Source organism: Leiobunum rupestre, chromosome 2 (assembly GCF_980474605.1).
Source record: "Leiobunum rupestre chromosome 2, qqLeiRupe1.1.hap1, whole genome shotgun sequence".
Lineage (NCBI taxonomy): Eukaryota > Metazoa > Arthropoda > Arachnida > Opiliones > Sclerosomatidae > Leiobunum > Leiobunum rupestre.
Window position 1 is genome coordinate 24375270 of NC_143385.1, and position 144179 is coordinate 24519448.

Genomic DNA, 144179 nt, shown 5'->3' on the forward strand with positions numbered 1-144179 from the left:
AACGGCGTGTGACTTTAAGGGTGACACGGTAGATATAGTAAATTCTTGAGATTTTTACTAAAGCGGTTTAAATAACTTAATATAATGTCAGATAAATAAAAAAAGTTTTCAATACGTTGCCTACGATCTGTTTTATGTTATTCCACATGACCATATTTAATTATTTAGTTTAAATTGTTTCTATGAGATGGCGCGATTATCGCGATTCCACTCTGATGGAAGCCTTCTAGCTGGTACGTCCCCGCCCAATCCAATCGTGCGTCTAGTCTAATTTCTATTTCTATGGCTGCAGCTCCGGGTGTGCTTGTCTAGTCCACTGCCTTCTCTGGCAGTGTCTAGTCAGTGTCAAGTTTTTTTATGGGACATTAGTGTGTAGTGTTGAAACTGTGTCCTTCCAATTTTTCAATTTTAAAGTTTTAGGTCTATACCAAAATCGTATTAATTTAATTTCAAGTAAAGTTTTCAGCATTTCCTTCGATTGCTTCCTAACATAGTATGGCGTCTGGTACTAAAGACGTAAGTATTTCTATACTCGACTGCAACCTTTGAAAGGGATAATTTTTAGTACCATTTGGACAAAGATACAAATTTGAGTGTTTGAAGTTGTCATCTCATTTCCTGATTTCCTCTATATTATTTCAATTGCCTGTTTAATGCGATTCTCTTTAAGAAATTTACCTTTCTAAGGTTGCAACTGAGTTTAATATTTCCGATCAGCATTGTTAGGCTTAAGTGCAATCTGGTACATTATTAAATAAAATTGACAGTTTTCTAAATTCATTTTGCGGGTGAAAATACAACTGCATTTCATGGTGTTAAATGCGTGTACATGAGCTTGACTTCTATCAAAGTAGTGTTGGGTTCTTAGGCATTATCTTTAGAATTTTTAATTGAAACAGTTTTAGGGGTATGTTTTGGCTTATTCCCGTGTTTTAACATATGCCTCGTGTTATTTGGTATAATACCAGAAGTTTCTAGGGTAAAATTATAACTTCAAACCTCGGTTTGTGAAAGCTAACTTCAGAGTGGTTTCAATTTACAATTCACAAAATTTACAATTGATATAAATGTCTTATTACTGGGCTTAAAATGCTTTATTTTGCTACTAAGAATGGTACTGAGGAAATTTTGAGTATTGACCATTACAGCAAAATGTAGCATTTTAAATCCCACCATCACTGATTGCTGAGGATGAGATTTTTTAGATAACTAGGGTGAAGTGTAGTTTTATAATCTGAAGGATGATAAAATTAGCGAATAAGTAGATTAGTCCATTAGGGAAAGGGATAATAAAGCTAAACCCTAAACAAATTTGAAGAAATTTAAAAACTTACTAATAGCTCGTACCGATATGTCTTCGAGCAAACAAAAAGACGCGAAACTCTTGGCTTGCACGGTACTGACGAGTCCCAAATAGGACGAAACTGGTCTACCGTTGGAATTTCTGGCTATTTTATTTAATTTAGTTTTTCACTCTAAGACCTATTTGGTCCGAGTTTCGCGTCTTTTTGTTTGCTCAAAGACCTATCGGTACGAGCTATTAGTAAGTTTTTAAATTTCTTCAAATTTGTTTAGGGGTTAGCTTTATTATCCCTTTTCATAATGGACTAAACTACTTATTCGTTAATTTTATCATCCTTTACAATGCAGTCCATAGGTGGTTCCTTTAAACTTTCTAATCTAAAGCGGAGCTTAGTAGCACACAGAAATTGGAATGTTAAATATCGAAACAATAGCATTGCAAAACTATTTATCTTGGTCATAAGTCAAATATTAAAATTCAAGTTTTATCAGGAAATGTAGCACATTTAATTCTATGTATTATTCATAGTAGTTCTGGAAAAACAGTATTGATAACATACATGCAATTGAAAGCTCAAGTGAAGACCATTCAATGTAGAACTTTTATATATATACGCGGTGTTTCTAACATGTGATATGATTTCAAAACGAGCCTAATTTTCTCCGTACATTTTGTAGATTTTTGTTTGAACTCTAATACCTTGTACAGGGTAACTTGATAATTATCAATAATTATCTGATTGGAAAAAAGCATGATAATTATCAAATCTAAAAAACTCTCCTACAGTACTGCCATTTATAGTTGATGTAAATTAATCCACGGCCGATCAACAAATTACTTAAGAAATTTGCAGTGCTTTTGTCGAGAAGAAACAGAATTTTCCATTCCCTACGCTCTACAACGTGTGCTGCATAGAATGCTTTGTAAGGCCTGAGAGTTGGCAACTGGCCAAAAATAGTAAAAAACATCCTTTAAGGAGCCTAGTAGCACCACCGTTGCATCAGCTAGGTATATAAGCAGTCAAAGGGCAGTAAGAAGGCGGGCATTAAGGCGGTTGGCAGTAAGAATGTATAAATGTGGTTTAAAAGACCAATTTTGGTAGGAATGCACCGATATATCGGCTTATTTTTCTAATATCGGAATCGGCTTTAGTCTATTTCTTGATTTTGTGAGTAGCTTTCCGGTTGTACTAAACAGCCTTTCACTATCAACACTGGATGCAGGTGCCAATAGGTATTTTCTAACAAGGCTGGCAAGAATTTGGAATTGTTCTTTATTGGCGCGCCACCATTAGAAAACATTGCTTGTCTTGGGGATTAGAGGTCTGATAATTTTTCGCCACTAAGCGCGTAAGTCGAAAGAACGTTTTTAAAAAGCCCAAAGAGTGATTGGCCGTGCCACGTACGCCAGACTTCAGAATCTATACCATTTTTTTAGACAGGGGGTTTTGAGTGTAAACAAATAAAGTCAATGATATTTGATTTGTTATAGATAATATGTATCAATTAAAATGAAAAGAAACATATTTGGATATGCTCTTGCAAACTTCTTTTAATGAAAAATTAGAATAAAATGGTATGACAGTGCACTGAACTGTCTTTTGCAATGATTTTATCATTTACTCTACTGTTATGATAGATGACTTTAATAATTGTCAGTTTCATCAGCACCTTACTCTTTCACCATGGCAGGAATCCATACCTCTACTTGGAATGCTTATCCTGCCATATCGGGTATGGTAAGATAACTCTTGATGCCTATGTGAGAAAAAAATCCCATCTGTCCGTAGTTGTTGGTTAAGTTAACATAGTGACGTCAAAAAAACCATCAGCCACATCAAGACAAAAGTCTGTCACGAATATGCATTCCAAGTAGAGATATGGATTCCTGACTACGGTTATGTAGTACCTTGGTGAAATTCGGTTGTTACGCGATATGACTAAGTTTTCATACTACCTCCCAAATGGGGTTCTGATAATCTCATGCCATGGTAAAGGGTGGAATTTCAATTAAATGTAAGTTGTGCAGGAATTGCGATGGATATCATTTGATATTTACATCATGTGGCATGCCTTTGACGAAATGGCAATTAAATTTAAATACTTCTAGATTTGATGAAGTCTTGTTATGACTCTGTGTCTTATTTTAGGAAATAAGAACTATATTTTATAATAATTATAATAATAAAAACTATTTCGTATTGGTTGTTCTGAAGTGTATGTTAATTGCTATTAATTTCTAATAATTAGGATCCAAACAGTCAAGGCTATATTCCAGATAGATTGAAAAAAGCAGAGAAACGTTTGGAGCAAAAACCATATGATGTTGAAGCGTGGAGTATCCTTATCAGAGATGCACAGGTATTATATTTAAAATGTTTCACCATTTTATTGTGATTAGTAGTTTAATTTTATTAATTAACTTTTAAAACCAAGGTAAGACAATATTTGATAAGTTTCGAACTTCTCTTTAAAGGGAGTGTGTTATGGTAGGTCAATGAATTTAACGTTTCTGCTACTAGGTTTCAGAGAAGCTGAGGCTTATATTTGCTAGTTACGTTAAAAACAAACCTGTGTTTTGAGGGGCTAACCACTCTGCTTAATCAGTGTATGATGATCAGCAGATGACGTTTTGAATTTGTTAATACTCCATATAAGTTTGCAATATACCTATAGCATTTTCTCTATTAGATAGATTTGTTTGAAAGTTGATAGTGCTTAAGGTAAATAATTGTTAAGATAACAAAATTTAACTCAGTTAAAATACTGTAAGAAATTAATATTTACTAAACCAAAAATCAATACCAGAGGAAAAGAAAACTTTGGTGGTGGAAATTTCTTCAAAAATAATCAATTTATGGGCATTAAAGAATGTAAACTTTCTTCTTAAATTAAGCAGATAAGTTAATTACTTTTAGTTAACACACATTCCTAAACCCTACAACTAGGAAATTATATATTATATAAATTATTATCTGTATAAGTTTGGATTGTCTAAGGAAGACTAAAACGCAGGTGTTGCACGCATCAAGCTGGGCTAAACTCAGCTTTTATTTTTAAGTTTTATAATCAATTTATTTAAGCACCACCTGTTTCTCAAACCTCTTCCGCAGCCAGGTGGTAATGAATTCTTATACATTCCAAGTGTATACATATATAGCTTTCTTATACAACTTATTCCTTTTTCTTAATAATTCTGTTTTAATCATATGCATTAGCTTGGAGCCCATTCTAATTAAGTCTTTAATTGACATAATGTGATGTCTAATAAAGCATTAATTTAAAGTAATTTTGTTTGAAAAATTTCAATTAAAATGCTAAAAATGTCCAAATTGGGTTACAACATTTTAGCTGTTATGTAAAATATTTTATGGACACTACTATACCATAGTAGCAGGGTTTACTGATTTATATCAAGTGATTTTTTTAATCATGATTTAAATAACTCAATGTATTTCAATGGAGGAATAAAAAATGGCAATAAATGGGGTTCTTAAAAAATAAAATAAAAAATCTGAGAAAACTAATTTCTTAAATAGTAATGAAATTAAGATTTAATCTAATTCAAGATTAGCAAACTTATAAAAGTAAAATATCTGTTAATTATAGAGTAAGAGCCATTAGTTGTATAAAATTCAATAAAAAAAACCTATTTATATAGAAAAAGATTCGATTTTTATTAAAAAAAAGTTCCAACCCTGCCTAGTAGCACAAAAATGTTGACCATATTACATAAGTTTTGAGGACAGCCGATTGATTACATTCCAGAAGCTTAGCCAGAGTTTGTCTTAGACACATCGGTGAACCAGACAATTTCTGCTCTGGCTCAGATAATTTTGTGATTAAACCACTCCTTTCGGCTTGGGAAATAAGTATTGAAAGGTTTACTAGAGTGTAAACATAATATCAGAACCCATTAAGAAAACAGGTAACTGACTAGAAATTTCGCGGTGAATCTTGGTGTGGCTATTATCCCAAATATTAGCCATCCACCAACCACTCTGGTTGAGCCTATAGGCTCCCATAGCAGCACTTGGGACTGTTCTCAAAGCTCCCGTGATGCTGACACTAGCCAGCTTTTGTAGAATGCGCAGATCACTCTGCACTGTCTTAATACGGACTCTAAGCCACCAGACCACCGCAGCATAAGAGAGCAGTGGTCTGATGATCATGATGTACAGCCAGTAAGTCACTTTACGTCTAAGTCCCCATGACCTGCTTACTGCACTCCTGGTTCTCTAAAGTAACATCTTAGCATTCTTAACTACAAAGTCAAAATAAGGCTTCGAAATTATTTTGCTGTCTAGAATAACACCAAGGTACTTCACCACAGTGCTTTTGCTCAAGATAGTCCCAAACAAGGAGATATCATTTAAAAGAGTTTTTTAATCCTTTTATGAGTAAAATAAGAACAAGAACCATCTTAGAGTAAATGGAACAAGAACCGTCTTAGAGTAAATGGAACAAGAACCGTCTTAGAGTAAATGGAACAAGAACCGTCTTAGAGTAAATGGAACAAGAACCGTCTTAGAGTAAATGGAACAAGAACCGTCTTAGAGTAAATGGAACAAGAACCGTCTTAGAGTAAATGGAACAAGAACCGTCTTAGAGTAAATGGAACAAGAACCGTCTTAGAGTAAATGGAACAAGAACCGTCTTAGAGTAAATGGAACAAGAACCGTCTTAGAGTAAATGGAACAAGAACCGTCTTAGAGTAAATGGAACAAGAACCGTCTTAGAGTAAATGGAACAAGAACCGTCTTAGAGTAAATGGAACAAGAACCGTCTTAGAGTAAATGGAACAAGAACCGTCTTAGGGTAAATGGAACAAGAACCGTCTTAGAGTAAATGGAACAAGAACCGTCTTAGAGTAAATGGAACAAGAACCGTCTTAGAGTAAATGGAACAAGAACCGTCTTAGAGTAAATGGAACAAGAACCGTCTTAGAGTAAATGGAACAAGAACCGTCTTAGAGTAAATGGAACAAGAACCGTCTTAGAGTAAATGGAACAAGAACCGTCTTAGAGTAAATGGAACAAGAACCGTCTAAGAGTAAATGGAACAAGAACCGTCTTAGAGTAAATGGAACAAGAACCGTCTTAGAGTAAATGGAACAAGAACCGTCTTAGAGTAAATGGAACAAGAACCGTCTTAGAGTAAATGGAACAAGAACCGTCTTATTAGGATTAACTGTAAGATCAACTTCCGTGCACCATCATTCCACTGATGCAAGAGCCCTTCTTACTAATTCACAAATAGTGTTGGGGAACTTTCCTGTGAAGATGATGGTGATATCGTCAGCATAGCCGAAGCAGCGGAACCCGTCTCTGCTTAGTCTCACCAATAGTTCATCCACAACCAGGCACTACAGCAATGGTGAAAAAACACCACCTTGTGGGCTGCCACGGCTGGTGGCGACCATAAGAGATTCACCAAGCATGGAGGATACCACCACACGATTCGTCAGCATAGCTTTGATCCAAGGACACAGTGTCATTAATGCCAAAGCGCTTTGTAGCCTTCATTATGACTGCACTAGACACCTTATCAAAAGCGCCCTCAATATCAAGAAAAACCGCTAAAGCCATCTCCTTAAAGTTAATAGCCTTCTAAAGTTAATTACTTATGCCAGGCATAGTTAGTGTAGGGAGCTATTGGTTCGCGTGGCATGCAGGGCTTCCCACCACCCTCCTACGCATTGTAACCCGGCCACCTGAATTAAAGGCTTTAAAAGTCGCTCGATGACTTAGGCCTAGGGTGGTGCCTTGGGTATTAGCCTAGCTGATTATTATTATTATTATTATTATTATTATTATTATTATATTTATTATTATTATTATTATAATGAGCCATCGAGAGGGGCATTTGAGAAATAACCTCCCCCTTATATAATTGACCACCAATTTTTCCAAAACCTTTAGAAAAAACTGATTAGCCTAAAGGCAAAAGTGACTTAATTACCAAAAGTATGACAATCCCTGTACTTTCGTATGCTAAAGGTTTAATGAATGCTCGACTCGAGATCGACCACATAAAAGACCATTTATTGTCGCCTTTCTGGATCTTTTTTAGTCTATGGTATTATATTGTAGGTAGATGGCGATAGCATCTGCACAGAATGACGAAAAATAAATAAATACACTAACATTGACCAGTGCTACTTAGTTCCTCCGTTCCTCACTATGAGGCGTTATTTGTTGGTTTTAACTTCCTTCCCTCCTCAAGGCATACTTTCCCTTCTCCCCTCCCAACTTGTATTTAGCTTGTAACATACATTAAGAAATAGGTCCGATTATGTCACTTTTGCTAAAGGCCTTAGCCTCAAGATAATTAGATTTTCCGGGCTTTGGAATAAAGATCACCCTAGAAAGTTTCCAGGTGCTTGGCATATAACCAAGTTCAATGCAAGCCCTGTAGATTCTACCCAGCATGGGGCAGAGAATATCAATGCCCTTCTGCAAAAGAATGGGACTAATCGCATCCGGCCCTGGAGAATTATGGGGCTTTTTTAAAATTTTTGTAGCCTAATTTAATAAGCCTGGAATGCGTGACAATTTATTTTCCACCATCCAATCTTCCCTTTCGCTACAGTTGTTACTTTAAGGAATGAAAATTCAAATTCCAGATTTGGATGTCAGCATCGACAACGGAAGTCTAAAATTAAAATTAAAGCATTGCCAACACTTAACTTAATTAGTAGTAATAATTAATTTATGGTGTTAATTGTTAAACGTCTTGTGGTTGACAAAACTCTAGCCTAAAATATATAGACAGTAACCAGTCCAACTACCAGGCAACTGATGCACTTTCCCAACACCGAATTCTGAGTGCTGCGCTACAAGGGTAGTTTTAAACATTGTTAGAAAATATATTTGAACAACTATTCTCACAAATTACAATAATTTGGAAAATGAAGAATAAATTGTAATTTTTAACCTTAATCAAAGTTTTAATAGACAATTAGACTTTTTTTTAGGTTAGCTTTAGTAGGTGTAGTACCCAAGAGCTCTATTATATTAAGGGTGTACAGAAGCATTAGAGCATTTTAATAAGAGTTTCCATAAAATTAAACATAAAATGAAAAGTATAAAATGTTTTCCTCTGCGTCACAAGCTTAAGCTTTTTAGTACTTCATTAGCACGTGCGTTGCAAAATCCAAAATCTTTATAGACTCCAGGGTATACTCTCTATCTTCAATAGGTAAAGCTAGTGATGTGGAAAAAAATTTTGCACATGACCTCCCGTATTTTATTGAAACACCTGTTATGACAGAACATTTAGTTTTGGCGAGTGAGGACTCTCTAAGTAGGATTGATTAACTACTTGGTAGTTAGTCTTAAGGCTATATACAGTCTACAAGGGGGGGCTCAGCCTTTTTGGCCTAAGGAACAATTTCACCTAGCAATAAAATATGCTCTGCCGTTGGTTTTTCGAAGAAAGAACCATCAGTTTATTATTATTATTATTATTATTATTGAAAGGGGTGGAAAGCCATGCACTTCGACCTTATGTCCATTGTGCAACCCCCAACCTGTGACTTTAGATAAAAAGTCCTATTTCCGACACAAAGTTAAGAATCTGTTTGGCCGGGATGTTGAAGAAGTCATGCGTCTCCAACCGATGCATACCAAGATGCTCACACCTTTGAGCCGCATAATAGTCACAGCTACAAAGAATGTGAGAGGCAGTTTCCTCTTCAGTTAGACAAACCCCACAAATTGGGTCATCACTGTCTCCAATAAGATTTAGGTGTCTGTTAAGTTGTCAATGGTCTGTAAGTAGGCCAGTTACCAACCTTAGAGGGCGAGAGCAGCTCTTTTGCTCTCTGCTTAGATGGGCCAGGGATAAACTCTTTGGCCTGCCGTTGATCATCCATCTCAAGCCAAAGCTAGAGTTGACGATCCGACATATACTTGGAGACTAGGCTGCGAACCAGGCCACGGGGGATGGGAAGAGCGGGTTTAGGCCCTCTAAACCCAGCTCTTGCACCCTCCAGCGACAAAGCATCACGAGATAAAAAAGAAGATCTAAGCAGCTAAGAACCAGTTTAGAAGTGATACTATACTGGTTAAGAGCTTTAAGAGTGGCCTGACTATCCGTGTAGATTTGGATAACCTTCCCACAACGCTTAGGCAATAGTCGGCACAGAAGCAGATAGCAGAAATTTCTGCTTGGAAAACTGTAGCATATTCCCTCAGGCTTTCGTTAAAACTATAGTTATTATTAAGGCAGTACATCCCCGCGCCTGTACCAGAATTGGTCTTAGACCCGTTGGTATACCAGACCACCTCACCTCTGGCACCGAGGGTTATATTAGACCAATCCGTGCGGCTTGGGAAGTTAACCTCAAAGGGCATGCTAAAGTGTAATTTAGCAGCCAAGATGTCAGAACCCATCTTAAGTTCAGGTAAATGACTAGAAATATCATGATATTTTGGCGTGACTGTTTACCCAATTATTAGCCTTCCACCAACCATTTTGGTTAAGCCTATAGGCAACAAAAGCAGCAACTTCCTCTATAAAAAGATGCAGAGGAAGAATGTTCAAGAGAACTTCTAGAGAAGCACTTGGAGCTGTTCTCATAGCTCCAGTAATGCTAACACCAGTTAACCTTTGCTGGGTGCGCAGTTCAGACTGCACGGTTTTTAAAGTAACCCTTGGCGTAAGACAGAATGGGTCTGATGATCATAGTATACAGCCAGTATACAACTCTGGGACTAAGGCCCCTGGATTTACTGACTGTATTCCTTTTGCCCTTCTTGATAATATAATAAGGATGTGGTTTCCATGTTAATTTGCTGTCAAGGATGACACCAAGGTATTTCACATCGGTGCTTTCCGCTAGGCTAGTTCCAAATAAGGAAGTACCATTGAACGATCCCTGGGTCCTTTTACGAGTAAATGGGACCAGAACTGTGTTACTAGGATTAACTGTGAGGTTGACCTCCTTGCACCAGCACTCGACTGATGCCAGAGCCCTCCTCATCCTGTCGTTGAGAATTTCCAAGTGACAACGATGGCAATATCATCAGCGTAACAGAAACAGCGACATCCCCCCTATTCAGCCTCCACGTTAAATCGTCCACCACCAGGTACCACAAAAGGGGATAGGGCAGCCACGGCTGGTGGAGACCATAAGGGAGTCACCGAGCAGGGAGGACATCACTTTCCGGTCAGTTAACAGGGATTTGATCCAAAGACACTATGTCATTGATACCAAACCTCTTAGCAGCCTTCATAATAACTGTGCTTGGCGACCTTATCAAAGGCCCTTTCGATATCAAGAAAAACAGCTAACGCTATTTCTTGGAAATCAATTGCCTTTTCGAGGCAGTTGCTGTGTGGAAACTGTGGAGGAAAGAGGATTTTTAGAGATAACCTCCTCACTAATATAACTGTTAACCGACTTTTCAAAATTTTTAGGAGAAAAGAGGTTAGACTTATTGGCCAAAACGCCTTAGCCTCAAGGTAATTTGACTTACTAGGCTTGGGTATGAATATGGCCCGAGTAAGTTTCCAAGTGCTTGGTATATGCCCTAGGGCAATACAAGCCCTATAGATCCTTAACAGCAAAGCGCAGAGAGAATCAATGCCCTCTTGCAACAGAATGGGAAAGATCCTATCAGGTCCTGGTGACTTATAGGGCTTAAATGATTTTATAGCCTAATCTTCCCTTTTGGTACGTTTCTTAAAGGGAGCGTATCAGTGTCACAGTTATCTGTGACTCTGGAATCAGGAAAGTGCACATCTAAAATATTAGTGTCCTTGCCAGAAGTAGAGAAACTACCATATTTCAACTTAATAGTGTCATAATGTTTAGTATTATCGTGTGCCATAATCTTCATTAATCTGGCTGAACTGGGAACATCTGTCGTGTTCGCACAGAAGTTTCACCACGAAGCTTTTTTAGCATCGCTGATAGCCTTATGGTAGGCAGTGAGGGTCTGCTTTTAGGCAGCCCAGTCTCCCGACCTCTTAGCTTTGTTGAATAGCCTTCTAGTTTCTTTGCGAAGCCAACCAATCTCATGATTCCACCAAGGAACTAGCCTTGGCTGGTTGGTAGTCTTCCTCGTTCAGCTGCAGTGATAGGAGTCGATAATGGCATGTGGCATTCGATCAACAGCCAAATCGAAATCCAATACCAATGAAAGTTTTGGCTTATCATCCTTAAGGAAGAAACTTAGATCTCCCTTATAACCAGACCAATTTGTACGTCTGGGATTGCGAACCTCAGTACAAGCCACTACGTGGTGAGCATTAGCATCACAGCCGATGACCAGCTTCTTTCCCGTCCCCTCGCAGTGGTCGACCAGTCTGGCCACATCCTGCTGGGGTGGGGGAAGAGGATTGTCTTATGGGAAGTATGCTGATGCCTGCAGAGTCAGCTTCACCTCTCCGTTTATAGAGGAGGTGGTAAGATTGACCGTAGCAATATCCGTAGAGGTATTTTGTGAGAGCGGAAGGGCATGTATACCCTTGCGTATCAACGAATAGCAGAGTTATAATCGAAGAATATATTACCTGCGAACCATCGGGTTATTATAGTGATGAATATTCATGGGTTAAATATTATATATTTCATTAATGAAAGATATAAAATAGCCAATCCCAAGAAGAGTTTTGCCTTGTGGGCATATTTTGTGATTTCAGCTTAACTTATTTTTTATTTTTAAATATGGGCAACATTGTTTTGAATCCCATGTAGGTTACCTCAGCCAAAAAGGTGTATGATACATGGAATTTTTCAAAATGATGGCCACATTTACTTAAAGCAACTGCAGTGTTCCTGGGTGGTAAATACCTGACATTTATTGTGGCAAATAATGATTTTTAGTGACAAATTGACATATAGTGGCAAATATTAGAAAAAGTAAAAATACTAATAAATGTTTCGTATGAAATACCATGAAAGCATTTTTAGGCTATTTTTGTAATTATCCTACGCGGGGTTGCCAAGAATTGGGCTATTTTTTATATTTATTTTATTTTATTCATTGCTAAAAGTCATAGCAAATAAAGTGTTCTAAGAGTACAAAATTATTTGTTTCCCCTATTTGTCATTATTTGTCACTATTTACCAGTGACATGGCCTATATTCGAAAAAAGTGACATTTTAGGAACACTGAGCAACTGTAAGCTCTATCAATGTCACCTAGCTGTTTTATGAAAAGGCACCTGTTATCCCTTACCAAAAAATAAGTTGGCTAAAAACCACTTAGGACAACTTGTATTTCAACTTGGTTTTCAGTTTGTATTTGGGACAAATGCCTACTTAAAAATAACTTAAATCCTCTTTATTAATCAACTTATTTCGAACTAAACCAGAATCAACATTTACATTTAACTACTTAAAAGCAACTTAAATCCTACTAGGGAAACATCTAAAAACCAACTTAAAAATATTGTTATTTCCTGACTACTAAAAAAACCAACTAATTATAAACTTAGCAAAAGCAGTATTTTTCTACCAACTGAATAACAACTTATTACCCCTTTAATAGTAACTTGAAATATGCTGACAACGTGAGCCTACTTAATACCAACTCAATATCAACTAATAATGTGTATACAAACTAAATACCAACTGAAATCCAACTTATTTTTTGGTAAGGGATTAGAGATTGCCATGAATCTATCCGATTCTTTGAAAAATACGATTTATGGCAAGGAAAATGAAATTAAAAATATCAAAATGATAACGTCGTCAAAGAGCCATTGTTGAGCATTATAGTTAGACAACGTATACTCTATTTAGACGATGAAGGGCTAAGCCCGACGAAACCGGTCAGACGCTCATGTAAATATTGTAAAAAGAAAAATCTTTTAAAAATAAATATATGCAAATGTAATGACGTTTTTATTTATTACAAAACTTATTAAATTAGAATATGGAGTGTAGCACTAGCCTCTGGTTCTATCCTCTCTTACTTTGTAGCGTAAGTTAGTTTGTTTTTAATAAAATAAAGTAAACCTAGGTGGCAATAGGATGTTTGGAAGAGTGCCACATGAAAATGGCAAGCAAACTTAAAGTGCAACGTATGCGAGGTTGGCGCTTAGAATCTGTTCTTGGTACCTGAATTCGTTCTTAACTTTTATAATAATGTATCCGAACTACTAATGTCTAAAAATTGTAAACCAAACTATGTTTTGTGCTGCCAAAAGCCTAAAATTTATTAGTACTAAATCGATGATAGTTTCTAGTAATTTTTAGCTGTTTTACTTCAAATGAAACTTGTAGCGTGGTTCTATTAGTACTTGGGACTCGACTTGGGATGTCTAAATAATTAGATTTTAATATTTGGAGGTCAGAAAATCGGGGCATTCTTCACAATTTAGCCAATAAATGCGATTGTGTGGCCAACATTGTTAAAATATTTTTTTCATCTCATAGGAATATTTAAGTAAAGCTGAAGATTTAAATACGCATTATTCGTTTTAATGTTTTCAAATTTAAACAATTAAGTTATACGACTTATTTCAGACTAAATTTTGAGGTAATTCTTATTGATCCTATTTTCTTACTTTAATAAGATTACTATGATGGTAAGAAATACCATTCATAATAAAAATGGACCAGAAAATGTTTTAAGTCAATAATATGATAATAATAATAAATAGTAATAATATAATAAATTTACATTACACTCGTAAGAGAGAAGTATCTTGTTTGATCTTTGGTTTTAGTAAGTCACTTGACTATGTATTTCGTCCCATATTATTTTTCTTCCAAAAACTGTTTAGAAAAATGATAGTCTGCAAAGGTTTATGTTTCAACCTAATAACATTAGCATTATCCGGAGAATAATACTCCTATAAGAGATCTTATATACTTCTGCTAATAGATATTAAATCAAAAAATTATCATTTAAGAGACTACTATGGTTTATAGTATCTAATAATTGAACTCCAATGAATATGTATGATATATTTAGTGTTATAATAATGTCTTTATTTGCCTGGGCAAAAAGGATATCTCATTTCCGTTTAAAATTGTTTTACGATGAGGCCCTGTATGTATTAAATTACAATATAAATTACATGAAATTTGCAATCAAATACTTTCTACATATTTAGTTATTTCAGTTTGTAAAAGAGTTAAGATTAGTAATAATTTTTAGTTTGGTTGGTAATTTATTCCATATTTCTTTTCCTAATTATTGCCCATTTTTTGACATCTTACTTTTCACCGTGAAACCGTACTTTTATTCATAATAGTATTTTATTTCAATATATCTAAAAAATCTGTTGGTTTTAGACAACACTAAGATTTGATATTTATTTAAGTTACTTATCCTAGTCTTCTACTTAAATAAGAATTTTGATAAGGGTAGGACTTTGGTTCATTTCAATTTAAAGTGCTACCTTCGCTTTTAACATGCAAAGTGCTTTGTAAATAAATCTTACTATAATTATCTCACAATTTGCTCAGCTTAAAAATTAATTATAGTATTCAGTGTTTTAATTTAAAGGGTGGGGTGCTTTTTGAGTTCTAATAATATTAAGTTATTACCACTAATGAACTGGAACAATGTGGGGTTTTAAGCTGCTACACAAGTTTTGGAATTTTTAAATTTTGACTTAGCTTCTCGTTACAATTTATAAATCACACACCAGATTCCATGCATAGTACTAAAAAGCACAAATAAGGCGAAACCATTTCGTTTAATTGGTTTTGACTAGTAGGCCAATTTGACACTATTTTATAATATTCCAAAATTAACTTACTCGTGTTACTGACCAATTTTGTACTAAACCACAAATGTTGATGAAAATTTTTTCATTAATTTTTTGGAAATAATCCCAAACTTCAATAAAATAAAAATCATGTAATAACTGATTTATAAATAAATAAATAAATAAATAAATAAATAAATAAATAAATAAATAAATTAATTAATGTGATAATGTTTCCCACTCCCAGCATTTTTGAGGTTTTGCCCTGATTGGTTTGGGGAAATAAGTTTCACCACGGGGTAAAACGCAACCATGTGTGAATTTATGCTGGCAGCTAGGGCTTTTCTTTGGAATTGTAATTAAGAAGGAAATTGTATCCATAAAGGGAATGTCGAACCTTGGATTCTTTGGATAGCTAGTCTTAATCTGCTAACTAAGCAACCAAAAATATTTTGTTCAGTGGTCTTGGCTATGTAGGGGGAATTTAAGAGAAAGGTTTTTATATAAGTACTTTTGGGATAGACAATATGTATATACAGGGTGTATCCTAATTGGTGGTAGGACCGAGCGTCTACGGGTTCTACAGATTATTTTAAGACGAAAATGTTCTATGGACGACCCCTTCATTTAACTTTACATTTTAATACCTTAACGTAAATTAGCGGTTTCATTCATAAACATCGGTAAATAAAATAAATAAAAATATTATTATTTCTATTAGGAAATAAGTGAAAATAAACTTTAATAAACTTATTATAAAAACAAGTCAGGTAATCCCCGTGGTAACGAAAAAAATAGCGCGTCCGCGTCCCAACAAAATGATTTTGTAGTGAGCGCGTGAATATATTATTCATTCTTTAAAGTTGCCTTCGTCGGGAAATTTTTTTATTTCGGCCGCGTGCCGATGTTTATGAATGAAACAGCTAATTTACGTTAAGGTATTAAAATGTAAAGTTAAATGAAGGGGTCGTCCATACATCAATCGTTTCGTAACTTTGCAATGGTGGCCTAAATCGGGAAAATGCCATAGAACATTTTCGTCTTAAAATAATCTGTAGAACCTGTAGATGCTCGGTCCTACCACCATTTAGGATACACCCTGTATAAACACTAGTCCAATGGAAAATGTGTTTTTTTATACTTAGGGAGAATCACTATATTGAGGAAATTTTTAGAATTGCTCCTATTCCCTGTCATACGCGAAGGGTATAAGCTCAAAGAAATCAAAGTAGCCCAGTTGAATTCCCTAGAACTTACCCCCAATGTGATTGAAGCACATACATAGTGGATAATTCAACCATGAGGCTGGTCACCATAGTCATTTTCCCCAAGCATAAAAAAATACATTCTTGGTCAAATTTATATTCATATAATGTATTTTATGTTACCATTTTTATTGTTAATGTTATGGTTTTTTAAAGCAACGCTTACGTATTAAAAATTTTGTTTTACAGACAAAGAAAATTGAAGAAGCACGTCCCATATATGAGAAACTTATCCTGCAATTTCCAAGTGCTGGTCGATACTGGAAGTTATACATTGAGCATGAGGTTTCGTATTAATTTACCTGTATTTCTATTTTATTTTTTAAAAACGGAAAGAGATTGCAAAGAGTTTTTATGAAAGTTATCTTTTCACTCTCTTTCGTCGTTTTCTTTTTAATTTTCCCAAGTCCTGTTTATTTTATAATTTTAACCTATTCTTTTCAAATCTGTTCTTACGAACAAAAATAAAAAAATGGGATTTTTTTTACATTTCTACAAAACTATAATGCATAAAAAACCAAAGTAAAATGTGTGGCGCCTCCGTTATTTGAGTCCAGTCTCAATTTATTGGTGTCTTTGTCTCTTTACTTTCATATATGGGGTAATTAAGTTAAGTGACACCTAGTTGGTCTGTACATTTACAATTGCAGTAACATTATTTACCATCCTTGGCTCAGAATTTCATAAATCACACAATCAGTTAATTTTTCTAAATATACATGTTTATATTGTCTGGTGTAACAATAGCGATCCAGTGGTGTATTGACCAATAGCAAGAGTGCATTCATGTACCTAAGAATATGGGACTAAAGCTTTATCCATTTTAACCATCCTTGCAAACAACTTAGTGTAAATTCGTCTTCTGCTTTTGTATCAAAGTATGCGAGGATGGGGTTTAGGTACTTTCTGCATTCTGGCCAATAAGCTTAGTAAGACTGGGGTCCGGAATTTATCAAAGGTAGGGGGCTACAGATGGTGCTTAAGAGAGGTCAGGGGCTATAATGAAGCTCAAGACTTTGGAGCCTGGGTAGTAGTTAATCAGCCACTGTCACTGTCCTTAAAATTGTTGTACACACTTTCTTTAGCATGTTACGATGCCATTAAACTTTAACCAGAATGAAGTTTATTTTTTTGTTAAGGTCCTAAGCTAAATCATTGGGTAAGGTGTGAATAAGAAATGATGCATTGCTGAAATTAGATTGTGTATTAATATTTTTATTCTCGGCGGACCTTTTGAATCTGCGAGCAACTACATATCTTAATGAATACAATGTGTGTAAAATTAACCACCAGGTGCTTTGCTACTGTGTTAATTTTCAGTAAAATTTAAACCAAGAAACATTTAATGTTCTTATAATAGTTTTTTTAATATTTAATATTGAAAAGAATTCTTATACAGTTTTAATTTTGCCTTTTTGTTTTACTTGCCTTATGATAGATTATCATTTGCAATAAAATAGATAGTGTTTTAACTAACTTATTCGCATGGTTACCCAATTATTTACAATTTTAATAAGCATTCTCAACTCCATATTTGTTTGGCATTCCCTTATTGAAACTCATATCAAGATTAATTTAGCTTCTATTGGTTCTAAATTTGCATTTGATCTAACAAATTGCAGGGATAGGAGAGAGTTTTATCATAATCTTAAACTTAATACAAATTCACAAATGAGAAGGAAGTTTTTAATGAATTAACAGCAAACATGTACCCTACTAGTGATTGTTGTCATTTTTGGATGAGAAGTAGACAGTAGGAGTGGAATTTTTAAGTATCTGCTACTTCAAAAAATAGACGCTATCTAGAGGCGGATGGGGGGACACATCACATTGCTTGATGTCTGTTTGTGAGCTGGAACATTTCTTTTGCCTGTTGATGAGAGTAAATTATGATCCCTTTGGAGCATGTGGTGCCATCTAAGTAAACTGATCTATTTACAGAAATAAAAGCTTGACATAGTGCCTGTTTCAATATAAACTTATCTATAACTTTGAATTCGCTAAATTATAACTCAAATTATTAATTAAATCATCATAGATGTTAAAAACTAGAAATTACCGCTGTGACTATGGTGATTGACATGGAATACCTCTTCATGGGAAGTTTGTGCTTAAAGAATTTTAACGCTAGCTGTAGGTGAACTACTCTATAGCTTAATTCTGCACAATCTTGAGCCCTTTTAGCATCTTCCTCTCATTCAATTTGTATTAAGAAACTAATATCCTTCTCCCATCCCATTTTGCAATTTTGTCTTGAAATTATTTCTAGAATGTTACTAAGACATAAGCTACAGTGATATGAATTTCAAAACAGATGTGATCCTATTTTAGAAAGTTGCACACATGGCATTAACAATTTAATTCACACTTATTGTGTATTAGTTTTTATTGGTAGGCCCTTTAACACGTGTGTAAATTGCCCTGTTTACTTTATGAAAATTGCTTAGGCTTAATGTTTGTTACTAGTTTTTATTGATAGGCCATCTTTTCAAGTATATGTTAATCCTCTAGTCACACAATCACACATTTGTGACCAAATCTGACTTGTAATGCTTTTTGGTCAACCCCACTACATATTTTGGTAGGGCATTTTTAACATTTCACTTGAAAGTGTAAATCCTTTGAAATGACCCTTTATGCATTAGTCATATAGTAGTAGACAGTTTACCATTTATTGTAATTATTAACAAAAAGATCTGCTACTTCATGGTTTAAAATGTTCATATTTTAAAAGTTTTTCGAGAGTTTTTGGACTGAGGTCCTTCGTCAGCCGTGTAATAGATGTAAGGGGATTGAGAGAAATTTAAATTAAAGAATAACAATAAGAGCATGGTAAAAAAGTCATTGGGTAGATAGTGATAGATAAACACATGTATATTTTGGGAACAGTTTTTGTAATAATTATATTTATTAATTCACAATTTTGGGCAATTGTAAATTTAATCATTGATATTAAACAATTTTTAAACGTCGCTGATGAAGGACCTCGTTTCAAAGCTCCCGAAAAACTTAAAATAAAAACAGTTTAAATCATAAGTAGCCGATCTTTTTATTAATAATTACAATATTAGTATTCGCCATGGTAAGTTATACATTTCAAGTGGAAACTATCTGTAAGTCACATTAACTGCTACTTCATCTTACAATAGTTGTTTCTGTAAAATCACAGCGTTTGGAACAAAAACAATCATCAATGTCGTTTAAAATTGCAATATTCAGTAATGCAGATGTAATATTTAAATAATAAATGTTAAGTGAAATCACCTATTATGTTCAATTCCTCAAGAATTTATGATTCAAACCAGTTGAGAAAGCACTAATTATTTATAGAAAGCTCTATTGTAGATGAAGCATAACAATTTGTTTGGATTAAGATAAAATACATACTCATATTACATACCATTTAGAGATATTTTTATTAATACCAAATCATAAAGAATATTTTGGTGTAACCATGGACAATAATAAAAATTATTTAAAACTATCATTAAAAACCTGAAGTAAAAATTAAGATCAACAAATTAGGAAGATAAGTTTTTTTAGATTAAAGGCAAAAAATTTACACCATTTGTGTTAACGAATTGTTCCACAAATGCAACCAAGGTCAAATTCACTTTAAAATATTTAAGTTAATCTTTAATTAATTTACAACTGTCCTTAAAATTGAACGCTTAACGATGTTAATATGATCAGACAGCGTCCCATTTCAACAATTACATCACAATGCAAATAAATCAATATGGTTTAAGTCGACAGGGATAGCATAATTTCTCTTAACAATTGTTTTTTAATGTACTTATGACTTAGTAGTTAAAAATTTACTATGTGTATATCTTTTGCAAGTTTCTGAACCTAGTATGACACTCCCCCCCCCCCATCGTTTTGCTGCCCAATTTGTTGGTCTTTCTTACTTATGTTTTTATTATATTTTCCATTTTCATACTTCTGTATGAATACTTATTGATTCCAAATTATCTAGATCCAAAGTAATTAATCTCTGCCTGTTTATAAAGGCGTTACAATTGTCCGAAAACATTTTAAGTTAAGTATGTAGCTTAGTAGGGTGACAAATTTTCAGGGTGGAATAAGACTCGGTAAAAGCAATGAATAAAAATCTGAAAAGATGTCAGTAGCTGAAAACTATTCATCAGGCATGGATGGCGTTACGTACAGTTCAATCCTCAAATGTGACAACATTAAAAATACTGGACTGTTAAGTTTTACTTACTAATAGTCTCAGCACATAACTTTTTTATACCCAAAGGGATGAGCTAAATGTCTAACAATGCGCCTCAAGGAGAGTCCGTGTGCGGCCGACTTGGCGGCTCAAAAATTAGTTGGCAATCTCTTAAATCTACGGGTTTCATGGTGATTGCGTATGCTATTTGATTTTTAATATGTTCTATGAGCAGGGCGAATAACATTGGTGAAGCTACAGGCATAACCCGACGCTTTATGTATGTGGCCTCAGCCAGGGCTATAGCACTGAAGTTTTACAATAAGGGTTTAACTATTATTAAATTATGTAAATATTTCTTATTTAATGGAAATATTATTAACGTACTAAGTCATGGCAGAAGAATTATACAGTTTTTGAGTCCCAGTCAGAATTCTCCCCAGCAAGTGCTTGGAAAGTTTTGAACTATCCAAAAGCTGTGCTTGAGCTGACCCAGAATATAGAGTCTGCCCTGTATGAGCAGATCAATTGGTCTAGCTGGGACTGATGAATAGTTTTCATTTCTGAATTTTAGCCAATGTTTGAGAAATTCCAAATTGGTGTTACACCAGTTTTTAAAGTTTAGAAATCCTACTCAAAGAAATAATAGAGAAATTATTTCGCCAATTACATTAAAAGTCAGTTGTGTAACCAAATTTATTTTAAGGCACACAATTTCATGTACATAACAACCATATTTTTTGGGGAACCACGCCCCTGCTTTAAGTGTAGAAAAAAACTTCAATTTTTCTGATATTTTCTCTACTTCCTTTCAGTCATGCTTTGCACATCACTACCATTCTGCTTTACCAAATTTATTCATAATAAGTCTAAGACCTTTATTATAGAAAATGTAACCTTAAAGGCGAATTAATTTATCTTTTCTTAACAAACTATAAGTCTTATAAGAAGACCATCTTGGCAATTAATTTATCCTTTCGTCCATGGTTTGGTTTTTTAAGTGTATTTTGAAATCATCTTAGAACGTATAGAACTAATTTACACAAGGTTAACTTATGGATCAGCTACTGTCCCTTTAACTGTAGTTTAGAAAGTCATAGGAAACCAGCAGTGATGGGTGCGCTTCGCTCATTTTAGAGAGGGATGGAGCCTTGGGAGTCGGAAAAAGCGCTAACTTTCAAATAATTGAGAGGAGAAGTGCGGAGCTGTCTCTACATTTAGTTATTAATAAGCAAGACGATCAAGAACCTAAATTTTTGCTTGATTAAATGAGTGGAAAAGAGGAGTCTCTTTCGGCCGGAAGGGGAGCGGACTTTAGAGATGAGCGCTGCTGGATCGAGCAAGATTGAGAAGAGACTAGCTGTCTTTTTCAATCTTAAAATCACAACAAACTGAAACAAGCGAATGATAATTATTGTTAGAAGCGTGCACTCTGTGCTAATAAATCAACTTTATTTGGTTTATTATATGGACAATACGATGGAATTAGTTTAGGTTTTCAGTGGTTTTTAAAGAACTGATTCAGTTTTCTATGTTCGTTGACCTGTTTAACGAGACTATCGGAATTTACGATATTTTCTTTGAATTGAGTGTGAGAGAGCTTTAGCAGTATTCAATTCGAAAATGAGCTATAAGTAAATGTGTTTGATATGAGTGGCTATGAGAGAGACATTATCTAAATCACTCTTGAGAAAAGCACAAGATACAAATATGTCAGGTTAGGATGAGCAGCTTGTGAGATGAGATTGACTCTTCCAAAAATGCCCATCACTGGAAATCAGTATAGAACTTATGCAAAATGTTATGAAATGCATCTTCATTGATCAGGTGGCTTTAAATAGTCGCCTAAACAGTACTAATTTTTATGTTTTGTCAAATCGGACTCGAAATGACTTATTGAAGAGAAGTCATACTCAGCTCTAAAGAAAAGCTAGAAACTGACAGGCTATTTTTTCGCTTTCTCTACCCCTAAATTATGTGCTTAAGGTAAATTTTGACTGAAAAGATGTAGAGAATGCCTGGGTATTGTGCACATATGTATTTCCACTTATTTCATTTTTACCAATTTTAAATACTGTTAGATTAAATGAGTGCACTTTCATGGACTACACTTAAAAACAAGTTTATAAAGTATATTAACTCCTTGATTGTTCAAAGAACCTATATAATTGGTGCGCCTAACGCCCCCAACCCCATTCTCTATAATCATTGTATATAAAAATCCCACCTACTGACACCGTAACTTGGGAAATCATACCTACTGCATTGAAAAATTAATGAATTTATTTGTTACAATGACGAAATATATTTGGTGGATACATATTTGCATTATAAATAATGGTTGTTAGTCCAGAAATGGCCCAAACTTAAATTTTTTGTGCTTCTGTTTTCAGTGTCTGTTCAGGTACAAAGGTTTTTCAAAATAATTTACATTAATGTTTAATTACTAAGAGGAGATATTGCTACTCGAGTTCATATCGTTGAGAAATTGTTTTTATAACATCACATTGACCAGAGTTTCGAATCGTGAAGAGAAACTTCTTAGTGTCTATTCACACAATTTCACTAAGTATGAGCATTTTTGGGCTATTTTTAGGGTGTTTGCATATGGTGTACTATGTGGAGCAATACATCCAAGATATATATTGGCTTATATTGTAGATCCACACAAGATAATGTGGAGCAATATATCCAAGATATGTTGGCTTGTATTACTAATTAACACAAGATAATTTCCCTGGGCAAGTTCCATTCAGGTGGACAAAACCTTTTTACAACTTTCTCCAGACCTGAACTCTGAATCCGAAGTTAGAATTTTTCAAAAGTATATTTCCCATGTTCAATTCTCCTCAGAGTTGCAAGGCAGTACAATGGTCCTTTTCAAAAATGCATTTTGAAATGTTTTCTTTAACATGCTGGTTATATGCATGTATTTTATCCCTTAAACTAAAATACATTACTGAGAAAGGGTAATTATTCCACTCATAGTTTTACATTTATACTATAGACCTATTGTTTGTGTATAGATTTTATTGTTAGGCATTGTTTTTAGAACACATTGGCTTCATGTTAATGTGCCAGTCAATGACTTCAGACTATTTTTCACTTAGATAAAGGTTTTTAAATTCCTGGTTGTTCAAATTATTTTATGAAGTTGGCTCCAACATGGGTTCAAGGAGTTGAAGTATATTCGTACAATTATAGCCTGGTAAAGGCTCTTCATCTGACATCAATTTTTATGGTGAAGATTGTGTTATACCTATAAAAGAGTGGCTTAGCATCTACACACGATTATAAAAAGACCTATGATTGACTGGCACATATAAAGCGCATTGGTTTCTGTAGTTTTTACTGTTAGGAAATGGATTTAATCCATCAACTAATCTCATACACCAGGGGAAATTTCTGAGCCAAGTGATTGGTAAATAACTGCCATCAGACTTTAACACATTGCTTAAGTTAGACCATGAATTATATTCCCATGAATATCGCTTTGGCAATACCTTTGTTGTCATTTTTTCCACAGTTTAGGGTGGACTTATGTGAAGTGTATGTACTCAAACTACACTCCAGCAGAGTTTGACTTCTTTGGAATAAAAACCATTGAACTCCCGATGAAAGTATTTTTAAATTGTGTAAGAGAAAATGCTGTAATGCAATATTCATGGGTGTAATTTATTAATTCACGGTTAAACCTCTTGTTAATTTGCACAATGCTGGAAGATAAAACTTGGAAGTTTAAAGGTAGGTTTTAATGTTTAAATTTAAGGTTTTTCTGGTTCTTTAATCACTATTTGTACATAAATGAACTTATCTTTTTAGAAAGTATATAAATAAACCAAACTAATTGAAGATATAAACACCATAACGGAATTTTCCCATTTAAATCCCCTTCTTTATAGGCATGTGTAATTACACTTTGTCTAAAAAAAGCAATTATACAAGGAATCATTGTAAACAAAAACTGTGCTACATCTTATGTTGAAAGTATATTACTTTGGTTTATCTGTTTTTCAGAATTTTATGTAGTTATTTTTTAAGCCTTAAGTTTATGTGAACCATTTTCACAACTAGGGGGTAGCTGTTGTGACAATAGGACCTAAAGCGTTTAAGGGAGGGGGCCGCATGCCTCCAAATGAAAATAGGTGTAACAAAATGAGTCCCAAAATTCTAACTCAGTTAATTATATTTATGAAATCCTAGTTTCATAGTGAACCAAATATGCTTAAGGGATATTACACTAGGTCATATTTGAAGTAACATGGTTGTTGACAAATATACATGAAACCATTGGAAAATAACATGTGCAAATTTGCTAGAAGGTATTTTCACACAGAGCCTGAACATGTGAGCTACTCCTAAAATGGTACTTACTGTCTTGGCAAGTAAGGTTGTTTTCCATAAGGAAAAAATGTTGCAACATTGAAGTCAGAGCAAATTATTTGAGGCGTAAAAGAGATATTTGTGCATTGACTCATCATTGTGGCTTTTCTGCCCTTTTGAAAAACAAAAATCATTTGTAATGTAAGGAGGCGTAGAAGAAAGAGGTATTTATTGAAGCGTGTACCAAATTTGAAATGAAACAAAAATAATTACAATGAATGACCATTAATTATTTCACATTTTATTTAATATCATGGTTGGCATCTCTATTTGATATAGGAACTAAATGCAGGTAGCACTGAACATTAAATTAAAAGAAACTGGTCAGCTTGAAATTCGCTGAATCTTTATTATAATAAGCTTCTAACACATTGGAAAATAATCCGTATATTTGGTTATGGAGAAATAATTTTATCTTAAACAATTTTTTTAATACAGAAGCTGAATGGTGTTGGGGGTTTGGAACTTAGCATTCATGAAAATATTCAGCATATACTTCATGAAAAGATTCAGCATATACTTCATGAAAAGATTCAGAATTTAATTAAAAGATTCGTCTCCAAAATCAATAATATACACAAACACCTTTGCACATACAGAAAAAGTTCCTGAAAAATTGTTTTTTTTTCTATATCTATTGATTATTTAATTTCGCTATAAGTTTGGTTTCTAGATTCTTCCAGGAAGTAGCTAGCTATCCAATACCACAACTTTGAACAATATATATTATACTGTGAGCCTTGTACATAATTTCAAACCATGGGTGGTTGAATCTTAATACTTCATAGACATCTTGGGGTCATGTATCCTTATACTTAAGTTTTTTATGCATCAAAATTATCACAAATAACTGTTCCAAGGATAATTAAATTCAGTGCCGTTTTAAGACTTTTGAAAACCCTGTTTCAAAGAAGAAATTTTTTATTTGTTTTCATACTCACTTTTGTAGGCCCTGGGCACAGTGCTCATTGGATAAAACAGCCCTGATTTAAAGGGAAACACTGGCGTTTGAATGTAACCAGTTTCACTCACTTGTTTCCAGAATATGATTGGTCGTATCTGCTACACGCGTGGTAAATATGGGATGGATTTTTTTAAACGCCAGTGTGGCCCTATATACTGAGGAAACAGTATCATCTTCTCCAATTATCTTTGTTATTGTTGTCATTGCGCTCCTTCTGTGTAAACCCATAGGCATCCTTTAAGTTATCAGCAGCTGAGGCCGAGGAGAGGATTGCAGGTGAGGCTTTCCAATTTAGCTGACACTGTCAGGCTTTAACGTTGCGCCATGGTGATTTCCTCTGGGATACTTGATCTTATGCAGCTTTCAAGTGCTCTCAAAGTGCTATCTTTCATTGGGCTCTTTGAAAATCTCTAAGGTACGAATTGCGAGCAATTTCTTAGAGCTCTTTTTGAAACCGCTATTGAATCTTGCATTTTAAGCCATAGGGTATGGAAAAAGCGTGTTCAACACCATTGAACCCAGTTCTATCTGCTAGTCCTTTAGTTTTCCCTGACTGCCAGAAAACAACTTCTTATCGCCCCGCAGAAGGTATTTTTTTTTCTTAGTGGTATCTGATACTACTTAATCTTCTATTCTTGAAAAAACTCAGTTGGTGTTGTGATTTCTGGTAACCTCTGTTCTAATGGTATGCGCCCACTGAGTACTGAAGTTCCTCTCTAAGGCTTATAAATTACTCATTGGGCTCAAGTCTAGGGTTTTTTTTCTACAAGCTCAGCTTTTTCCTTTGATGATAACTAATTCTCAGTAGTGTGTTGGATCTGGCTCCAGTTTCTCCCAGACGGTTCGCAAGCTGGCCTTGAGAACTATTTGAATATCTTAATTTAAGACTGAAGAGGGTCTTTCGCATATAGGTGTGACCTGGAACTTAATTGTTTACCAATAATGATGCTCGGAAATTTAAGTAGACACCCTCGTATGATTAAATCATGATTAGATTTGATTACAATTAAATCTGTAGCTATGGTTGTACAAAGATTAAAAATTATTAAATCATGATTAGATTAGAAGTTAAATATCTAGCTTTTGCTGTACAAAGATTAAAATGATTAAATCATGGTAACAAAGTGAACTCTGCCCCTCGCACACCCCCCGACCCCCCGACGTATTAAATATATTTCAAATATTAAATTTAAATTTGAACAAATTTTCAAATATCTTGTACATTAATTTAATTTATTTTTCGAGTTACTTGGTTTTGGAACTAAGGTCGCGAAAAGCGAGCACGTTTATTTAAATTAAACTTTAGACAAATCGAATTTCTCGAGTTACCGGGATTTGGAAATAAGGTCGCGAAACGCGAGCACGACAATTTAAATTAAATTTTAGATCAATCGAATTTTTTGAGTTACCTCGTTTTCGAAAAAAGGTCGCGAAACGCGAGCACATTAATTTAAATAAAATTTTAGACTAACCGAAATTTTCAAGCTACCTGGTTTTTTGGAGTTAGAACTCGCCTGTATCAATTGGCACGAAATTCAAATATGACAGTAGTGCGTACTCTTAAAGCCAAAAACGCTGATAATTTTTCTGGTGCCGAAACGACGCCGCCGCCGAGTCATTTACATTTCAGCGCGCCGATAAATTTTGATCCCGCCGCCGAATTTTTGTGATATATTCTACGTAACTTTATTTTTCCCCCTTCTAAAACATTTTGGAATTTTTATCCCAAATTTTCAAGAAGGGGCGATAATTTGCCCCTTCACGACGTCGCCGCCGAAAAACATTGGCGCCCCGCGCCTTCGCCTGATGAATATCGCCAGACTCAGCCGCCGACCCAAATCAAATCGGCGCTATGCTTTACGTACGCGGGTTGTGGAATTCCGCGAAATGTCCAGAAATCTCACTTAAAATTAAAAATTCTTAATGCAACCTAAAACGTAGTTCAGAAATGATTAGTAATAACTTAAGTTAATTTTTTAACCAAGTCGATGTTACTTTTCGGTTTTAATTAAAAAAGTATGTAGATTTAAGTCGAATAGCGCGAAAAACAACTAAAATAGGCAAATGACCAACTTTTTTTGGCTAGGTTAATACACAAGGCACCACCTTAGGCCTAAGTCATCAAGCGACTTTTGAAGCCATTGATTCAGGTGGCCGGGTTCAGTAGCGCCGCCAGCGGTAGGCACAAGTAGGCACGTGCCTACGTTGAAAAATTTTGGGCCTACTTAGGGGGCCTCCAATTTAAGAAAAGGTGCCTACTTGGGGCCTCCAATTTAAGAAAAGGTGCCTACTTTAGGCCTCCAATTTACGAAAAAGGTGCCTTCTTGGGGCCTAAAATAAAAGGGGCGTAGGAACCGGGGGGGGGGGGGGCAATGCCCCTCCCTAGAATTTTGCTGGGAGGGGCAACTAATGTTATTGCCCCCTCCAACATTTTGGTCAGTTGAAATTTTCAAAAGGCTCAAATTGTCATTTTAAAAGCATATACAGTTTATAGAACCTCAACTGTGTTTAAATTTCAGTCTTTTCCCGCCAATTTACAGTACACATGCATTCGGAGAAGCTACACCCCATTAAAAATTCAAAACCATTCTGAAGACCCCTTTTCGTTTCTCTTTGCCCCCTCCAACTTCTAGAACGTTCCTACGCCCCGAGGGGCTAACCACTCTCTTACAATCTGTACACCGATTACAAATGAGTACAGCCTTTGGTAGTGCTAAATCTGTACTCATTTACGTAATCATTTTAGTGCAGTCAAAGGTACAGGCATGTACACCGATTACGGGGAGTGGTTAGCCCCTCGCTACGCCCCTGCTAAAATTCCTTGAAAAGATACTAGTTGACTACCAGTTTTTTATTCCTGAACGGCCTGTAATCTTTGCTTTCCACTTCAGAAAACAAGCCCCCCCCCCAGAGGCCCCCTGCAGCCTAAAAAGGGTAGGTTAACATTCCGAGTTTATTTGTGGGATCATTGTAATTCGGGGAAAAAATAGCTGCTTCCATAAGCCGCACACGTTATCGTAAAACGTAAAAAGGACCTCGGACCTTAGCTCCCCTCCACCTCGTGGCAAGTTCAAAGAGTGAAATGTCTCCCCCCCCACAAGATGCAAATCGAGAAAGGGGCCCCCTGCACCTGACACCTGTTCGTCCGAGAGCTACCGTGTTGTCAAGAATGTTGATTGTTGATAAGCGCAATATCGTCCCAGAAGGGGGGGGTCTCCTCCATGGGGGTAAAACTGGAAAGCTCCAGGTTATTTGGGGGTTTGTGATTCGCCCACTGGTTCACGTGTTCGAAAGGCCGGTGGTCACTCTTATCTTAACATTATTTTTACCAGAGTTTCATTTCATTTTGTGCGCTTCTTCAAAGCACTTTTCTACATTTCGAGCCTTTCTCAGTCAGTTAATTTAGTGTCCTTTTTGTTTAAATATTTTTGGCAAGTGCCGACCTCTACCTCCTAGAGGTTTGAAGAAGCCGTACTGCGCTTGTTTTAAATAAAAACATTTCGGGCTAGTTTATATAGTTGGCTTTTTTCAAGCTTTTTATTTAGTACCTAGTTATTTTTTTAACAAAACTATATTAGTGGTGTCTGTTTTGTTTTAATATTTTTGGCAAGAGCCGACTTCTACCTCCTAGAGGTTTAAAGAAACCGTACTGCGCTTGTTTTAAATAAAAACATTTCGGGCTAGTTTATATAGTTAGTTGGCTTTTTTCAAGCTTTTAGTAGCTAGATATTTTGAACCAAACTATTGGTAGTGCCGAGGGTGGTACCATTCTTAAAAATAGTTTTTTTTAAGACTATAGTGGTACCATTTTTAAAAGGCGTAATATCTGGAGGTTTTACTTTAAAAACTAAAACCAGAATGAGTTCCCGAAAGTTTATGTCGGGGGCCCAAAAACGCCAAAAACGTAAGAGAGAAGCGAGCATAGTTAGTAGTCAGAAAGACGCAATGGAACGATTTCTTCAACCTCAGCTAAAATAAATAAACTGAATTCAGGGGAGACTCTAGGTTTTACAGAGACTGAAAACAGTAAAAACAAATGTTGTTGATGTTTTACACAATGTCGATGTCAGTCCGGCTAAGGAGGTAGTTCTAAATTCTGAGTTATCGGAAATTTTGGTTGAATTCTCTAATAAAGCCTCGAGTGCAAAGTTAGACAATTCAAACGTTAGACGATTAATTGCTTTAGATATTAGTTTAGATAAGGATTGTCTGCCCGTTCAACCTAACCGCGCGTCTTTTCCCAAAACCCTAATGGGTGGTAAAAACCGAGGCTTCAATTCTTCTTGGTACACCAAATACCAAATACTCGAATATTCTGAAGCAAACGATAAAGTTTATTGTTTTTGTTGTCGGCATTTTTTAGGTGGCAGAAATACGGGATTTATTGAGGGGTTTTCGGACTTGAAAAATATGGCCAAAAAGTTCGAAGAACTCTTTACTTCGACTAAATCTTTACACCAACAGTCTTATAAAAAATAGTAAGACTATTTGGATGCTAAATACGTACATAGCACTGTCCAAAATGAGCTGATTAACCTTAGTGGAAATTTTGTTAGGCGAATGATGGTAAAGGAAGTTAATGAATCAGGTGGTTTCTTTTCCGTAATTGCCGATGAGACTAGAGATAATGCGGGAGTAGAACAGCTGGGTTTTTGCATTAGGTATACTAGAAAGGAAATTGGCGTAGTAGTAGTAGTAGTAGAGCGATTTTTAGCATACACAGATTTGCATAAGTTCGACTCTGAAAGCATCAGCTTGGCTATAATTACCCTTTTGACGGAGAATGGACTGAAAATTGAAAATTGCATTGCTCAGACTTATGATGGGGCCAGTGTAATGAGTGGGCACGTAAAAGGGGTGAGGGTTCAAATAGAGAAAGCAGTAGGTGGAAATTGTCCGTACGTCCATTGCTATTCCCATCGTTTAAATTTAGTTTTGGTTGAATGCTGCTCCAATATAGTCGCGGCTAGGGAATTACTCGGACTAGCTCAAGTGATCTATAATTTCCAAAGCAATTCAGTTATTAGGAGTGAATGTTTTGATAATTCTCAAAAAGAGCTGGGCTACGAAATGGTTCTTAAAATGCCGCAAAGCTGCGACACCAGGTGGTGGACCAAAAAAAGGTCTTCATTACTTCAGAAGTAGATTTGATTCTGTTCTATTAGCATTGGAGAACTTGGTAGAAAATGGTAAGCCCGAAGAAGCTGTCGAGGATACATATTGCAATTACAAAACTTCACTAACTTGATTTTAATTACGGCTTTAGATGAAATATTAGGTATTACCAACTCCTTGTCGGAATATTTAAAAGTTCGAAAGTCGTTCTAACTGAAGCTATCGTTATTTGCAAAGCTACCATAACTACCTTAGATGAAGTAAGGGACCCCGAAAAATTCGAGTTAATTTGGGACGAAGCTTCTAAGTTAGCAGAATCCGTTTTTATCACGGTTCCCGATCGCAACACTGCACCTTTAGCTTTAATAAAACGAAAAATAATCCCTAATCAAAGACTAAAGCATACGTGTACAACAGAAAACCGAGAAAATGCAGCTAAGACATTAAATGAACAGTTGAGATCAACTTACTACCAAATACTCGCTAAATTTATATCAGAAATGAAAAACCGATTTTTAGAAAATAATAGCCTAATTAAAGGAATAACTGCGTCTGACCCCGACTCGGAAAACTTTCTCGTAGAAAATGACGTCCTAGCCCACTGCCAAATATACACTCGCTTTAATTTCGACCTAGATTCATTGAAAGGTCAAATTAAAATAGCCAGAAATGTAATAAAATCGAAAAAATTTAAAAGCGTAACAGACTGTTATCACTATCTAATGACGATGGAAGGTGGCTTTCCCGACTTAGTTAAGTACTATAAAGTTGTTCTGTGTATTCCCGTGGCCAATACTATTTCTGAAAGGAGTTTCAGTCCCTGAATAGAATTGAAACGCGTCTACGGACAACAATGCGAGAGGATAGACTTTCCAACCTGGCCCCATTATCCATTAATCGAGATTTATCGAATCATTTAAAAGAACATCCGATGTTAGTGGTTGATGAATTTGGGAAGAGCTCTAATCGCATTGACTAAAACGACATTAATATTTAAAATAAGGGATTATTGGAATTGGGGATATTGGATATCTAAATGTTGGTTAAACTTGGGGACTAGTGAAAAAATTAATTTAATTTTAGCTTCACATAATTTTGCAATAAGAAACACGGTGAACTCTTTCAAAACGGAGAGTTTAGTTAATCGATAATTTCACGTTTTTTTCTTTTAAAATTATTGCCTTTAAATTCATCGGTGCCTACTTGGGAAAAATCCTGGCGTGGTTACAATGCGTAGGAGCGTGGTAGCAAGCCCTGCATGCCACGCGATCGAGCCAACAGCTCCCTACACTAACTATTACCGTTAACCTCTACAAGTTTTTATGGAAGGGGAAACCGAAGAGCTTGTGGGCCCCCGATCTTCAAAATTAATAAGGGGCTACCTAGGTCATGATATTTTCTTTCTATATAGCCGAATTCTTGGGAGTTATGTGGAATACGGCGGCGGCGGCATCGGCTACACTGTACTCAATAAGGCCAGTACTCAAAAAAATATTTTCGTTGAGACCGTTGCTCAACATAACGTCGAATCTTGCCAATTTTGTGCGCCTACTTAATTCATGGATTAAGCATAAAAAATTATATCTTTAACGAATAATTCAAATAAAATATGGAATTGGTTTTGTTTTTCGTAATTACTTGAAAAAAAGAATTATTAATTAATCGATTGTTTTATAAGACTACTAAATGTTGACCACTTTTTTGGTTTTGGTGATAATTCCGTTGACCACCACGTCAAACAAGTAACTCTTATTAAAAGCTAAATCTACAAATTATTTCAGTTTAAATGAACCGCAGAACGTAATTAACTATAAGTATTAACATAAGTGTATAATATTCTTACATAAGTGTGATACTTCCTATTTTTTACTGGCAATTGTGAGAGCTATTCACAAGACAGACTGCATTACGGGCTTCGTCACCGTTTTGCGTCCACTTGCTAGTGCGTCCCACGTAGCCTTTGACAGCGCCTCGCTAGGGGAAGATTTTCTTATTGTGATGACGTCACTCCGTTACTAGCTCTCAGTAAAATATTCCCCAAAGTGACAAATTTACAGAATAATATAATAGACTTATGGTATTATTAAATGTATTCTTAATGAAACTACAAACATTTATAATAATTTTATCATCAAAAACCTAAAAGAATATTTCTCAATATGTTCGCCATTAAGTTACATGGTTTTTGTTTTCAGACGACGAAAAGCATTGAGCGACTCGAGGGAAATTCCAATAATTGTTCGACTACTTTAGACAGATTGACCAATAACTTATTTAGGTTACTGAGAACGTACGAGTTAACCCATTTATGGAACCAAAAAATAGTACATAGACCAGGCTAAAAATCGTTATTTAAAATGAATGTAACGCCATCTGTCGGGGACTTTTTTATTAAAATAATTCATCTCGACTCGAACTCAAATAGTAGTGAAATTTATCTTTCCTGTAACTAATCATAGACTTGTCGAACGCTAGCCGCCCTGAAAGTTGGAGTCGTACGGTTTCATTGCCCTAAAGTAAATAAATGCGTTGGTCTCTTATAAAATCTACAAAGCTAAAACTCATTGATCCTTTTTAAACATATAATTTAGACATCATTTTGAAAGAAATTTAATTTAAGTCTCATAATTATAAATGAGCAAAACCGTACGATAATTTCAACGGCGTACTATATAGTGCGATATTTTCGATAATTCATCCTTCGCGTACGTTAATCAACATTTAAAGTATATTTCCATATCTTCCAGTCAAAAATTAGCCATAATATAAGAAGATAAATAAGATGATAGAAGATTACAGGAACCACAAATGTTGTAGCCTACCTTGGAAGTCATTGCACAAATTAGAGTGAAAATCGAAAATTTATAGCGTTTTCTATTTGACTGTTCTCGACTCGAGCGCTCGAGATCGCCCCGATTAACTTTTCATGTTACCGTTGCATGTTCGGATCTACTACGATCAATAAATGCGTGAACATTCCATTTATTGTTCTCGAGCGCTCGAGATCGCCCCGATTAACTTTTCATGTTACCGTTGCATGTTCGGATCTACTACGATCAATAAATGCGTGAACATTCCATTTATTGTTCTCGAGCGCTCGAGATCGCCCCGTTCAACCTTTCATGTTACAATTGCGTGCTCGGATCTGCTCCGATCAATAAATGCGTGAACATTCCATTTATTGTTCTCGAGCGCTCGAGATCGCCCCGTTCAACCTTTCATGTTACAATTGCGTGCTCGGATCTGCTCCGATCAATAAATGTTCCATTTATTGCTCTCCAGTATTCTGAGACCTCTAAAATCCGATCTGCCGATTTGAACAGATCAACGTATCGAGATCGCTCCAGATCGGAGCAAGTCTTTTGCGTGTTCCAACGCGTGCAGTCCGCTCAGGGCGTGTTCCTTTTCAACTCTGGAATGTCGATCGGGGTGAGATCAATTACTAGTTATTATTATGGCGTTATAATTTATTGTTAACGACATTGTAATTTGTCGATCTTTTAGACAAGATTAAAATGAAGTATCTGAAGCGATCGGTAATAGTCAGTGTAGGGAGCTGTTGGCTCGCGTTGTATAAAGGGCTTGCCAAGTTGCCACTACCCTCCTATGCATGGTAATCTGGCCACCTGATTTAGGGCATTATGAGTCGCTTGATGACCTGGGCATTAGCCTAGATTATTATTATTTTAGAAAATCGCGTCAAGACAAATTATCCCACAGACCAAATAGAACGCCTCCCAAGTTGCAATGCGACTGAACTAACTACAGTAAGCCTCACGTCAATTCCGATGTATAATGAAGCCCTACTATTGCTTTGTTTAAGATAAACAGTCATCTTCGTCTACTATAGAAATCTCGCATGGACCGCAGTTAAATGGTTTTGAATCGAAAAGTTCTTTATCACGCGGTCAAATGGTGAAATGTTTGTCATAAGGTGGACACTTTTCGCTTGTTCTGGGATTTCGGAGTGGGATAAGAAGAGTAAACATATGACGTCATTTTACTCTGATTCTGTGGTGAAGAATAGTTCAAGTGAGGGTAAAAGTTGTTTCACAAGATGGTTGCCTGTATGGCCACAGGCAGCCATCTTGGGAAACTATTTTTAGTAGATAAATTCTGGATAAACCAACGATTTTATCAGTTTACTCTTTACACCTATTTTTCACGAAGAGTAAAAAGTGTAGCCCCAATACTCTGAACTTGACGAATAGTTTACGGTGTAGAGTAATTATCTCAACCAGAACAAACGAATAGTTTAAAGGGATCCATCACTTACAACAGGGAGAGGCATAGTTGTAACATAAAATCCAGACTTGCAGTGTGCTTCAAAACCAGTTTTTTGGTGACCCCTATGCCTTCCCCTGTTGTGAGTGAGGGATCCCTTTAATACAACGTTCATTTGTTCGAGAACAAGTGAAAACTATCCACCTGTAGTAAACGTTCACGGTTTTCAATGAAATTGAGTAACTATAGAGCTACCGATGAACTGTGTCGTAACAGAGATTAAATTATAAAATTTCATCAGAGGTTGGAAATATTCGAGGTTTAAGGGAATATAATCTGCAAAGCAATATTTATTGAAGATCCCTTCAATTTTTCAAATGTCCCTGTACAGTTGCGCCAAAATTTTTAAAGCCAAAGGCAAGAGCGGCCAGAGCTGCAAACGTTGGTGTTCCATACCAAATACCTAAGGTTATATTCCCTTTGAAGTTGATAACAAGTGTTTCAGTATATTCTGTGAGTCATTGTTTTGGGCTAGAGCATACGATCTAGCGTCTGCTTTAGTCAAATTGCCTGAATCGGGGCGTCGTAACTGCTCCATGTTACCATGGAGACATCAGAAAACAGTAATATTATAATAAAATTCAAATTGTAACCTTTCGTAGTTCATATTTCATCCATCATAACCCTCTTACACGTGTAATTGCGTACCGTTAAAATTCTGCTGGCTGACAAGCGCTAATACGCTAGTAACGCTATCTATCTAGTTTGGGACGGCAACCAAAAGAGGGGCTTACGATCATTGAATTGGGAATAGTAATGCTAGAATGACAATTTCAATCTGCCTTCCGCGAAACAATTTTTTAAAATTGAGAACTCTATCATTGGTTGGTGGCGCCATCCGCTGTTAGCGGCGGGAACTTTATTCTATACAATTGAATTAAATTGAGCGGAGTGCAGCCATCATGACTCCAAACGCCCCTTTCCTCTCAAAAATGAGCGGAGCGCGCCCATCACTGCTCCGCCGTATATCAATACAAGCAATGAGCGTCCTCCACTTTAATGTTGCTTTCGTCGAGTGTTCGTCAACCCAAAACCAAATCAGAGTAGATCTAATTGCATCACTCTAATGGCTCTTATTCGCTCAAATGAGCGCCAAAAGAGTTGAGCTCTTCTTCGCTCAAATGAGCCCCAAAAGACTTAAGCTCTTCTTCGCTCAAATGAGCGCCAAAAGAGTTGAGTTCTTCTTCGCTCAAATGAGCGCCAAAAGAGTTGAGTTCTTCTTCGCTCAAATGAGTGGCAAAAGATTTGAGCTCTTCTTAGCTCAAATGAGCGCCAAAAGAGTTGAGCTCTTCTTCGCTCAAATGAGCGCCTAAAGAGTTGAGCTCTGATTTCTTCGCTCGAATGAGCGTTAAATTTAAGCAAAGAAATCATAGGTCCTATTCGTGGCGTATAGACGACGAATCTCTTAACTTTACGGCGAAAACCGCGTTAAAATATTCAATGGCGGTTTTGTAATTGATTTTTAAATTTTGAAATTTTTTCAACTTATAACGACCACAGCGCCATTTTCTGTAACTTTTTGAGGAAAATTAAATAGCGTCCTTCAACTACCGTTTGTCATCATGGCTAAAACAGCGCGTGCGTCCGTAATTTAGGCCAGGGTTATTCAACTTTTAGGTGGTTGGATTACGACGCTGTACCGTTAATATTATCGCCAGTCTCGCAATAAGCCAAGACTTTCATCTTATGTTGATTTGTTAACAGCGCCCTCTATTGCTGATAAATAGAAGCTCGTTAAAAATAAGTACTGAAGATGATTAATTATGAAAATAAAATTTATTTACTTTTAAAACTTAGAAAATAAATAAATATACGCAGTAAATATTTATTTAAAATTATGGCCATCTTTACTCATAGTTGTTAACATAGATGGCACTTTTGTGCAGTAACGATAAAATAGGGGAATTTGGGGGAAATGGACGCCATCCGAACGTTTGCCTAATCTCACCTCTCAAACTTGATTAAGCTATGCAAGTTTTCTTTTTGTGTCTCCTCCAAATGGCGCTGCGTGTATCGAACCTTCGAGGTCACTAATAAATTTGGGATCTCGCGGGCCCCGGGAATTGGGCAGTGGCTGTCTCTCGCAACGTTAGTGATAGAAATGAAAATTATAAATCGATCTATTAGAAATATTTAGCATCCTCTGTCAGTTTGGCTTTTAGATTATTTGTGTCGCTATGTCAAAAAAATTATCTGTCTTTACTTTCGTTTCCAACATCATTAGAAAAAGATACGCAAATTGATTTCAGGACCACACGCGTGGCCTTGATAGCACTGGCATAAGTTAATGATACCTCTAAGTAGACAAATGGCTATGCTGCCTATGGCGGATATGCTTGTCCAAATCGACCTATGTCTCTCCGTACTGCGTATCAAAGTAGCCTTAACATACACTTGGAACTGCCGAAGCTGACGTTTCTTTAATCCCGTTTGGTGCTAGGCTATCTTGAACTTCCCCAAAAGAGATAAATTTCGGTATTCCCTTAGAAAATTCGTTCCCCCCACAGAGGCAAAAGAACGTTTTTTTGCTTTTGGTTTATTTCTCTCAGCCCAATATAGTTTCATTCTCGACCGCACAGCGGCGCTGGGTCCGAGATATTTTTCAAGTCTTTCATTTTCGCGGGAATCGGCGAGACAAGATTTGACATCACATTTTCTGGACAAAGATTCCACCTTGAAAGGGCGTATTTGTCTACTTAGAGGTATCATTAACTTATGGCACTGCCCTACGTTTCAGAAACGCATTATCGACCTCATACTAATTTTAGGGTGCTGATTCTAAAGTTGAAGTCCGTTATTTCTATCTGGTCTAGTTCCGAGATGTGAATAGCAAAAACGCATTAAAATCGAAAACTTTCGAAAATACTCCGCTGAAACGCATTAACGACCGTCGAAAATTTGCAGAAATGCGTTCTGTCGTTATTAACCAATAAGAGTCTTCATTTCGTATAATTTCGTCTGCTCTAATTTCTTCAGCGGCATTCCCAGTCACAATTATTATTATACTACATTATGCATTTCTGCCAAGAGTTTTAGCCAAATTTTAACGTACAAACCACATTATGTCAAATTATTCTGAGACTTACTTAATTTTGGCGATATTCGTTGTCATATTTAGATTGTGGACTTAAAGAAACCCCTAACAATTAGTTTTCAGTTAATTAAATACCGCAGTATTGTTATTTTTTATAAGAATTAAAAACATCGATTTATCTAAAAATGCCATTTTTGGATATAATGCGTTTCTGAAACGTAGGGCAGTGCAGGGTTGCCACTTTTTGATTTAAATAAAAGTGAAATCAATCGAGTTTTTACTTAAATCAGATTTTGTGGAATTGGTTCATTTTTAAGCCGTTATGCCAGTTTTTTAGTTTATTGGTGAATTCTTTGTTTCGACCGGTTAAAGGTAATAGCATAAGCCTATAACCTCTAAGTTTGAAACGCGCATAGCACCCTTTGTACCACCACTGGACGGGCGAAAAAGAAGAAATCAGGCGATAGTATCGGCACCTGGTAGAGATAAATTGGAGCTTCTTCCCTCCCCCTTTCTCTCTCTACGCACCCCTCTCTTACCAAAGCAGCTGGCATCATGCATTGCGAGACGCGTTACGTTTCTGTTTTCCGCCACCGGTGGATTTAGCGCTGTACTTTCGCCAGTCGTTTGTTTGAACCAACACTGCCTTTCGATTCAAACTTAGGGTTGATAGGCTTATGGTAATAGTTAGTGTGGGAAGCTTTTGGCTCGCGTAGCATGAAGGGCTTGCCACCAGCCCACCACCCTCCTACGCATTGTAACCCGGCCACCTGGATTTATGGCTTTAAAAGTCGCTTGATGACTTAGGCCTAAGGTGGTGCCTCGGGTATTAGCCTAGCTGATTTATTATTATTATTATGTTGTAATATAAATTTAATTTAAATTCTATTTAATATTTCGGTTTTCTCAGTTGTGGTTCAAATCGGTGGTCTTAATAAAATAGACGAGTTAAATTAAAGATTTAAATAAAATTGATATAAGGCAATCAGCCCTGCAAGTGTGGTACGATTACAAATTCAAACCGGTGGGCACCATCTAATTTGGTCCAACAATGCAAATTTTTTAATTTAATCCAGTTAAATTTAAGAAAAATATGTAGAAAGCTATGCGTTAATTGGGTATCATTAGAATTGCAGATTATATACCGTTTTACCGGGGGCGATAATATGCAAATGTTTTTTTTTACTGAACAAGGAATTTTTCATAAATATGCTTTAAAGGAGTGTTTAATAATTTAAGTTAAATCACTTATGTTCAGATATTATAAAATCAGTTGATATAACTCAAAATACAAATCATGTAGCTTAAATCCGAAACTTATCTGAATTCTATGCAGTGGCGGCGTAAGGGGGGGGCGAGGGGGCGGTCCGCTCCGGGTACCAGGGGGGGGGGTGCCATCCGAGAAGCTCGAGGGGGGGGGGTGAAAATTAGAACGATTAAACTTTAAGAATATTTTTGGGCTCGAGGGGGGGGGGGGGGGTTAACAAGATTATACAGGTTGTGCAATAAAAAATGCTCCACTGATAATAATTGTAAATATATTTTTGCTAGGAGTTTAAAATTATCAGATCGCATAGCCGGCGCAAGGGGTCATTTGAAGAGATAAAATTCAATGACTTTGAACCATGTCTTCAAGGACATTCAATATTTATTCAGCTGGTATTGATAAAATTAGGTCGGTTCAAACCAATTGATATCTAAAAAGTGATGGCTCACATTTTTTTAAATTGGAACCGACCTTCTAAACCCAACGGTTATCGGAATAGATATTGAATGACCCCGAAGACATAGTTCAAGGTCAATAGAACTTCCATAGCCAAAGACCGCTTACCAACTGGTGTTAAATATTCTATGCCGTAAATTACTAACACCTAAGCGTGATATCTTGAACATTTTTACTTAATGACCTTGGTGTTTTATGTTAATTTTCTTGGCTTCTTATGGTCAATTCACATCGGTGCTCAGCCATTTACACCCAAAATGTGACGGCGCACATTTTCTAATTGGAACCGAGTCTCTAAATTCAACGGTTCTCGAGATAAATTTGGAATAACTAAAACAGGACCCTTTCCACGAAAACGGGACCCTTTCCACGAAAACGGGACCCTTTCGACGAAAACGGGACCCTTTCGACGAAAACGGGACCCTTTCGACGAAAACGGGACCCTTTCGACGAAAACGGGACCCTTTCGACGAAAACGGGACCCTTTTCACGAAAACAGGACCCTTTTCACGAAAACGGGTCCTAAATTACGAACATTTTAAGAGTACAATCATAAGTAACATATTAAGAAAAAGTATGGCACTTAATATTGATATAATGCTAATTTCGTGGCCGAACCTTTTTTCGACACTGAAATCCTCACCAAGCTCTGACTTGGACTTGCATTCGAACTAAGTAGCAGTGTTATCGTCCTTGGTAATAGTATATTTCGCCTTAGGCATATTTAGACACTAGGGGTCTTTGTGTAAGAACTAAAACTTGATTACACAATAGCTCTGAAAATCAGTTCGGTGAGAATTTTTTCGATTTGACATAGTGTTATTATGTTACTTATGACTATACGCACTTAAATTTTTTTACTCTTCACGGTTCTGACTACTAGACCTTCTAGACGATCATTTTCGGAAAATAACGTAAAAATAAACTTGGTTCGAGCATGGACACTGTATCTCTAACCGGACGGGAAAAGCAGCCTAAAAGAGGTACCCCCTCACTGTCCGTTTGCGTCCAACTCGTATTAGCTGAAATAGTCGGCAGTACCAGGTTAGAAGGTTAGGTAGCCCTCCGGCCAGCCCGTGTTTTCAAAACGCCGGCAGCACCGTCGATATTAAGAGAGCCTCTAAACGTCGGACGTCTTGTTTCTATTCCCTCAAGGACAAATTTTGGCGGTGCTTCCTCCATGTTTTGTCCTTGACGGAATCTAAAGACGGATTCTCTATCGCGGATGACCCACCGATGGCGCTGCCATTTTTCGTCCCTCGCCTCATATCCTTCTAACATATAGGATCCTTAGAAGTACTCGATTCGCAGGGCCGTCAAGGTCATTCGAAAAAATGTAAACCCCCATTTCAAATGGAACGTTTTGTCGACCACATGACGAATTATATGGCTTTGACAGCCCGAAACTTTAAAAATTCTGGATCCTTCCCCCTTTACAGAGAGACGGTGGCGGCGGCCGGTGATTTTGTTTGGTGGAAGCCACAGCTTTTCCCGCCCGGTTAGAGATACAGTGTCCATGGTTAGAGTTGGTTGGGCTAACGAGGATTGGAAAAATAACAATTTGATACGATTTCTTTTGATGTTCATTCTGACTTTGGTGCGCATTTATTTCACCCTATCACCTTCCTAATTTTATAAAATTTTCATTCGGGCTAAACTCGAACTCAACTGTTGTCTGAGGTTTGAAGAACGACCGGGTTTTGCCAAATACTTATCTACAAATATTACAGTTTCATAATTATCTTACACATCCTCATGATTACACAAATCAAAATGATAATACTAATAGCAAATACGTTTGTTAATAAAAATTGTCATATTTTGTAGTAAAAGATGGTATTATTTTGTAAAAATTACGAGGAATTTTCTTTCCTATTTTTGAGATATCTAGCTTCACTTAAACAAACCATTCTTTAATGTTGCAAAACGGAGCTCCACTTTTCGGGAGCATACCATTTCGAATCCAATAGACGCTTAAATCTTGGAGCAACAAACACAAGGCGAACGCAGTTAGCCTTTAAACACACTAACGACGTGTTGTGTACAAATTTCATTGGCGAAACCTATACGCTGAACGTTTTAGGGAAAGGGGGAAGGCAATTTCCGTATTTTCCCCTTCCAACGGCAGCACGCGCTAAAGAGTCTGTGTTTGTTGCTCGTAGCTTAAATAAAACGGGTTCAGCGATTTGCGTAGAAGTAGTAATAAAGAGAGCCGGAGCATACTTGTAAAAGCGTTATATTGTAAAGCGCGCGCTGTTTCATATCAATATAGAAGGGCTCGTTCAATTTCGCACGCGCCTCGCGAAAGAAAAAATACGCGTGTGCTATTTTAGCTCGCTTTAGCCTTACAAATAAAACTAACGTAAACACGTTACTATTTTATTCAGTGACTCGCGCGTAGGGTAGGAAAGAAAAAGAGAGGCATTTATTGAATCGTTGTGTTTTTAATAACACTGAAATGAGCGTGAGATTTTACGTCATCAATCAATCTTACGCTGTTCTATTTCTTTCAAACATTTTACAAGGCTTTTTATAATTACCATATAAATAATATTTAATATAAAATATGCATGCATTATAAATTCTTTATTGGGTATATATAGAAATTCGATTTTATTCATTAGATTAACATTTCGATTGCATCATATTTCCTAACCAATAATAGTAATAAGCCAATAATAACTAATCATAATAATAATAAGTCTGCTTAAACACGACAACTTTCAACACAGCCTGCACCGTCCTCCTACAAGCTGCCCCTATACGTTTTCAGGTACAGGCTTTACCTCTCCAATAGCTCGAAATAATTATTATTTTACCGCTTATGCACTTATTACTTCAAAAATCTCATAGTCAGAAACGCGATGCTTTCCGATGGCCGAAAATGACACCGGTATTTTTTTCTTAAACAATTTTCACCAAAAATACACTTTTTATTAACCAGTATACTGATAATGACCGTTATTTCTTGAGTTATGGAGCTTGAAACTTTACAACCTCTTTCAAGGTGCTTACCTTCTTCCACCACCGTCGGGGACACTATTATCATAATCCACAGTGGGCTAACTGAACCGTGACATAACCCTTAGTGCCATCCTTACCTAACCCCTCTACCCATTTTAAACTAACCTACGCAATAGACGCTTAAATAAAACCGGTTCAGTGATTTGCCTAGAAGTAGTAGGGAAGAACCAGGACGTACTTATAAAAGCGTGATATTTTAAGGCGCGAGTTGCGTAATATTTAAATACAGAAGTGTTCGTTCAATTTCGCACGCGCCTCTTGAAAGAAAGAAAATGCGCGCGCGCTATCTAATTTAGCGTGACTATTTTATTCAGTGACTCGCGCATGCGCGTAGTTAAAGGAAGGAAAATGAGAGTGGCATTTATTGAAGTAGCCATTCCAAGAAATTAATATTTATGTTTTTTAAATGTGTATCGTTTTGGCTGCGTCTAAAAATTCTTCAAGGATATTTTTACGCGTAAAAGATGGCGTTATGGAAAGTGTTCCACGACATATTTGTCGGCTTCCATTATTTGGAAATATCTGCTGATCTACCTATGCACGGCCATGTTAACTCCAATTAGATATAATATTAGTAGATTTTAATATACAATCTCAATGGGGATATTAAAACTCGCTAAAAGTTTGCCCAACATTCTCAGTGAGCATAGTTTTCAACTCCTATTCACAAAACACGTTATATTTCCGTTCATGAATTGGCGCCTTAGCCGACAAAGAAAATATCGCTTATCCTACAAAATATGGCAATTTATATTAATAAAAGTATTTAATATTAATATTATCCTTCATTTTTGTGTAAACAAAAGGATGGGCACCAAAATTATGATATTTAAAGCCACTGTCAGCTCTTATCATTGCCACGTGGATTATGAAAAGGCCCCTGTTATTAGAGAAGGCCATGAATCTATCCAATTCATGGAAAAACGCGATTTTACTGGAGAGCTTGGTGCCATCTAATTATGGCAAAGGAAGGTAAAATTTAAAATAGACAAATGACAACTTCATCAGAGAGCCATTGTAGACTATTATAGTTAGACAACTTATACTTTATTTAGTGAACTTCAACCTAAATTATATATCCCATGTAAAAATATTGTTCATAATTGCTGTAATTTATGTTAATAATCAATTTACAAACGATTCAATCAACGCGAGGGGTACCTATAACTACCGCCTTTTTTAATTTAGACGCTAGTGACATCTATTGAAAAAAGAGTTACTACACGTCGAGCCGACACTTGCTAAAGAAATTCGATATATTAAGCAAGTGCGAAAATATTTTCTTGCCATCCTTACACGTTGCGAGCTAAGCTTTGGTCAGAAAAATTTTCCGTTTTTCAAAACTTGCGTTTGTATGACCAAACCGTTGTGAAAATAATTTTTTCCATTATTGGGTACTATCTGATTATTATAAGAAGTATCCTGCTATACCATTCAAAAGAATCTTGTGCCTTCGCAGGCTCGGGGAACTTTTCAAGCCGCGGATGTCTACATTGAATTACGGTTAATCATATAGCTCGATATGACTTATTTAGAAACCAAGTATTTCGACGTATGTAAAATACCAGAATGGTCCAATGGAAGTGACCTTCCCGATACGAATTTATTTTTCACACTCTGGTATGGAATGCATGCGCGGAGGTATCATCGAGGTGTTAACTACTTCCTAAAAAGTGGTACACAGATTACTAGCATATGAAACTAAGCCTTTGTTAATGTTAAATCTGTAGTCAGTTACTTAATAACTGTGGTACATTCAAAGCTACAGTTTTGTACACCGATTAATTACAGGGAGTGATCTCAGTCCTTCGGATACTCTTGTTTTGAAAAGTATTTCTTATAAAAATATTAAGTAGAAATAAAGCTATGGTACAATTGTTTCCCGAGACGTACACCTAAAAGGTTAACATGTAATTGACTCTGACCTTGAACTTTATCAGATGAGTTGTACCACTAGCTCGTCGTTAATCAGTACTAAGAAATGATTAACACAATTTCGTCATTAGCAAACGTCGTGTGAGATGTTTGTTATTTTGACTTAAACCACGATCACACTATACTTTAAATCCAGTTTGGATTCCAGTTTTGAGGAATAAAATTGAGAGAAACTCGACATGGAAACTAGTTTCAAGCGATAGTGTGATCATGACTTTAAGGCGCCACTGACCGGATTGGGGATTTCAATATTCAATCCGTCCGTAATCCGTTCGTTAGGAATCCGGATAGTCCTTAACCAATTATTATTTTGAACCGTCCAATCTGTTGGTTTCAAACCGTTGAATAAAACAAACAAAGAAAAGTTGTATATTTTTTATTACAAAGAATGTATTTAGTTATATTTAAGGATGATGACTATGTGGAGACGATTTTTAGCGTAGTTCACTATCGCCTTATGCTCGAAGACTCAGCTAGGCCTTCCCTCTAAAACAACCACATTATTGGTTCCTTCAAACTGACGCGTTTCCCAATACCCTCTAGTGCCGAGATAATATTTGACCAGGTAGCTCGGCTCCACATAGTTATTCTTCCTAAATATAAATAAATACAGATTTCAACGTGTCTTATCCACACACATTTCACTGCTCTCCCAATCCTCAACGTATTCTCCAGTAAATCACCTAGATCGGTATCCTACAATCCGTCCATCTAAATACAATCCGTGAAGTTAGAAGTAAAAATACATAACCAACTTATTCAGGTATATTGATTCGTAACAAACCAATCCGTCCACTCATTCGATTAATTTATACGTAGCCAGGGTTGTAGAGAGATGGTTCGATCACTTAGATTTTTTATTTGGTGAAATATTTTTCTACCACGGATGGCGCTAGTGACGCTAAGTTGCCCGTACAGATATTTTGTGGGCTTTACCTCATTACACTGGAGTACCTACGGAAAGGGAACACTACCAAGTTTTCGTGTCGATCGATCTCGGTTCTTTATGATCTCTAAATTAGTTAATTGTCGCTTTGTTATAAATTCCTTAACAATTTAATTTTTGAAATTGCGAACAATCTAAGCAAACCTAAGCTAATTAAGAGCCAAAAGGCAAAACTAGGGTCAGTGTTATTCCTTTATTAATACTAGTTCAAAATTTGTATTTCAGTTCAAATAAATATCTGAGAAACTGAAATTTAATGTTCGCTAATTATAAATATTATAAAAATAAATTTCCTTAAAATTCACAAGTGTAAAAACGAAACAGAAATTAAAGCGATCCCAGTTAGCTTGTAATTTCCCGCTTTCTCCTATACATTATTCTGCACCTCAGTACTTCTATGCATTGGGAGAACGCCCATAAGTATCTGAAGGGGCTACACAGTGTCGGGCGCGCCATCTATTTGCCACTTTTTCTTTATCCAAACTCTCCTATGGTAGAATTGATAAGTGATCGAACCATCTCTCTACAACCCTGACGTAGCCAACCAATCAGTCCACTTATTCAGATATATTGATTCGTAACCAACCAATCCATCCACTCATTCGATTAATTTATATGTAACCAACCAATCAGTCCACTCATTCAGATATATTGATTCGTAACCAACCAATCCATCCACTCATTCGATTAATTTATATGTAACCAACCAATCAGTCCACTCATTCGGATATATTGATTCGTAACCAACCAATCCATCCACTCATTCAGATATATTGATTCGTAACCAACCAATCAGTCCACTCATTCGATTAATTTATATGTAACCAACCAATCAGTCCACTCATTCCGATATATTGATTCGTAACCAACCAATCCATCCACTCATTTGATCAATTTATACGTAACCAAACAATCAGTCCACTCATTCCGATATTTTGATTCGTAACCAAACAATCCATCCACTCATACGTAACCCAGGGGCGTAGGAACGTTCTAGAAGTTGGAGGGGGCAAAGATAAACTAAAAGGGGTCCACTCATTCTGATATATACATATATACGTAATGTCGAACCTAAGCAAGAACAAGAACGAATATGAATTTTCGTATTATGAATAGTGTAGTGGCTCCGGCTATCCCGAAAGTTTTACAGTCGGATGTAAAAATGATGTATTCTTACTCTCTGTCTGAAGCTGCTACCCCTCGTTGTCTTTCCCTCAATAAGAACCCTGCCTTCCCGAAAGTCTTACAGGCGGGCGTAGAGATTACCTGATATCTTTTAATTTAATGATTTATTAATTAAAATTAAATGTAAATCAATTTAAAACTGGAATTAATGGTGGTTTTAGAATTCCTCTACGATGAGTAGTATCTTCTCTAGACCACTCGTAACCATTTAATAATTATAGTTTGAAGATCCAATGTACTGCTTTTTCCTCCGTCTGCTAATCCAAAACTTTTCCAGCTCTATGATTTGAGACCTTATAACCACGGTAGTTCTGATATCGTATTTTTAGGGTTTGTCGAACTTGGACGATTTATTTTCCTAATTTAAACAATTTTTATTTAATTATTTATCGATCAAAAATAAGAAAGTTGTTTAATTATGAAATGTTTTTTCTTTTGTAGATGAAAAGTAGAAATTTCGAAAGAGTGGAAAAAGTAAGATTTAAATTTTAGATTATCTCAAGTGTAAAATGTCTTAATTTAGTTATTAGGTATACGTAACTTAAATTTGGTATTTTACAGCTATTCCAACGCTGTCTAATTAAAGTTTTGAGTATCGATCTATGGCGCTGCTACCTGAATTACGTCAAAGAAACCAAAGGAAGTCTTCCGACCTACAGGTAAGCCCTCAGGACACTTACGCATTTAAAGGGCCACTCCGGTGTTTGAATCTGTGGCGTAGAAACGTTTGAGACCTTGGGACTGGCAAAGCAGCGAAAACCCTCTGGTCTGGGGGAGCAGCCCCTGGCGATCAGTAAATCTTTTTCAAAAAGGCAAATAATGGAAAAGATTTAGTATTTCGAAATTTAATAGATGGATTTAAGTGGATTTTTAACACCAAAATTAAAACGATTTCAGAAGTATATTATGATACAAAACCAATGTTTCTTAAAAAAATAAGGACCGTAGTGGTTAGCACTTTCCCCTCCCAACTTGGGGCACTGGGTGAAAACTCGGAACAACTCATTCCGCCTTGAGTTTGCAAGTTCTCTCCCCGCTGGTTTAAGAGGTTTTCCCCCCGAGTTCTTCGGTTTCCCCTTCCACAAAAACTTGTTGAGGTTAACGGTAATAGTAAGTGTAGGGAGCGGTTGGCTCGCGTGGCATGAAGGGCTTGCCACTACCCTCCTACGCATTGTAACCCGGCCACCTGAACTAAGGACTTTAAAAGCACTCGATGACTTAGGCCTAAGGTGGTGCCTTGGGTATTAGCCTAGCTGATTTTACGTCTATTTAGCCTCTAATATTTTTAATTAGTAAATTTGTAGTTTTTAACCGACCAAAACGTTGGAGGGTACAATTAAATTAGCTGCCCCCTCCAGCTAAATATTTGGTTTGAATATTTCTATTTTCCTGAACGAGCTTCGGAATTTCAAATACATTTTTCTCATTATTTATAAACCTCGTATTTAATTATTTTAAAATGACTTTCTTACGCCCAATAAAGCATTGTCATTTCTAAAATATAATATGATTAATTAATGATATGATAAATTAATTTACGATATGATAAATTAATTCATGATATGATAAATTAATTTACGATATGATAAATTAATTCATGATATGATAAATTAATTTACGATATGAAAAATTAATTCATGATATGATAAATTAATTTACGATATGATAAATTGATTTACGATATGATAAATTAATTTACGATATGATTAATTAATTTACGATATGATTAATTAATTTACGATATGATAAATTAATTTACGATATGGTAAATTGATTTACGATATGATAAATTGATTTACGATATGATAAATTGATTTACGATATGATAAATTGATTTACGATATGATAAATTACTTTACGATATGACAAATTAATTTACGGTACGATATATAAACGATATGATAAATTATTTAATTTACGATATATATACGATATGATAAATTATTTAATTTACGATATATATACGATATGAAAAATTATTTAATTTACGATATATATACGATATGATAAATTATTTAATTTACGATATATATACGATATGATAAATTATTTAATTTACGATATATATACGATATGATAAATTATTTAATTTACGATATATATACGATATGATAAATTATTTAATTTACGATATATATACGATATGATAAATTATTTAATTTACGATATATATACGATATGATAAATTATTTAATTTACGATATATATACGAAATGATAAATTATTTAATTTACGATATATATACGATATGATAAATTATTTAATTTACGATATATATACGATATGATAAATTATTTAATTTACGATATGATATTAATTTATTTACGATATGATATTAATTTATATACGATATGATATTAATTTATTTACGATATGATATTAATTTATTTACGATTTGATATTAATTTATATACGATTTGATATTAATTTATTTACGATATGATATTAATTAACTAGTGATATGGTATAATACGATAAATACATTAGCGATGTGTTACATAAGGATGAATTAATTAGCGATGTGTTATATAAGGATGAATTAATTAGTGATATAGTATAATGTTATTAATTATTTAGCGATAATATTTTTAATTAATTGGCGAAATTATAGAATACGATTATTTAATTAGGGATATGGTATAATGCTATTAATTATTTAGCGATAATATTTTTAATTAATTTGTGAAATGATAGAATACGATTATTTAATTAGTGATATGGTATAATGCTATTAATTATTTGGCGATAGTATTTTTAATTAATTTGCGAAATGATAGAATACGATTAATTACATTATGCGGATTTCCGGATAAGTTTTTCTGTAGACCTGTTGGCTATGATCGTGTTATAATTTTGGTTTCCAATTTCTAGGGAGAAAATGGCGCAAGCGTACGATTTCGCTTTGGACAAAATGGGCATGGATATCATGTCGTATCCGGTCTGGAATGACTATATAACGTTCCTCAAAGGAGTGTAAGCTATACCACATTCATTTCATTTATTCGTAATTTTTTTTGGCTAACCTAACTGGATTATTAGAAATTAACCGAGGAAAACGTCGCTATCATGATAGTTAGGACACCCTCAAAAATTAGATCTTGATTAAATGCATTAAATCTTGTGAAATACATTAAATCGTGTTTAAAGTGAATAAATCGTGATCAACTGGATCGAATCGTGATCAATTGGATTAAATCGTGATCAATTGGATTAAATCGTGTTTAAAGTGAATAAATCGTGATCAACTGGATCGAATCGTGATCAATTGGATTAAATCGTGATCAATTGGATTAAATCGTGATCAATTGGATTAAATCGTGATCAATTGGATTAAATCGTGATCAATTGGATTAAATCGTGATCAATTGGATTAAATCGTGATCAATTGGATTAAATCGTGATCATTTGTATTAAATCGTGATCATTTGTATTAAATCACGATCAATTGGATTAAGTTATGTTTAAATGCATTAAATTATGTTTAAATGCATTAAGTTATGTTTAAATGCATTAAATTATGTTTAAATGCATTAAGTTATGTTTAAATGCATTAAATTATGTTTAAATGCATTAAATTATGTTTAAATGCAGAATATCATGATTGAAATTATGATTAATTTAATTGGCATTAGTTAAACAAGTAGCGCGAGTTTTTGATTTAGTTAACGTTTGAAACGCCAGATGATAATAGTCGTCTATTTAATTATTAAATTTCTGTATGTGGAGAGATATATCAATTGAAATTGGTTTTCTTTGCAACGCAGGGAAGCAGTTGGTTCCTACGCAGAAAATCAAAGAATAACCGCAGTTCGAAAGATTTACCAACGTGGCATCGTGAACCCAATGATCAACATTGAAACCTTATGGAAGGATTACGTTGCCTACGAACAAGTGAGTTCTATTTTTCTTCGCCACAACACTACCTTAGAGCAAAAGTAAAGGAAGTCGAATAATGCCTTTTTAAGAAAAGCGACTTAAGTCTACGTAAAAACAATTGATGCTTTTAAAATCGAATTTCTTTCAAAAGTCGGGTATCTCGACTTTGCTTGACATTTTCTCTCAGTTTATAATGAAATATGGCACTGCACAACGTTAGGGACTTTCTCGCTTCTTTTTAATAACGGCGCACGACGCACGCTCGGTGGCACGTTCCAATTGACAATTAAGTGCCTCTGAGCGGGAAACAATGTTGCGTTGCTACATAGCATAGTAGATGCGTTGGTTACTTTAAATAAAGATTGAAATCTACTAATTTGATTACAAAACAAATTCTTAAATAGGCTTCGTGCGTAGTTTAAATTTTGGTCAGAAGTTTCGCCGCCTATTGACCGAGTTTTAAATTGAATGTTTGAAAGCAGTCTGCTCGCGCAACAGCGAAAAGTTTCAACCGAACGAAATAGAAATTCAAAAGTCATCTGCTATTTCTTCACATATTTAGGCAGATGGCGCCACATTTCCTAAGCTCGAAGCCTATAAACTTAATTCAAGTGACGTAAAACTGACGTTATATCCGAAAAGATGAGCACGAATGGGTGGGGGGGGGGGGGAATGAAACGACGTCACTACATTTTTCAGTCGCATCAAATGACGCCAGACTTAAAGAGTAAGTTGCAAATAGATTTTCGGAATAGAAACTTAACTACGACGATGGGTTTTCCGGAAATGTAACTCAATTCATGAAATACCGTCGTTAAGTTTATGTACGTGCAGCGCCCCACTGCGGCATTTATTCTGAACCATAATTTTATCCCGCCTAGTTTGTGACGTCATGGACTATGGTTCTGTCTCAATTTTCCCCACTGCATCTGGTAGATTATATAGTCCCCACTTTCCTACCAAGATGATTCTTGTAATACCCTTGCTAGACAATATGGCGATGCCAATTTAGCGCGCGCTGTAAAGTATAAGCGTGAGCGCGTGTTTTTAAACCCATGTTAACTCCCGCGTACAAAATTCAGTAGTAGAATCCCATAATTCTATTGGAGATTTTTCGGATTTAACCACAGAATCCGTAGCATCTACATTTTATATTCAAATCTAAACTCTATTTTGGGGATAGCGGCCAATGAGAAATAACGTGTAGTCAATGACGTCAATCACCACGCTAAATTTCAAATGGTTTAGGCGTTCTACTAATTATTTATAATTAACGAAGCGGAAAGCAATGAAACTTTATATTTGGGTACTTAAAGCGCTTCGTTTAATAACAAAATTAAGGCGGTAACGAATAATTTGCAACTTACTCTATTAAGGAACCATTCAGATACCGCGCTGATTAGATTTGTTTTAGAGCCTGATGTGGATAAAATAATAATAATTAGCTAAGGCACCACCTTGGGCCTAAGTCAACAAGCGACTTTTAAAGCCATTAACTCAGGTGGTCGGGTTACAATGCGTAGGACGGTGGTGGCAAGCCCTTCGTGCCACGCGAGCCAACAGCTTCCTACACTAACTATTACCGTTATCCTCGGGGGGGAACCCGTTAAACCAGTAGGGAGAGAACTTGAAAACTCAACGCGGAATGAGTTGTTCCGAGTTTTCACCCAGTGCCACAAGCTGGGAACGAACCCGGCTTCTTTTGCTGCGAGGTGAAAGTGCTAACCACTCCGCCACCCCACCGCTAAAAATCGTCCCAAAATAGCCATTATCCTTAAATACAAATAATTACTTTCTTGGTATGAAATCCGCTAAAAATGTGTGGTATTTCCTGGAATGTAACACGCGAAAAGAACTGACAAACCTTTGTTGAACATAATTATAAAGTCACCATTGTACTTCATAAGCTTCTGATCTTTTCAGAGTATCAATCCGATAATAGCCGAGAAGATGATCATGGATCGGAGTCGAGACTACATGAACGCACGCAGGGTCGCCAAAGAGTACGAAGCCGTCACCAGAGGCCTCAATAAGAACGCGCCTTCTGTGCCTCCTCAGGGAACACCCGACGAAGCTAAACAAGTACACTTAATTACTGAGCATCTTTGAAAGGAATTTTCAATTGTTCCTTTTGTGTAGGTTGACCTTTGGAAAAAGTACATCCAGTGGGAGAAGAGCAACCCCCTCAGAACCGAAGACCACGCTACTATCACGAAAAGAGGTAGTCATTTGCAAGACAGTCATAGTTTTCACTAACACCTACGGCCCAATTCATCGAGCAACTAAATCAATTGACCCGGTTACAATGCGTAGGAGGGTGGTGGCAATCCCTTCGTGCCACGCGAGCTAACAGCTCACTATATTTACTATTACCGTTAATCTCAACAAGTTTATATGGAAAGGGAAACCGAATAACTTGGGTAAAAACCATCTAACCAGTGAGGAGAGAAGTCTTGCAAACTCTACGCAGAAGGAGCTGTTCCGAATTAATTGAGCAAAAATTTCGTGATTACCATGGGTGTCTTAAAGGGGCTCCAAAGTTCGGTGGCAAAATGTGTGTAAAGTCAGTAAAGTGCGAAATTTACGTTTAACTCTGCCCGCCTCTGCCAAGACCGAGTAAGGGGTTGGGGGGAAGGAAAAGCATGCTCAATTTTCTTTTTTTGCCACCGAACTTTGGAGCCCCTTTAATGTCATGGCGATTGGCGACCATAAACACTTTACTATGATAACGAAAATAGACCTAACAACGAGCAACATAGAGTAATACTGGTATTCACTACACATTGTCTATATGTCGGTTTTAAAATCGTACCCGTAGAAAACAGCCTCGAGCATGCAAAGCTACTTTTATAGAAATTTATTTAACCCAGGAATACTTCTCCGCAAATTTGCATACCAAAGTGACTGCGAAAAATCCTATCGGAACGTTTGAGGGGCAAAGCAACTCAAACCCTGTAGTCTGGAGGGAGGGAAAGTCCCCTGGCGATCAGAAAATGTTTAAAATAAAATAAAATAATGGAAAATATTTTTGAATTTCGAAATTTAGTAAATGGATTTAAGTTGATCTTTAACACAAAAATAGAAACTTTCAGTAAGATTCAAGTATGTTATGATACCAAACCAATGTTTCTTAAAAAATTAAAGACCGTAGGTGAATATTCTTTCTATTTAGATTCGTCACTCTAATATTTTTAATTAGTCAATTTATAGTTTTTAACTGACCAAAAAGTTGGAGTGTGCAATTACATAAACTGCCCCCTCCACCTTAATATTTGGGAGGGGCATGGCGTCCTACGCCCCTGAATCTTATCGCCTCGGGCCGGAATTGAACCTACAACCTTTGTATTAATTCCTGCGCTATTAATATACAGGGTCTTTTTTTTTGCTCGGAAAAGTGTTTTTTTTCAAAAACTATTTATAGTACCGATTTCAAATTTGGAAGGTCAATTCTCTATACCGGGGGACATCAGTTTGAGAAATTTGAGCGTTTTCGGTAATGTTTTTCACCAATTTTGAAAAATTATTTTTCGACCACTAGGTGCGAGATAAAAAATTTCTATTATAAAGTTGTAGGCCGTCATCGAAAACCCTTAAAAATTGTTCACTCGACGAAAAACAACTTATTTATCAGTGAAAATTCGAGCTTGAAAAATTTACAAGTTGGTGAAGCCAAATTACGATTGTTTGAAACGATAATTGAAAAGGGAACAAGTCTAATACAAACGTAGTAGAGTTTTCACACTTGAAAAAATGTACACGTTTGGTTTTTAAATGCAGATATTTTATTCACATAAATTATATCACCATTGGCTGCAACACAGGTTTGTGCCCGGACAATTAAGTTCTCAAACGCTTTCTCTACCATTTCTGGTGTGACGTCTCGGCAAGCACTGATTATTCGTCTTATGAGTTCCTCCCTAGTTTCAATGGGCGTGGCGTATACCTTTGCTTTAACGAATCCCCAGAGAAAATAATCCAGCGGTGTTAGGTCAGGTGACCTTGCTGGCCAATGCACTGGACCATTTCTCCCTATCCACCTTTCAGGAAACTCGTTGTTGAGGTGCTCAGTTACTTGCCGGGAAAAATGCGGAGGGGCGCCATCTTGCTGAAACCACAACTGACGTCTTTCAGCCAATGGAAGGTCGTCGATTGCGTCACTCAGTTCGTTCTGTAGAAAATGTAAATACCTTTGGCCGTTGAGGTTCGTCGGCAGGAAAAAGGGACCAATCAAACGGTTTCCAACAAAGTCCAACCCAAACATTGACCCGTTCAAATTGAACCTGGTGATGATATTCAAAACCCCAATGTGGGTTGATGTCAGACCAAAGATGGCTGTTTTGATGATTAAAGGGCCCATCTCTAGAAAATGACGCTTCGTCGGAGAACAAAACATGGCGCAAAAATTGTCTATCTTCTTGGACAGCATTTAGTAACCAGTTGCTAAATTCATAACGTCTTTGATGGTCTCCGTCAATTAGTCCTTGGTGGAGCGTAGCTCTGTATGGGTGATAGCGATTCTTACGAAGAATTTTCCACACACGATTTGCAGAACAACCCAAATCAGCAGCGGCGTTAGCGCAACTGTGACGAGGATATGCCACAAAGTACGCGAGTACATTGTTCTCGAAGTCTAAATCCGGTTGACCCAATCCGCGAAACCTAGGTTGCAAGTGACCAAATTGATTGAAATCGTGAATTGCTCGTCTTACTGTATTTACAGATGGTGCTCCATTTGGATGTCTTTCTGCGAAGATTTCAGTCACTCTTCTAAGGTTTTGCGCTGCTTCTCCATAGTAAATGGCAACTATCTCGGTACGCTCAGCTACTGAATAACGAGGCATTGTTCGAAATATTATCAAACACTGATAATAATCTCCCAAAGTTTTCCTTTAAATACCCAATGCATGTTTAGGATTGACCTATAGCCTCGTGTTTTTTAAATCCGGTCGTTTTTTTAACCAAAGTTTCAACTGGATTAGGTAATTCGGTTTCAATTATCGTTTCAAACAATCGTAATTTGGCTTCACCAACTTGTAAATTTTTCAAGCTCGAATTTTCACTGATAAATAAATTGTTTTTCGTCGAGTGAACAATTTTTAAGGGTTTTCGATGACGGCCTACAACTTTATAATAGAAATTTTTTATCTCGCACCTAGTGGTCGAAAAATAATTTTTCAAAATTGGTGAAAAACATTACCGAAAACGCTCAAATTTCTCAAACTGATGTCCCCCGGTATAGAGAATTGACCTTCCAAATTTGAAATCGGTACTATAAATAGTTTTTGAAAAAAAACACTTTTCCGAGCAAAAAAAAAGACCCTGTATATAAAGTAATCTCAAAGCTACATGGTTAATTTTTACTGCCAAGATGAATACTGTTTTAGGGACCCCAAAAGTATTCGTTTCTACCATGATTATACTATCAGGCTTGGGTGGGGTGCAGGGCTGTGTAGATACATTTCGGGAAATTGAGACCGTCTAAAATCTGCAATAGGCGGGAAGCGGTGTTCTGCTGAAGGGCAAAACGTTGGATACTATTGCACCTGGCCTTTAAAAAACATGGTTGTGGCACCTTATCCGCCGGGCCCCGGAATTTTGGTCCCTCCTGCCCTTCTTTTATCACGACCCTGGCAGGGCCTCATTTTTGTGACATGGTAACGTGCCCAAAGTGATTTTGATCATACCTTTTTTAACTGGGTAATTTTTATTGCCAAGACTTAGCGTTAAATTTCATTTCATAAAATTTTAATACGTATTTTTTCGATTAAGCAAAAACAAGTTATAACATTAATATAACACACCTTTGTTACTGATAGTTAGCAAATTTCGTACTTGTACGGGTATTTTTTTTAAGAATTACAAGCAATTTTCTTCACTGGTTGACGGGCGAAATCCCCAGAACGTTTTATGGAATGCAAAGGGTTTTAGAGCCTACGTCACTTTCGCGTGTCTCCTCGTTGGCTTAAACATCGCTTAGAGAGTTACCGCCATCCATGACCCACAGATTAAAGATGGTATAAATAAAGATAAAAATTCATGGTTTAAATGAGGATCCGGAAATAGGTCAAATGACGTCCCTCGGTAAAGGGGAAGCGGCTTTGGTCTAAGCGTGGTATAGTGATGTAATCCTTTTGGAAAACATTTCACAGGCTTTACAATTATAAGCGTTTCGAAAAATAATTTTTGAAAATAAATGAAGGCTTAAAAGTAATAAACTAATTCTATTTTTTTTTAATTGTTATTAGTCATGTTTGCATACGAGCAGTGCTTGTTGTGTCTTGGACACCATCCTGATATTTGGTACGAAGCGGCTCTGTTTCTGGAACAATCGAGCAAACACTTGACAGAGAAAGGAGTAAGTAGCGAAAGCCTATTAACTTACCAAGTGTACTTGTTTATTTTAGAACCTCTTCCTTTTAGGATTTAAACGCGGGCAAAATGTTCAGCGACGAAGCAGCGGCCATGTACGAAAGAGCCACGACTTCGTTACTCAAGCACAATATGTTACTCTATTTCGCCTACGCTGACTTTGAAGAGGTACACCAACTCATCAATTAAGCAAGAACAGATTAAAGCCATTGAGCGCAACAAAACGTAGCATTTCTTATTTCTCGAGCCCGGCCTGTAAAACATTTCATGGGGCCCTCTGTTGAAAAAGGAACTATATGCCTTTTTACAATTTCAAATTTTATATATTGATATAGTATAATATATGTATGATATATATATATATATTAAATAATTTAAATGTAAAATGTTTAATATAAAAAATAATTATTAGTTAAATATTAAATTAAAAAATTTCAGTTATATTACGGTTATAATTTTAAATTATAACTTAATTTTTAAATTAAATTATATTAGGTCTATATATTGTAATATATTAAATAATTTCAATGTAAAATGGTTAATATAAAAATAATTATTAGTCATTATATGTTAAATATTATTAATATATTACTTGATTAAAAAAATAGTTAATATCAGTTATATTACTTAAATAATTAAAAAAATAATACCAGTTATATTACTTAATTAAAAAAATAATATCAGTTATATTACTTAAATAATTAAAAAAATAATTAATATCAGTTATATTACTCAAATAATTAAAAAAATAATTAATATCAGTTATATTACTTAAATAATTAAAAAAATAATTAAAATCAGTTATATTACTTAAATAATTAAAAAAATAATTAATATCAGTTATATTACTTAAATAATTAAAAAAAATAATTAATATCAGTTATATTACTTAAATAATTAAAAAAAAATAATATCAGTTATATTACTGGTATAATTTTATATTATAACTGTTTATTATTAAATTATATTATATTATATTTTGTATCATACTAAATATTTTAAATTTATGTAAAATGGTGAATATAAAAATAATTATTAGTCATATGTTAAATATTAAGATTTATACATAAATTAAATACAAAGTTTTAGAAATAATTAATCAGTTATATTAAGATTTATATATTAATTAAATACAAAGTTTTAGAAATAACTAATCAGATATATTAGGATTTATATATTAATTAAATACTAAATTCTTGCAATTATTTACAATTATAATTTTTAATATTAAATATTTTTATTATTGTTAAATTATTGATACATTACAAAATTATATAAATTTAGTTAAGTTTACTTACATTATTGACCCACAAATGGTTACTATTACATATTGCTTAGTTAAGTTTCACCCACAAAATTCGTAAAAGAGTGCTACATTGAAACGAAGTGTTTATATGTAATCAGTTTCTTCGATCTGTTCTTGATTATATTGTTAATTTAAACTCGCTCAGCCTTACTAATACTCTTTAAATCTTCAGGGTCGAATGAAGTACGACAAAGTACATCAGATATACAACAAATTTATTGAACTTACCGATGTAGATCCAACATTAGTAAGTATAGATTTACTTTTAACCAGAAGTTACTCCAGGTAGATATCAAAGACGAACCAGTGGAGTAAAGTGCATTACACCAGATGTACATCAAAATAGAAGAATTCAAATCAAAGTTGAATACTTCTGTTTTAATGTACTTCTGGTGTAATACATTTGAAACGCAGTAGCAAGTGCAAAGGGGCCATTCCCAAATTAGGTAACACAGTAAAGGGTAGGGGTTTGTATAAGCGTTACTAAATATGACAGGGGTGAGGAGATTTACGTTAAATATAGTAACTGTATATCGGTACCTAAATTTTCAATTAGTTTAAGATACAATAGCAATTTGATGACTTGGGCCGAAGGTGGTGCCTTGAGTATTAGCCTAGCTGATTATTATTCTTATTATTAATATTTTCTCATTTATGCTTAATTTTTTAAGAAATAAAACAATAAATAATTTCGCCTTAAATTTAATAATTTAAAGTTTATGGTAATATAATCGATTACAATTATAACAATTGTTATACTCATTTGCAGGGTAAGAAAGGCAAACTTTTATTACATTTGATGGAAAGATACTAGCATGAAATTCCGGAAAATCAGCGGCGGGAATTTCGAATCTGGTCTTTTACGGCTGAATTTCTAAGTATATCGACGCGCGTTATATAATTTTGGAAAATACCGTCTATTGCGTTATATTTCAAAGTGATAATTAATCAAATTAACATAGATAAGATTTAAATTAAAACAGTTCTAATAATTTGTTTTAAGTAATTCAAGTGAGGCATACCTAAAGAAATTCCGTTTGGCGAGTCCAGGGTAAATATAGAATAGGTAATGCCGAGATTACCTCGTTGACGTACATAAACGTGAGATTTGATGATTGTTTAGGAGAATAATACTAAAAAATGCTATGATGGAGTTTAAAAATAATAATCTACATTAATCTGTATTGATCACTTTGAAATTTACGCAGTAGACATTTCTAAAATGGATTAATATAACCGTAAACAGGTGAAATTTGAAATTCCCGCGCCGACTTACCGGACATTAGTATCTTTCCGCCAAATGTACTAGAAATTTTGCCTTTTTTAACCTGCAACTGAGAATAACCTCACTCGCTTTGGATGGGAGGGGTGTCGAAAAAGTGGATTTGTTTTGCGTGACGCAATTTGTGAACATCTCATATGTGATTAAACAGATTAAGACGTGTAAGGGGAACTGGTGGGAGTGTAGACGTATCATTATTATGTACAATCCTACAAGTTCCTCCTATACATTTTCGAGAGCTGGTTTAACACGTCTGTTGCAAGGCCAAACTTAGTTGGTCGACCTTTTACTAACAAACAAGCATGGCACTGGAATGTGGTACACTGATATCGTACTTATTTATCAAGCTTCGTCTACTAAACATTTCGTAACGCCTTCTGTCGTCTGAAATGGGACACAAAGGTCTTTTTAAAATTTTTAAGTATTAAATAATAATATTTATTAAATACGCAATTTAACCCGGCCGCCGGTAATTGACTTCACAAGTCACTAGTTGACGTAGGCTGATTATTATTATTATTATAAATTCAATATTAATTTTTAATTTAAATATAAAGATTTATATATTATTTACATACTATATATTAAATATTATTAATATGAATTATATTATTCTTCTAATTTTTAATAATGAAATGAAATTTCAATTATTTAAAAAAATATTGATTTTGACAGTTTGTAAATATAGCAGTATTATTGACGCACAGATGGCGTTCACGACCTATTGTCCAATTAAGTTCCACCCACAAAATGCGAAAGGTAGTGCGTTATGAAAACGTGGGGATGTTTGATAGCTCACAGTTGCTTCGATCCGTTCTTGATGTATCCATAGGCAAAGGCTGTGTTCAATAAAGCATAACGGCCAAGAAACCGATGACTCCGTTGACCTTCCGATGAGCAAAGTGACGTCCAAACCGGAAGTAAAAAAATTATACAGTTGATCTCAACGCTGAGTCCGTTGACAGTTACTGAACGCAGCCAGGAATCCTTACCTCTACTTGGAATGCTTATCCTACCGTATCACGTATGGTAAGATCACTCTGACGGCTTTGGCCCCGCCTACGAGAGAAAAAACCCCCTCTGCGTGCGCTCCCCTCTCACGTTGTTGTTTGTTAAGTTAACATAGTGACGTCAAAAAAAACCGTCAGCCACATCGAGACGAAAATCTGCCGCGATAAGCATTCCAAGTAGAGGTATGGATTCCTGACGCAACCAAAAGAATGTTATTCCAAACACGTCTTCTCGACGTTACCCTCGACTACTAGCTCCCCCTTAATAAAAAAATTAAAACGCAGAATAACGTCACTTTGGGTACAACTTACGTCACGGAGTTTTTAAATAATTTTTACCTAACGAAAAATGTGCCAGGTATTGTACCCATTTCCGGTTCATCCCCCCCCCCCCCACAAATAGAGGGTTACGTTGAGGAGACGACAATTCCAGTGCGAGGAAAGGTACGCGATAGCTGTCCTGGAGAATCTTTCATTTGTCTATGATGTATCCAAGATCCCAATTCTCAGTTCTTTTGTGACCGTCTCTCTCCAGGCTTACATCCAAAATATGAAGTTTGCCAGACGAGCGGAAGGAATCAAAGCGGCGCGACTCGTCTTCAAGAAAGCCAGGGATGACTCACGAACGAAGCACCACGTTTATGTCGGCGCTGCACTCATGGAATACTATTGCAGTAAAGTTAGTCATGTTTTAATTCCCTTACTACTACAACGTTTGAGAACGCAACCCGCCTCAAGTACACTATATATATCTTATTTTATTACTAAGAGCCACTTTGAGAATTACCACACATTTCTGGTCGTCATAATGAAATTACTTTTTTATAGTTACTATTAGTAATTATTTTGACTAACTCGCACACTTATGTAAAAAAATTATTGACTTAAGGTGGAATGAATGTGCGTTCAAATACTGAATAAAACCAGATCTTTATCATATATTTCTTACGAGCTAAGTATTTATTGCGGGAACCTTTTGATTTTAGCTTATGACGTCAATTCTACGTCACTCCAGAAAACACTACTAGTAATCCATTTACTCGAATTTACAGCCAAACCGCGGAGGAGTACACCGCATCTCGACTCAAAATTTATTGCATGCCAATGGTGTATTTAGAGCAAGTGGCGGCTCGATCTGAAATAGCTTTTTTTTCAATAGATGTCGCTAGCGTCGAAATCAAAAAGGTGGTACTTATAGGTACCCTTCGCGTTGATTGGATCATTTGTAAATTGGTCAATAACATAATTTATTATAAACAATATTTTTTCATGGGATATATAATTTAGGTTAAAGCCCACTAAATGGAGTATAAGTTGTCTAACTACAATACTATACCAATGGATCATTTGGTTATTTTAAATTTTAGCTTTCTTTGACATAAATAGATGGCACCACGCTCTCCAGTAGAATCGCGTTTTTCAAAAAATCTGGTGGATTCATGGCTATCTCTAATAACAGCGGCCTTTTTATAATACAGATGGCCATGATAGAGCCGCCACTTGCATAAAAGGGGGGTAAAAAGCTCTAAGTGACTTGTAGGTCAAAAAGGGGTGCATAGTTTAATACCACCCGAAGTGAAATCATGGATACGCCCTGAGCATGTAAAATACGAAAATTAAATTGCGTAGGGATTCTTACTTAAAAACCTTATTTCCTTGATGTCCAAGCTATAGAAAGTCAGTATATCGCCTAACATTATTTGTTTTTTCAAAACGTCTTTTCAAAAGTCAAAGGGAGCCTGTATAACTACATGTATCAAACAAGTTACATTAGCAGATTAAAACTTATCTCTTTAAATGTTAATATATACTTCTTACCCCACTAAACATTTCATCAAAATGTAATTGACAGCGATCGGCGGGAATTACTTTTAAAACTAATTCGTTGCCCGTGTTAGCAGACGAGTTTTCGATTTAGTTTATACTCCTCTTAACGCAAAATATCTTAGCTTTGTCAAACGTGTAGATGTTGATTAAATTGTGAATCAAATTTTAATGAATATATTTCCCATTTACAGGATAAAAATGTGGCTTTCAAAATATTCGAATTGGGTTTGAAGAAATACGGAGATCACCCCAGTTACATTCTGGCGTACATAGATTATTTGTCTCATTTAAATGGTAAAGACATGTGGATCAAATTGGATTAAATAACTTATATTCAAAACTGCAATTGTAATCCGAAACGTGTCATATTTGATGCAATTGCAATCTAAAATATGTCATATTTGGTGCAATTGCAATCCGAAATGTGTCACATTTGATGCAATTGCAATCCGAAATGTGTCATATTTGATTCAATTGCAATCTGAAATGTGTCATATTTGGTGCAATTGCGATCCGAAATGTGTCATATTTGATGCATTGCAATCCGAAAGGTGTCATATTTGATGCAATTGCAATCCAAAATGTGTCATATTTGGTGCAATTGCAATCCGAAATGTGTCATATTTGATGCAATTGCAATCCGAAATGTGTCATATTTGATTCAATTGCAATCTGAAATGTGTCATATTTGGTGCAATTGCGATCCGAAATGTGTCATATTTGATGCATTGAAATCCGAAATGGGTCATATTTGATGCAATTGCAATCCGAAAGGTGTCATATTTGATTCAATTGCAATCCGAAAGGTGTCTTATTTGATGGAATTGCAATCCAAAATGTGTCTTATTTGATGGAATTGCAATCCAAAATGTGTCATATTTGATGCAATTGCAATCCGAAATGTGTCATATTTGGTGCAATTGCGATCCGAAATGGGTCATATTTGATGCATTGAAATCCGAAATGTGTCATATTTGATGCATTGAAATCCGAAATGTGTCATATTTGATGCAATTGCAATCCAAAATGTGTCATATTTGATTCAATTTCAATCCAAAATGTGTCATATTTGATGCAATTCCAATCCAAAACATGTCATATTTGATTCAATAACAATCCATAAAATTCTACTTCATTTCGATTTGATCGAAATTATTTGCTCCTAACCTAATTGGATTCAAACTGGATCTGTCTTGATTCCAGTTGGATCCAAATTGTATTGCTATATATTTAACACGCGCTTATTAAAGTATTTAACGATTTGAATATCGCATGACGGGAAAAATAGTTTTCTTAAATAATGTGAGAGATATTCCTTCGCTTCGGTGATTTCGTTTTGTCAGGTTGTGTTAAGTTTAAAAATAAATATTGTTTTTCAGAGGACAACAACACGAGAGTTTTGTTTGAGAGAGTGTTAACATCTGGTCAACTTCCGCCTGAAAAGTCAATGTAAGTATTGGTCCTTAAAATTTCAGTACATAATGTTTCACCCTTCAAAACACTTGTAGCCTTTCTGTAAATGGACTAATAGGCGCTTCAATAAAACATGTCAAAAAAAGCTACCTATTTAAAAGGAAACACTTTTTGCATATCATACAAGTGAAAAGTTTACATAATAATTTCCACAAGCACTATATAAACAGTAACTTGCAGGTCCGGACTCTAGGAAATATTACTTCTTGGCAATTTATTTGAAGATGTTTTATTGAAGCGTCTATTGAAATCATTTCTAGTAAACGCTCGAAAAATTCTAGATATCCACTATTCAATTATAAAACTGGTGATTGCTATTTGTTTTCACAAAGCCCTATCGAAATCCCTCTATTCGTTTCGTTAAGGAAAGCTAATCTCAACGCTAAGGGTCGCAGATTCATCCTTTTTGCGCTACGTCAATCCCAGTCCTATAATTTATCTAAATATATCAACGTTATTTATAAATTGTCAATATTTAATTTATTTAAAAAAAAAACAGGCTCTTCGAAACACTACGCTGGTACCCTTTTCAGACAAGAGCTTATTTTTTATATATATTTCAGTCAGTGGCGCACCCTGGAGTTTTTCTGGGGGGTGGCGATGAGTTATAATTGACTTAGGTACAGGAGCGTCTCTTAGGGAGGGGCCAAAAAACGTTTTGTGAGGGATTCGGTCATGCTTTTTTCTTCTTCCTGGGGGGGGGGGGGGGGGTATATTTAGTTAAAACACGTGAAAACATAGAGTGAGATCAATTATAAATTCGCATTAAGCAATTTCAAAATTAAAAATATTTTTATCTGATTTTACGCACATTTTTTATGAGAAATTTGGGGCTTCGATATAAGACAGGTGCTTAATACGTTTTATACAATTTTATATAGGGTTGTAAATGGTACACTTTGGCCATCTAAAGCCCAGTTCCCACTATACAATTAATTGGGCCACGTAATTGAAACCAACTGATTGTAAGCAAGAAAACTGTACAGTGTGAACAGAAAACGTTGGAACAATGGTTACAATTTTTCTGTTCACACTATTCAATTTTCTTGCTTACAATTAGTTGGTTTCTATTAAGTGGCCCAATTAATTGTATAGTGTGAACTGGGCTTCAGTTGCGTATAAAATTATGTTTTTATATTCCCCACAACTCTTTAAAATTTTAGTTTCATTTAATTTCTTTTCGATAGAGATAGGAATTATTTAAAATTAAGGTTTTAGAAGCGTACACCTTGTTTTTCGCCTCTGATCGGACTGAATTTCATTTGTCCTAACATGTCAATACAGCACGATGCTGTGGGAGCGTTTACCTCATCCAGGGCCGGCGTTAGGGGGGCTAAGCGGGGCAAAAATACCCCGGGCCCGGGCCACCGAAAGGGGCCCGCCGGAACGGGTGCCTAACTAAAGTTTTCTGACTATTTCCAAAAAAAAAACAAATTTTGGAGTAAAAAATACCTGGGGCGCGAAAGTCCTAGCGCCGGCCCTGACCCCATCTAGTTGAGACGCTAGTACTAAATATATGCAGGGTTTCATCTTAAAATAGTTGTTTTTATATTCCTAAAAAAATTAATTAAATTTGTTTTCCATTTTCAGAGAAATTTGGAATAAATTCCTAGAATTCGAATCTAATATTGGTGATCTCTCAAGTATCGTTAAAGTGGAGAAAAGGAGAGCCAACGTGATCGAGAAGGTTTCTAACACTCTTTTCACGTTACAATCCCAAGATATTTGTTCAAAATATTTGGCCTTTTTTACTGTTTCAAACTTATAAGATATATAAATTTGGCATTCATAGCTTTAAACAGGGTAGTTTAAAATATTTTTAGTATATTAATTGATTATATTTAAATTTTTCAAAAGTTCTTATTTGATTTCTGTTGTCTATTCCCCGAGTGGCCGATTATTGTGAACTTTTACCTATTTGGGATTATAGCTTTTTTTAAAATATTCTTTCAGCCTTTAACGAATTTAGCACTTCTTACACAGTTAAAAGAGTTTGAAGGAAGGGAAACCGCTTTGTTAGTTGACAGATACAAATTTTTAAACTTGTATCCTTGTACGACGTCAGAGCTGAAGGCGATTGGATACAGGGTAAGATTTTAACTTTTACATTTTTCCACCTCAGAGCAAGTTGACATACGTGACTTTTAAAAGAAATTCGAAATAGGAATCCTCTAGTTATTTATTACATTAGACTTACTTATCATTTAATTTTTAAAGTTGCCTTCAGCTTCTTTTTAGTATATTCAATTATTAGATTATTATTGCAATTATTAATGATATAAAACTTTTATTTCTGAAAATGTATTTTTTTACTTGCTTGACTTTTGCTCTCCGGTAGTGATTTTCAAGTCTTCTTAAATTATCATAGCCTTAGTTTCGTGCCAAAATGTTTGAACAAGCCATACCCGGCAACACTGCTAGTAGCAATAATAACAATAAGTATGACAATTATCAAAAATGATCAACGAACTGATTTTCACAGCTGTTGTACAATCAAGGTTTAGATCAGCACAGTGGCCCCTAGTGTCTAAATATGCGTGAAGCGAAAAATACTACTTGCAAGGACGATAATATACTACTTGCAAGGACGATAATATACTACTTGCAAGGACGACAATATACTACTTGCAAGGACGACAATATACTACTTGCAAGGACTACAATATACTACTTGCAAAGACGATAATATATTACTTGCAAGGACGATAATATACTACTTGCAAAGACGGTAATATACTACTTGCAAGGACGGTAATATACTACTTGCAAGGACGACAATATACTACTCGCAAAGACGATAATATACTACTCGCAAGGACGATAATATACTACTCGCAAGGACGATAATATACTACTTGCAAGGACGATAATATACTACTTGCAAGGACGACAATATACTACTTGCAAGGACGATAATATACTACTTGTAAGGACGATAATATACTACTTGCAGGGACTATAATATACTACTTGTAAGGACGATAATATACTACTTGCAGGGACTATAATATACTACTTGCAAGGAATACAATATACTACTTGCAAGGACGATAATATACTACTTGCAAGTACGATAATATACTACTTGCAGGGACTATAATATACTACTTGCAAGGAATACAATATACTACTTGCAAGGACGATAATATACTACTTGCAAGGACGATAATATACTACTTGCAAGGACGATAATATACTACTTGCAAGGACGATAATATACTACTTGCAAGGACGATAATATACTACTTGCAAAGACGATAATATACTACTTGCAAAGACGATAATATACTACTTGCAAGGACGATAATATACTACTTGCAAGGAAGATAACTTACTACTTTCAAAAACGATAATATACTACTAACTTTGGTTTAACACTCATATTTGAAATCTTTCCAAACCACCCTTTCATACTACAGCAGTCAGCAGATGCCTGTAGGCTGGTTAGGGAATAATTTGAACAGCTTACAACCACTGCTAGATGATATAGAATGGCGGACATACTCTCGGGGAATGGCGGCAAAGTTTTGGCGCGAAAAAACAGGTGTCAAAGTCGATATTAATTTGTTTTGGAATTGTATGTCACAGAGCGTCACAAGCTCAACGGCCTCAACTGGTCTTCCTACATCTCTATCTGTGATTCCAACTGTGAAGAAGGAGCCCGGAGCCGCTGGCGCCGATGACGATGACGACATGGCCCACAAATCTGCCTATCCGAAACCTGATACTCGTCAGATGATTCCCTTCAAACCGAGACAAATTTATCGTAAGAATAAAGAATACGTTACTTACCCTTACGAAACTGACTTCATCCAGTTTAAAAATTTGCTTTCAACCGGAATCAAGACATTTCCAGCTTGAAATAAATTTTGATTGGATTAAATAATTTCGATCAAATTGAAATAAAATTGCTTTTCATACATTGTAATTAGATAGACTTTAATACAATTTGGAATATAATTTTCGATTTGCATCTGCTTAATTAGGGATTAATTATGAAACCAAATTTGATCTGCCATTTTCGTAAGGGTTTATGGGTCATTTTTCTGAATTTAACATTTCTAAGCATCTAAGTGGTATTTAACTGCCATTTAGTCATATACGAACCCATACAAACGCGCTTAATCATGTAAATTGCAGCGCTCGAAGACCCATCTGTTGCAATTCATACGACGCTACAATTTCATTTTGAATGAATGTATTTCCCTCCCGATTTAACACGGGAGGTGGTTCTTGCTTGTTTCTCTGTTCCGTATCTTTGATCAGGAAGTTGCCTTCGAGACGAATGTATTTCCCTCCCGATTTAACACGGGAGGTGGTTCTTGCTTGTTTCTCTGTTCCGTATCTTTGATCAGGCAGTTGCCTTCGAGACGAATGTATTTCCATCCCGATTTAACACGGCAGGTGGTTCTTGCTTCTTTATCTGTTCCGCCTCTTGACAAATCTTTATTATATAAATTTGAATCAAAATTACGAAGGCTGCATCGGGAAATTTAGTACAATTTGGATCTATTTGGAATTGAATTACCTTCATATTAATTGCCAATATTTTACTTCCAGCAACTGGTTCCCATCCGATTGCAGGTGGAATATTTCCACCCCCACCTGTCTGTTCTATTCTCCTAACACTACTACCTCCACCAGGATGTTTTAGAGTATGTACAACGAGATAATTCTGTAATATTACCATTTGGTCAATATTTTTATTTACAGGGACCATTCGTCGGTGTTGACATGCTAATGGAAAGCTTTAGAAATATGATTCTTCCTGAAAAACGTAAGCATTCACAAATTGCTTTAGTTAAACCATAAGCTTATTTATGTTTCACTTGTAACTAACGAGGAGACGACCCGAGGTGGTTCTCACCGATTTGGTTCAGAGTTGGGGGATTGTTAGACCTAGATGTAACATGAAACCCGTTAAAGGGAAAAGTTACGCTGGGCTTCCGTTTTGCCATGGCAACCAAAAATGTTTTTGACAACATAAAATAAGAAAAGGTCTATGTAAAATAACATGCGAAAAGGACAAATTCTAAGGGTCCCCCCTGTGCAAAACTTATATAAATAAAAAAAAAAAATATTTCAAAAAAAAATAAACAAAATAGTAAATTTAACAATTTTGGATTACTTTCGACAAATAGGGGGGAATAAAAACCATTTTGGGTGAACTCGAGCGAATTTGAATGAATACGTCGAAATTTTAGTAATATTTGTAAAACTTATGCCGTGATAACTGCCATATATTTTCGCCGATAAATCTTAAAATTTCAACATTACATTATCTGAACGATGTAAACAGATTTTTAGATTTCGATAGAAAAACGACGCCATTTTATAAAATGGCGGATACAAATATAAATCATGGTGCAATAAGTTAGGTAATTTGTATCCGATTAACCTAAGATTTTCTACGTTACATTATCTGCCCGAATGAATTCGTACTATAGATTTTTATAGAAATCCGAACCCATTTTGGAAAAGCGGATATCAATAAAACTCATTGTGCGATAAGTTCCGTAAATATTCGTCGATTAATCAGAAATTTTCTACGTTTCATTATCTGCCCGAGTTAATTAGACCTATGGTTTTTCCAATAATAATCTGACTCCATTTTGAAAAATGGTGGATATAAATATAACTTATGATGGGATAACTGCCGAAATTATTTGTCGATTTACGTGAAATTTTCTACATTACATTATCTGATTGAATAAATAAGCCCCTTACACTGTGATTGAAATATGACGCCATTTTACAAAATGGAAGATATCAATATCTCATAATGCGATAACTGCCGAAATTATTTGTACATTAATTTGAAATCTGCCGTATGCAAAATATCGCATAACAATATATCTATTGATTGTTATTAGAAAAATTATCGATTATCAATAATTTTCCGAGTTATCAATAATTTTCCGAGTTATTAATAATTTCCCGAGTTACCAATAATTTCCCGAGTTACCAATAATTTCCCGAGTTACCAATAATTTCCCGAGTTACCAATAATTTCCCGAGTTACCAATAATTTCCCGAGTTACCAATAATTTCCCGAGTTACCAATAATTTCCCGAGTTACCAATAATTTCCCGAGTTACCAATAATTTCCCGAGTTACCAATAATTTCCCGAGTTACCAATAATTTCCCGAGTTACCAATAATTTCCCGAGTTACCAATAATTTCCCGAGTTACCAATAATTTCCCGAGTTACCATAGTTTCCCGAGTTACCATAATTTCCCGAGTTACCATAATTTCCCGAGTTACCATAATTTCCCGAGTTACCATAATTTCCCGAGTTACCATAATTTCCCGAGTTACCATAGTTTCCAGAATTACCATTAGTTTCCAGAATTACCATTAGTTTCCAGAATAACAAATAATTTCCAGAATAACATTATTTCCAAAATTACCCAAAATTTTCTGAATTACAACCATTTTCTGAATTACAACCTTTTTCTGAATTACAACCTTTTTCTGAATTAACAATAATTTCCCGAATTACCAATAATTCTACAATGCCAATTGAACTAATTTAATAATATTTCAATTTACTCAAATTATGGCTAAATGATAAATTTAACCATAATTATAATAAATAAATAATAAATAAATAATAAATAGCTAGGCTATTGACCAAGAATAGCTAATAGGCCTAGCTATTTATTATTATTTATTATTATTTTCTATTAAACCAATGATATAAGAACTTACCCAATATTATTGGATTTTGCCGAAATGTATTAAAACTACATGTAACCCATTTTATATAAAGTTTCCTATAACTTTTTTTTAACAAAAACAATATAGAATTTTTCACACCAAGGGATACATTGATGTGCGTTATTTTGAAAAACGGAGTATTTATTTCAAAATAAATAGGACTAATTTACTAGGTCAGAAATAGAAAATTTCAGAATAGTTGACGAATAATTACGGAACTTCTCAGACATGCGCCATTTTGCAAAATGGCTTCGGAATTCTTTCAAAATAGAAAGGACTTATTTATTCGATCATTTAATGAAACAGAATAATTCTGATTTATCTTCGAATAATAACGGAACTTATATGACATCCGCCATTTTCCAAAATGGCCTCGAATTTTATTAAAATTAATAGGATTTATTATCTTTAATAGGTAATGTAAAGTATAAAATTTCAAGAAATTGGACAAATAATTTCGGCAGTTATCGCATCATAAGTTATATTTATATCCACCATTTTTCAAAATGGCGTTGGATTATTATTGGAAAACCCATAGGTCTAATTAACTCGGGCTGATAATGAAACGTAGAAAATTTCTGATTAATCGATGAATATTTACGGAACTTATCGCACGATGAGTTTTATTGATATCCGCCATTTTCCAAAATGGTGTCGGATTTCTATAAAAATCTATAGTACGAATTCATTCGGGCAGATAATGTAACGTAGAAAATCTTAGGTTAATCGGATACAAATTACCTAACTTATTGCACTATGATTTATATTTGTATCCGCCATTTTATAAAATGGCGTCGTTTTTCTATCGCAATCTAAAAATCTGTTAACATCGTTCAGATAATGTAATGTAGAAATTTTAAGATTTATTGGCGAAAATATATGGCAGTTATCACGGCATAAGTTTTACAAATATTTTGTATTATACCTAAAATTTCGACGTATTTACACAAATTCGCTAGAGTTCACCCAAAATGGTTTTATTCCCCCCTATTGGTCCAAAGTAATCCAAAATTGTTAAATTTAAATATTTTGTTTATTTTTTTTTAATAATTTTTTTTGATTTATTGAAGTTTTGCACAGGGGGGGGGGGGCCCTTAGAATTTGTCATTTTCGCATGTTATTTTACATAGACTTTTTCTTATTTTATGTTGTCAAAAACATTTTTGGTTGCCATGGCAAAACGGAAGCCCAGCGTAACTTTTCCCTTTAACGGGTTTCATGTTACATCTAGGTCTAACAATCCCCCAACTTTGAACCAAATCGGTGAGAACCACCTCGGGTCGTCTCCTTGTAAGAGATTCTTCCAGAACTACCATACATTTCTGATGATCTGTTGACTGAGATATTAAGCTAAACACGTACTCTTAACCGCCTTGTCTTTATGAAATAGTTTATTTTTAAGTTTCTTCTTGCTCCCTATAGAGGTGCTTGTCTTTTTGGGTATGACGTCAATGCTACGTCACTCCATAAATAAACTGGCGGGACATAGTTATAGACTCGTGGGACATAGTAATAACGCTGATCTGGTGTCTGATGCTTTCACAGATGAACTGGATTATTTTTAATCCGATACCTTTAGCGGATAACAGATTTTTTACTCTAAAGGGAGAACGCAGTTACGCTTTTGCACTTGTCTGACAAGCTTAAATGACTTTCACGGGTTGATCTGTTTTTTAATGTGTATCTTTAACCCGCGATAACGGCGGATATACTTTCTTAGTATATCTTTATATTGACTTCTTGGAACTAAGCCATTTTTTTGTTGCTATACAAATATTTAAAAGAATAAAAAACATTCAACTAGATGTCGGAAAGTAGACATCATAAAGACAGATATCTACGCGCTTATCAGAGAAAAAAACTGCTTTCTATATCTGTGGCCTCTTCGGTCACCGAAACGAGATAACAAAACTAGATTGCCGTGGGTCAGGTAAAAAAAGGAACAGGTAGCCAGATAATTCAGGTTTTTTATCGGCGATATATCTTATATGATAAATAGTAATCAGATTGCCTTATTCAGATCATCGTTAGAAGCCCTAGTAATACGCATATTTTCTTAGGAGATAAGTTGTCTCTCTATACAGCTAAAGTTATTTGACTGAAACATGTACCTCTACGTTCTGTTGATTTTAGCTTATGACGTGAAAACTACGTCACTCTAACTGATTTAAATATGATATACTTTTTATAAAAATCACTGGATTTGAAATATGTACCTTTGCGGGATCCTGTTGATTTTAGCTTATGACCTCAATACTACGTCACTCGAAATGATTTAAATCAGTTTTTTTTAATTAATAATAACTTGATTTAAATCTTTTAACCCTGTTGTATGTACAAAAATCTAAGCGTACTAGTTCTATTTGTTTGAAACGCGTACCTTTGCAGAATCCTGTTGATTTTAGCTTATGGCGTCAGTACTACGTCACTCAAACTGGTCTAAAATCAGTGATGTTTTAAATAAAACTCTGTGAAATAAATGTCCCTTTTTTACGAGTTTCTTCAAAATCATTTTAATTGTGTTGTTAATTTGGTTTCTAATTAGAACTTTTCTATATAATTTAGCTCCGCAGCCAGGTGAGAATGGTTATCCCAAGGACATGGCGGCGCATTTCTTTGAAAATCCCCTATTGAACTTGAACGGAAACTCCGGAGACGTGTCCAGGAAAAGAAAGCTGTTGGTCGACACGAGTGCTCTGAACGACGACAGTGAAGACGAAGACGGCAACGTGGCGCCACCTATAAAAGACATCTATCGTGCCAGGCAACAGAAGAAAGTGAAATAGATTCGTCGATCGCTAAGTTGCTGGAACTCAAAAACGTTTTAACAATTTTATTATTTCAATGCCTCGACCTCGTTAATATCATTATTCAAACGTATTATCATTCCATTTGCAAAAACTGTCAAGCGAGCAGTTTTAGGCCCAAAAAACTTCATCGGCCATAGTCATCGTCTCATTATATTGTATAGTAAAATCTGTCTAAGCATTGAATAAAGATTATTTAATGAACATGTTTTAATTATTTTAGTAAATCTTTAAATCAGGTCAACTTAACGTCAGACACCCCCATTGTAATTAAGGTCTCGAAACACGCTTATTCGAATGCGACCCCAATGCAATGCGACGCTCTTACGTTCCAATGCGACATCTTAGTTAATAAGATAATCGCAATTAAAAGTGGGGGGGGGGCTAACTTTACGTCAGCCCCCTATTGTAATTAAGGACTCGAAACACGTTTATTCGAATGCGACCCCAATGCGAAGCAATGCGACGCTCTTACTTTCCAATGCGAAATCTTAGTTAATGAGATAATCACAATTAAAAGTGGGGGGGCTAAATTTACGTCAGCCCCTATTGTAATTAAGGACTCGAAACACGTTTATTCGAATGCGACCCCAATGCGAAGCAATGCGACGCTCTTACTTTCGAATGCGACATCTTAGTTAATGAGATAATCGCAATTAAAAGTGGGGTGGCTAACTTTACGTCAGTCCCCTATTGTAATTAAGGACTCGAAACACGCTTATTCGAATGGGACCCAAATTCGAAGCAATGCGACGCTCTTACTGTCCAATGCGACATCTTAGTTAATGAGATAATCGCAATTAAAAGTGGGGGGCTAACTTTACGTCAGCCCCCTGTTGTAATTAAGGACTCGAAACACGCTTTTTCGAATGCGACCCCAATGCGAAGCAATGCAACTCTCTTACTTTCCAATGCGACATCTTAGTTAATGAGATAATAACAATTAAAGGGGGGGGGGCTAAATTTACGTCAGCCCCCTATTGTAATTAAGGACTCGAAACACGTTTATTCGAATGCGACCCCAATGCGAAGCAATGCGACGCTCTTACTTTCCAATGCGACATCTTAGTTAATGAGATATTCGCAATTAAAAGTGGGGCGGCTAACTTTACGTCAGCCCCCTATTGTAATTATGGACTCGAAACACGCTTATTCGAATGCGACTCCAATGCGAAGCAATGCGACGCTCTTACTTTCCAATGCGACATCTTAGATAATGAGATAATCGCAGTTAAAAGTGGGGGGGGGGGCTAACTTTACGTCAGCCCCTATTGTAATTAAGGACTCGAAACACGCTAATTCGAATGCGACCCCAATGCGAAGCAATTCGAAGCAATGCGACTCTCTTACTTTCCAATGCGACATCTTAGTTAATGAGATAATCGCAATCAAAAGTGGGGGGGGGGGGCTAAATTAACGTCAGCCCCCTTTTGTAAATAAGGACTCGAAACATGCTTATTCGAATGGACCCCAATGCGAAACAATGCGACGCTCTTACTTTCCAATGCGATATCTTAGTTAATGAGATATTCGCAATTAAAAGTGGGAGGGGGCTAACTTTACGTCAGCCCCCTATTGTAATTAAGGACTCGAAACACGCTTATTCGAATGCGACCCCAATGCGAAGCAATGCGACGCTCTTACTTTCCAATGCGACATCTTAGTTAATGAGATAATCGCAATTAAAAGTGGGGGGGGGGCTAAATTTACGTCAGCCCCTTATTGAAATTAAGGACTCGAAACACGCTTATTCGAATGCGACTCCAATGCGAAGCAATGCGACGCTCTTACTTTCCAATGCGACATCTTAGTTAATGAGATATTCGCAATTAAAAGTGGGGGGGGGACTAACTTTACGTCAGCCCCCTATTGTAATTAAGGACTCGAAACACGCTTATTAGAATGCGACCCCAATGCGAAGCAATGCGACGCTCTTACTTTCCAATGCGACATCTTACTTAATGAGATAATCGCAACTAAAAGGGGGGGGGGGCTAAATTTACTTCAGCCCCCTATTGTAATTAAGGACTCGAAACACGTTTATTCGAATGCGACCCCAATGCGAAGCAATGCGACGCTCTTACTTTCCAATGCGACATCTTAGTTAATGAGATAATCGCAGTTAAAAGTGGGGGGGCTAACTTTACGTCAGCCCCTATTGTAATTAAGGACTCGAAACATGTTTATTCGAATGCGACCCCAATGCGAAGCAATTCGAAGCAATGCGACTCTCTTACTTTCCAATGCGACATCTTAGTTAATGAGATAATCGCAATTAAAAGTGGGGGGGGCTAAATTTACGTCAGCCCCCTTTTGTAATTAAGGACTAGAAACACGCTTATTCGAATGCGACCCCAATGCGAAGCAATGCGACGCTCTTACTTTCCAATGCGACATCTTAGTTAATGAGATATTCGCAATTAAAAGTGGGGAGGGGCTAAATTTACGTCAGCCCCCTATTGTAATTAAGGACTCGAAACACGTTTATTCGAATGCGACCCCAATGCGAAGCAATGCGACGCTCTTACTTTCCAATGCGAAATCTTAGTTAATGAGATAATCGCAATTAAAAGTGGGGGGCTAACTTTACGTCAGCCCCCTGTTGTAATTAAGGACTCGAAACACGCTTTTTCGAATGCGACCCCAATGCGAAGCAATGCGACTCTCTTACTTTCCAATGCGACATCTTAGTTAATGAGATAATAACAATTAAAGGGGGGGGGCTAAATTTACGTCAGCCCCCTATTGTAATTAAGGACTCGAAACACGTTTATTCGAATGCGACCCCAATGCGAAGCAATGCGACGCTCTTACTTTCCAATGCGACATCTTAGTTAATGAGATATTCGCAATTAAAAGTGGGGCGGCTAACTTTACGTCAGCCCCCTATTGTAATTAAGGACTCGAAAAACGCTTATTCGAATGCGACCCCAATGCGAAGCAATGCGACGCTCTTACTTTCCAATGCGACATCTTAGTTAATGAGATAATCGCAGTTAAAAGTGGGGGGGGGGGCTAACTTTACGTCAGCCCCTATTGTAATTAAGGACTCGAAAAACGCTTATTCGAATGCGACCCCAATGCGAAGCAATGCGACGCTCTTACTTTCCAATGCGACATCTTAGTTAATGAGATAATCGCAATTAAAAGTGGGGAAGGGGCTAAATTTACGTCAGCCCCCTTTTGTAATTAAGGACTCGAAACACGCTTATTCGAATGGACTCCAATGCGAAACAATGCGACGCTCTTACTTTCCAATGCGATATCTTAGTTAATGAGATATTCGCAATTAAAAGTGGGAGGGGGCTAACTTTACGTCAGCCCCCTATTGTAATTAAGGACTCGAAACACGTTTATTCGAATGCGACTCCAATGCGAAGCAATGCGACGCTCTTACTTTCCAATGCGACATCTTAGTTAATGAGACATTCGCAATTAAAAGTGGGGGGGCTAACTTTACGTCAGCCCCCTATTGTAATTAAGGACTTAAACACGCTTATTCGAATGCGACCCCAATGCTAAGCAATGCGACGCTCTTACTTTCCAATGCGACATCTTAGTTAATGAGATAATCGCAATTAAAAGTGGGGGGCTAAATTTAAGTCAGCCCCCTATTGTAATTAAGGACTCGAAACACGTTTATTCGAATGCGACCCCAATGCGAAGCAATGCGACGCTCTTACTTTCCAATGCGACATCTTAGTTAATGAGATATTCGCAATTAAAAGTGGGGGGGCTAACTTTACGTCAGCCCCCTATTGTAATTAAGGACTCGAAACACGCTTATTCGAATGCGACCCCAATGCGAAGCAATGCGACGCTCTTACTTTCCAATGCGACATCTTAGTTAATGAGATATTCGCAATTAAAAGTGGGGGGGCTAAATTTACGTCAGCCCCCTATTGTAATTAAGGACTCGAAACACGCTTATTCGAATGCGACCCCAATGCGAAGCAATGCGACGCTCTTACTTTCCAATGCGACATCTTAGTTAATGAGATAATCACAATTAAAAGTGGGGAGGGCTAAATTTACGTCAGCCCCCTATTGTAATTAAGGACTCGAAACACGTTTATTCGAATGCGACCCCAATGCGACGCTCTTACTTTCCAATGCGATATCTTAGTTAATGAGATATTCGCAATTAAAAGTGGGAGGGAGCTAACTTTACGCAGCCCCCTATTGTAATAAAGGACTCGAAACACGCTTATTCGAATGCGACTCCAATGCGAAGCAATGCGACGCTCTTACTTTCCAATGCGACATCTTAGTTAATGAGATATTAGCAATTAAAAGTGGGGGGGCTAACTTTACGTCAGCCCCCTATTGTAATTAAGGACTCGAAACACGCTTATTCGAATGCGACCCCAATGCGAAGCAATGCGACGCTCTTACTTTCCAATGCGACATCTTAGTTAATGAGATAATCGCAATTAAAAGGGGGGGCTAAATTTACGTAAGCCCCCTATTGTAATTAAGGACTCGAAACACGTTTATTCGAATGCGTCCCCAATGCGAAGCAATTCGAAGCAATGCGAAGCAATGCGACTCTCTTACTTTCCAATGCGACATCTTAGTTAATGTGATAATCGCAATTAAAATTGGGGGGGGGGCTAAAATTACGTCAGCCCCCTTTTGTAATTAAGGACTTGAAACACGCTTATTCGAATGCGACCCCAATGCGAAGCAATGCGACGCTCTTACTTTCCAATGCGACATCTTAGTTAATGAGATAATCGCATTTAAAAGTGGGGGGGCTAAATTTAAGTCAGCCCCCTATTGTAATTAAGGACTCGAAACACGTTTATTCGAATGCGACCCCAATGCGAAGCAATGCGACGCTCTTACTTTCCAATGCGACATCTTAGTTAATGAGATATTCGCAATTAAAGTGGGGGGCTAACTTTACGTCAGCCCCCTATTGTAATTAAGGACTCGAAAAACGCTTATTCGAATGCGACCCCAATGCGAAGCAATGCGACGCTCTTACTTTCCAATGCGACATCTTAGTTAATGAGATAATCGCAGTTAAAAGTGGGGGGGGGGCTAACTTTACGTCAGCCCCTATTGTAATTAAGGACTCGAAACACCCTAATTCGAATGCGACCCCAATGCGAAGCAATTCGAAGCAATGCGACTCTCTTACTTTCCAATGCGACATCTTAGTTAATGAGATAATCGCAATCAAAAGTGGGGGGGGCTAAATTTACGTCAGCCCCCTTTTGTAAATAAGGACTCGAAACATGCTTATTCGAATGGACCCCAATGCGAAACAATGCGACGCTCTTACTTTCCAATGCGATATCTTAGTTAATGAGATATTCGCAATTAAAAGTGGGAGGGGGCTAGCTTTACGTCAGCCCCCTATTGTAATTAAGGACTCGAAACACGCTTATTCGAATGCGACCCCAATGCGAAGCAATGCGACGCTCTTACTTTCCAATGCGACATCTTAGTTAATGAGATAATCGCAATTAAAAGTGGGGGGGGGCTAAATTTACGTCAGCCCCTTATTGTAATTAAGGACTCGAAACACGCTTATTCGAATGCGACTCCAATGCGAAGCAATGCGACGCTCTTACTTTCCAATGCGACATCTTAGTTAATGAGATATTCGCAATTAAAAGTGGGGGGGGACTAACTTTACGTCAGCCCCCTATTGTAATTAAGGACTCGAAACACGCTTATTAGAATGTGACCCCAATGCGAAGCAATGCGACGCTCTTACTTTCCAATGCGACATCTTAGTTAATGAGATAATCGCAACTAAAAGGGGGGGGGCTAAATTTACTTCAGCCCCCTATTGTAATTAAGGACTCGAAACACGTTTATTCGAATGCGACCCCAATGCGAAGCAATTCGAAGCAATGCGACTCTCTTACTTTCCAATGCGACATCTTAGTTAATGAGATAATCGCAATTAAAAGTGGGGGGGGGCTAAATTTACGTCAGCCCCCTTTTGTAATTAAGGACTAGAAACACGCTTATTCGAATGCGACCCCAATGCGAAGCAATGCGACGCTCTTACTTTCCAATGCGACATCTTAGTTAATGAGATATTCGCAATTAAAAGTGGGGAGGGGCTAAATTTACGTCAGCCCCCTATTGTAATTAAGGACTCGAAACACGTTTATTCGAATGCGACCCCAATGCGAAGCAATGCGACGCTCTTACTTTCCAATGCGAAATCTTAGTTAATGAGATAATCGCAATTAAAAGTGGGGGGCTAACTTTACGTCAGCCCCCTGTTGTAATTAAGGACTCGAAACACGCTTTTTCGAATGCGACCCCAATGCGAAGCAATGCGACTCTCTTACTTTCCAATGCGACATCTTAGTTAAAGAGATAATAACAATTAAAGGGGGGGGGGCTAAATTTACGTCAGCCCCCTATTGTAATTAAGGACTCGAAACACGTTTATTCGAATGCGACCCCAATGCGAAGCAATGCGACGCTCTTACTTTCCAATGCGACATCTTAGTTAATGAGATATTCGCAATTAAAAGTGGGGCGGCTAACTTTACGTCAGCCCCCTATTGTAATTAAGGACTCGAAAAACGCTTATTCGAATGCGACCCCAATGCGAAGCAATGCGACGCTCTTACTTTCCAATGCGACATCTTAGTTAATGAGATAATCGCAGTTAAAAGTGGGGGGGGCTAACTTTACGTCAGCCCCTATTGTAATTAAGGACTCGAAACACCCTAATTCGAATGCGACCCCAATGCGAAGCAATTCGAAGCAATGCGACTCTCTTACTTTCCAATGCGACATCTTAGTTAATGAGATAATCGCAATTAAAAGTGGGGAAGGGGCTAAATTTACGTCAGCCCCCTTTTGTAATTAAGGACTCGAAACACGCTTATTCGAATGGACTCCAATGCGAAACAATGCGACGCTCTTACTTTCCAATGCGATATCTTAGTTAATGAGATATTCGCAATTAAAAGTGGGAGGGGGCTAACTTTACGTCAGCCCCCTATTGTAATTAAGGACTCGAAACACGCTTATTCGAATGCGACTCCAATGCGAAGCAATGCGACGCTCTTACTTTCCAATGCGACATCTTAGTTAATGAGACATTCGCAATTAAAAGTGGGGGGGCTAACTTTACGTCAGCCCCCTATTGTAATTAAGGACTTAAACACGCTTATTCGAATGCGACCCCAATGCTAAGCAATGCGACGCTCTTACTTTCCAATGCGACATCTTAGTTAATGAGATAATCGCAATTAAAAGTGGGGGGCTAAATTTAAGTCAGCCCCCTATTGTAATTAAGGACTCGAAACACGTTTATTCGAATGCGACCCCAATGCGAAGCAATGCGACGCTCTTACTTTCCAATGCGACATCTTAGTTAATGAGATATTCGCAATTAACAGTGGGGGGGCTAACTTTACGTCAGCCCCCTATTGTAATTAAGGACTCGAAACACGCTTATTCGAATGCGACCCCAATGCGAAGCAATGCGACGCTCTTACTTTCCAATGCGACATCTTAGTTAATGAGATAATCGCAATTAAAAGTGGGGGGCTAAATTTAAGTCAGCCCCCTATTGTAATTAAGGACTCGAAACACGTTTATTCGAATGCGACCCCAATGCGAAGCAATGCGACGCTCTTACTTTCCAATGCGACATCTTAGTTAATGAGATATTCGCAATTAAAAGTGGGGGGCTAACTTTACGTCAGCCCCCTATTGTAATTAAGGACTCGAAACACGCTTATTCGAATGCGACCCCAATGCGAAGCAATGCGACGCTCTTACTTTCCAATGCGACATCTTAGTTAATGAGATATTCGCAATTAAAAGTGGGGGGGCTAAATTTACGTCAGCCCCCTATTGTAATTAAGGACTCGAAACACGCTTATTCGAATGCGACCCCAATGCGAAGCAATGCGACGCTCTTACTTTCCAATGCGACATCTTAGTTAATGAGATAATCACAATTAAAAGTGGGGAGGGCTAAATTTACGTCAGCCCCCTATTGTAATTAAGGACTCGAAACACGTTTATTCGAATGCGACCCCAATGCGACGCTCTTACTTTCCAATGCGATATCTTAGTTAATGAGATATTCGCAATTAAAAGTGGGAGGGAGCTAACTTTACGCAGCCCCCTATTGTAATAAAGGACTCGAAACACGCTTATTCGAATGCGACTCCAATGCGAAGCAATGCGACGCTCTTACTTTCCAATGCGACATCTTAGTTAATGAGATATTAGCAATTAAAAGTGGGGGGGCTAACTTTACGTCAGCCCCCTATTGTAATTAAGGACTCGAAACACGCTTATTCGAATGCGACCCCAATGCGAAGCAATGCGACGCTCTTACTTTCCAATGCGACATCTTAGTTAATGAGATAATCGCAATTAAAAGGGGGGGGGGCTAAATTTACGTAAGCCCCCTATTGTAATTAAGGACTCGAAACACGTTTATTCGAATGCGTCCCCAATGCGAAGCAATTCGAAGCAATGCGAAGCAATGCGACTCTCTTACTTTCCAATGCGACATCTTAGTTAATGTGATAATCGCAATTAAAAGTGGGGGGGGGGCTAAATTTACGTCAGCCCCCTTTTGTAATTAAGGACTCGAAACACGCTTATTCGAATGCGACCCCAATGCGAAGCAATGCGACGCTCTTACTTTCCAATGCGACATCTTAGTTAATGAGATAATCGCATTTAAAAGTGGGGGGGCTAAATTTAAGTCAGCCCCCTATTGTAATTAAGGACTCGAAACACGTTTATTCGAATGCGACCCCAATGCGAAGCAATGCGACGCTCTTACTTTCCAATGCGACATCTTAGTTAATGAGATATTCGCAATTAAAGTGGGGGGCTAACTTTACGTCAGCCCCCTATTGTAATTAAGGACTCAAAACACGATTATTCGAATGCGACTCCAATGCGACGCTCTTACTTTCCAATGCGACATCTTAGTTAATGAGATAATCGCAGTTAAAAGTGGGGGGGGGGGGCTAACTTTACGTCAGCCCCTATTGTAATTAAGGACTCGAAACACGCTTATTCGAATGTGACCCCAATGCGAAGCAATGCGACGCTCTTACTTTCCAATGCGACATCTTAGTTAATGAGATAATCGCAATTAAAAGTGGGGGGGGGCTTAATTTACGTCAGCCCCCTATTGTAATTAAGGACTCGAAACACGTTATTCGAATGCGACCCCAATGCGAAGCAATGCGACGCTCTTACTTTCCAATGCGACATCTTAGTTAATGAGATATTCGCAATCAAAAGTGGGGGGGGGGCTAACTTTACGTCAGCCCCCTATTGTAATTAAGGACTCGAAACACGCTTATTCGAATGCGACCCCAATGCGAAGCAATGCGACGCTCTTACTTTCCAATGCGACATCTTAGTTAATGAGATAATCACAATTAAAAGTGGGGAGGGCTAAATTTACGTCAGCCCCCTATTGTAATTAAGGACTCGAAACACGTTTATTCGAATGCGACCCCAATGCGACGCTCTTACTTTCCAATGCGATATCTTAGTTAATGAGATATTCGCAATTAAAAGTGGGAGGGAGCTAACTTTACGCAGCCCCCTATTGTAATAAAGGACTCGAAACACGCTTATTCGAATGCGACTCCAATGCGAAGCAATGCGACGCTCTTACTTTCCAATGCGACATCTTAGTTAATGAGATATTCGCAATTAAAAGTGGGGGGCTAACTTTACGTCAGCCCCCTATTGTAATTAAGGACTCGAAACACGCTTATTAGAATGCGACCCCAATGCGAAGCAATGCGACGCTCTTACTTTCCAATGCGACATCTTAGTTAATGAGATAATCGCAATTAAAAGGGGGGGGGGCTAAATTTACGTCAGCCCCCTATTGTAATTTAGGTTTCGAAACACGTTTATTCGAATGCGACCCCAATGCGAAGCAATGCGACGCTCTTACTTTCCAATGCGACATCTTAGTTAATGAGATAATCGCAATTAAAAGTGGGGGGGCTAAATTTAAGTCAGCCCCCTATTGTAATTAAGGACTCGAAAAACGTTTATTCAAATGCGACCCCAATGCGAAGCAATTCGAAGCAATGCGACTCTCTTACTTTCCAATGCGACATCTTAGTTAATGTGATAATCGCAATTAAAAGTGGGGGGGGGGGCTAAATTTACGTCAGCCCCCTTTTGTAATTAAGGACTCGAAACACGTTTATTCGAATGCGACCCCAATGCGAAGCAATGCGACGCTCTTACTTTCCAATGCGACATCTCAGTTAATGAGATATTCGCAATTAAAAGTGGGGGGCTAACTTTACGTCAGCCCCCTGTTGTAATTAAGGACTCGAAACACGCTTATTCGAATGCGACCCCAATGCGAAGCATTGCGACGCTCTTACTGTCGAATGCGACCCCAATGCGAAGCATTGCGACGCTCTTACTGTCGAATGCGACATCTTAGTTAATGAGATAATCGCAATTAAAAGTGGGGGGCTAACTTTACGTCAGCCCCCTGTTGTAATTAAGGACTCGAAACACGCTTATTCGAATGCGACCCCAATCCGAAGCAATGCGACGCTCTTACTTTCCAATGCGACATCTTAGTTAATGAGATAATCGCAATTTAAAGTGGGGGAGGGGCTAAATTTACGTCAGCCCCTATTGTAATTAAGGACTCGAAACACGCTTATTCGAATGCGACCCCAATGCGAAGCAATGCGACGCTCATACTTTCCAATGCGACATCTTAGTTAATGAGATAATCACAATTAAAAGTGGGGAGGGCTAAATTTACGTCAGCCCCCTATTGTAATTAAGGACTCGAAACACGTTTATTCGAATGCGACCCCAATGCGACGCTCTTACTTTCCAATGCGATATCTTAGTTAATGAGATATTCGCAATTAAAAGTGGGAGGGAGCTAACTTTACGCAGCCCCCTATTGTAATAAAGGACTCGAAACACGCTTATTCGAATGCGACTCCAATGCGAAGCAATGCGACGCTCTTACTTTCCAATGCGACATCTTAGTTAATGAGATATTCGCAATTAAAAGTGGGGGGCTAACTTTACGTCAGCCCCCTATTGTAATTAAGGACTCGAAACACGCTTATTAGAATGCGACCCCAATGCGAAGCAATGCGACGCTCTTACTTTCCAATGCGACATCTTAGTTAATGAGATAATCACAATTAAAAGTGGGGAGGGCTAACTTTACGTCAGCCCCTATTGTAATTAAGGACTCGAAACACGCTTATTAGAATGCGACCCCAATGCGAAGCAATGCGACGCTCTTACTTTCCAATGCGACATCTTAGTTAATGAGATAATCGCAATTAAAAGTGGGGGGGGGGGCTAAATTTACGTCAGCCCCCTATTGTAATTAAGGACTCGAAACACGTTATTCGAATGCGACCCCAATGCGAAGCAATGCGACGCTCTTACTTTCCAATGCGACATCTTAGTTAATGAGATATTCGCAATTAAAAGTGGGGGGGGGCTAACTTTACGTCAGCCCCCTATTGTAATTAAGGACTCGAAACACGTTTATTCGAATGCGACCCCAATGCGACGCTCTTACTTTCCAATGCGATATCTTAGTTAATGAGATATTCGCAATTAAAAGTGGGAGGGAGCTAACTTTACGCAGCCCCCTATTGTAATAAAGGACTCGAAACACGCTTATTCGAATGCGACTCCAATGCGAAGCAATGCGACGCTCTTACTTTCCAATGCGACATCTTAGTTAATGAGATATTCGCAATTAAAAGTGGGGGGCTAACTTTACGTCAGCCCCCTATTGTAATTAAGGACTCGAAACACGCTTATTAGAATGCGACCCCAATGCGAAGCAATGCGACGCTCTTACTTTCCAATGCGACATCTTAGTTAATGAGATAATCGCAATTAAAAGGGGGGGGGCTAAATTTACGTCACCCCTTTATTGTAATTAAGGTTTCGAAACACGTTTATTCGAATGCGACCCCAATGCGAAGCAATGCGACGCTCTTACTTTCCAATGCGACATCTTAGTTAATGAGATAATCGCAATTAAAAGTGGGGGGGCTAAATTTAAGTCAGCCCCCTATTGTAATTAAGGACTCGAAAAACGTTTATTCAAATGCGACCCCAATGCGAAGCAATTCGAAGCAATGCGACTCTCTTACTTTCCAATGCGACATCTTAGTTAATGTGATAATCGCAATTAAAAGTGGGGGGGGGGCTAAATTTACGTCAGCCCCCTTTTGTAATTAAGGACTCGAAACACGCTTATTCGAATGCGACCCCAATGCGAAGCAATGCGACGCTCTTACTTTCCAATGCGACATCTTAGTTAATGAGATAATCGCAGTTAAAAGTGGGGGGGGCTAACTTTACGTCAGCCCCTATTGTAATTAAGGATTCGAAACACGCTTATTCGAATGCGACCCGAATGCGAAGCTTTACGACGCTCTTTCTTTCTTATGCGACACCTTAGTTATCGATAGAATTTATTAAAATATATATAGAAAATTTATTCTTAATATTACATACGTTTCAAAATAGGGTTATCAGTATGCTTTTACTATCATTCTGCTTTCATAAAATATTTATTACACATATTAATCATGAAGTATAACAAATACAAAAAAACTATCATATAGTGTTTACCTATTTATACAGTAAAATACAAAATGTGTACGCAAATTTCTTCCTTACCAGAAAACTATGTAATAAGTGGGGGGGCTAAATTTAAGTCAGCCCCCTATTGTAATTAAGGACTCGAAACACGTTTATTCGAATGCGACCCCAATGCGAAGCAATTCGAAGCAATGCGAAGCAATGCGAAGCAATGCGACTCTCTTACTTTCCAATGCGACATCTTAGTTAATGTGATAATCGCAATTAAAAGGGGGGGGCTAAATTTACGTCAGCCCCCTTTTGTAATTAAGGACTCGAAACACGCTTATTCGAATGCTACCCCAATGCGAAGCAATGTGACGCTCTTACTTTCCAATGCGACATCTTAGTTAATGAGATAATCGCAGTTAAAAGTGGGGGGGGCTAACTTTACGTCAGCCCCTATTGTAATTAAGGATTCGAAACACGCTTATTCGAATGCGACCCGAATGCGAAGCTTTACGACGCTCTTTCTTTCTTATGCGACACCTTAGTTATCGATAGAATTTATTAAAATATATATAGAAAATTTATTCTTAATATTACATACGTTTCAAAATAGGGTTATCAGTATGCTTTTACTATCATTCTGCTTTCATAAAATATTTATTACACATATTAATCATGAAGTATAACAAATACAAAAAAACTATCATATAGTGTTTACCTATTTATACAGTAAAATACAAAATGTGTACGCAAATTTCTTCCTTACCAGAAAACTATGTAATAAGTGGGGGGGCTAAATTTAAGTCAGCCCCCTATTGTAATTAAGGACTCGAAACACGTTTATTCGAATGCGACCCCAATGCGAAGCAATTCGAAGCAATGCGAAGCAATGCGAAGCAATGCGACTCTCTTACTTTCCAATGCGACATCTTAGTTAATGTGATAATCGCAATTAAAAGGGGGGGGCTAAATTTACGTCAGCCCCCTTTTGTAATTAAGGACTCGAAACACGCTTATTCGAATGCTACCCCAATGCGAAGCAATGTGACGCTCTTACTTTCCAATGCGACATCTTAGTTAATGAGATAATCGCAATTAAAAGTGGGGGGGCTAAATTTAAGTCAGCCCCCTATTGTAATTAAGGACTCGAAACACGTTTATTCGAATGCGACCCCAATGCGAAGCAATGCGACTCTCTTACTTTCCAATGCGACATCTTAGTTAATGTGATAATCGCAATTAAAAGTGGGGGGGGCTAAATTTACGTCAGCCCCCTTTTGTAATTAAGGACTCGAAACACGCTTATTCGAATGCTACCCCAATGCGAAGCAATGCGACGCTCTTACTTTCCAATGCGACATCTTAGTAAATGAGATAATCGCAATTAAAAGTGGGGGGGCTAAATTTAAGTCAGCCCCCTATTGTAATTAAGGACTCGAAACACGTTTATTCGAATGCGACCCCAATGCGAAGCAATGCGACGCTCTTACTTTCCAATGCGACATCTTAGTTAATGAGATATTCGCAATTAAAAGTGGGGGGCTAACTTTACGTCAGCCCCCTATTGTAATTAAGGACTCGAAACACGCTTATTCGAATGCGACTCCAATGCGACGCTCTTACTTTCCAATGCGACATCTTAGTTAATGATATAATCGCAGTTAAAAGTGGGGGGGGGGCTAACTTTACGTCAGCCCCTATTGTAATTAAGGACTCGAAACACGCTTGTTAGAATGCGACCCCAATGCGAAGCAATGCGACGCTCTTACTTTCCAATGCGACATCTTAGTTAATGAGATAATCGCAATTAAAAGTGTGGGGGGGGCTAAATTTACGTCAGCCCCCTATTGTAATTAAGGACTCGAAACACGTTTATTCGAATGCGACCCCAATGCGAAGCAATGCGACGCTCTTACTTTCCAATGCGACATCTTAGTTAATGAAATAATCGCAATTAAAAGTGGGGGGGGGCTAAATTTACGTCAGCCCCCTATTGTAATTAAGGACTCGAAACACGTTTATTCGAATGCGACCCCAATGCGAAGCAATGCGACGCTCTTACTTTCCAATGCGACATCTTAGTTAATGAGATAATCGCAATTAAAAGTGGGGGGGCTAACTTTACGTGAACCCCCTATTGTAATTAAGGACTCGAAACACGCTTATTCGAATGCGACCCCAATGCGAAGCAATGCGACGCTCTTACTTTCCAATGCGACATCTTAGTTAATGAGATAATCGCAATTAAAAGTGGGGGGGGGGGCTAAATTTACGTCAGCTCCCTATTGTGATTAAGGACTCGAAACACGCTTATTCGAATGCGACCCCAATGCGAAGCAATGCGACGCTCTTACTTTCCAATGCGACATCTTAGTTAATGAGATAATCACAATTAGAAGTGGGGGGCTATATTTACGTCAGCCCCCTATTGTAATTAAGGACACGAAACTCGTTTATTCGAATGCGACCCCAATGCGAAGCAATGCGACGCTCTTACTTTCCAATGCGACATCTTAGTTAATGAGATATTCGCAATTAAAAGTGGGGGGGGCTAACTTTACGTCCGCCCCCTATTGTAATTAAGGACTCGAAACACGCTTATTCGAAAGCGACTCCAATGCGAAGCAATGCGACGCTCTTACTTTCCAATGCGACATCTTAGTTAATGAGATAATCGCAGTTAAAAGTGGGGGGGGGGGCTAACTTTACGTCAGCCCCTATTGTAATTAAGGATTCGAAACACGCTTATTCGAATGCGACCCGAATGCGAAGCTTTACGACGCTCTTTCTTTCTTATGCGACACCTTAGTTATCGATAGAATTTATTAAAATATATATAGAAAATTTATTCTTAATATTACATACGTTTCAAAATAGGGTTATCAGTATGCTTTTACTATCATTCTGCTTTCATAAAATATTTATTACACATATTAATCATGAAGTATAACAAATACAAAAAAACTATCATATAGTGTTTACCTATTTATACAGTAAAATACAAAATGTGTACGCAAATTTCTTCCTTACCAGAAAACTATGTAATAAGTCGTCTGAGATTTGAAATAAAATTGAAATTGAATTGAACACTCCATTTTCTTCATCTTTAAGTCAACGTAAGCTTCCCACCTTTAATTTGGTCTTAACCCTACACAAACATAGTGGCCAACTGCAAATGGATTATTTATTCCTTTAAAGCCTGTAACGCTGCGAAGTTTGAATCGTTGTCTAGAAACTTGCATTATCTTGGCAATGTCGTCCAATTTACAAATAAGTCTCGTCTCATAATCATACCGCTCTGAGAAATTTGATATTTCTTCAAATAAATGCCTCCGAGATACTTGTTACCGCTCTAACACCTGCAATCTAAACAGTTGATTACTGTTTCGATTCAAATGTAGTCAATAACCAATTGCTCCAGGTTGGAAATGGACTTTGTTGGACATTCTATCCGAGTTAGATATTTCTCTACCTGTCCTTCTCTCTTTTTACATTCAGTTGAGAAATAGATGTTTTTCTCTAAGGAACAGCACGATAGTTTCAAATTCTTTATTACGGCATCCACTCCATCCTCGCATTGAACGGCAACTATTCCAAAAATCAACGGTATATTATCATATAATTCAATAAGAATATGGGCACGCTCCCTATACATGTATACATGAGTGTTTACATCGGATTTCATTATCTTTTTTTATAAATTAATATATTTTGATGTGGTTTCATTTATAAATGTTTCCATTTCGTCAGAGTCGCAATACGCAATGCGCAAAGATTGAATACCGCTATCAAAGGCACACGTACTCGAGAAAGAGTACCTTTGTTGTTTAATTTTAACAGCTTGAAGGTTTTTGCTGTTACTATTTCTTAAAAACGCTATAGGCCTTGTATTGGTATTAGCTGATAAATCCGTTCTAGACAGTTCGGGCATTTTAAACAAGTACGCCTATCGAGGTCTCTTTTTTGGTAGTTGCGAGCCTAGATGTCTCCAATTTTCAACCTCGTCACTTTCTTTAGGGGCCAAGTTTTTCGATTTTCTGTTGCAACTAAAGCAAATACGACGTTGTCCGTACCCCTTTTTATCATTTTAAAATGGAAAAGAGCATTCATCAATGTGGTGAATTTGTATCTAGCTAGATTCAGAAAAGTGGTTAAAAGTTTTGAAATGGTAAAACTACCAATGACCTAAATATACCTTGCAGATAAAGCAAGAACGCGCACTTTTTAAATCTCCTATTTCACAGGCCGGGCAGGTTTTCTTTGTAGGGGCTTGAACAGTTGTCTTTTTCGTAAGGATTTGAACTGTTTCTTCGTGGGTATAAGATGTATTATCCTTAGTTGTTGGAAGGGATTCTACCGACTCTTTGATAGGCGAAGTCACCGTGACTTCCGGAGGGGATTCTGTAGGATGCGTTTCCTTAATTGTTATTCAAAGACTTATATTTTCCGAAAGGTATTATTTTACCAGAAGGTTGATTTAGAAGTCTTGAATAGGTTGTGTGTGGCACAATCTTCACACGCTTAATACGTTTCCCCAAAAGTACTTTAGGATGTACCCCCAGTTTAGAATTTTTTCTATTTATAAGAAACATCTATAAAATTAAATGCTTAAATTCCTATTTAAAATATAAGTTTTTCTTACATCGCAATAATTTAGTACTGCTGACGTTGACTTTTCCATAACCTGTTGTGGAAGCTCTATAAGGTTTTCTAAATGGAATTAAAATTTTACGTTCTTATTTAGTACTTAGTCAAATCCAAATTTATAATCATACCTTCAGCAGTTTTTTTGCTTTCTTGAAGCGGATACAAGTTTCATGGTGCCGTCGAAAACGCGTATCTGTTTGTTTAAGAAATCGTCTACCCGCATAGGTAGCTTTTCCTCAGCAAGTATTTGATTCTTAAACTGGTTGAAACTACTTTCAACTCCCGAACTGCTAACCACAATACCACTTGTCTGGAAGTATGGTCACATTATAGCAGTCCACAAAGGCAAAAGCTTAGCCAGCTTTAATAAATCGTCTACGAGTTCCGGTACAAACTGCTGGTTACGTCAATCTCCATCTTGGTCAGGATGGTTAATTTCGGTTTGACAGTTGTCTATTATCCGGGCTACCCATAAACGAAATCTAGATCCTTCATTACTAGACGGATCTTCTTCGTTAGACGAAATAAGTTCATTTTCAAGTGAGCTAGAATTGTCCTGAATTTCTTCCGAAACCGACGATATTAATTTTCTTAAATAGAGTTTCCTGTCCTCGCAGATCGTTGGATCACCTGTACGTATACAGCGACAGTTACTATGGCTTTATCGTTTGACTGTTTTCATTTCTTCGGTTGAATAAGCTGACCGAAAGCGCGAAAATATAATTGTCATGTAATTTTTCGCTCCTTTTTAAGACTTCATAATGTTGTTATAAGTTTAAACACGTGTGCAACGTAACACCTCAATTAAACATAGGAAGGAATTGGAATTGTTACCTGGTCCAGAACCATTTTCGCGAATTTAGATAAATAATCAGCTAACGACAAGTAACTGCTGAAAGCTCTAGCCACAGCGTACAATAGCGCTAACGACATATCCGTAACCACAACACTCGGTGCCGTACCACCCGATTGGAGACATAAACTCAACCATAAATAAAGTTGGCGTAGTGAGCCTCAGACAACATTTGGCTAATATAACGGCATATTGCTCTTTAATATCTCGTTCGTTCACAGTTGCTTCGTATTGGAAGATGTTTCCACCTTTCTCCCCACCTCCCCATGGTCTCCACTAAACGTTTCACACGAGAGGTCGGACATTTGGCCAAATCCCGTACAAAATTTGAAAAAAATCCACAAATCCAAATTCCAAGAATTTCGCTCCCATAGACTTTGTATGACAAATGCACAATAAAAAATCCTGTATGTCCGACCCCTCGGTTTCACAATTGAACCGGTAGCATCTATGGATAGTGGAGTCGTTTTGGGGTTTTTCGGGCAGTATGCTCGATGTATAAAATAACGTTGGCCATCTTGTTGAAATGTTGCCTCCCCGCTTCAGCTGTGGATCCGTTTTCTCTCCCACTAAATAGCTTATGAACTCATTCTTAGGCATTGGCTGAACTATTACAGGGCAGAGGGCAACATTTCAACAAGTTGGGCAAGCGTAAAGTCATTTTATAAAATCAACTATTGAGACGCGGTCCAATTCAGAACCCTAAATTTGAAATATCCTAAGTATCTGATCACATTTTGGAAGGGCTCGATTCCCATCATTTTACATATGGTTTGTAATGGATCTTGGCCCAAACGATTGGATTTTAGCGCTTAGCACTTTGTAAACCGCAAAACGTTGGCAGAGGGTACTGTTGCAGGTTCATTTTCATTTCATTTAATTGTTTCGAGGGCTTCCAAAGCACGTACAAGGCTCGGAGCTTGTTTTTCATCTTTTCGACTGCTTCTTTTCGTCGAATTCCGCAAAGATTTATCTTTATATTACCTTCATGGGGGATTTCTAAAATTTCCGATAAGTCTACAAATCACTACCTAGCACTTCCTCATTTGGAATAGGCTCATCTTGTATAGTCCCAGTGAAGACTGCCTTACATTCCTTACAATATCCACCAATCGTGGCATAATTTGGGTCTTTAGTTAAGCGAGCTCTTTTAAATGACATAACACAAGGGATCTTAGTTTCTTCAGAAATATATTCGTGAATTATGTCCCCCAAATTCCAGGTCTAAAAATGGTATATTCTCTACTGTTTATCAGCTATATGAAACGTTTGATGGTGCCATTTCTTTATAATCCTCAGGTTTGATGGTAAGAGTAAATTTCAGTTTATCAACTTTATCGCTCTCCGAACTACTCATAGTTTGTACCGTAACTTTATCAGATGAGACTCTGCTTTCGGACTCTTCTAAGTGTCCTTCACTCTTGCTGTTGTCACTCTGGCTATCACTTTCGTTGTCACACTCACTCACTAACAAGATTTTCTTTAATATTGTAGTAGTTCTTCCCAACAAAAGTGTGTAAAGCGTTATCCGAAATAGAGCCCCCGAGATCTTTGCTTGTATCACTCCAAACTTTACAGTCAGTGAACCATTTTTAAAAACTTGAATTTTATATTTGCCGAAATAACATTTCTATTTCTTCTTTGGATTTACGTTTGTATGACATTTAAACTAGTAACAATAAATACGTTGACACTGAAAACTTTCCGAAATGAAACTTTTCAAATCTTTCCAAAAATTCCACAAATAAACCCATAACAAGAGTTTAAGCAACGACGTTATGAACTGGAATGTTTAGCTGTTATCACAGGGCTATGCGGACGTTCGGTAAAGCAGAATTTTAAGTACTGTCAAAGCATTTTGGCGTTCCCGTTAAAACGGCTGCAGAAGTTTGCTTAACGAGTGACTCACAAGACCTTTGGGCTTGTATGTCAGCCTGGTCTGTATATAAAGACTTTTTGGTGATTCTGACACTCTCGTGTGAATTTCTTTTACTTCAGGGAAGAGCTGATAATGTGGTTAAAGTGAGGAGAAATTCTTATCGCTTTGGAATTATACTATAATAAAAGCCCTATTCGTTCTATAGTTGTACAGAAGTAAGCAATTATTTCGTAAAAAGGAAGAAAATTGGAGCCGTTCGCACTATATGATGTTTTTCACGAGATAGTTAAGTTAGCCCCCACTTTTAATTTGCAATTATCTCATTAACTAACGTGTCGCATTGGAAAGAAAGAGTGTCGCATTGATTCGCATTGGGGTCGCATTTGAATCAGCGTGTTTCGAGACCTTAATTACAGTACTAAATTAAAATTTCGTAATGCAACCGAAATCGGTGTTCAGAAATGATCAATACCAAACAAAAATATAATTTATGTAGATTTAAATTTGAATATCGCCAAAAAGCATTAAAAATGGGCAAATGAACAACTTGTGGGCCCCCGATCTTCAAAACTTTCTTTCTAATAAGATATCGCTGGACCTTCTAAGTTTAATTCTTGGAGAGTTATGTGGAATACGGCGGAATCGGCAGCGTGGGCCCAGTACACACAAATCCCTTCGGGATTGTATGCAAAAACCGCTTTATCTAACCGTTAAAGAATCAGGATTGATAGTTTCCAGATTAATCGTTAAAATACAGTGCAATCGAGAAACACCATGATATCGATACGCGATATTTATTCGATTTGTGTTCATCACTATTAAATAAATAGTATAAATATCAAACGAATTTAATATGAAAATTAACAGGTTACAGGCCTTACGTATGAAACCGAACAGGCCTAACGTATGAAAATGAACAGTCCTAACGTATGGATATGAACAGTCCTAACGTATGAAACCGAACAGGCCTAATATATGAAAATGAACTGCCGAACAACTCAAAATGAACCGACCTAATATATGAAAATGAACAATTCACAATGCACAGGATCAACATTTTAAAATTAATAGGTTTGAAGGTTTCAATTTTTAATAGGCATGTTAAAATTTGAATTGGCTAGTTATTTCTATAAAATTAATTTAACAAAAGTAGATCGATGAGATATGGAATTATTTTTTTATCGTCAGGAAATATAACTTTATTGTAGTAAACTAGACACGCAACTCTTTAAACTGAGCATGGTTGTTAGGAAAAACACGATAGAGTAATTTATTCCGTAGAGTAGATATTTTTTCACGTTATCTACATTAGCTACATTATCATTATCTGTGACAAGAGCAATTATTTCTGGAAAAGGACTTTTTAATTATGGTCATTTCACTATTGACATAAGTTTGTGCGTCAATCGATTCTTGTGCATGTAGCTGATGCATTTTTTGTGAGTTTTTTTGACAGATATTTCTTTTCACGCGATTTACTCCACATTTTTCTTAATAAGTACAGGGTAAAAGATTTTTTATAATAAAAGTCTAAAAGGAATTATCCAAATGGTCCTTTCTGACTGTTGCGCCACGAGTGAGTATTGACGGAAGCTTCTTCTCTGCTGGGGCTTTACTTCCTTTAAGTCGTAATAATTAACTTTTGAAAAGTATCGATTTAACACTTAAGTTAGGTTAATATTGGATTCCTTGCTTAGCACACTGGTGAGTATTTATCAGTAGAGGTTTAATGGAAGGAAAACATAATTTAAGGGAGTATATTGATCAACGAATTTCGCATTTTCCGCCACTAGGGGCGTTGTTTTTCTTGTTTAAGGGGGAAATGACTGTAGGAGCCTTAATGCAAAATTGGAACGCCTGCGCTTTTCCCGTGGGCGTACTCTTAGCTTAGTGGCTCAGATGATTTACTATTTTCTTGATTTTGGGAAAAATTTCCATCATATCAGTAAACCGGAGTTCAGAGTTTGCAAAGTGTGAAATTAAATAACTTCAATTATAATTACTATCGATAATTTATCTTTCTATTTTAATTAAGGCGCCAAAAAAACGTGGTTAAAAATTATTTTTTTTACATCTTTTTAATGCAATAGTAATTTATGATCAGGACACTTCATGTACGAGTTTTTCATTTTGAGCCCAGTAAAAAAAATCAAATAAAACAAAAGTATGTATTTTATAAAATCACCTGCTTATACTTTATCTCTTTTAAGTAAGAATGGACGAAATTTTGGTGACTTTGGTCACATTTCTTTTGAACCAGGGAGGCTCAGATAGGGAGATAAAAATAGAGCTCACACATGCAAATTGAGATGCTTGGTTAAAAATGTCGATATTACTTAGAACCTACTCTCTTCTATCAGTTTATTTTTTAAATAGTATTCTGTAAAATAATCTTATCTTATTGAATGTGTTAAGCCTGGTTTTCACGGGGCTAAAAAACGGCGGAAATTGACGGATTTTGAAATAACGTTTTAGCGCGCGACACTACAGGTACATGTCTTGGGCACACAGCCTTCATTGAGTGCTTTTTTGACCATAACATGTAGAGGTATTTTCACGCGCAAAATGAATTTTAAAAGCCGTCAATTGTTTTACGCAAACATATTTCCGGCGGATTTTCCAAGGCTTTTCCGCATCTGGTTTTCACTGGGGATTTGTTCAAGCGGTTTGTAATTTGGCGGTTTCGATAGCGCATGCGCTGAAGATTGTATCTTTACTGACTCACAGAATTAAAATGGACGCCATAGATAGCTCCAATAGCAGTCCACCGATTTTCTTTAATTTCATTGTTTTAAAACATCTATTTGCTTTGTCATATAAAAAAGGAGAAGCGCGAACCTCTTCTATGAATAACTCCTGTTGACTACCATTCATTCTTTTTTGTTTAGAAGTCATCGTGACAAACTGACTAAATTACAATAACAATGTTTATAAACTAAACGCGTCGCTTTTTAGGCCTAACAAATTGAATCAAACCGAGAGTAGTGAACTAGTGACGTCAACGCGTGATCTTCACTGATTGGTTAGCACATTGCATTGAGTTTTAAAAATTCGGAAAAATAGAACTTCCATTCCGCGCTTGTTCGCGGAATATCGCGAGCTTTCCGTAAAATTTTGCGGAAAAATATTTTCGGCAAACGGCGCGGAAAGCCAATTCCGCTGTTTTTTAGCGCAGTTAAAACTAGGCTTAACAGTTCCATTTCAAGTTTAACGATATATTTAAACGTCTTTTCTTCACGTAGGTTACCTTTGCTAAACTGGGTGTTAGGGATAAGCATGTCAAAAAATAAGTGACGTGTTCTTTGGATCATATGGAATCAAAAATTTCGAACAAACTTGGGACCCAAAATACATTGCTTCCGAGTAATTGGCCCTCAAAACTCGGCCTCCCAAACGTCGAAAAACGGGAAATGTGCAGTTTCTATTAGTCCTTAGGCCCAAGTGTTTCCTTTACTAAGCATTGGTTTTTTATCGTAAAAGATAAGTAAACGATCACTAGCATCAAAAGTGCATTATTAAATTCGGATAAGTGTGTAAATTACATTTTACGTAAAACGAAGGTGTTTCAAAGTTTAAATGAAAGTTTCTAATTGAATTGGGATTTTTTTATTCTTCAAATGTCACGAAACACGTACAAATTTAATTTAATTACAAAATTGGTTCAAAAAGACCACCTACAAATGATTCTGGAACCCATTCGAGAATTCCAGACGTCTTACGGATAGTTTCCCAGTCATCAACTATTCGTTGTCGTAGGTCACCCATGTCGCGAACCAAGTCTTTAATGTGCCCCGAGAGATAATAGTCGGGATATCGCCCAGACCTCGCAACAGTGGCCCCTTGACCAATCCATCTCAAAGGAAACGTCGCATCAAGGTGATCTCTTCTCGGTGGGGCTCCTTCGTTCAATTACCACAGGCGCCTCCTCGTTGCTAATGTACGTCTTCCAGTAATTCCGGCAAAGTGTCTTGTATTAACCATATATACGCCTCACCATTTAGCCTAAGTTCCAAATAAATGGTAACTAACAATACAACTACTTTGCTGTTGGTGTGACTTAACACTTGTCGCGACTCATGTGATGTTTCTTTGACTCCACTGGTGGTTAACTTTTTGTGAACATTCAGTATAAAACCACGGAAAAATTGTTGGCCACGTATTATTCGTCATAACTTAACGTTATTGGCACGCACTTAACCACCAAAATTGCCGGGTATTTGTTCTGAGATCAATATTAAAAAATCTAGTTGTAAAAAGTATTCATATATGCTACAATAAACCAGTGGGGCATTTTCCAAACGCCGGTCATTCTTTTAGACTTTCACAAACACAATGGTTGATTTTCAAGTATAAAATAACGTGCTGCTTCGAAAAACATTACTTTGCGTCAAATTGATACCAGCTACGGCGAATTTCATTAACTCTGAGTACGCGGAAATGTATTTGATGTACGGACGGGCCCATAGTAATAGTTAAGGAGCAATTTCCCGATGAACGATTACAAGATAGACGCACGTTCGAAGCCGTCAATAGACGTTTACGAGAGCGTGGTCAAGTTAGAAGGCAGCTGTGCGTAAATCAGGTCATGGTGTGGAGAATTCTACATCGGCATCGTCCTCACCCTTACCACCTTCGAAAAGTCCAAGCCTGAAACGAAGCCGACTACCCTTACCGTATCAACTTCTGCCAGTGGTTTGTGGACAGTGCACAGGACCTACGCAGTTCCCAAGTATCATCCTAGCACGCGATGAGGCCAATTTATCCCGAAATGGTATTCTCAATTTACAATAAACACCAGTGGTGCCAAATAAATCCTTACGGACCTGTTGTTGCATCGCACCAAGATAAATTAAGTCTCAACATCTGGTGTGGCATTGTTGGACACAATTTAGCAGGACCCTACTTCTTTCCACCTAGGCTAAATTGAGAGTCATACCTAGATTTTCTTCAACGACCCTTACCAAAGATAACAATTTCATTATGTGTCCTTGGTTTTTGCGTATCACTCACTACTAGGGTTTAGCTGATGTTATCATTAACTTAAGAATTAATAATTATATAATAATATATGAACCGTTAAGGACTGAGCGTAAGCGTTACATTGTTTCAATGAGCGATCTAATCGTGTTATCTTAGAAATTTACAGAAGTAAATCAATTTTGTTTTGTTGAAATAAGGTAACTTCTATCATTTTCCAACGTTTTTCGGAACTCTCTGAAATAAAGGGAAATGAGAGTACGCCAATTTCAACTTCGGAACTTCTCTTTTAGGAATGCTCTTTTTTCATACCTTCTGAAATGAAGATAAGGATTTGGAAGAACTTTAACTTTATAGTTGCTTGTTGAGAAACTGCTAGTATCACCATTAATATAATCACAATAATTATGGCACTTCCTATTTTGGTGAAAATCAGTGATAATATTTGATAATTATCATAGATATGAAATTGTTGAAGGTTCGTGCTATTTATATTTTTTTTTTCTAGCTTCATGCTTCTAGCGATAAATTAAATAAGAATTTAAAGTAAATACTTGAACGATTTCTTTGGAGAAAAATGAGAGACGAGAATACAACCGTCATCATAGGCGTTAAAAGCGTAAGTAGATTAAAAAATATACGTAATGTAATTGTTCAGCTTAGCTAAGGCCCAAAGGAAAACTAGTGACTTGTGAAGCCAAGTACCAGTGGTTGGGTTAAATTTCGTAGGAGGGTGGTGGCAAGCCCTTCAAGCCACGCGAGCCATCTGCTCCCTAAACTAACTAAATATTTCCGTTCAGCTCAGCAAGTTTCTTATGGAAAGGGGAAAGAGCTCGGGGTAAAACCTCTAACTAGTTAGGAGCTAATTTTCAAACTCAACGCAGAAGGAGGGGTTCTGAGTTTTCACCCAGTGCCACAAAAGCCGCGTTCACACTTTGCCTTGAAATCGTTTAAAGTCGATTCAAACCGTTTTCTACCGTTTACACGTGAACTTAGGTAATTTGGGATCGAAACTGGATCCTTTTTCTTCGAGGTGAGAGTGCTAACCACTTCACCCCCCCCCCACGTAATTTAAGTAACTCCCATACAGATTTTGATTGACACCTTTACCTCCCACTATATCAGCCATTCTCTCTCACCTGGCACTGATTGTAGGTAATGATTTTGAGACATTACTCTCATGTTCCTACAGACATCCCACAGCTGCTTCTGCTAGAGTGGTTTCTCCCTTTTGAGTATGAAGGGACGAAAGATTTTCCAGAATGTAAATATGTATCGGTTAATCTTTCTAAAATGAAGCATTGTATGCAGTGACTTCATGATATCTCAATGATATAATATTATTGATTATTCCGCTAATATTTGTTAAATTAGAAAAGTCACCTTAGCTATAATCAAAATATCGAACTGATTAGAAAATAGCAATTTAAATGCAACTTCTCTTACAAGGAGACCTCCCGAGGTATTTCTCCCCGATTGGTTTCCAACTCGGGTTTTTTTTAATTCAAAGAAGGAAGGGCTGATTGAGTCTGAGGTGACCGCGAGCCCGGCGAAGACACCATCTGATTAATCAGGGCGAGATATGTGTAACGGCCACGCCAACGGGGGGATACGTGGGGACCGGGGTGGGGACATCCGTGGCCGAAGTATTCCGACCACCCGTTGGGGGATTGGTGGTCGTGTTCACACGGCCATCCTCAAACTCTGCCTCCCGGACGCCTGGGATTACAGTGTGTCAGAATTTATAGCCCGGTGTACCTAGTAACAAAGACCATACCACCGGAGGCTTATCATCATAGTGCCCTACGCCAGCGTCCCCATAGCCCGGACAGGTGACAAATCCAGCATGGGTAGCAGAACCCTACTACTGATGGTCTCACCTTTGACGCAAGCCACTCAACCCAGCAGAAGGTGCAGCAATGGGTGGACCAATCCCCACTTCGCACACAGCAGTGGGATTTAGAATGGATGCTTTAGCAACTCCAGCCGACACCCTACCTATGAAGGTAAGGAGCCAAACCCATTGGAGAGAGCTCCTAAAGGGGAACGACGAGCACACAGCAGCCCAAGTAACCCGGCACAGCTGACACCGGAGATCCCGGTGGGAGTCCAAAAGGCCGGGAGATGGGTCCGCCGTGCCCGCATATGGAGGCTCGCCGTCCCACAGCAGGCTACCCAATCCGCCGAGGCGATCAGTTTGCCTGTACCTCTCCGTTAGCCTGAACCGAAGTTCAGTATCCAGCCCAAACCTGACCGAAGTCGGAGGTGGAGATAGGACCATTTGATCAGGGCTAACATATCCCAGTGCGTCCCGCCCTTATGGGTTACAAGAGCCGGACCCCGACTCCCCGGTAAAGCCACCAGTTATTGCACACTCTAACCCATTTTGGGCCCGCCTGGGATTACAGGAGTGAGCCACTACTCCCGGCAAACTCGGGGGTTAAGTAGACCTTCATTTACCTTGCAACCTCATAAAAGGAAAATTTTCAATGGCCATTCGTTTTGCCATGGCAACCAAAAATGTATTTCAAAACTCAAATTTAAACTTTCTCTATGTAAAATAGCATGGGAAAATCAAGGCTGGTATTCAATTGATTTTACCCAATTTCATCGATTTTACCCAAATTTATTGATTTTATTCAATTTTTGTGTCAAAAATGTATTTTTTTAAAATGGCATACAAACCGTGATTTTGCCATGCTATTTTACGTAGAGAAAGTATAAATTTGAGTTGTGAAAAATATTTTTGGTTGCCATGGCAAAACGAATCGCCATTGAAACTTTTCCCTTTAGGATCTTTCAAGACACATAAAGGTCTACTGGTCTACTTTACCACAGAGTTTGAAAAAAATCGGGGAAAACCACATTAGGATGTCTCCTTGTTAGTGTACCTGTTATGGAATGGGAATGATTTTACAAAGGAAATGGAATGGCAATGGTAAAAATTACAAAGGAAATGGAATGGGAATGATAAAATTTTCCAACGAAAATAAAATGGGAATGAGAAAAGTTTCTAACGGAAATGGAATGGGAATGAGAAAATTTTCTAGTGTTGTTAGTTTTCCGGAAAAATTATATGCGGAAAATTTTCCGCAAATTGGAAAAATAAAAAAATGAAACATAAATTACTTTTTAAGGTTTTTAATTTTTTTTCCTTTTTATCGATAAGAAATGTCTAATAACAGTAAACATACTACTAAACATTAATAGTGTTACATTGTTAATCAGTGTAAAGCTAGTCTAAAGGTTAGTTTTACTTTTAGATACGAAAAATGAGGCGAAAAGTCCGCTTTATTTAAATTTGCAAACAATATTAGACTAATCATGGAAGGGAAACTTTTTATTTTTATCGGAAAAATACGGAATATTTTCTGGAAAAGGCCTCGGTCATTTTCCGGAAAATTTTCCGACTTACAACACAAAAATATTTCTACGGAAATGGAATGGGAATAAGAACCCTTTGAAAGGGACTGTACGACTCAATGGAATGGGAATGAGAAGGTTTACAACGGAAATGGAATGGGAATGAGAAACCTTTGAAGGGGACTGTACGACTCAATGGAATGGGAATGAGAAGATTTACAACGGAAATGGAATGGGCTTGAATGAGAAAAGTTTCCAACGGAAATGGAATGGGAATGTGAAACCTTTGAAGGGGACTGTACGACCCAATGGAATGGGAATGAGAAGGTTTACAACGGAAATGGAATGGGCTTGAATGAGAAAAGTTTCCAACGGAAATGGAATGGGAATGTGAAACCTTTGAAGGGGACTGTACGACCCAATGGAATGGGAATGAGAAGGTTTACAACGGAAATGGAATGGGCTTGAATGAGAAAAGTTTCCAACGGAAATGGAATGGGAATGTGAAACCTTTGAAGGGGACTGTACGACCCAATGGAATGGGAATGAGAAGGTTTACAACGGAAATGGAATGGGCTTGAATGAGAAAAGTTTCCAACGGAAATGGAATGGGAATGTGAAACCTTTGAAGGGGACTGTACGACCCAATGGAATGGGAATGAGAAGGTTTACAACGGAAATGGAATGGGCTTGAATGAGAAAAGTTTCCAACGGAAATGGAATGGGAATGTGAAACCTTTGAAGGGGACTGTACGACCCAATGGAATGGGAATGAGAAGGTTTACAACGGAAATGGAATGGGCTTGAATGAGAAAAGTTTCCAACGGAAATGGAATGGGAATGAGAAACCTTTAAAGAAGACTCAAATGCCACTCTCCTATCTCATACTTCCACCCTAATATATCAATATTTCCTCCTTATTTTCAGGGATACATTGACATCATTGATTCCTACCAGAAAGTTATTGATTACTTTTCCAACACCATAAAAATATTTTGTGGAGCTAGGTAAGATTCAAGAAGGGTAATTCCAGGACAGATTCGCCCACCTTGTCCACCTTACACCCGTGGAGGTCTGATCAAAATTGATTTCTAGTGTTCTTTGAACCGAATGTACAATTTTAAGAAAGATACCGCAGTTATCGAGGTACAGTTTAGGTGAGCTGAAGACGACGCCATATTTCTGTTAATTTTTCTACGGTAGAAAGAACCCTAATTGAAGAAACGTTTGACTAAAATCCACTGGAAAAGATGTACAAATTGGGATTATCTGTTCTGAAATTTATCGGAATTAACGTGCGTATCGTAGACATTTTCCGCAATCATATTTCTACCAAGATTTAACTCAAAAACGTTCTATTATCTTGAACATATTTACTTAAATGACTATGTTCAATAACGGCACCAGACTTTAAAAGGCGTAGGCTATTATTACTTCTCAAAATTCGGCCCTCTTTTGGACTTTAACAATTTTTTCGGAATGCAAATGGCCTTGCTCGTGACCACACAATTTAAATTGAGGAGGTGATTCTGGGGCCCCTTAAAATTTATTTGTGGGCCCCAAGTAAAATGAACAGTTGTTTGCGGCTTACGTAGACCACCTCTGGCGTTGCCACAAACTATGGAAGGAAGATCGTCACCGGCATAATAGACAAAATTGGATAGTGCTCTTAGAATTGGATGAAGAGACAGGAGATTTTTAGTGTGGTGTCTACACCACAGTTTTGACAGAATCCTCACACTGTCGGTATTTCCGCATTTTTCATCATGAGTTCTTAGTATGTTGATTTGAGCAATCTATACGTCTGCTATCTCAAACTACAAACCAAAATTATTATATGTCACGCAATTATTTATTTTGTTTAGTTAATTATTTATAATAATATACTAATATTTAAACAAATTATAATTTGTATATTTATATAGGTATAATTAATTTACACATTAAAGCAAGTGTCGACTAGTAGCATTAGAGGTCATGAGATGTCACTACCGTAGAAATTGAAACAAGTTGTGTAAGCAAAAATTTCCCTTAAAGGTTGTTTTTTGACGACGAAATGGATATGGTAGACTGCAGTCTATTAACATTGTATTAGTGTAGACCATTCAAATTATTGCTCCACCTTGTGCGCAGCCTCGTCAGTTATCGGCACGTTCAGATCGATAGATCCATTTCCATCTCTAATAAAGGTGGTCATATATAGGTAGCAATGATAGAGCCGACACTTGCTTTAAGATTAAATAGATCGTAATATTGGTGCTTTATTTATTGCAACCAGTCGTTAGATGGCGCAGCGAGACACTGTAATATCCTCGTTTTAAAACAAAGATAGGCCAGTGCTCTGACACCTCAATAATATGATATTGGTTTGGGAATTACTTTAGGGATTGGACCACAATTATAAAATTTTAAATAGTTGATTTAAAATATGATCTAAATTATCATAGAAATATTTTATGCTACCAGTCTGTTTTAATCGGCAATAATTCTACTTTTATAATTGAAATGTTATTCTACACCATTCTTTTAGTGTGGAAATATCCCAAGTGGATTTCAAATACAATAGCGATGACATTGAAAAAGTTCTTTACGGAAATAAGGTAAACAGCGGCCATGGTTTTCGCACAAGTGTACATTCAAACAACTTTTACTAGGTATATCAATTCGCGATTGAAAGATATCGCTACGCCCTTTATTGATTGCGACCGAAATCTAGATAAGGAAGTTATTAAAAGACGCTATTAGCGTTTGGCAGCCAGCAGCGTAAAGACTATTTATGGTATACAATTACCTGTGTTAGAAGGTTATGATGGATGATATAAGTGCATATTTGCATTTTATTACAATTTTGCACTGTTTTGTGTTTCCCTCATGCTGACACAGAGCAATTAGGACGTCCAGATTTGCCAATTTCTGTTAAATTGACAATCAGTAGCGGCGCCAGGATTATTTTTTTTTTCTAAAATAATAAAATTTTTTAAGTTTAAAACCAGGGTTAATGAACTGCTTTTCCTTCGTAGACGAACCCATATCAACGCACTACATTGTTTGTGTCCGAATAGACAGCTGTTGCCATTACTGTACTGCTAAAGTGTGATTAGAAATACATCCTTTAACATGGCGCTACCTATCATGCATTGAGGAAACTAAATAGGCAGAGAAGGAAAATTAATTTAAATATAAAAATTTAAGAAATCAGAGCCACATTTATTATGAATTACCTTAAAAAATCACCAGTTAGTCAGATTAGATTGATCTGTTATGTTCACCTCATCCAGCAATCTGTTATCAAATTGTGTCTGATTTAATATCCCAAGTAACCTATCTGAACTGATTTGCTATAATTCATATTACCAGATGCAGTTAGCTGAACAGCTATCTGACTTATAGGTTTAGTATATATTTATATAATGTGCTGGGAAGCAAATTAAAATAAACAGTAACTAAAATTTCGAAAGGAATTTATTCGAGGGATATGTAAAATCATTAACTATGAGGCATCTGAAATCTGCTCACATTCTGTCGGTCTATTCACGATGAATTCCGATTTGTTTCGCATTTAAATTGAATGGTTTGCATTTTGACCCATATTAACTGATCTGATACTAATAATAAAATCAGCTAGGCTAATACCCATGGCACCACCTTAGGCCTAAGTCATCTAGCGACTTTTAAAGCCATTAATTCAGGTGGCCAGGTTACAATGCGTAGGAAGGTGGTGGCAAGCCAACAGCTCCCTACACTAACTATTACTATATCTGAGCGTCGATGCAGATAATCTGATATCAGATCTATGGCAATTATTTCTGGGAATCGGTTGGAAGCACTATCAGCGGGACAAATACCTGAATGTTCTCTTGCGGTAAAACGAAAAAAATAAAAAGGAACATTTAGTTGTCTGTGTCATCGTAAACGTGTGCCGTAATTGCACCTGAAGAAACTGGAAACAGAACCAAACAACCTAACATACTTTACCGGAAATCGTGGGACAAATTTGTTTCCAAAATTATGTCTAAAAAGTACAATCCAAATGCGGAATTCTTGAAAAGTATAACCCAAATGATCCAGTTACAATATATAATATTCACTTTTTTAATTTTCTTCAAAATTATTCGATGAAACCGAATCTGATTCAAATGGGATGTGTCACGATTCCAGTTGAGTTTAAATTTGGATATTTGTTCAAATCATTTTCGTAAGGGCCCCAAACATTTCTAAAAAAAGATATTTTGTAATAAAGTAGTTCTATTTGCTACGACCAGTCTTAGCATAATTTTCTAATATAGCCTGGTTTATCTTTTCAAATCAGAGTGTAGATGTGTTATTGGATCCCCGAAGCCTCAACATTGAAATCTTCAGCAAATTGAAATTCATGTTTCCGTTTGAAACCAGTTCCATCATCATTTTCAGTAGGAATCCTTTTAAAGTCGAAAAAGGTGCTTTCGAAAACCTTCTCACGGTTGACCCTTACGTAAGTCGATGATTCATAGATTCGTGTTTAAGATCAAACCACCGGGAGCAGTTCTTCCTCAAATGAAAATTTTCAATTGGCCCTAGTTACCACCTCAAAATTAGCCTTTGCTCTTTCACCTGTTGGGTTGCCGAAGGTAATAGATCAGCTAATATCTTAATAATACCAATTAAGCTATGCTAATACTCAAGGCACCATCTTAGACCCAAGTCATTTAGCGACTTAATTCCATTATTACCGGTGGTCGAAATATATTGGTTTAATATGTTTTCCCCCGAGTAGCGGTTAATGGGAATAGTGAGTGTAGGGAGTGCATGTTGGTTCGAGTGGCATGAATAGCTTCCCACCACCCTCCTACTCATTGTAAACTGGCCACCTGATTTAGGGCATTGAAAGTCACTCGATGACTTGGGCATAAGGGAGTGCCAAGGGTATTTTACCTACTTTTATAAATAAAAATTAATATTCATGCAGGTATCGATTTGTTTCGGATTTTTCCTGACATTTGGTCCAATATTAATTTTTCTTCCTGAAGTCATATCTGAAATGAAAAAGCTCACTTGCTCCAATTTTGTCAAATACTATTGTAATGAATTTGAAAATCTTGGAAGGTCTTTCGTCCTGCAAGGTACGTTTGGATTGAAAATTATTGCTAAAGTCAAAACCAAATCCCCCTTCTATTGTAATGCGTGTTAACACCGCTCTGAAATGTGCTGGAACAGGAACCGACTAAAGTCAATACTTATGGATGGGTTACAATTTGGATAAAGGGTCTTTTGGGAGGACATTTTATCTTTAAAGTAGAAAATGTAAAATATAGAAATAACAATCAGTAGAAAATTTTTCTTGTATAAAATATATTTTCTTGACGTAAAAGTTTTAGAAAGTTAGTAGATGACGTATTTGACATTGCACTTTTTCTTCCGAAATATATATTTGGAAAATCAGCGCGAGCCTGCGAATAACATTACCAGTATGAAAGCATATGAACACTTCTCTGGTAAGAAATGTATTACACGCTTCTTATTTTAGTAAAGGTAATTTTGAGGTGAGTCTGCTTCTCGCAGTGCTTAAAAACTAATAATGCGATTACCTACCAGATAGAAAAAGGACTTCAATAGTTGCTCGCTAGAGGGCTCTATATTAACTGAAGGTGCTGATTTATAAAAAAAAACAATTTAAATTCCGGTGTTAATTAAGTGACTAACCAATATGCCGATTTGAAAGTTCCGTGGCTCTCTCGGCGTACGTTAGTCCCGTGGCCTTTATGCATCAGCCATTAGATACCGGGGGGTTTAAAGGGGTACAGGGGGGTTTGGTACGACTGCGAGTTTGAGTTATTTTTTGCGCGGAAAAGGGTACCACGGAAATTCTCGCATTGGGAAGGGGAAGGGGAGTACTACGGAAATTCTCGCATGGAGAAAATGGGGACAGGGTTCCACGGTAATTATCACATGGGAAAAGCGGAGAGGGGGTACCACGGTAATTATCACATGGGGAAAAGCGGAGAGGGGGTACCACGGTTATTATCACATGGGGAAAAGGGGGAGGGGTACCCCGGTAATTATCAGATGGGGAAAGGGGGGAGGAAGGGCCTTACTGGGGTGGTTCTACTATGGGGAAAAGGGTACCACGGTAATTATAACACGGGAAAAAAGGGGAGGAACGGTAATTATCACATGGGGAAAAGGGGGAGGAAGGGCCTTACTGGGGGTACCCCGGTAATTATCACATGGGAAAAAAGGGAGGGAGGGTGAGCGTTACTGCGGTGGTTCGACTATGGGGTAAAGGGTGCCACGGAAATTCTCGCTTGGGAAAAAGGGGAAGGGGTGCCTTACTGGGGGGGGGGGGGGTTGGGTTGGGACGAGAGAGAAAGGCAAGTTTTAAATGTACCCCGGTAATTCTTGCATGGACAAAAGTGGGGGGGGAGGTGCTTTACTGGGGTGGTTCGCCTATGGGGAAAAGGGTACCACGGAAATTCTTGCTTGGGAAAAAGGGGGGAGGGGGTTTCAGACGAGAGAGAAAGTCGAGTTTATAAGTTATTTTTGCGCGCGGAAAAGGGTATCCCGGTAATTCTGGCAAGGGGAAAAAGTTACCACGGACATTATCGCATGGGGAAAAGAGGGAGGGGCGCCTTACTGGGGTGGTCGAGGTTAACGGTAATAGTTAGTGTCGGGAGCTGTTGGCTCGCGTGGCATGCAGGGCTTGCCACCACCCTCCTACGCATTGTAACCCGGCCACCTGAATTAAAGGCTTCAAAAGTCGCTTGATGACTTAGGCCGAAGGTGGTGCCTTGGGTATTAGCCTAGCTGATTATTATTATGTGGAAAAGGGTACCACGGAAATTCTCGCATGGGGAAAAGGGGGAGGGGTGCCATACTGGGGTGGTTCGACTATGGAGAAAAGGCTACCTCGGAAATTATCGCTTGGGAAAAAGGTAGGAGGGGGTGCCTCACTAAGGGGTTTGGGACGAGAGAGAATGAGGAGTTTTATGTTATTTTGGCGAGGGGGAATGGGTACCCCGGTTATTCTGGCATGGGGAAAAGGGGCAGAGAGGTCTTACTGGGGTGGAGTGCTTCGAAACACACAACTAGCTGAGGGCCCACCCTACCGGTGGGCTTCTTCGCTAGTTGTACAATAAGTGGCATTTATTCCTACTTAGAGGGTTCCATATTCCCAGAACAGACAGCGACTGAGCCCTCTTAATACTCTATCTCTTCAACTTGGGAGCCACGTTGCAAATATCCAAGGGCTGCTCTTCCTTCGAAAAATGGGGTCAACCGAAAGGAACTTGAATTCGCCCGTTTATAGGATAATAATTAAGAATGCTCATTTTAAACCAAAAAAAGAAAATAATTTTTCAGATACTTCGTTGAGAGTTACTGAACGCAGCCCGGTAGTTGTAATGTAATCAGTTACGTAATAACTTTACTACAGTCAAAGGTACTGGCTTGTACACCGATTTCGATTACGGGCAGTAATCAACCCCGCGTTTTTGGGGGATATCAGATTAATTCATGAGGCCTAGTAAGTTATATTTGCCTCGTTGTGAGCATGCAGGAAAACGAGCTGAGGCACCTGATAATAGTTATGTTCAAAAATTACCCTTCAAAGTCAAATATGTAGCTTGTCTTACCACGACCGTAGTTACGGTGCATTATACTGCCAAAACTGTTGTCATTGTTCGGGAGCCATAAGGGGATTTTATGAAAACTGGGATTTTTTATTAAGTTGCGTATGTTACTCGTTAACTGTTATGGGATATTTCAGGAATTCCAAACGTTCCGAGGATCTTGCACTCGAGGATTAACTACGGTGGCTGGATCGTAGGGTTCTTCTTCCTCGCCCTGCTTTTCCAATCGAATCTGACGACCGAATTTTCAACGAGCGATTACGTTAAGATGGACGGCGTCAAAGATGTTCTCGATAATCTCGACAGAATAACGCCTATCGTTATCAGAAACACATTCATCGAAAAACATATCCAAGTAAGTGAGAATTAAGGACAGTATGGAGTGTTTGGAAAATTCGTAGTAGTTATTGTGAGGAAGCAATTTATTGTTAAATCTTCAGTTTACACTTGGCACTAGGTAGTGCCAAATTGCCCTCTGGTATATAACGTTTATAAGCATTCAACTTATAGTGAAATTCTTCACCAATTATTGCATGGCGGTCGCTATTCAGCAGACATCTTTTACGCTCGGGCTTCCGTTGATTTCCAACGTTAAGATATTTATATCAAAAGTCAAAATTTAGGCCAGAGATTCAACAGTAGACTGGTTTCATCCTTATAGGGCTCATCAGTACTGTGTAGGTACTCTGGCTATCCTCTGAAATCTGCCGATATCAGTAAAACTAATAAACATTCAGAGTGCCCTATATAAGAGCAGTCCATTGCAACTTATAGTGAAATTCTTCACCAATTATTGCATGGCGGTCGCTATTCAGCAGACATATTTTACGCTCGAGCTTCCGTTGAATTCCAACGTTAAGATTTTTATATCAAAAGTCAAAATATTACGACAACAGGAAACCCTCCAATTTTTGATAGGAAAATAGGAAATTTAGAGTCTTTTTATAAGAAATTATAGGAGTAATATTTAGATAAATATAGGAAATTATAGTAAAAAACAGGTGAATTTATAGGAAATTATAGGAATAATTTTAATAAAGATAAAACAAATGCTTTTAAATGAACTTTCATGTAATAATAATATAAATTTTTTTACATTTCAAAACAGCAGACAGTCATAAAAGCCAATGAAATTAGCGCTTCTGTTGGCTGTTTTTGAGCGCCAAGATCGAACTTTAAAACTAAATTGAAAGCATAGCGCAAAGTACGAAAAAAAGGAAATTATAGGAAATTTGTCTAATTATAAGAAGTCATAGAAAGACAATTAAAATATAGGAAAATTATAAAATATAGGAAGTGTGGTCACCCTGATATAAGTTTATTACAAAAATTATAAATTATTATCAATTATTAATTGGGGTGTATAGAGCCCTCAACACTGAGCTTTCGACCCGAATGTAATAATCAGCTAGGCTAATACCCAAGGTACCACCTTAAACCTAAGTCATCAAGTGACTTTTAAAGCCCTTTAATCAGGGGGCAGGGTTACAATGAGTAAGAGGGTGGTGGCAAGCTCTTCGTGCCTCGCGAGCAAACAGCTCCCTACACTAACTATTAACGTTAACCTCAACAAGTTTTAATGTCTTCGTCAGAATGTAGAAGACCTTCTGAACGAAAGTTCAGTGTTGAAGGCTCTATACTCCCCAGTTAAATTAAATCCATTGCATCTTTATAATTTCTGTAATTAACTCCTTACCTTGGATAATTCACTCAAATATACGCAATGAATTGTATTGATATATCTCAAGTAACATAATTTAATAAGTATGACACTTTCAACCGATCTCAGTAATATATTATCCTCCTTGGTTTGATGAAATATATTTTAGTTCACACGATTTACAATTTTCATAAGAAGTACAGCTTAAAATGATTTTTTTAAATGTAAGTCTAAAACCATATTATCATAACAGTCCGTTTTCTCTCACGCTGTAAACCCAGCATGCAACTGGACGGTTTAGTTTTCAGTTGAAAAGTACCGATTTAACACTTAAGTTAGGTTAACATTGGATTCATTGTTTAGCGCACTGGTATTGATAGAGGTTTAGTGGAAGTAAAGTTTCATTTACGGGATTATAAAGATGGTGGATCAAAGAATTTCGTATTTTGGTCGCTAGGGGCGTAGTTTTTCTTGTTTTAGGGTTAAAAGACCGTAGGAGCATCTATTTCTACTGCCTTAAGCAAATCTGAAAAATAAACAATTGAAACATAAATTACCTTTTAAGATTTTTTGTTTTTATCGATACAAAATGTCTAATAACAGTAAACATATTACAAAAAATTAATAATTATTATCATTGTTAATCAGTTTAAACTAGTCTAGAGGTTTAGTTTTACTTTTAGATTCGAAAAAATTAGGTGAAAATGCCGCTTTTTTTTAAATTTGCAAAAAATATTAGACTAATCGTGGAATGAAAACTTCTTTTATTTTTTTCGGAAAAATACGGAAATGTTTTCCGGAAAAAAGCCCTCGGTCATTGTCCGACTTAAACTCTATTTTAAACAAAGTCTTTACTAAAGATTTCATTGTAGGCATCGACTGACCCTCAGTATCAGAAACTTTGGAACTACTTAAACGATAGAAACGAGTTGTTGGACAACGACAACGTCGGAGCGGTCATCGATAAAGTGTACGCCAGCGACTATTACGCTATTTTCCTGACCAAGAGTTTGATGTTGTTGTTGGGACTGGACCTTTTCAACATTCGAAGCGACGATCAGCTGTATTTCGGAGAACCACTGTTCACCTCGAGCTTCGCCATTCCAATTGGTCCGAAGATACGACCGGAATGGCTTGATATCCTTAATCAAAGGTAAAATCAAAAAGCGAAAGCTATAAAGGTTGTGCTTTCATGTATGTTACGAAAAATTTGGAAAAATTATTTACAAAATATTTGGAAAACAGGACTGCAAAATTCTAAAAAGTAGGGCTAACATTTCGCAAAATATGGACGAAAATTTATAAAAGTGGAGATGTAAAGTACAGAGAAATGGGGTTGCAAATTGGCAAAATGTTATGATTCTGAAAAACAGACGCAAAAATCTGAAAACTAGTATTGCGAAATTTTTAAAACTAGAATTGCCAAATTCTAAAACCAAGTATTGAAAAATTCTAAAAACTAGAATTGCAAAACGGTAAAAACAGACTGAAATATCTTAAGGTAGCCATTTTGAAGGTCGAAATCGCCCTTTTCAAGGTCAAGCTCGCTATAATTTTTCTTATAAGATTTTGGTTTATATTAAAGTAGAATATGTTAAAGGTTGGGACTACCATTTAATAAAGATAGCATAGATAGGTAAGTCCCGGGCCCCAGACTGCGCCTGCTCCAGTAAATTTTATCCTTTTTTCCCTCTCTCGCCAGGCCTAAGTTTGTGTAGTTAGCGACTACAATTTAATTGGTAAATTACTTGACCGCAGAGTGATATCTTTGCAAGAAATGAAGCTGGTGGAGGCGGAGGAAAAGTGGAAATTGTACGAGTTGGAGAGAAACCTTTTTCGAGAGACCAAAAACCAGGAATCCGTCATGAGTGCCGAGGAATTTAAGTCCACGACTGTCGTCTTGATTGGAGGATACCTGATTGCAGGCGTCACGTTAATTGTGCAGCTCTTAAAGCTCTGCGTCTGATCCTTATGTCTCCCCGCACTACACAGTGCACATGGGAAATTGTTTCGCGACATGGGCGCCCACAAGGGGGGGGGGGCAAATGAGCTATAAATGCAATAATAAAGGTATAACTTTCGACTAAGAATGAAGATTGTCCCCCTGCCCTTTAAAACTTTTCTGGTGGCCCCTGTTTCGCGCCTAAAATATCCAGTGTACCATAGTTAGCCATGCCTTTCTCTATACATATATTTGAAATGACGTCACACAGTAGGATGAAGGGTTTGGTATTCGTATTACCAAGAAATTATACACGAATACACTTGGAATGTCTAAGAATCCATTGGCAGTGTGCTACCAATGCGTCTGGAGAAACGGGTGATGCTTAAACTACGTCCAATGGAAGACATTGCACCTATTTTGAAATTCATTGGCTGGCGGCCGTCGCTAATGGAACAACCTCTAATCGGAAAATAGACTTCCTGGAAAAAGGAATTAAACACCCGAATATCTTTAGAATTGGCCATGTTCTTCCGGAAACCCACCTAATTATGCGAAAAATCGCGTATTTATATGCTTAAAAAAGAGAAAATGAGGTGAACTCTTATTCGAGACAAGCCTTAATATCGAATCATCAGGGCTACCATAATCTGCTGTGAAGGGTCACAAAATTGTTTGAAATTCGAGGTTTGTTCTACAGCGTTTGCGAAGCGGGAAGTAATGGCTGAATCGCTTGTAAAAAGAAAGATCTACCTGAAATTTTGGTCTAATATATTAAATGATTAGGTGGCTCTTTAAACATTTTACTAGTATTTGTTTAAGTGGGATGGCGGAGCAGGATTGGCAAAAACCCGACAAAAACAGGTTTTTGTCGGGACATGTGGAAAAAACTGGTAAAAACCGGAAAAAATGGAAAAAACTCTTTTCATGTTAAATTAATCATTGATATATCTATTAAGTGGTAATTGCAAATAGGATACATTAAAAAATCCCAGAAGAAGAGTGAATAGAATAGAAGAATATACTACTTTTAGTATTTATTTTTTATTGCATTTTGTCACTAGAGGTGGAAAAAACTATGGAAGTACGATTTTCCACACGGTTTTTAACAGGAAAACAATAGGTGATAAAACCGCGGAAAAATCTAGCTTTTTCACCCTTGGCAAAATTGTGCCAACCCTGTGGCGGAGTGGTTAGCACTTTCACCTCGCCGCAAAATAAGACGGATTCGATCCCAGCTTGTGGCACTGGGGGAAAACTGGGAACCACTCCTTCTGCGGAGAATTTTCAAGTTCTTTCCCAACTGGAAAGAGGCGTTTTTTTCGGAGATCTTGGGTTTTCCCTTTCTATAAAAACTTGATGTGGTTAACGGCTATAGTTAGTGTAGGGAGCAGCAATTTAAAATTGCCTCCTGGGATAAAGACATTACGAGTCGCTAGATTACTCCGGCCTAGTTTGGTGCCTTGGGATTGTGACGACTATTTTCAAGGCAAATAGTGGAATATCTGGGAAGGTCATTTGATTAAACATTACTAACCGTTTTATATATTTTTCGTTGATTTTAAGTGATTCTAGTTATCTTAAAGTATTTCCCTTTTGTATCATCCCTATGTCGTTCATTTCGGGCGTTGCCTCTCCATTCCCTTGGCCATGGCCGCCGAGGGTTGGGTAGGACTGCCTGAACCATGGTGGTTTATGGCCAAAAGCTACTAGGCCCCTTTGGAACTTTTAGTAGGGCTGTGCGAGTACCGAGTACTCGGTCTTTTTAAAGGTCGAGTTTTCGAACTCGACCTCGGAATAAGTAATTGGAGAATACTCTTCGATTACCGAGTACCAACAAATTGAATAGTCGGGGACCCGATTACTCGAATAAGCTGCTCTCTAAACTCGTCGAGTATTTATTTTTTCTATCCCGGTTGCTTCAAAGTTCAAAGAGGGGTTTTTACAACCTTTTGGGGGGGGCAATAATCCGTACCTACAAAGTTGTTTAAACTGTGGTTCATTTAAATTAAAGGAATATTTTTAATAATTGAAAGCTACTTTATACTCCTTTTAGATATCATTTCATAATAACTTTAAAAAAACTGCTCTTAATCAAGTACTCGATAACCCGACTCGTTAAAAATATTACCCGAGTTTTTTTTTAGTTACTCGACTTGAATAAGAGAAAGTTTCCCCTTAATCAAGTACTCGAGTACTCGACTTGACTTCAATATTACTCCACGAAAAAAAATTTGGTTCTCGATAACCGACCAGATTGCCTAAAACCACTACTCGCACAGCCCTAACTTTTAGTCTCTGTGATTTTCCTAATGGATTAAGCGATTTGTTTCCCTATCCTTTCGTATGCCGCGTGTTACTATCTTCCCGTTAGATCTCCTACACGTGTTACGAATCCCCAATTACACAGTTGGACTGCCAGTTTTATACTTTAATAATAATAATAATAATCAGCTAGGCTAATACCCAAGGCACCACCTTAGGCCCAAGTCATCCAGCGACTTTTGAAGCCTTTTTAATTCAGGTTGCCGGGTTACAATGCGTAGGAGTGTGGTGGCCAGCCCTGCATGCCACACGATCGAGCCAACAGCTCCCTACACTAATTATTACCGTTAACCTCAACAAGTTTTTATGGAAGGGGAAACCGAAGAACTCGGGGGAAAATCCCTTAAACCAGTGAGGAGAGAACTTGCAAACTCAACACGGAAGGAGTTGTTCCGAGTTTTCACCCAGTGCCACACGCTGGGATCGAACCCGGCTCCTCTTGCCGCGAGGCGAAAGTGCTAACCACTCCTCCACCCCACCATTAGTACGATGTCTTTGTTTGTATTCCTAAAATCATATTTATTCCTGGAAACGAGTAAAAGAAGTTTCTGTTTGTTGGCATTTATAGCGGGCGCAAATGGATGGTATAATAATAATAATAAGCTAGGCTAATCACCCAAGTAGTATTTTTGGTGAAATCGCTTTTGCGAGATTGGAAACACTATTAGTGTTTATGACGGGTCTGGCGGTGGCCCTTTGGTTTCTCAGAATCGAAGAATTATCCCAATTAAAAATGCGCTGGCTCGCACGCCAAGTGATTGGCTGGGCCTAGCCGGGGACGCTAATGATGATATCAGTGGCGTAAATAGCGCCCCCGCAGACCCCGCGGCGGGAGGGGGGCCCGAGAACTAGGGGCCCCCAAACGTTTATGATTAAAATTGGTGCTATTTAAAAGGGCCCCGAGTTGTTTTTCGCGGGGGGCCCCGGAGTTTCTAGTTACGCCACTGTAGGGTACCGTGATCAAAAAACATAAAACCAGAGACCCATGAAGACTAACTGAAAGCTGGGGGGCAAAACGACGATCTAGAGAAGTTGGTTCTCGATCTCTAAGCTTGAAGAAGTTCCGGTTCACGACGAAATTCTTGAACCGCGGTTTTCGGAAGAACAACGGTCGGTGTAGTCCGGCTATCCGATATCGAGATGACCGTTGGTAATTAATGTGTTAGTATTTACCCAAAATTCTTTGTTATTAAACTCTGCAGAGCGTTTTTAAGGTGTCGTGTTAATTTTATTGTCTCTTATCTTTAATATGGAACATTCTGGCAGTCCTGTTTCTCAAGGAGTAGATTAAGCCAACCCCTAGACAACTCCAACTCGTTAACCCCAATAATAAAAGTTATACGAGTATCCCCAGATCCAAACCCATTGTAGCCCGGTCAAAGGCTGTCCTTCAGGCTAGGAGCAACAGGTGAGTGGAGTTTTCGTAATGTGGAAAAGAAATGGCTACCTGATTATTATTTTTATTATTACATTCCAAGTGTATGCTTGTATAATTTCCTGGTGTCATCTAACAAGTCATATTTTAATATTGGAAACTTAATTTTTGTTTATTTTAAGGGACAGTTCCAATTTCTATTTAATGTTTTGGTTTATTAAAGGGAGTAGAAACTAACTTGGACAATCGTCTGCTAACACGCTTCACGACACGTTGTTAACGTAACTAGCGCCAATTTCTTCTGTTAAATTCGTTGATCCGCAACAAAAATGAAAATCTAGACCCGCTTCAACATGAGGATAAATAATAATGTAAATTAATAAGAAAGGTTTTTGCATAACGTAATTTGTCAACGGTTCTCAAATCTGTAACACCAGAATCATCGCTTTAACGATTGCAGTATGTCACTAGCATCGTGTAAACATGTAAAATTTTCATAAATAACTCTATTATATCCATTTTCAGTTATTTCACGGTTATATTATTACTAATTTGGTATTTTACAAAATTTTGGGGGAATGTTTATGGTATATTGGTGATATTCAAACATAAGGGTAATCACAAAGCACTTATTTTCGAGGGGTCGGACATTTACCTGTTTTGTGTACGGGATTTTCGATTTTTTAAAAATCCGGGATTTTTTATTGTGGATTTGGTTGGTCCAAACATGTATCGCGGCAAACGGAGGTATCAAAGAACCTCACTTGTAAAATTCTAGAGTTCTTAAATTACCGTAATTAAGGCAATCAGTAAATAACGCGGTAATTTACCGTGTTGCGGTAAATTACCGTAATTTTCTTTAAAAAAAAAAGATTTTTTTTTACGATTAAAACAAGGAATACAAAGAAGAAACGCTTTGGTTGGGTATTATACATTTTATAAATTACCACAATAGGTTATAAATGCCCAAAAAGTTCAATTATTTTCATTTTGAGATGCATTATCAGTATCATCATATTCCTCAGGGTACTCACTATCATTTTCATCCTCGTCAGATTCATCGATATTAATTGAACCGGTATAAACAAGGCTAGACATAAGTATTCTTCCTATTCAACGTATCAAACTATTCTAACACGGCCTTCGACTCCTGGAAATTCGCAACCAAAACGAATCTAGGTGGCGCAGCGGTGCCTAGCTCTTCGAGTTAGTGCGTTACGCGGTTTACGCCTATGATCTAGTGTTTGCTGGAGTGAAATTACATTATTATACACTAAAACGCGAATAACGTTAGGTTTTGAGTTTTTTAATCTTGTGCGACGTATTTTAGGTACATTTTAGCCCGATCAAAGAAAATGGAGAAACAGTGAAACACGAATACGATTGTAAATTACCATTGCAAATTACCAATTCGTTTCTCTATTAAATTCTGATGTTTATTCGAATAAAATGTTCAATTAATTCATTCAGACATTTCTTTCATTTACGTACAAAAATGCGAAGTTTAAATCTTCGTGAAAAAGTATTATTTTCCAATGAAACCAATTTCTTTGAACATTTTCTACGGCACTCTACAACTTTCTCATTGAAACGTTTTTTCTATCACCTACCGGTGAAAAATATGTTTTTACAAAAACCCGAAATTAAAGCGATCTCACACTAGAAATAATACCCTGAAAAACTCACAAGAATGACCAGTCAGAGCATTTCAAAACACCCTGTATTTATAATTAGTTTAAACATAATTAAAAAAATTAAATAAATTATTAATAATTAATTTAGATCTGTAACAGCAAAAGTCTATAATAATTTAATAGTATAATAGAGTTCTGATCACAGATATTGGCGCCCTTTGCCGAGGGGTAAGACACTCTGCGAACTCGGTGTACACTGCCGTACCTTTGACAGTGCTAAATGGAACTCGCGAACTCTTGAAAATATGTACCTTTAACAGTGCTAAATGCACGAACTCGGTGTACAGATTATCTGAGACTGTCTTACCCCTCGCCCTTGGCTTTCCCCGCCCAGTGCGGCTTTTGATACCCAGTCCGGGCCTGGCGTATTTCGATTCAAACAAGTATTTACGCTTTTTAACAAATACACTGCTAGATAAATAATAAGTGTCATAACTCTGTCTCGATTCGTTGAGTTGGAAAACTATGATTAGCAGTATTTTTATTTAAACACTAAAATATATTACGACTTGTCACGATAAGCTCGACAGAAATACGGCGTCCCCTTGAAGGTGTTACATATTCAACTTCCAAGTACAAACATCTAAAACGTTCACGTGACCCCCGACGTTGTTGTTCAAACTTGTTTAGTACTCTGCTTAACCTCTCTATTGTTTCACCAAACAGAAGAAGAATACACCGCACCACGAGTACCGTGTTTATGATTAATTCAGATTTAAAATGTAAATTTACACTTATTTTAAATAGTTTTATAAAATTTCCTTCGGGATATTTGCGACTTGATAACGCTCTTATCCATAAGGCAGACTAGGCAATATGCCCAGGGCCTACGAACATTTTAGGAGACATTAGGGCCTACGATTCCATATAATAGGGCTTGCAAAGATCCGAAAAGTCGGTAAACGAGAGATTTTTGCCTAAGGCCTACGGAAAGGTTAAAACGGCCCTGGCTCTTGAAAGTTTTAAAACTATGTAGACAATCACTTGATAATGTATGTCCGACGGGCTTGTTCTACGTAAAATCTGAAATTCGTTAGAGATAATTCCTTATTTTGAGAATGTCTCTCAGCTCTCAATCCTAAAACGTCGTTCGATGCTCTCAGAACTCTTATTTTCTGATTGGATTGTTCCAATTCCTAAATTCGGTTATATAAATTTCCAATTTTTATTGATTGGTTTCTTAACGTTTAAAAAAAATTATTTTAGCTTATCTTAATTTTACTTTTATATTGTTATTTATATAATATATGTTTGTGAATGTTCTGGTAACCGCCCACAGCAGGCTTTGTTTCTATGGCTGCCTGCAAAGTGTTTGTGAAATCAATATTATTATTATTTTTACCATAAGTAACATAATTAACATAAGTATAGCACAGAACGAATCCGGTTAATGATAGTCTGTCGTGGAAGGATTGCGAAATAGGAAGTTTCAGTACAAGAAACTCGTACCTTTCTACTCTTTCCGTAGTTGGTTAGTTTGATGGCGATAAACATGAGCGTACACGCGTATAGATTTGAAATTCGAAAATAACTAACTTCTGAAATGGAGTCAGTGTTTATAATAGTAATTTTTAAGTTCCGATTCCATAATTAATCATTATTTTCCAAAAGTAAGCGTTATTTACACTATTGAAAGCATTTCAATTTTCCGGGCATCCTCCAAATAGGAGCACGTCGGGAAGAGTTGTCAGTCCGTCGGTACGTAATGGTCTACGTAGCCATTGCCGAATCAGACTATCATTAAAAAATTTGCATTGGGTGAATAGGAAGTGTCATACTTCTGTTTATTATGTTACCTATGTTATTACTAATAAACGGTTTTAGAAACTCTTGGAAATGACCCTTGTAGACGTTCCCGTAAATGTCATTTTGGTGAGTTGGTGAAACTATCTATTGTTTCTCCCGAAACATGTTTGAAGAAATTATTGGGTTCCTGAGAAGGTTTCAAGTGATTAACATTAGCAATATAGGAAAATAATTAATTATCTCTAAAAGATACTTTTTATACTTATCAGTGAAAGATAAATTATATGCTTTTGGTACAGACCAATCACTAGCAAAGATGCCAAAATTCAAATCCTCGAAAGAGCTTGACACAATTGCATTCTTGCTGTCAAATCGTGGACTCTTTCGAAATGATTGAGATCCCAATCTTCTAACTGAGAGTATCCCGTTAAAACCACTTTTATTTAATCAAATTTGACTCGAGTGCGCGAAATTTTGATTTCTACGAAATGTTTAAAGGTCGTCGAGAATTCTTATAAAAAGAGCCGGTTCTTTTGAGTTGCAGTCTAGTCGAAATCAAGGCGCCAACTCGGCATCGACACTAAGTTTTATTTCGAAAATATGCGTGCGTTTAGTGCTCAATTTGCGTTCGTTTTAGTACTCGCAACAAGTAAGAAACTTTTTTGTTCTTTTTCTCTATTGGGTTGTTTAAATAGTATCAGATGTGTATAAGACACCACGTACTAAAAAAGTATCCTTCTAGGCTATTTAAAAAAAAGCGCACCAAATTTCAATAGGCGCGTATTTACAGGAAAATTGCAAAAAATTTACCGAACGATGTAAAATGTAAAGATTTATTTTCGTTATGTGTACTTAATTATAAATCGTATTTTACCGACTTAATGGTTTTAGGAAGTTAGCCTAAGAATGTAATAAGAAAATAGCTTTATTAGGCTATCCAACTCACGTCGTCAGTTTTCTAACAGCTTTCCAGTTGGGTCCTCTGGAGTATACAAATAAAAATACTTATTTAAATATATAAATTTGCTAAAAAGGGAAACACACAGGTACAATTTTAAATAAGTCAGAACAACAAAAATTAAGCTATTACACGGAATATATATAAATATATAAATGTGCTAAAAAGAAAACATACAGAGATAATTTGAAATAAACCAGTACAGCAAAAATTAAACTATAACAGTGTCTTGGAGTAAATTTAAGATGGACGTACGGAATTGATTGAAAGTAGTAGAGCTGTCAATAATCGCGCGAGAAAGTTCATTACACAGTTCAATCGCGTCGGAGAACTTCTGTTTTAGGGGAACCAATGAGATGCAGGACCGATTTCATTTATTTAGGGGGAAGGAGGTTACAATTAGAGCGTGAGGGGGATAAAGTAATTCTCCCTCAGCAGAAATAAATACATTCTTGGTTGGTATTTACATAATGTATAACATTATTACCTAAGTGTGACACTTCTTCACATGCAAAAGTTTTACTGAGAGCTATTCACAAGATAGACTGCATTACGGGCTTCGTCGCCGTTTTGGGTCCGCTTGCTAACGCGTCACACGTAGCCTTTGACAGCGCCTCGCTAGGGGGAGATTTTCTTCTTGTGATAACGTCACTCCGTTACTAGGTCTCAATAAAATATTCCCCAAAGTGACAAACTTATATAATATTATTATAGACTTATGGTATTAAGTATAGGTAGATGAATATTTATGTCAAGTGTTTATTATATACTTTTGCTATAGCTAATTGCGTATAAGCAAGAAAAAAAATGGTTATAATACGATAGTATTTGAAAGTGGAGCTAATTATATCACCAGTAGAGGCTATATGTTATATGCTTCTGGTTTAAGTTACATTTAGTTCCTTTAAAAACTCCCGCAATACACAACTTTCTCGCGGTGAGGGGGGGGGGGGGGAACACTCCAGGAATCATGAAAACCGAGGCTATAGTTGGGGCTGCATATTCTGAATTTACTTAAATACCTTCTTGGTAATACTAAGTCATTTCTTTCGGATTAAGTGCTAAAATATTCTGATGTACTACACCTTATTTTTACTTAAGACCATTTCGTTAAAATCCGACAATCAAATACTTAGAATATTGTCAGCTGAAGAATAAGTTGCATAGTTATTGTTTGTTAGGTTTTGGTTGAATATAGTAAAAATGTTTTTGCTTAGGTTTGTTTTACTATCAGGGATGCCCAAAATTTCAATTTAAATGATCGCTATTTTGAAGGTTGAGAGAGCTATTTTCAAGGTCAAAATCTCCATGTACTAATGATTGTCCATTTGGGCACCCCTAGTTTCAAGGGCATATCCCGTATTTCATTTCGGATTAGGCTTAAACCCTGCACCCCTTTTTGACCTTAAATCGGCTTAAGTTTTGCATCCGTTTGATCCATTTCGGAGGTGTTTGAGCCACCAAATCCTAATTACGCCCAATGCCTGATATATTTTAAAAATATAGAATTACGAGTAACACTTTCTTTTCTTCAATTTAATTTTCTTCTGGAAATTTACAGTATCACCATTACTGGGTCAAGAACCAGATGCTTGTGACTCAATGAAATTGGACGGTTGCGGCTCTAAATTGTATTCGTTAATTCTGAATCCACTCAGCATTCCAAGCAACAGACAAGAACTGACCGATTTATGCAAGTAATGTATCGTCCATAATGTGTTTATGTGACTTTTTCTGCTGACACGGGAGGGAAATAGGAACCCACCAGTTCCTGAAACTCAAATTATCATACCACAGCCAAAAAGTTATCGATCTCTTAAAAAAATTATCGTATGCCTAAAAACTGGCGGTAGATTTAAACTGGGTGTGAATTAGTGACGTTAAACTTGTGAAATCAAAATGTTTAATAACACTTAAAGTTCAACCGATTGAAAACTTCGCAGTTTTAACTAGTTTTCAAACAATTAAAAAAATTATCGTACATTATCGTACGCGTGAGCTAAGTTATCCAAAAATGGGTACTATATAGTAGGCCATTGAAAATATCGTACGTCCCAAGAATTAACTCGAAATTATCAACGTGTACGATAATTATTGTACGTCTGGCAACGCTGAACCCGCGTGTGCCTCAATCGCGTCAGAAGACGTCAGCATCCTAAGTTTTCAATCGGTCGAACTTTAAGTGTTATTAAACATTCTGATTTCACAAGTTTAACGTCACTATTTCACCCACAATTTAAATCTACCGCCAGTTTTCAGGCATACGATAATATTTTTAAGAGATCGATAAGTTTTTGGCTGTGGTAGGAGAGCAATGAGATACCGGGCTGATTTGGGGAAGGAGCTTACTGCTAGAGCGTGTAGGGGATTTGGAGCAACGATTCAAATCGTCTGCACATTCCCCCGACAATAGAACGAAATACACTCTGCTTATGCCGAGAGCATGGCATACTCCTGTAATCCCAAGCTTCTGGGAGGCAGAGTTTTTGGATGGCCGTTTGAGTACGACCACCGAACCCCCAACGGAATACTTCCACCACGGGTGTTCCGCCCCTGTACCCAAGTATCCCTCCGTTGGAGTGGCCTTTACGCATAACTCACCCCTGATTAATCGAATAGCGGTTAGTGGACTGTATTGTCCCATCTACTCTAAAAACCAAAACCAAAAAAAATTATGATTATCGTTTTATTTCCTAAAACTCAAGTTGAATTTAATAACTCGTGGTAATAACAGAAGTATATAAATTATATCATACCCATCTACTGCTATTGTTATTCGCTTGAAACATGTACCTTCAAAGATACCTCATGACTTCTCAAAACACGTATCAATTGTTCAATTCTATATAGATAACCATTTTGAAGGTTGGGATCATCACTTTCCAGGTCAAATTCGTCACAATTATTATAGTTTTTATTCAAAGAGTTCAGATTATTTTCGTAATTAAGATTATTGAGGTCGAGGTCGCCATTTTCAAGTCGCGATCTTCTTAATTATCCGTAGCTATCATTTATTCTAAGATTTTTGGTTAATTTTGAGAAAAAGATTTTGGAGGTCGAGAGCATCACTTACTACAGATCGCTTATTTTCCTTCGATGAATTCTTTCCTCGTAAGAGTGGTGTTATAAAGGTTTGCTAATAATGATTTCCACTATTCGTAGAATCCTGACAGAAGGTGAAGAGTGCGTTCATGACAGCATCCGGGAGTGTCCCACCATATTCCCGTCCTCCGTGTCCGAGAAATACCCAGCGTCCCTCCCAGTGGCCAGGAACTCCATCTGCAGTGGAAGTTCCAAAGACATGACTCTGAGTATTACATTTATTTCAGTAGTTGTAGTAGTAGTGGCTCAAATTTCTAAAGCAAGTGACGGCTCTAGTTTAGTACCGGGATGGTACGATAGATGGAAAAGAATTTATTGGGTTTTCTTTGAAGCCCCCACTTGCTTTAAGTGGAATATCTGTATCTGCTTCTCATATTCTTTGTTTTACACAGATAACATGACAGACAAAATACGTCCACTCTTCGTTTTCTTATCGAAATATTTTAACGGATTTGCTTCTAAATTTAAAAATCGGTCAATCAACTATCGGTTTTATTTTTATTTTTATTTATTTTAGTGTGAACCAGCTAACTACCATCTGCGGATGTTGAAAAAATTTAGGTGTTATGGTTTAGATTATCCACCGCGTTCTATTAATTTTCGCATATAGACACAATTTCATTGTATTATTTCATTTTATAGAAAACTAATTTCGATTGCGCTAAATTCCATTTGTAGTTTTGGCAAACAAGAGACTGAAAGGAAATTACAATAGCCTACGCTAAATTGAATCGTCCCTTTTCGAGTTATAGAATTTGCAGCTTAAATTTCAAATTCACCCCATAATTTTGGTTCATTTGCCTTTGTTATTATTTAATATCAAATAACATTCCATCAAAATAAATTAATGAAATAATTTATGTTTATTTGATATTAATTTCAGAAATGACAAATCACAGTACTTGTTTAAGGGCCTCACTGGGCTCTTCACCCTGCGCCCAGAATTTCATAACCGAGGTAGAAGCTTCGAAGTTAGAGAACAAGCCTGAACAACTCTTGTCTTCTTGTTGGTAATGTCAAAAGAATGCCGGAATTTGTTATTCCTTATTGTTAATGTGAAAAGAAAGTGTGAATCTTGGACGTAATTTCATGTTGGTAATGTGAAAAGAATCATTGAATCTGTGACGTAATTTCATGTTGGTAATGTGAAAAGAATCATTGAATCTGTGACGTAATTTCATGTTGGTAATGTGAAAAGAATCATTGAATCTGTGACGTAATTTCTTGTTGGTAATGTGAAAAGAATCATTGAATCTGTGACTTAATTTCTTGTTGGTAATGTGAAAAGAATCATTGAATCTGTGACGTAATTTCTTGTTGGTAATGTGAAAAGAATCATTGAATCTGTGACGTAATTTCTTGTTGGTAATGTGAAAAGAATCATTGAATCTGTGACGTAATTTCTTTTTGGTAATGTGAAAAGAATCATTGAATCTGTGACGTAATTTCTTGTTGGTAATGTGAAAAGAATCATTGAATCTGTGACGTAATTTCTTTTTGGTAATGTGAAAAGAATCATTGAATCTGTGACGTAATTTCTTGTTGGTAATGTGAAAAGAATCATTGAATCTGTGACGTAATTTCTTGTTGGTAATGTGAAAAGAATCATTGAATCTGTGACGTAATTTCTTGTTGGTAATGTGAAAAGAATCATTGAATCTGTGACGTAATTTCTTGTTGGTAATGTGAAAAGAATCATTGAATCTGTGACGTAATTTCTTGTTGGTAATGTGAAAAGAATCATTGAATCTGTGACTTAATTTCATGTTGGTAATGTGAAAAGAATCATTGAATCTGTGACGTAATTTCTTGTTGGTAATGTGAAAAGAATCATTGAATCTGTGACGTAATTTCTTGTTGGTAATGTGAAAAGAATCATTGAATCTGTGACGTAATTTCTTGTTGGTAATGTGAAAAGAATCATTGAATCTGTGACGTAATTTCTTGTTGGTAATGTGAAAAGAATCATTGAATCTGTGACGTAATTTCTTGTTGGTAATGTGAAAAGAATCATTGAATATTGGTCTTTATTTCTTGTTAGTAATGTTATAGGAGGAGTAACTTAAATTCAATTGATTAATTTTCTGGTTCTGTAGTGCCTACTGGAAAACGCGAAACTGCGTTTACCTCAACGCCAGAAAATCGTGTGGAAAAGACGCTGCGGACTCAATCAGGAAAACTTTGTTGCAATTAGGAGGCTTTCTACGAGAATTATGCGCTCCTAGGATGACCGACCCTAAAGAACAATGCGTTGGAAGGGCGTTTACACCGCTGCCCGAGAACCACAGAAGTGTTAAAAGCCCTTTGCCCGGCTACATTGACGTCATCAGAAACACTCTTGGAGCTTAAAATAGAAATCGCAATGTATTGGCTTAAATATTGTCAACGCTAACCCAAGAAATATGTTAAAAAGATTAGATTTGAACCATAAATGGTTTGCAAAGCGTTTGATCAATTTATATTGTTAGTGCTGTGAAAGTTTTATATTTGTAACTGTAATATTTGAAAATAAATCCAAATTCAAAATATTGAATATAAATAATTAAACGGAATGTTAAGTGTTTTGAAAATTGGGAAACAGCTACCTAAAATTTGTATACGAGTAACTGAAATAAACTGAGCGGTTGTTGATTTAACTAATCACAAATTTAATGATTAATAACTAAATATATATTTACAATCGCGAGCGAATATTATAAAAACAAGCGAGAGCGTGGGGAGTTTTTAGCGGTTTCGAAGACGTCTGAATGTTCAAAATCTTTATCAAACGAACATAGAAATGTGGGAGGGAAAAATTAAGAAACTTCGCCATTTTTATTTTTTTGTTGTACGATTTGTACATGTGTAGATAAGATACAAAAAAATGGCAATCATTTTGAATTGCTTTTTTAGTTGCTTCACATATTTAAAACATTTCCTAATCAAATAAATTTATCATTTCGAACAATTTAGCCATAGAGTAACCCACTCACATAGAGTGGAAGGCTATTAGCGAAACTTTGTTAACACTTTTCATACGCAACGTCTTGTTTTCGAAGTGTGAAATAAACAAGGTGGCCTAAAGTTAATGCACAAAATCTGAACATTTATAATCTAAAATTTTTTAAAATAACACCATCGCTCTTCGGACTATATTTATTAACGCCTCGAAAACAAGGTGGCCCGTTTCGATTAATGTTTCATGCTCTTCCTTAGGGCCATCCGCTCTATGTGAGTAGGTTACTCTATAAATTTAGCGTTCGTTTATTAAAAATTTAAATTTAATTAAAAATGTCTAAAAATTAGGGAAATTAACCCGGGGTTTTTAAACGTCGCGTAACTTTCTTTAGGGCTTAGCTTTTTATTCCCTTTTCATTATGGACTAAGCGACCTATTCGCGTATTTGATCATCCTTTGCAATGCAGTCCTTAGGTGGTTCCTTTTAACTTAACTTTCTACATACGCAGTGAGTGTTTTAGTAGAATTTCATTTGAACGATCCACCTTGGCCACTAAGATGGGAGGGACGTCAGCGGGAAGGGCTCAAGTGTTCCAAATTTGCTTTTAAGGGCCACACCAGCGTTTCAAAACATTCGGCCGGATTTATCACGTCGTAGCAGATACGACCAATCATATTCGGGAAACAAGCGCGTGAAACTGGTTAAATTTAAACGCCGGTTTGTCCCTTTAAGGTGGTAGGAAAAGAAGCTCTCACGTCCTACTCTCTTTAATAGTATATTTTTAGTAGATATTCTTTTACAGATTTATGAGTAGGTTTGTTTAGCCTAGTGATTAGTCGAAGTGACCCTCCGCCTACCTTCAAATTAAAAGGGTCTTCCAACGCCTACGAATAAGAGCTCAAAATGTTTTAAATTGGAGAATAACTGTTAAATTACTTAAGACTCTACTGAAACTTATTACAATAAACATAAAATGAATATTCTGCTAGCCTTAGGAAATGAAAAAGTGAGAAATGGGGATTTTAAAATCAACCAATGCCCCCCGAATTACTAGCCGTAATTTTCAAACACTCTATACTCCCTTTAAATCCTTTGGCGAATGGTCACTCACGCTTTATTTCACTCGACGAAAAACGAACGTTTTCAGTGAAACGTTCAGAAACGTTCACAGTCACCATTTTTTTCACTTGCAAAAAATATTTATAATTGGACTCGATACTTCTATTATACTTCCAGATAGAACTCGATACTTCTATTATACTTCCAGATAGAACTCGATACTTCTATTTTACTTCCAGATAGAACTCGATACTTCTATTTTACTTCCAGATAGAACTCGATACTTCTATTTTACTTCCAGATAGAACTCGATACTTCTATTATACTTCCAGATAGATCTCGATACTTCTATTTTACTTCCAGATAGAACTCGATACTTCTATTATACTTCCAGATAGAACTCGATACTTCTATTATACTTCCAGATAGAACTCGATACTTCTATTTTACTTCCAGATAGAACTCGATACTTCTATTTTACTTCCAGATAGAACTCGATACTTCTATTTTACTTCCAGATAGAACTCGATACTTCTATTATACTTCCAGATAGAACTCGATACTTCTATTTTACTTCCAGATAGATCTCGATACTTCTATTTTACTTCCAGATAGAACTCGATACTTCTATTTTACTTCCAGATAGAACTCGATACTTCTATTTTACTTCCAGATAGAACTCGATACTTCTATTTTACTTCCAGATAGAACTCGATACTTCTATTTTACTTCCAGATAGAACTCGATACTTCTATTATACTTCCAGATAGAACTCGATACTTCTATTATACTTCCAGATAGAACTCGATACTTCTATTTTACTTCCAGATAGAACTCGATACTTCTATTTTACACCCAGATAGAACTCGATACTTCTATTTTACTTCCAGATAGAACTCGATACTTCTATTTTACTTCCAGATAGATCTCGATACTTCTATTTTACTTCCAGATAGAACTCGATACTTCTATTTTACTTCCAGATAGAACTCGATACTTCTATTTTACTTCCAGATAGAACTCGATACTTCTATTTTACTTCCAGATAGAACTCGATACTTCTATTATACTTCCAGATAGAACTCGATACTTCTATTATACTTCCAGATAGAACTCGATACTTCTATTTTACTTCCAGATAGAACTCGATACTTCTATTTTACACCCAGATAGAACTCGATACTTCTATTTTACTTCCAGATAGAACTCGATACTTCTATTTTACTTCCAGATAGAACTCGATACTTCTATTTTACTTCCAGATAGAACTCGATACTTCTATTATACTTCCAGATAGAACTCGATACTTCTATTATACTTCCAGATAGAACTCGATACTTCTATTTTACTTCCAGATAGAACTCGATACTTCTATTTTACACCCAGATAGAACTCGATACTTCTATTTTACTTCCAGATAGAACTCGATACTTCTATTTTACTTCCAGATAGATCTCGATACTTCTATTTTACTTCCAGATAGAACTCGATACTTCTATTTTACTTCCAGATAGAACTCGATACTTCTATTTTACTTCCAGATAGAACTCGATACTTCTATTTTACTTCCAGATAGAACTCGATACTTCTATTTTACTTCCAGATAGAACTCGATACTTCTATTATACTTCCAGATAGAACTCGATACTTCTATTATACTTCCAGATAGAACTCGATACTTCTATTTTACTTCCAGATAGAACTCGATACTTCTATTTTACACCCAGATAGAACTCGATACTTCTATTTTACTTCCAGATAGAACTCGATACTTCTATTTTACTTCCAGATAGATCTCGATACTTCTATTTTACTTCCAGATAGAACTCGATACTTCTATTTTACTTCCAGATAGAACTCGATACTTCTATTTTACTTCCAGATAGAACTCGATACTTCTATTTTACTTCCAGATAGAACTCGATACTTCTATTTTACTTCCAGATAGAACTCGATACTTCTATTTTACTTCCAGATAGAACTCGATACTTCTATTTTACTTCCAGATAGAACTCGATACTTCTATTTTACTTCCAGATAGAACTCGATACTTCTATTATACTTCCAGATAGAACTCGATACTTCTATTATACTTCCAGATAGAACTCGATACTTCTATTATACTTCCAGATAGAACTCGATACTTCTATTTTACTTCCAGATAGAACTCGATACTTCTATTTTACACCCAGATAGAACTCGATACTTCTATTTTACTTCCAGATAGAACTCGATACTTCTATTTTACTTCCAGATAGATCTCGATACTTCTATTTTACTTCCAGATAGAACTCGATACTTCTATTTTACTTCCAGATAGAACTCGATACTTCTATTTTACTTCCAGATAGAACTCGATACTTCTATTTTACTTCCAGATAGAACTCGATACTTCTATTTTACTTCCAGATAGAACTCGATACTTCTATTTTACTTCCAGATAGAACTCGATACTTCTATTTTACTTCCAGATAGAACTCGATACTTCTATTTTACTTCCAGATAGAACTCGATACTTCTATTATACTTCCAGATAGAACTCGATACTTCTATTATACTTCCAGATAGAACTCGATACTTCTATTTTACTTCCAGATAGAACTCGATACTTCTATTTTACTTCCAGATAGAACTCGATACTTCTATTTTACTTCCAGATAGAACTCGATACTTCTATTTTACTTCCAGATAGAACTCGATACTTCTATTTTACTTCCAGATAGAACTCGATACTTCTATTTTACTTCCAGATAGAACTCGATACTTCTATTTTACTTCCAGATAGAACTCGATACTTCTATTATACTTCCAGATAGAACTCGATACTTCTATTATACTTCCAGATAGAACTCGATACTTCTATTTTACTTCCAGATAGATCTCGATACTTCTATTTTACTTCCAGATAGAACTCGATACTTCTATTATACTTCCAGATATGACACTGTACTTCGAATATACTTAATGATAATACATATTTTCCAGATATTATACTCCGCGGCAGCGTAGTATATTTAGAGCTCAGTTTTCCCTCCGCCTTAAAAACCCGCTTAATTGTATAGGATGCTTTTTAAGGCAGCCCAAAACGGGGGAATCCGCGTCACGTCAACTTAACGTGTACACGATCGGGACGGATCCGCGAATCGAAACTTTAAAGTCACCCATTATTTTTTGCTCATGATTATAAAATCAACCACTCGCCCGATTTTAATTTGGAGACCAGATTTGGATTCCTTGGATTTCGTAGCACTGCCCACGATATGCACATTTTCCTATTTAAATAGTTAACACCGTCAAACAATTTAAAACATCGAAACACTGTTAAAAATGTTAAGTCGCCCGTTACTTTTTGCTGGTGATTATAAAATCAACCACTCGCCCGATTTTAATTCTGAGACCATATGTGGATTCCTTGCATTTCGGAGCTCTAGATTCGATATCCACATTTTACTATTTAATTAGTTAACACCGTCAAAAAATGAAGTATTTAAAACATAGAAAATTACGAAGAAAGCGGGAGCCGCGTTCTCCGTATTTTACTTTTTAAACAATCGACCAATCGGAGAGGCCGGTGTAAAGGCGGATGCACACATAGCCTTCGCACACGAAATTTCGCTGGCAAATCGCTTCGCGTCGCGTGACTTAAATAGAATAAAAGTCATGGTGCATGGGCGCGTGCGCGAAAATTGTTGTATTTTTCACTTAATAACTAAGAATTTCGGAATTGTTGTATTTTTCACTTAATATAACTAAGAATTTCGGAATTGCTGTATTTTTCCCTTAATATAAATTGATTATTCATAATGGTGTTTAAATTTATTAGTATTTAAAATTTTAGTTTGAACATATAATCCAATTTTTATACCGCCATCTAGTAACAAAAAATTAACTAAGAATTTTGTAATTGCTATATTTTTCACTTATAATTATTTATAATAGTATTAAATTTCAGTAGTATTTCCAAAATTATTGTTAAAAATATTAAATTACACTCTTTAAACAACAGAATGACGTCATTCTGCTTTCAAATCACAGTCCACTGCTCCTCCAGTTTTTAACACAAAATCTTTGGTCAAATTTTGCCCACAAAGGTATCCATATTTATATTTATTTTCTTCACTACTCATTTTAAAATTTATTATTATTAGTTTATTTTTTGTTGCAGATTACTGCAATAAATAACTTATAAACTAATAATATTAAATTTTAAAATTTGAATGTTAAATGACGTCATTCTGTTGTTCACAGGAGTATTTTTTAATACTATTTCAATTAATTTGACAAATTAATCAACAATAAAAAATTATATATGTCCCTTTAAGGCCGCACCTCTAACGAGCTCTAAACTGTTTTTTCAGTTCGAAGAACTGTTTTTGTTATAATTATAAATATTCTTAATTTTTCCATACATTTTAAACGACATTACAGCAAACTTGAAAGTATTGCACGGTCGAAAACGTAATTTCATATGTAATACCATAGCCAACTAAATTATACAAATGAACTTAAATGTAATATAAAATCGTCTTGAAAAATCGTTTATCACTTTATACCATTCAAAAATAATATTTTCCTCACTCCATGTAGATAATCGAACAGCTGCTCGTCTAGGTAAAGTTTGCGTTGTGAACTCACGTATTAGAATTTTAGAAAGCAAATGTGATTTTAGAAAGTAGGTTGTAATTGGAACGATATTGATACTTTTCTCGAATTTTGTCATCAGTGAATTATAAATATGACTTGAAATAAGTTTCAAGGTTTATTTAAATGCCAGTTTCATAGCTTTTTATCCATTGGTTCGTTCACAAAGTATGTTTAAAGTAGACGAAAATTGTAAGGCGGTGAATCTTGCTTAGCCTTAAGCCCCATTTTCATGCTCGCTGGTAGCGGATAAAAATCGTCCAAATTCGCTTCCGCCACTCACAAGCGTGAAAATAAAGCTAAATATCTGTTTGAAACAGATCGACGCGGAAAGTGAAAAAGTGTATAGCTGAAGCGCATTTTGATGATTTTTACCAGCGAGCATGAAAATGGGGCTTTAAGCCTCGGTTTAACCTAGCACGTATTTTTAAACGGAAATAATGAACCTTCTGGACAGTTTCCGAAATAATTATGGCAATTACCTACCGAGCAAAGAACTCTACCGCTTTTACTATGGGTGGCTTATATTTTCGTACAAATTCATCGGGAATCAGCGCTCTCTCCATAAATTTCTATATAGACATACGCATGAACTTTGATCCCGCCAATTTCGAAAATAAAGCCTACAACTATAAGTTTGATTAGAGACTTTAGAAACTTTAACGTTGATGGTTTTATTAATGAGTTGACAATTGCTTAAATAAAGACTATGATGCATAAATGAGATGTGGCGAAACGCATTCGTCTATGGAATTCTCTGCCAAACACTGTTAAACAGATTAATTCTCTGCCAAACACTGTTAAACAGATTAATTCCCTGCCAATATTTGAAATGGAAATTAAGCGTTATTTAGAATCTTAGAAAATTTATTTTTTATTTTTGTAATTTAATTTAATTGTGACGGACTCCATTGTAAACCAGAGCTTTATTGATCTGAATTGCAATATCCATTAAAAGCTTATTATTATTATTATTATTATTATTATTATAAAATATATCTGTAAATAATTTTTGGGTTTCTTTTAAATTAATTTAATATTGAAAGATGTTAATAAAATATTTTTTTCTAAAAACGGTTTGTTAATTGACTTTAAATCATCGCTACATTGACCATTATCGCCAACGGGAATTATAGTTTATTTTCAACCAAGTAACGCGCGAGCTCGCCCCTAGAGGCACTGCGCGTCAATGGTTGTATACTATTGGACCGAATCCCGTTTGACCGAATCCCATTGAACCGAAAAGTATTTTCCTTTATAGCCCAACATGGCGGGATTTAAATCTGGTTCGTTTTCACTTCGGGTAGGTTAGTTCAGGTTGGGTTAGGTTAGGTTAGGTTAGTTGAGGCTGGGTTAGGTTAGGTTAGGTTAGGTTGGGTTGGGTTAGGTTAGGTTAGGTTAGTTCAGGTTGGGTTGGGTTGGGTTTGGTTGGGTTAGGTTAGGTTAGGTTGGTTTAGGTTAGATATGGTAGGCAACTATTTCACGTCGGGTCTTATCAAGGTTATTTTCCAAAATTAAACCCGGAAAATATCAAATTTCAAGGGAAAAAGGTCTAAAAATACACGTCGGTACGAAATAATAAATATTTAAGGCATAGTTTAGTCCAAATTAGATATACTATCGTCACGTAACCTACGATATATAATTATGTATAACTAACGGTATATTGAATGAAAACTGCGCAAAACACGGTTTTCGGTCGATTGGAATTCGGTTGAATGGTACATTCGGACGAATGGGATTTCGGTCCAATGGTCTACAATCCGCGTCAATCACTCGAACTCTATATTATTTTGCTACTTCAATCTTGGATTGCTTTACTTTACATACCGGTAAATAATTTTATAATATTAAACTTCTTCTTTTTAATAAAATTAATTAAGATCCAAGTCGTTAAGCCTAACGGCCATTATTTTCCAAATCCCGATGGTAACAAACGGAAACGGATTTCAAACGACTTCGGTCGAAAACCAATCGTCTCGTTCTCATTCCCCGAAAATGCACGCGTTACTTTAGAACTATATATCCAAGTAACACGATTAGTAATCCAAGGTGCGACCTTGAACTCCGCGATCTTACAGTTTAAAGTATACAGGCTTGAAGAACACGTATTGAAAAACTAGAGCTTTTTATAATACAGGTTGTTAGGGATAAGAGTACCGAAACTTTATATAGGAATTCTATCGGTCTCAATGAGTAAAAAATGTCTTATAAACATGGGTCCTAAAGTGCTTTGTTTCAGAGATATGGGCTCCCAAAAAACAATCCAAAAAAACGGGACACAGCCTTAAATCTGGCAAACAATATTCTTCCTTGAACCATATGTAACCCAATTTCTCATAAGTATGCAACTATCTCTATTTCATCACTAACGGTTTGTTTCACATATATTGCGTCATCGGTACCCTACGTAATATTTGACGTAATATTTGACGTCATCGAATCCCAAAATTACTAGGATGAATGAAAAGGTTAAAATCTAACGTAGTCCACCTTTTTACTGGTTCGTGGTGAAACAAACCGTTAGTAAAGATTTTTGAATGGAATAAAGGTAAAGTGGCATACTTATGAGTAATTATGATACATATGCTTGAACCAAATTGTTTTCATTAAAATATAAATTGTTTTTCATCCGTGAGGCGAGAAACTTTAATAACATGTGGCAAAAGTTCATTAATGTCCTTTTAGAAGAAAATGAGTTTGAAGACAAATACAAGACATTTCTGACAAGACTGTCTTCCAACTTGGCGGGTACTTGTTCTCGGATCATCATCATTTTAACAGAAAATGTTAAAAAATCATAACTAAAAAGTAGTTATAAACCGAGGTAGTTACCTGTTCTTCCACGTCAAGTTGAATGTTCTGCACTCTCTCCCGAGTTGCCCGCTCTCTCGTAGGCGCCCTTCTACAGCTTCAAAAGTTCGCCTATTCGGTACCCTTCTTAGTGGGTAGTGTTCTTGATACAACCTCCGGGCCACATCTCCTCTTCCTTCGGCTCGTCCGTACATCAAGTGCATATCCGCGTTAGAAAATGTGCCATCAATATCTCAATTGTGGTTGCAAATTAATAAATAAGTTTTCCAAATAACCAGATATTTTATACTGATTAATTTAAAAAAAGTTCCAAATACAAAGTTTAAAAATTGTTTGATGTATGATTGGCAAGTAACCTGGAGAGAGATACAAAGAATATTTCGACTGGTTTTACCAAATAGACGAACGATTGAATCTTTGAACTTCTAACTCAATAAGCGTTCTCGGACGTACCATATTAACCACAGAACGAATTAGACAAACTTCAAAGCATTCTTTTAGAAATCTTATACATTTGTATCTTTTTTTTAATAATTAAAATCACTCGTAACGACAAAATGTTTTTATTTTATTTGGAAACGTGTCAATAAAACTAAAATGGCTTTGTCTTCAGACTCTATTTACTACTAAAAGGACATTAATGAACTTTTGCCACTTGTTATAAAAGTTTCTCGCCTCACGGATAAAAAACCATTGAGTTGGGAATATTAATCTATAGGTCCAATCAAAACGTCGGATTTCAGTATTTCGCGTAACAAGTTTAAAAAAAATAAGAATACTGCCGTCTGCTCCCAAATGACGAGAAAACTTTATCATTCTACCCGTGGCACCGTCTATCTCTTGGAAAATCTTACGCGTTTTCCGGCAAAAAGATTTTTTTTTCAAAAATAATGAATGGCGCCACGGGTCATATGATAACGTTTTCTCGTCATTTTAGAAGAGACGGCAGTACCGGCACATTCCTAATTTCCAAAAACTTGTTTTGCGGGGAGCAGATTTGATTGGATCTCTAGATTAATATTCCTAACTCAATGTAAAAAACAATTAATAGTTTAATGAAAACAATTTGGTTCCAGGAAGAATATTGTTTTCCAGAGTTAAGGCTGTGTCCGGTTTTTTGGGGTAGCTTTTGGGAGCCCATATCTCTCAAACGAAGCACTTTAGGACCCATGTTTATCAGACATTTTTTACTCGTAGAGACCCATAGAATGCATATAGAAAGTTTCGGTACTCTTATCCGTAACACCCTGTATAAGCGTAGTTTTTAAATTGGTCGTTTAAGTCATTATTAAATAAATTTCAGTAGACACCATTTTACATGTATGTATTGAAAGTTGAGTATATTATTGGATCTGTCGGATTGCGCGAAATTGCACAACATAATAAAAGACAGAACTAATTGAAGTTTGATAAATATTATTTATTATTTTCATTAAATTATGGCTTTGTTTTCCTAATAAAGCTTACTTTTCCCTTGGCCTTTTTACTTCTTAGTATTTAAAAAAATATATGTTATTTGTGTAATTATCAAAGCAAAACTGTTATGTTACTTTAAACGTCTAGTAGCCAGTGAACAGATTTTTTACTTGGTCAATATTAAACTAGCGTAGCCATCAACGTTGTGAAATAGCATAAAATCGGAGTAACAGTACGACCTTAGGCCATTACCCCATCCAACTACCAACCCGTTTCTAACCTCTGAGAAAGCGAACAGTTGATTCAATTTGGTTTCAAAACTAGGCCTGCCAACTGCAAGACGGTTAAGATCTGATGCGCTCAAAGAATGTCTTTTATTGGTGTACATGACATTAACGGATCGGCCGTAAGTGCGGTAGATCCAAAAGGAGCCGGCTCTGTCTTTACCGACACACTTGAAGCAATACGTGCTCATGATGTGGTGTTGAATTCCGGTCACGGGGTTGTAAGTATTAACACCCCAATGAAAGAAGTCGTATTTGCTTTCAAGCTCCGAAAATATCTGCTTCGAAACGTATTGGTTCGATTGACCTTCGTATCGTCGTAACATGTCGATCACGTCTCGTTCCAGCTTTTGAGATATGGCATAATCGGGAATGTAATTCTCGTACGTGTAAGCGATGACATCCGCGACGGTTTTGGACATTCTTTGCAGATCCTTGGCGAAATTGTCGATGTCCTCTTTTGATCCTCCGAGAACTCCGACACATTTGATTTTCGCCGAGATGGATCTAATGAGGTAAGCTAAAGCCGGTTTCCCGAATTTATTGTTGTATTCGTTTCTGTTGAAAGAGTACATGTTGGCGAAGCCGAAGTGGTTTATGTTTTGAACTATTTCCAGAAACCATTGCACCAGTTCCGAAGACGGATTTTTTAAACATCTCTTCACTAAGAGATCTTTGGTTAAGTTAGAAGGATGGTTGACGAACCTCCTGATGTCGTGTTCTACGTTGATCAATTTCATCGTGTTTTGTCTGAATTCCGACATAAAAATGGAATTCGACACGTGAATGGTCAGGTCGTCGATTTTGGTACTGACTTCGTTGATTTTTACTTCGAGTTTGTCCAATCGGTTCAACAATTCCCGGTGTTCCTTATTTTCCGCCGGAAATAGAGCTCCGAGAAAGGAAAAAACGGCTCCGATAGGTCCGAGAAAGGAACCGATTGACGTCACGAGGTTCACTAATTCCTTGACGCCAGTCGATTTTATGACGTTTCCAATTTTGTCCAAGACGTTAATATTATTATTTACTTGCTGTATGAAGTCCTTAATTGATGTCTCGTAGTTAAAAGGCCCAGCAGTAATCGTGGTTTTGTTTAACTGTCTTAAGTGCTCCGCGGATTTTAATAACGTTTGACCGTAATGACAATGTTCGGTATCCGTGAGAATGTTTCCAGTACTGGAACAAAACACATCGACATCTCCTTCGAAGCTTTCCCCAATAACCTCGCTACACGGTGTACTCGATACAGCACCTACTGGAATTGGATTTTTGGTGTCCGCATTGCAAAAACGCTCAGAAGCGACGAAGGATCCGTTAACATTCATAATATTGAAACAGCGTTCCGGTACTTTCCATTCTTCTAATATTACTTCTTTTTTGAATTGACATTTGTGCCGCAACTGCTGCAATAGAAAAATGCAATCGCTTTGACATTCTGAACTTGATTTTCCGGAGCAAACTATCGTAGCGAATTTAATCAACGTACGATCATCTTTGGTTAGATCGAGGCCACACTCAGCGTTTAAAAGGTCTAATATCTCTGTCGATCGGCCATAGCTCTCTCCGTAGAGTAAGGAGCCTATAATGAAGATCCTCGAAATGGTCTTCACCCAATTCATTTTGACTTGTGTACAATTTGAAAAATACGCGGGTTTTATATAAGATTGAATCAATAAATAATCTGAACTTAACAGCAATGTTCAAGGATTTTTCAATTGATACGGTTATCAATATCTGTCAATTGTTAAAGCTCTCACGCAATAAATTCTACAGTTCCTGGTTTAAACATTATTTTCTCTAGTGACCCAATACTGAAACGACCAAATGGTGGTCTATGTTCCCAAAACTCCAGAGGGCACAATTAATAAATACAGGGTGTTTCAAATTGCTCGATCAGACTGTTTTTCTCAAAAACTATTTAACGTACATTTTTGAAATTTTCATTATAGATCTCTTCAATTGTTAAATTAAAAAAAACCGAATCACTTTTATCGGTTTCGAAAGATTTATTTTTTCACCGGTAGGCGGTACACCAAAATGTTCAATGAGAAAGTTGTAGAGAACATCCGAACACGTCCAAATAAAGTTGGTTCGGACGAAATAGGTCTACTTAAAATGAGTTGTGAGGTCAAGAAAAAAAACAAGTTGGTACTAGGAGGCAATAGCTTTTTACCTTGCTTTATTCAAACCAAATCTTAACTATTATAATTAATGAAGGTATGGTTCAATAATACCTCCCTCGGCGGCTATTCAGGTTTCAGCACGATACAGCATATTACGAAATGCGCTTTGAATCATACCTGGTGTTACAAGTCGGCAAGCTTCAACTATTCTTTGACGTAAGTCGTCCAAACTCGTAACTGGTATATGGTAGACTTGTTCCTTAATGAAACCTCAGAGGGAAAAATCAAGCGGAGTTAGGTCAGGAGACCTTGCTGGCCATCTCACGGGACCGTTGTTTCCAATCCATCGCTCATGAAACTCTCTGGTTAGATATGCCACAATATCACGATGCTGGTGTACTGGTGCGCCGCCATGCTGGAACCATAGACATCGGTAATCAGCCAAAGGTATATCATCTATCTCATTAGCTATTTCGTTTTGAAGAAGAGCTAAATACTTTTCCCCATTTAGTCGATTTGCGAGGAAAAAACGGGCCTATAAGGCGGTCACCAATGAGGCCAACGCAGACATTTAGACGGAATTGTTGTTGGTGATTATGAGGAAATCCCCAGTGCGGATTAACATAATTCCCAATATGGATATTTTGGTGGTTATATGGCCCATCTCTCGAGAAAGAACATTCATCCGACCCCAGCAGTAAACGAAGGAAATCTGGATATTTGACGGACATGTTACTGAACCAGTTGGAAAAGGCTAATCTTCGTTGTATATCTCCTTCGTGTAGTGCCTGGTGAAGAGTTGCACGGTACGGGTGCAAGTGGTGACTATGTAAAACTCTCCAGACCTAGGAAACCGACAAATCCAGGTCATTACTCACTGCTCTAACGCTGCTTCGGGGATACACCACAAAGTAAATGTGGACTTTGTCTTCCATGTCGATGTTATGATGCCCGCCTCCACGGAACCTTGGATCGATGTTACCGGTATTTTGGAAATCTCGAACAGCTCGCAAGACAGTAGTATGACTTGGTCGGACGTTAGGATAACGCATAGAAAATAACTCAATAACTCGAACTTCATTGCGGTTACACACACCAAGAAATAATTCTACCATAATAAGTCTTACTTTAAACAAGAATGTATTTATTTATTCTCAGGGAGAATGAATATGTCGAGACGATCGACGGACACGTTGAGGCCCTAACGCCGTCACGCTAAGGGAGGGGGGAGAGAAAAAGGAGGCGGTCTTATTTTTTGCGTCCTCGCAGCAGCGTTAATCGCGTCGGAAAACGTAATTTTTAAGAACCAATGAGATTGCAGTATTATTTGATTTTATTAAAGCGGAGGAGCATACCGGGGGGCCCAACGGGTGGAATTGGAGAAACGCTAAAAATAATCTCAACATATTCATGAGAATAAATAAATACATTCTTGCTTTAAATGAAAGGATAATCAACCAATAATGATTGAGATTAAGAACAGTCTGGCTTTAAATACCGAAAACCTCAATGACGTTGGTGTTGGAATGACAACAAAAAATTAAGGTAAATATGAAAATGACAAAAACCCTGAAAAAATACCTTGGTGTATTACCATAACTGTTTTTTTTAAATAAATTTAATAAACAAAAATCAAGAGCAAACAAATGAATAACATTTATACATATTTGGTTCGAAAAAATCGATGAGAAGTTTCTCAAGAAAAAAACAAATTGGTACTAGGAGGCAATGGTTTTTTAGCTAATGTCTCCTAGTACCAACTTGTTTTTTTACCTCTTAACTCAGTAGACTTATTTCGTCCGAACCAACTTTATTTGGACGTTTTCGGATGTTCCCTACAACTTTCACATTGAACATTTTGGTGTACCGCCTACCGGTGAAAAATTAAATCTTTTAAAACCGATAAAAGTTATTCATTTTTTTTAAAATTTAACAATTCAAGAGATCTATTTATCTATCTATCTATCTACACACCCTGAAAATGTAAAAAATGTACGTTAAATAGTTTTTGAGAAAAATAGTCTGATCAAGCAATTTGAAACACCCTGTATATTTCAATATTTGGTTTTTTAAGAATAGCTGGATTTTTTAATTGCAAAATATTTCTATTGTAACCCCTAGCGGCTAAGTTAGCTTCCTATTGCGTTTTGGACAATTTTGACTTTTGTATAGATATGGCTATTCTTATCTTCCATTTTTTTGGATACTGCTTTACATAAAAATAAAGATAAGAAGCGAAAACCACCTTAAAACGCACGAAATCAGCAATTTTTGACTGGCTTTAACTCAAAACGATGCAAGCCAATTTCGATTTTGGTACTGGAAAAATAAAATATAAAAATATTTCGAAAAATTAATTAAAATTCGCAGACTAGTTATCGCCCCACACTGAGGATTACGAGTTCATGCTATTGTTTGTGACACCATATTCATTTGCATTTGAAGTGCGCTATTTTTCTATAGGCATTGTATTATACATTTTAAGGCCTTCTTAAAGTTTTCTAAAGAAAATCTACAATGCATTCTATAGGGATTTTAATTAAATTCTATAATTTTAAAGAAATTCTATAAATTTTAATGAAATTCTATAAATTTTAATGAAATTCTACAAATTTTAATGAAATTCTACAAATTTTAATGAAATTCTATAAATTTTAAAGAAATTCTATAAATTTTAAAGAAATTCTATAAATTTTAAAGAAATTCTACAAGTTTTAAAGAAATTCTATAAATTTTAAAGAAATTTTATAAATTTTAATGAAATTCTATAAATTTTAAAGAAATTCTATAAATTTTAAAGAAATTCTATAAATTTTAAAGAAATTCTATAAATTTTAATGAAATTCTATAAATTTTAATGAAATTCTATAAATTTTAATGAAATTCTATAAATTTTAAAGAAATTCTATAAATTTTAAAGAAATTTTATAAATTTTAATGAAATTCTATAAATTTTAAAGAAATTCTATAAATTTTAAAGAAATTCTATAAATTTTAAAGAAATTCTATAAATTTTAATGAAATTCTATAAATTTTAATGAAATTCTATAAATTTTAATTAATTTCTAGAATTTTAAAGAAATTCTATAAATTTTAAAGATATTCTAGAATTTTAAAGATATTCTAGAATTTTAAAGATATTCTAGAATTTTATAGATATTCTAGAATTTTAAAGATATTCTAGAACCTTAAAGATATTCTAGAATTTTAAAGATATTCTAGAATTTTAAAGATATTCTAGAATTTTAGAGATATTCTAGAATTTTAAAGATATTCTAGAATTTTAAAGATATTCTAGTATTTTAAAGATATTCTAGAATTTTAAAGATATTCTAGAATTTTAAAGATATTCTAGAATTTTAAAGATATTCTAGAATTTTAAAGATATTCTAGAATTTTAAAGATATTCTAGAATTTTAAAGATATTCTAGAATTTTAAAGAATTGCTATAATTTATTGTTGTAAGTCGGAAAATTTTCCGCGAAAAATTTCCCGCTCGGAAAATTTTCCGGAAAATTACCGAGGCCTTTTTTCCGGAAAATTTTCCGTATTTTTCCGAAAAATATTCAAAACGTTTTCATTCCATGATTTTTCTAATATATTGTTTGCAAATTTAAATAAAGCGGAATTTTCACCTCATTTTTTCTAATCTAAAAGTAAAACTAAACCTATAGACTAGTTTAAACTGGTTGAAATGTAACACTATTAATGTTTTGTAGGATGTTTACTGATATTAGTCATTTTAAATCGATAAAAAGTTTAAAACATTAAAAACCCTTAAAAAGTAATTTATGTTTAAATTTTTATTTTTCCGATTTGCGGAAAATTTTCTGGAAATTTTTCCCCATTTTATTTTTCCGGAAAATTAACAACCCTAATAATTTTAAAGAAATGCTAGAATTTTCAAGTAATGCTAGATATTTAAAGAAATTTTATAATTTTAAAGAAATTCTATAAATTTTAATGAAATTCTATAATTTTAAAGAAATTCTAAAAATTTTAATGAAATTCTATAAATTTTAATGAAATTCTATAAATTTTAATGAAATTCTATAAATTTTAAAGAAATTTTATAAATTTTAATGAAATTCTATAAATTTTAAAGAAATTCTATAAATTTTAAAGAAATTCTATAAATTTTAAAGAAATTCTATAAATTTTAAAGAAATTCTATAAATTTTAATGAAATTCTATAAATTTTAATGAAATTCTATAAATTTTAATTAATTTCTAGAATTTTAAAGAAATTCTATAAATTTTAAAGATATTCTAGAACTTTAAAGATATTCTAGAATTTTAAAGATATTCTAGAATTTTAAAGATATTCTATAATTTTAAAGATATTCTAGAATTTTAAAGATATTTTAGAATTTTAAAGATATTCTAGAATTTTAAAGATATTCTAGAATTTTAAAGAATTGCTATAATTTATTGTTGTAAGTCGGAAAATTTTCCGCGAAAAATTTCCCGCTCGGAAAATTTTCCGGAAAATTACCGAGGCCTTTTTTCCG

The 144179-nt window shown here is 36.4% G+C and overlaps 2 protein-coding genes across 3 annotated transcripts; both read left to right on the forward strand.

Annotated features, from left to right (window-relative positions):
* The first annotated feature begins 355 nt into the window (after positions 1–355).
* Positions 356–73868, forward strand: su(f) (cleavage stimulation factor subunit su(f)). Of its 2 annotated transcripts, none has more exons than XM_090165491.1 (21): positions 356–516; positions 3553–3663; positions 16431–16526; positions 47453–47485; positions 47573–47670; positions 49883–49984; positions 50776–50902; positions 52811–52969; positions 53027–53108; positions 57133–57242; positions 57308–57424; positions 58735–58809; positions 61390–61533; positions 62873–62975; positions 64061–64130; positions 65745–65841; positions 66108–66242; positions 67743–67920; positions 68715–68809; positions 68868–68931; positions 73442–73868. In XM_090165491.1, exons 1-21 carry the CDS (start codon positions 496–498, stop codon positions 73660–73662), a joined length of 2238 nt encoding a protein of 745 aa, XP_090021617.1. In that variant the 5' UTR covers positions 356–495; the 3' UTR covers positions 73663–73868. The 2 variants fall into 2 exon arrangements, with proteins under 2 accessions (XP_090021617.1, XP_090021618.1); XM_090165492.1 differs by having other exon boundaries at positions 66138–66242.
* A 47047-nt stretch (positions 73869–120915) lies between these two features.
* Positions 120916–126859, forward strand: LOC149956615 (uncharacterized). The gene is made up of 5 exons (XM_090164718.1): positions 120916–120982; positions 122853–122988; positions 124454–124602; positions 125277–125403; positions 126490–126859. The coding sequence occupies exons 1-5, from the start codon at positions 120934–120936 to the stop codon at positions 126740–126742; spliced, it is 714 nt and encodes a 237-aa protein (XP_090020844.1). The 5' UTR covers positions 120916–120933; the 3' UTR covers positions 126743–126859.
* Positions 126860–144179: the final 17320 nt, after the last annotated feature.

What these genes read in the sequence shown, in the direction of transcription:
- LOC149956615 (XM_090164718.1), top strand. Translation starts at nt 120,934, where the DNA reads ATGCGTGCGTTTAGTGCTCAATTTGCGTTCGTTTTAGTACTCGCAACA. An exon ending in GAACTGACCGATTTATGCAA is followed by an intron (nt 122,989 to 124,453) that starts GTAATGTATCGT and finishes CACTATTCGTAG; the next exon opens with AATCCTGACAGAAGGTGAAG. An exon ending in TTCCAAAGACATGACTCTGA is followed by an intron (nt 124,603 to 125,276) that starts GTATTACATTTA and finishes TATTAATTTCAG; the next exon opens with AAATGACAAATCACAGTACT.